Source organism: Phodopus roborovskii, unplaced genomic scaffold (genome assembly GCF_943737965.1).
Source record: "Phodopus roborovskii unplaced genomic scaffold, PHOROB, whole genome shotgun sequence".
NCBI lineage: Eukaryota > Metazoa > Chordata > Mammalia > Rodentia > Cricetidae > Phodopus > Phodopus roborovskii.
In genome coordinates this window covers 34,942,156-35,086,334 of record NW_026126447.1, presented here as the reverse complement: position 1 = coordinate 35,086,334, position 144,179 = coordinate 34,942,156, and the positions used below count along the sequence as shown (strand labels likewise).

At 42.8% G+C, this 144,179-nt stretch overlaps 1 protein-coding gene across 1 annotated transcript; it reads right to left on the bottom strand.

The window, feature by feature from the left end:
* Nucleotides 1–87,117: 87,117 nt before the first annotated feature.
* Oma1 (OMA1 zinc metallopeptidase) lies at nucleotides 87,118–138,681 on the bottom strand. Its single transcript, XM_051188283.1, has 8 exons — nucleotides 138,203–138,681; nucleotides 135,653–135,881; nucleotides 132,387–132,560; nucleotides 132,179–132,286; nucleotides 128,296–128,424; nucleotides 125,868–125,942; nucleotides 97,504–97,653; nucleotides 87,118–87,579 (listed from the first exon to the last, which is right to left on the bottom strand). Exons 1-8 carry the CDS (start codon nucleotides 138,667–138,669, stop codon nucleotides 87,367–87,369), a joined length of 1,545 nt encoding a protein of 514 aa, XP_051044240.1. The 5' UTR covers nucleotides 138,670–138,681; the 3' UTR covers nucleotides 87,118–87,366.
* Between the last annotated feature and the right edge of the window lie 5,498 nt (nucleotides 138,682–144,179).

The window sequence follows — 144,179 nt, the reverse complement described above, 5'->3', positions numbered from 1 at the left end:
CAAAATTTTGGAAGCTACTTTTCAGTTTCTTTGAAGCTAAGCATGTATGGTGGGATCTAGCAATTCTAGTCATATGTGTTTAGTCATGAGAAATGAACTCATATGAAGATAAGACTGGCACACCAAGGTGAAGAGGGAACTCACCAATTAAGAGTAGGAATACTTGCTGGTCTTGCTAAGGATAAACAATTCAATTCCCAGAGCCCATGTCAAATGGCTCACAGCTGCCTCTCACTACAGCTCCCAGAGATCTGACACCATATTTTGGCCTCTGTAGACAAGTGTGCATGCACACGTGCACACACACACACACACACACACACACAGAGAGAGAGAGAGAGAGAGAGAGAGAGAGAGAGAGAGAGAGAGAGATCATATAGACTGGCATATGAGTGCTACTTACAGCTTTTATGCATAGTAGGCAAAAGTGAAGGAAGATCTACACATCAATTTCAGATGAATACTTGAATCTCAGCATATCCACATAATGGGAAAGAAGTGCTCTCTTAGTAAAGGGTACTAGAACAATCATGCAGCCATTTTAATGTAACAAAAAAGGAAGGAACAGCAACTCATGTAAACAAACTGACTGGACTAGTTCTTATCTAGGTGACTGAACCCCTGACAAGGAGCGACTTCAGGCTATGAGGGGGATTTTAGTTTGTAGTTTCAGGGGATATAGTTCATTGTGGCAGAGAAGGCATTGTGGAAAGAGAATGAGACAGTAGGAGCATGAGATAGGTCTGGTCACATTATGTCCTTAGTCTACAAGCAGACAGAAAGTGGGTCCAGGCTACAAAGCAAGACAAACTCCTGGTGGCCTACTTCCTGGTTTCCACCACCTTCCCAAACAGCACCTCCCATTGGGGACCAAGTGTAAGGCACCTGAGCCTATGGAGTACACTTCACCTTCAAGTTGCCACATGATGAATCACAAGAATATGCTAAGTGAAAGCAAGTAGATGCAAAATGAATCTGATTCTGTCGACATCTAGAAAAGGCCAATGTATAGCAGCTGAATATGGATCAATGGTTGCCTGAGGCTAGCTATGGAGAATTGCTTGCAAAGGAGTATGAGGTTACTTTGGGAAAAAATGAATGTGCTCTGTATCTTGACTGGCATGGTCTATATGTATTTGTCAAAGTTCATTGAGTTGAATGCAGAAAATTGACGAATTTCATTGCATATAAATTATATATCACAAAGATAATTTAAAAACAAAAGGAAAAGATAATGTACAGGACACAGAGGAATCAACAAAAGGTACATATTAATCATAATTGGAGTATTCTAACAGTCTACATGACTCCTAGGCACAAGCCAGTGAAAAGGCCATTCCCTGCCATTGGTTCTGTTTGCCTCTATTGACTGGGAATAGTTCGGATCCTTCCATTGTAACTGGGAGAATGGGGAAAGTTTAGTGAACAGCATCCCTAGGGCTAACATAGAGACAGGCATTCAGTGAGGCTTACAATTGTTAGTTCCTAAGGATGTATAAAAATAAAGATCAAGACAACAGTAGAGAATTTTGAGAGGTTAAAGAATTCTTTCCCCACTGCTCAGTTCTCTGCCAGAGAATGTCACTATTCTCTGAGCACAGTTTTACCCCCTGAGAAATTGGGGAAGAAAGAGTTGACTTGATGATCTGTCTCCAAGGACTTCTGCTTTCTTAGCTTTTAACATGATATGCATGCCTTTGTGCTATGACCATCTATGACAAAATGTCTGAGAACACAGGACTAACAAGACAGCTCAGTCAGCAAAGTACTTGCTGTGCAAGCATTAGGACCTAAGTTTAGATCCCAAGACTAAATAGCCAGGTACAGTATGTGTAACTATAACTCAGCACCAGGCGGCACAGACAGTTAGATCCCAGAGACCACTGGCTAGCCAGACTAGCCAACCGGTGAGCTCCAGGTTTACCAAGAGAAGGACACAAAGACTAAGGCAAACAGTGAGCCAAGAAGACACCAGATGTTGGCCTCTGTCTAGCCTTGATTATTCACATGTGTACATCCATGCAAACCCACACCCAAATAGATATATGCTCACATCTATACATCATACACTATACACATACATAAATAACACACATGTACACACACACACACACAAAAAAAAAAAAAAAAAAAAACAAGCCTGGAAAAACTACATAAGGGAAGAAGATCTCGACTCATTTGCCAGGTTTTAGCTCAGTCCCTTGGCGCCATTGCTGCTGGACTCTGATGACATAGAGTTGTGGCAGGAGCATGTGGTAGAGAAAAATGGTTTACCTTGTTGCACACAGGAAGCAGAAAGAAACAGGAAAAGGCATGGGGCAAGACACATGATTCCAGAGCACACTCCCCACACGGACCTCCCACCAAGAGTCATCTCCTAGCTTCCTCATGCTAATGAGGCCATCAAAGGGTTAATACAGGGATGAATTTAGTATACACCTTATAGGTAGGGTGTCACTTCATGAAGCACCTCATCTTACAATACCCCGGCGCAGTGTTTAAGCACCTCCTGTGAGCCTGCTGCTGCAATTTGACAGTGAAAACAGACAAGTGGGACCCTGTCTATAAGGATCTGAAGTGGAGGCGCCTTGACCAGATTTGCTATTCGAAAAGAAAACAGGCTGCCTTGTGACAGGTGTGACACTCCCAGGTTTACAAGGAGGATATCAGGGCTCAAAATGATTAAGAGCATCCGGCCAGCCGGAGACTTTTTTCTTTTTCTCAGTAACCTAGGTTGGCTGCAGTCTATGCCCAGCCCATGGCAGTGTTGTAGCTCCCCGTTCATATTTGTAAAGCAGTACCAAGAGAGAGGAGGGAGGGGGAGTGATGGAAATGAGGTGGCCCCGGGTCATGTGTGCTGGGCTCACACTTCAAGTTCTCCATGCTGTGATGCATGCTGTCTACGCCTGGGTGAGAGACCAGCTGTTCCCAGGGGCTGCTCCGGTTAGAGGGAGCTGCCTTCGGTGGTGACCCAACAAAGATGTCCCCCTGCATCTTGTTCCTATCGATTACCCACCAAAGTGTCTCTCATCGTTAGGCATTCCCTAGGGCTAAGCAGGAGAGAAGTCCTTTCTCCTTTTGTGCCTTTAATGACATCCAATCCTCCCCGTGATCTCTGCCCTCTTCCTAGAGGCAGGATGTGGGGGAGGGGGAGGCACACAGATGCCAGAGGAAAGAGAGAGACAAAGGGAGAGAGAGTGAGGTCTAGAGGGACCGACCAGAGAGAAAGCCCAGCAAGCAGAGAGGATGAGCGGCAGAAACATTCAGAGATGGAGAAGAGATGGAGACTGAGGGAGGGAGAGAACGGGGGACAGTAGGACAGAGAGACAGGCAGAAACCAGAAGGAAACAAAGTAGAAAGGAGAACCAGAAAGAAGTATAGTGGGATATTTATTTTGTCTCCTTCTGTGGCACTGACCACACCCCTTGGGGTGTGGAGCCAGGGGCGGAAGTGACCTGGGGAACTAGGTCGGTGGAGGCTCGGGAGAGCACTCTCTTGCCTGCCGGGGACAGGAGGACATCCAGAGGAATTCTTGGAAGCAGGAACCTGTTGGTGTTCACCTGTCTATGTTGTGAGTTATTTCTCCCTAAATAAACATCTGTTCGGCCTAATTGTTTATCCTGATCCTTATTAAACCGCGATATCAAGCAATGGAGTAAGGAACGCAAGGAAGTAGACAAGCGCGTAGTTATCCTTATAGTCCAGATGTGGGGTGGCTATGGGTTAGATGTGCAGTTTCTTCAGGCTCTTGTGATTAAACACTTGGTTCCCAGCTGGTGGCACTGTTTGGGAAGTTGTAGAACCTCTGAGGCTACGGCCCACCTAGCAAAAGTGCCTCCCTGGGTATAGCCTTGAAGCTGGTACTGGAGCCTGGTTCTGGTTTTGTCTCTGCTCCATGATCCACCAAGACCTAAGGCTACACATCCTGACGGCAAGAGTGCCATGCCTTTCCCACCAAGACGCCTCCCTGAAAGCGTACGGAAAAGCCAACCCTTCCTCCCTCAGGTTGTTTCTGCCAGGTCTTCTGTCACAGAGTAAGTAGGTAGAGTCCTTTGCTCTGGAACACACAGCCCAAGTGCAGCATTCCTATCTGCCAGGGTATGGATAGGCTGTGCTGACTCCAGTGTCCTGCAAGAGATAGCTTGCCAGAGAGGTGTGTCCCCTGCTGGTAGCCGAGTGCCTCCTGCCTTCAGTGAAGACATTGGAATGAAGAAGAGTCCTCAGAGGAGAGGAATGGGTCAGAGCCTGGCCCACACCTCTTGCCATTCCTCAGGTTTCCCTGGGAAGCTCTGCCTCTCCATGGCTTCCTGGATCCAGAGAGAACACTGAAGCATGAACCTCTGAGCCCCACATACCATACTGCTGCTCTTCATCCACAGCTGCCCAGTGACCTCCAGACTCTTACAGTTCCTGGTGTCTTAAACACACACGCCTACACTCAGCATCTCCCACTCAGTCCTCCTCCAGGGTACCTATCATTACAGCCAGGAGCCTGGACTCCTTTCTCTCTCGCCACCGCCCCTTTAAATCATTCATGGTGTCCTGTGGTTTTAATGTCTTTCATATTTCTTAGCTTCTCTGAGCCAAGCCTGTTTTCTACAGGCTTGTTTAACACGGAGTTAGCCCCACTATCCACTGCACTGCAGAGAAAAGCCATGAGTTAATACCACACAGCGGCTGGGGCAGTGAACTCCAGGGGTGTAGACAGAGTGAGCCAGAGCCCTCAGTGAGTGCCAGCCAGTGGTGAGCAGTCATAGAAGCCACTCCCTTCTCCCAATTCCAGTTTTGGCCCTCTTTCAACCACTGTTGTGTCTTACACAGACTGCCCCTTAGCTGAGCCCCTGTGCTGAGCATGGATACCAATATAGCATATTTTGTGACCCCCCCCCCTCGATATAAAAGTGCAGCCAGCCCTTTGGCTGACCCAGGAGATGGAGACTCTCTAGACCTAGTCTCTACCCTCCTCTGCATCTCACTACTCTGCCAATCTGCTCTTCCGTGTCCAGTGCACACAGCGAGGAGGTGGCCCCACCGATGCTCCCATCCAGACTCCACCAGTTACAGAAGATGACTCAGGTTGGATGAGGTACCCAAGAGGGACTGATGGAACGGAGACACACCCTACACCAATAGTAGGAAGGGAGAGCAGTCATCAGAATAAGGGGGAAAGCTCAGGCTTTTAGACAGCAGACACTCCTGGATACTGATTCCTGACCCCTACAGAAGCTGGGAGTAAGACAGAGATACAGAGTCACGACTGAGACTAGACAGGTCCCAGGAAACGTCAGCACAGGGATGAGGCTGCTCTGAGGTAAAAAAAAAAAAAACTACCAACTTTTCCAGGACAGCCAAGAGAATCCTAACCACTGCACAAAGCTTGATTGGAATCTCAGAGACAGTGGAGTTTTAAGTGTGTGTGTATACTAAAAAACTATAAAGGAAACATCAGAGTCATAATTGTAGGTTATGAAATATATGTGAAAACTATTGAAATTCACAATGAGGGTCCTTATTTAGATGTTTTGGGGATAATTATATGAATAATTCATCATACAATTTGATACATATAATTTAAAATGAGGACATCTGGGACATGGTCTTTTACTATTTAACCATAGCAAAATCAGATGCAAGGACTGGGGGAGACAGTGTTGTCTAATGGGCTGAATCCCTAGTCATCAACATTCTCTGAATCCCTAGTCTAACAGTGACTACTACTGTGATGCACAAGTTATATGTCCTGCTGCTCCTAATTTCTCATCAAAAGCCAAGGTCAGAAACAGACTTTAGGGCTCTGAGAATCCTGAGTAACACAATGTATGTGGGTCAAATCATGACATTTCTCTGCTCAAAGCCCCAAACAAAGCCCAAGGTGACCACCCATAATGCCTGCCCCATAACAAGATGTGTCTGAGATCTTCTGCTCCCCCATTTCCACACCCTAGTCCCTTCCAGGTATACGGGCTTACTTGCTGAGTCCCAGAAGAGTCCCACCCTGTGCCTGATGCTCACTGTTCCCTTGGTCTGGAAGCTCACTGTATGAGTTGGGATTGTCTAGAGTAACAGAACCAAAGGACTAAATATATAATTACATATATAGACACAAAGTAAGGGATGACTATATAGACATATGCATATATAGACAAAGACATAAAATAGTAATGATGACACAACCATACCTGAGAGCTGAGACTCCATCTAACATTTACTGATCCTTGGTTGATGCCTCAGCAGAGTAGTTCCATAATTCCATCTCTCAATACATACTTGCTCTGTCCACAAGGCTGGAAGCCTCGGCTTTCTCAATCTGACTCCAGAGCTGATGGTTCCTAGTCCATGATGAGAGTTTGAAAACACTGGTTCTAAGAGTGATAAATCAGCAGCATCCACAACAAATTAACTTGGTGGCAAGAGGAGAGGCCAAGCAAGCAAAAGACGAGAAGGTCTTCCCTCCGCCATGTCCTTCTTATCTGGGATGCTACCAGAAGATGCTGTCCTCACTCTTGTAAGTCTTCTACATGAATCAAGGCAATCAGGATCCTTCTTCAGGTGAGACTCTCTGCTCAGGTTCTCTAATTGTGGCAGTTGGCATCAAAGCCAATCACAATATTCATTCTCTGTTGAGTTTAGGGCTCATCTCTCCTTACCCAAGTCTTGGCTCAAATGCCTTCATTGGCCATCTTATCTAAAACAACCTCTCTTCCCAATACATTCCTCTCCTACTTGTTGTTATCCATGTCATAAGAATAAACAAATGCAGAAAAACGCATAGGAGAAAAATCAGAACACAGTAGTTTCTCAGTGCCCCTTCCTTCCACAGCTGAAACAGTTGCTTTTCCTCCAGTCTGACTTGGACATGAGTTGCATCCAATGTCTAAACAGCACAGCCTAGCCCATATTTAGCCTGTCCATATGCTGGGGGTTCCTCTCCTCCTCATTTTCACTTTTGCTTTTATACATGTTATATAGACATAGAAGGTGTTCCATGGGTATTGGCTGAGGTGATGTAAGTATCCAAGTCACAGGAAAACAAACAAAACGAATGTTCTGGCAATAGGTACCAACGCTTAAAATGATCAATTCTTGATAGACCTTGATTTTACAGAGAAACTATGCACTGAGAAATGGGGGCATGATCCTAACTGAGAAAGCAGGCATAGGCAAAGGGCCCTGTATTTGGGGTTCCTAGAATGACCACCTGCTGTTCTGTCTATTTCTGTCCTTTACTAGAACTCTCCACTCCTGCCTCATTGTTCTAGAAGAGCAGAGAGAGGTTCTTCCGTCACATCTGCTGTGGATACCAGGCCAATATCTCTTTCCTACAGCCCAGTGATTAGTCCTTCCATGCCATACCTCCACACCACACAAAATGGTCAACCGACAGGACAAAGTTCTTGCTGCTTTGTATAGTGAAGATGGATAGATTTGTATCATTGACCACAGAGTGATGTCATTATTGCTACATGGTCTGCCTGCAGGGGAACGAAAACAAACATAAGGAAAGAAAACAGACGAGGTGGAGAACTGGAAGGACAACCTGATATGCTCTCCTGATCCTTGCAACAGGAGCTGACATATAGTAGATGCTCAATAAATGCCTGTGGGGTGGAATTTTGAAGGGGAGATTCAAGGAGAGAGCTGGAGATTTCATGTGTGTCCTGATACCAACACAGTTTCCATATTTTTTTAAGGAGTTGGTATCACATACCAGGCACTATGCTAGGAGCTGATTTCATGAACTCTATTCTGCAAGAATAGCCATTCTAGTGAAGGAGATGAACCTCAAAGTAACCATGGCTGGACACAATCCAAACACTCAAAGTATGGCTTCTGAAGGCCAGAGATCTTTTTCGGACTTCCTGACCATTTGTAGGAATGCCTCAGCCCTGGACATGCATCAATTCTCAGGGAAGTGTATCCAGTAGTGATGCACATGTGGCTGTGAGCTGTCTTGAATCTAGGAAATTTGACCTTAGGGACAGAGGTCAGGGTCCATCACTGTTAAATGGTACTAACATCAGCCTTTGGAACAAACCTTTAGAATTCCCACTACTGAGGCCCACCAACTGCCTCTGGTCCTTACTCATCCTGGGGCTTAGACAATAGTTTTTGGACTCCCCAAACTTCCCCAAAACTCAAAATTTTTATTTTTGATTAAAACAGCTTAAGAAGTTCTTGGGGGGGGGGGTATGTCCAAACCAATAAACCAAACCTCTGGAGAATAGAGATAAAGGGAAAGAAGTATAATTTGTAGAATTCTCGAGGGTTTCCCTCAAACTTCCTTCCCAAGCACCAAGTCCTTCCTGTATTCAGCATGTTTAAGCTCGCAGCCCAGGAGGTTCTCATCCAAAAAAGGGCCCACAGCCCCATTGCTCCAGTCTCATTAAGAATCATTTAAAAAATGGCATCCTTGTTCATTCCTATCTGCAGACATCCAAGCTAACCCTCAGCAATGTGTAAATGGAGTTCTTAATTGGTCTAAATAATGAAAACCTTGAGTCAGAAATGTTGAGAGATCAGAGAGAAGCGGGAGCACACCTTTACTTCATTAGCTTCCCAGTGGAAAAGAGAGCCAGTTCCTGTTTCTTCCCACTTATATACTCTCTCTGCCCAGCCGTCTCACTTCCTGTCTCTGCCCAGCCATCTCACTTCCTGTCTGTACAGACCTCCAGACCACTATGGTTAGCTAGTGGCAAGCCCCATTCTCTGCTCTTTAGACAAGCTTTATTTATACAAGCAAGATATCACCACAGCAATGTTAGCAGTTATTGTTTTAGAATATTAACATCAGAGAGATCATTTGAAATTCAGTTACTGAGACAATTAGCTGTGTGACTTAGGTGGGTTGGTTAATTTCTCTGAGCTTTGATTTCTTTAGATTTAATGAGATCAGGGCATTATCTTATGTTTGTAAGATTGAGGAAACCAGATGTTGGACATAAAGGCCTGAGAATCTTCAGTCTTACTTTTCCCCAAACTGCTAATAGCTTGTCAGGGAAAGCCAAGTCTTAGTGGTAGAAAAGCTTGCACATGCTTAGCCTGGAATAGAGCCTTTTGATAATTATCTCAGGGAATAGAGACCAGGGGTTTGCTATTGCTAAAGGAGTAACCCCCAAAGTTTATTGATTGAAGGCTTGATGCTCAGAGTAGCGCCACTGACGGATGCTGGGACCTCTAAGATGGGGAGTCTGCCAAGAGGTACTCAGATCACTCTTAATTGTGAGTGTGAGAGTTTACTTTTACAGTTCATTGTAAACTGCCCTTTCAGAAAGACTGTGCTGGTGGCATTTGTAAGTTTGACACAAACTACAGCAATCTGCAAAGAGGGTACCCCAGTTGAGGGATTGCCTCCACAGATTGACCTCTGGGTATTTCTATGTGGCACTTTCATAATCACTAATTGATATGGGAGGGTCCAGCCCACCATGGGTGGTGCAATCCCTAGGCAGGTGAGCCTGGGTTGTGTAAGAAAAGTAGTTGAGCATGACAGAAAGAGCAAGCCAGTGAGCAGTATTCCTGTGTGCTTTCTGTTTCAAGCTTCCATCCCTGATGAAGGACTAGAGCTTATACTCCAAGCAAACCCTCTGGTCCCTAAGCTGCTTTCACTCTGTTTTATCACAGCTACAGAGAAGCAAGCTACAACAATCTTCATCTCTCTTCTTTATTGCTTCATCTGAGTGGCAGATGAGAGCACTCAAGCTTAATTAATGAAGGGACCTGGAAAGGATCAGCAAACTCCACCATTCTGTTTTGTGAATAAAGAAGCCAGGGCTCAGAGATTCCTTCCATCTCTCACAGTAACAGTGTGGCTCTGTTCTCACATTGGCCATGTGGCTGTCACTTCCATCCTAGATGCTGGGGACTGGCCATGTACCAGGGAAAGAAGAGGCCTGGTCCCAGGGGAGCATCTCTGGCAGCAACATGGCATCCACAGTAACTGTAAACACTACCAAATAGCAGGCCCTGTGCTGGCTGCTTCACCCTCAATACAAACCTGTATTTTACAGAGCAGGAAACTGAGGCACAGAGAATTGAAACTCCCCACTAAGAGAGGCCATCCTCCCAACCATGCTGCCACTCTCCGGCAAAGCGGCTACTTTCTCCCTCCTCAGCTCCTTTGGCCTTGTGGGGGGAGGGGGGCACCACTCAGCTAAGAGAACAGGACAGCTTGTGGATCTAACACAGCTGGAAATCTCAACATCTCTGAGACAAAAGAGAACAGTTTCTTTTAGAGTCACCCACCTGTAATTGGCATAGCCAGGTCTCATCGTCCTTACTTTCTGATAAAGCACAGAGGCCACTGAAGTCCCTGGAATGCAGTCCTCTTAACAAGGACATCAGGCAGCCCTGGGCGGTTCCAGCTGCTTTCAAAGCCACCGCCCAGAGCCAGTTTTAATGATCACGGAGGGACTTCTGAGAAAATCACAAAATAAGGACAGAATAATTGCACTAGAAATACATGCCACCATGACACTGGCCATGGGCCCAGGCACTTTTGGAGGAGCACCTTCAAGGTCAACTTCTCTGGCACCCTGATTCCTCCAACTCTGCTCCAGGATAATTATAAAAGAAGACAGCACTACAGCTGCCCCCACCACCATTGTTCCCAACTCTGCCCCCACCCAGATGAAGCTAACAGCAAAGAATGATTCCTGGCAGCCAGGCATAGTGACATGGCAGCTTTCCCAGTAGGAAGCTGAACCACACTCTCACTGGCTGTGTGACCTTAAGGAAGTTACTTATCCTCTCTGGACTCGCTGTTCTTCAGGATAAAAAAGTATCAAAGTATCTGAGGGGAATCTAGAATATCCATTGGTAGTGCCTGACACAGTGTGGATATGCTCATGTCACTGTTAGTAATAGAGAAATAGAGATGTGACATTTTGCCTTGCTGTGATTGTGTGTATTTCTAGTCTCTGAATGTCCTTCTCTGCTTGAAAGGCAAATGATGGATGTGCAAGAGCTCGTTCTAACTTCCTCTCTCCCCTCTTTCCCTCTTCTTGATGCATAGACTGTCACTGTACATTCACCTTCTACTGGCCGCGGTCTCCGTGTGAATCAGACTTTGAAAGTCAGTCATCTGACAAGAGACTCACTGCTACCCCAGGGCCTTTGCACATGTTCTTGCTATCATTCTTCACCCAGGTCTTCATGGGACCCAAGTCCCACCTCAATCCAGTCGATAGTTCCTCACAAGGAATGTCCCTGAACACTCAGTCTAGTTGTCCCTTAACCCAAGCCAACGCCACACTGCTCCCTTGAAGGTGTGATTATATGTAACGTGGATGTCATACTGTTATAGTCACTTAATATTTTACCCATCACAGGTAAGTGTATTGCACCCTTACATGTTCTGACACCCCAACTGTGACAGTGTCACTCTTTTCTTCCCCTAGAGCCCAAACACCCCAGTATCCTAGTTTGAGTATTTTGCATTCTTTTCCCTTGCTCCTACCCCTGCCTTTTTCCACAATGTCAACTGTTGCCTCGCTTTTCTGGCTAAGCCAATTTCCTACTTTCTTACCCACTCACTTGGTAAATATTCTGTAAGACTCAGTGGTAAGGAACATAGGCTAGCTTATCCCTGCACTCCAGTAACATCTACATTACAATAGAGAAAAGATCAACAGATCACGGGAAGCCTGGTCTCTATAGACACATTTATAGCACAGCGCCTGCATCTACGGCTCAGGGAAGATTGTGCAAGAAGAGAAAGGAAGACTGTAAGAGCCAGAGGACCAGGAAATCTGCTGTGAAACAGTCTCTCCTTGAAATGGCTGCATAAACATGACTGAAACCTTGGCAATTTCAAAAAAACATGTTAACATGCCAGGGGATATTTTTGAAGGGTCCCACCCCAGACAAAGCACTACAAGCAACTAATGACAGTTGGGAGGAGGAGAATTTGCCTCTTCCAGGGATGAGTCCCCTTATTGGTTCTTCCACCCCAAGTGGTCAGCCTTCAAACCATATGTACACAACCCCAACAAAAATGTCTCAGCAGGTTGTATGTGTGTGTGTGGGCATGCACACACGTGCACGTGCTCACACATACACGTGCATATATCTATGCATGAAACAATAATAAAGAGAATGAGGCTATCAATTTGAGAGTGGGCACACGGGAAGGTGTCTTGGGGTTTTTATTGAAGAGACTCTATGACCACAGCAACTCCTATAGAGAAAATATTTAATAAAGGAAATATTTAATTGGAGTGGCTCGCTTGCCATTTCAGAGGTCCCAGTCTATTATCATCATGGAGGTGAGCACGGCAGCATGTGGGGCAGACATGGTGCTGTAGAGGTAGCCTAGTGTGCTACATCTTGCAGGCAACAGAAAGGCTAGGGCACTGAGTGAAGCTTAAGCAAAAGACCTCAAAGCCCGCCCCCCACAGTGACACACTTCCTCCAACAAGGCCACACCCGCTCCAATAAAGCCACACCTCCCATTCATGCCATTTCCTTGAGGTCTAAGGGGGAACCTGTAAAGAGAAACAAAGCACTAAAAAGGAAAACACAGTTTCCAACCATGGGCCACCTCTACAGACAGGAACCATCTCTGTGATGCTTTGCGGGCAAGATCTATGACACACAGAGAACTTGAAGGATCTTAATCTACTGTGCTGCTATAACAAAACATCTAAGGCTGTGGACTTTCTAAAGAAGAGAGGTTTTATAGACTGGTGAGTCTGGAAGCTGGCAAGTCTAAACAGCTTGGCATCTGGTAAGAGCCTCCCGGGTGTGCTTACACTTGAAAGGGGCATTGAAAGAAGCAGTAGTATGTAGAAAGGGACTGAGTCCATGGAGTTCCTTGCTCCAACATGATGTATCCTTGCAACAGCCAATCCAGTCTCTGAGAACTGGTCCTTCAGAGGGTGGCATGCCACCACCTACTCAGCCAATGCTAGGCCACCCCTCTTAAAACTCGGCCACCTCTCAGCTCCATTACAAAGGGCTACACTTCCAAAACATGAACCTTTGGATACTCACCCCAAGTCATAACCAGGGCAGCAAGCATCTGCACTCTACAGCTCAAAGTGGGAATAATAGCATCTTTGAGATTTGGTCCGTTTAAAATTGAATACTTTCTAAGAATTCGTGTTGCATCCTTACATTCCTGGGTTGCATCGTATCAGAATTCCCTCCCCTCCATGCTGCTGAGAAAGCAAATGAGCTTCAAAGGGATAAAGGCAATCACACAAGGTGACAGAGCACTTGTAACAAAAAAAAAAAAAAAAAGGTAAGATTAATTAGAAAAAAGGTGTGTTACCCTAGTCATTCCACTCTATCATCGCCCTCCACACATTATACAGAGACCAGTTTCCCCTAATGCAGGAAAAGCTTTGCAACCATTTGAAGCAAAGGACTTTCTAAAGAGTTCACTGATACTCTGTTGAGATGTGTGCACACAGGGGCCTGATAGTTGTGGGAAAATGTCATGTCATCTGTGGAGAGAGAGAGATTAAGCTGATGGCTGCAGAGTTTCCAGGCATGAGATCCTGGCATTCTCTTCCTGGTTAGCCATAGGGTCTTCCTCATTTCCAGACTTCATTTCACTTCCCAGAGGTTGTATGGCCAGCAAGGTTCCTTCCACCCCTCCCTCCCAAGTGTTCCCAGCTTTAAAGGGTAGACTGGAGACAGTGAGGAACACTAGGCCAGAGTGTGGCAACCCTCAGAGAGGGGCCTCCCAGCCAAGGGACCTGGGAGATGGAGGACCTCTTCCTTGCAGTGGCATCTCCAGCTGGCAAACAAACCTGCTGCAAAAGACCTGGCTGGGTCTTCAGGGGCTGTTCCTGTAACCACGTGGGCACCTTCCCCAGGCACAGCCTGTATTCACTCCCCAACAAACACACACGCACGCGCGCACACACACACGTAGTACAAAACTTCATTTTATTAGAATTCCAGTCATGCTCCAGTGACTTTGAAATCCCAGAATTCCTTTATCCCAGGGCAAGAGGGATTTTTCTCCTTCTCAGCCTGCCCTGCCCCCCTCTTCAGCATCCTTCACAGCCTCCCCTGGGATCATCCTCATCAGCATCCTTCTCAGTTCCCCCCCTCACACACACACATACCCCTCATCAACATCCTTTTCAGCCCCCCTCCCACCACCCCTCATCAGCATGCTGGGTGGTGGGCACTCCTGGCTTGGCAAAAAAGCTACACAGCTTTATGAAATCATATATAAACTATTTAAGGGGACTTTCCATGGTGAGGGAAGCTTTTATGTTTTTGATAAATCACTTCCCATCTTTTTCTAGTCTGTTAAGCTCTGGGGTTAGACTCTGGGGCACTGGGGGTTGTTCCTTTTCCTAATAGTTCTTTCCTGTGCCTCCCTCTTCATGCAGCCCTTCTCACAGAGGATTCAGAAAAGGGGATAGGGGAGGGAGCTGAACCAGAGTCCACTGTCTAATCCAACAGTACACACACACACACACACACACACACACACACATAAACACACAGTGCTTGATATCTTCAAAACCCACTAACACCTATCATGCCATCTTATGCTCATAGAGAGGCTGGGTGCACTCTAGAAAGGTATTAGAAGTCCCCTTTGAGAAAATTGAGACTCCTAAGAGTTAGAGGCAGGTGTACTCTCCTGACTCTGAGTTCAAGGTCCCTTCCCACACATTTCAGTGCTTGTCTGATTGCTGTGGCCCCTTTGGTATTCCAAAGGTCATAAGTAACCCCAGGTTGGGTGAGACATTGATGCCCAGTGATTAAATGTAATTATGACGTTAAGGTGGGGGGCAAAAACTGTCTTCTTCCTGTTCCCAAGGCCACCTGTAGGCTAAGGTGGCAAATCACCTTTTGTGATGTGACACACCCAAAGCCACTTCCCCTAAGTATAACCATGACTAGACCTAAAGTGGGAAACATCAGTCTTGGTAAAAAAAACTTAGACCAAGACAATCAAATTCAATACTCCAAGCTCTGTCCAGCGTTGATAGCCATTGGGACTCTACTTGAATAACTCCAGTGATGTGTGTCTCACCACCTTCCTTATTCATCTTCCTTTCACTTCCCTAATCCGACAACAGATGTTTGTGAAATAGACATGTTACCTGAGGGAATACAATCCTGAACACCACAAAGTCACACAGTCGTCGTCTCCAAGTTCTGAAATCACACTGCCTGAGTCTGAATTCCAGTGTCATCATTTTGGCAAAGACTCACCCCTTCTTTGTCTCAATGTCCTGAAAAAAAAAATGGGATAAAATGCTGCAAGCTGTCCCTAATATCTGGGAGCTAGTGACAGAGCTAAGTAAACAGGCACCTGCAGCAGAGAATGCTTCCAGGAACATCTGTCTGTCTGAGGAGGTAGCTGGAGGGCTGTCCAGGAGTAATGACCTCCATGAGGTGTTAAATGCACGTGGTTTAATTCCAGTAGGGGGAGGGGGCGATAAAGCTGCAGACACTGTGCCAGGGCCAAAAGAAATCATGGGACCTTAAGAGTTTAGTGCACCTGGGTGAGAGAGGGTGAGGGAACCACCTGGGCTTGCCAGACAGGGTAGGGGAGTCCCTGAGCTACCCACTTCCTTGGCAGAAAGCCAGGTTGTGGGAAAGCCTTTCAGTTTGGAGCTTGTGTTGGACAATTTGGCCCTAACTTTCTACAAATGTACTCCTTGATTCTGTGCCAGTCATCTATCAATGGGGACCACAGCTGTTGGTAACCAGGCTACCTCTCCAAGGCTGATTCTCACAGCAGGTACCAGAGATGCATCATCCCTAAGACCCATTTGTACCATCCTTTCACAACAGACCCTACGTTCTTATGAGGCACGCATTTAATATGACCAGGTTAGTTCATGCCAATCCTGGCCATTGCCCCACACTCCCTCCTTGACTTCAGAGATGCACACATAACCTAGGGAGTCCTGCAGAGTCCTTTCAGTTCCCAAAGAGCATCGCTGGCTGCTTGCTGCTGCTCAGCTAGGAAGACTGAGTTTGAATTGGAGGCCATTTTCCTGCCCCCACAAAGGACCCTTCTGAAATCAAATCCAAGAAGAGAAAACGCAGAGACTCGGGATGCCCAAGACAAAAGCAAGTCCATGCTGTTGGACCCTTGGACAGACACTACATGGAGTGGCCGCCTCCATGAACGCCTCAGTCTGGACACCAATCTGTCCCCTTGCTCTTCCTCAGACTGCTTTGAATTAGATTTTTGTCACTTTAGTTGAAAAAAGGTTTGTGACAAATTTCCACTCTGGCCGGCCCTTGGTCCCTGTCAACAGCTACAAACTGTTTCCTGACCATCTTGTACGGCCAGACAGATGAATTTCTTTTCTCACTACTACAACCAAACACCTAACTAACTCAACTTAAGGAAGCATTTCTTTGGGCTTTCAGCTTAAGAAAGGCTATAGTCCATCAAGGCAATGGCGACTTCCGTCACAGGAGAAAGAGGCAGCCAGTCACATTGCACCTATCACCAGAAAACAGAGAGGACAGGAAGTGGGACCCTGTTATAAAACCTCAAGGCCTGTCCCCCCAGAGACCCATGTTTTCCAGTGAGGTTCCAACGCTTAGAGATTCCACAAACTGTGAAAACGGCACCACCAACTGGCAAGCAAGTGTCAGGTAGGTGAATCTGGGGTGGGGGGCTTTCCCTGTCACTCCACACACCTACTTCCTCCAGAAACAGTGTTGCTACACACACAGAGGCCCACGCCACACTCAGGTTTGCAGTAGCCAGGTGGTGGTGATCTGCCTTCCTTGTTGCAGTTTGATGTGTGATTCTACTTGTTACCTGAGAGGAAACCCCTCACGGGCAGGCAGCCCGGAATCTGTCCCCCATGGTGTGCATGGAAGTATCCACGACAGGGAGGTCACTTAATAAATGTCTGTGGAATAAAAACAAAACAGCATGAAAAGAGAGCCAGAGAGCAGTGGACAGCAGTCAGACACCACCTGTCACATTTCTCTGATTGGTGTCCGTGCAAAAGCCACAGTCTCCCCTAATCACAGCTCGGTCCTTCTTACTCTGACTGGGCAATGGCAACAATATTTCCTAAAGTCATTCCTGGATGGAATAAAAATATAATGCTAAATTGTCTGTAAAATGGAAACAGATCTCTTTACACAGGGGACCAGTCCTAGATTTGGGAGGCCAGGACAACTGAGAGTAAATCTCCATAGCAGCCTGGTGCTCCTCAGGGAGCCTCAGTTACTCATGGATGAGGATGAGAGCAAGAGCGGGGGAGGCAGACAGCTGAGTTTGAGAGCATCTCCGCGTCTACTCTGCAGCCTAGCACTCGGTGTGTTCCACTTCCCATATCAGTGGAAACAAGACGTCAAACCAGGACTCTGAAAGGGGTAAACTCCCTTCTTGTCATCTTTCCCTGCCTTTTACTGGTGGCTTAAACTTTGCCTGCTAGGTGAATTGATCACCTTTTGTCCCTGTGACAAACTGCCTGCCATAAACATGGAGTAACCACGTATCGCATCTCACGGTTCTAGTGGGTCCTGGGCTCTGTGGGTTCCGGCGAGGCAGAACCCACTGCTAGGAAGCATGTGGCAGAGACTGCTCACCCTGTCGTGAGCAGGAGGGAGAGAGCAGATCGGAAGGGGCTGTGTCACGCCAATATACCCGGTATAACCAGGTACACATCCTCTTTAAAACACACCCCTGTGGCTAAGCTCCTCCGATTAGACCCCACCCACCTACCACCTCCCAGTAGTCTGCCCACATCTTTAACCCACCAACATATTAGGTCTTTGGTAAGGTTAGGGTCACCGTGATCAGTCTTTGAGATGTGCTTCACTTACCTCCTAGTTAATCAAGCTGACAAGATCAACTATCACAGGTCATCAAGATGGCTGGGGGAGGGGGAGTAAAGGCACATTACCCCACACCTGACAATCTGAGTTTGACCCTTGGGTCCCACAAGTTGTAGAGAACTGACTCCTGCTAGTTGTCCTCTGACCTTGTACCTGCTCATGAGAGCACACCACACCACACCACACCACACACACACACACACACACACACACACACACACACACACACACACTTAAGAGAGTATAAATAAATGTAAGAATAACCATTATACTAGCTAATTAGCATATACTGACCTGTTCTTTAAAATGGCTCTCTAAAGTAAACTCCATAGGCCTTGTCCTAAAACCATAGAATCAGATAAAGAGAGACTTTAGGTAACATGCCAGAGCTTCCCAGCTACTTAGTGGTGAGGTCTATAATTCAAACCTGATGGGGACCTTCTTAGCTATCTTACCCACTGTGCTACACTGCTCTGGGTCCCACTATGTCACTTGACAAGGGGGCAAAGAGAGGCTGTATCTGCTCCTGACCACAATAATAGTCTTGGGTGCTGGGAGCCTGAGCTGAGCAGGAATGCCACACTGCTAATGGAAGAAAATGCAATTATGGGGCATAATTACAGTGTGTCGCATTCTGCAATTACACTGATGGTATTTAATATAGAGCATATTCGGAAGCTAAATGGAATGGGAACACCCCCAAACAGAACCACCAGGCTGCTGAGAACCTGTTTCCTCCACCCTGCAGAGGCACAGGCCCTCTGCTTAATGGGAAATACCTTGTCCCCTCTGAGCTGATGCCTCGATGCTCGGAGACATGGTCCTGCCCTCAGCTACACTTCCATGGCTCCCCTCACCCCAGCAGCTCCTCTGCCTCCTTCCTACCCACCTTCTCCCCTGCACATCACAGCACTTACACGATCCCCGCTGGTCTTACCACTTCTGGAGATCACAGTGTGCACTGCAGATCAGAACACTATTGCAAAGTCAATTGCCACTCGCTTGATGAGTCCCAACACTGCCACTCAGCCCAAGACCCTGGGCTCACCAGCCCTAGGTGGCCTCACACCGCCCCTGTGTCGTTCCAGCCATTCAGAATCTCTCACTCCTGCCAGGCTTGTGTGAATTCCTATATGGCAATGCCTTCCTCACCGTCTTTGCCTGACTCAAAGTCACTGTGACTCCTCTCACCCCCAGACCATGAAAGACATTGCTGCAACACATCCTTTACATCCTTTCTCTATACCATCGCACAGTCCTTTGAGATGATAGTCCTGTTTCTACTCACCTTCTGCGGTGTTAGTTTGTATTGGCTGGGGGTTTTGTTTGACTCTTGTTTGTTTGCTTAGGGTATGTGTGGGGGTGTTTGTATAGACATCATCTCGCTGTATAGTCCAGGCTGTCTTGGAACTCACTAAGTAACACACACTGGTCCCAAACTCATGGTTATGCTCCTGACTCAGTCTCCCTACTACAGGCATCACAGGAGCAGGCCACCACACCCAGCTCCTTTGTTTTCAGTTCTGTTTCAGATGCCTATAGTGATGCCTGGCATGGAATGAGGGAATGAAGGAAATATATTCAAATCATATGCAAGCAGTAATATTTTATTTCTGTGACTTCACATAAGAGAAAACAGAAAATGGCAGGCAGTCCAGGCAGAGTCCTTTTCGGCTCTTTTTTTATTTTTATTTTTTTAAAAAAAAAAAAAATGATTTTCGAAAAGAAGATTAGAGACACAAAGAATCTCACCCAAAATCACAAAAGGACAAAGAAAAGGGGGAAATGGCCTTTGCGTTTGAGGGTTACTGTTGTCTCCCAAATGATAAACTGCTTGGCTGTTCACACCCAAACAGCCAAGCTAAGAGAAAGAGGCGCTTAAAACACTGCAAACTCCGAAGGGGCTGGAGGGATGGCCCAGTGCTTAAGAGCTCATGTTGCTCTGTTTTGCAGAGGACCTGAGTTTACTCTCACCTCCAAGTCATCGGGTTCACAACTACCTGTAATTTCAGCTGCAGGGGACCCTGACACCCTCTTCTGGCCTGTGTGGGCATCTGAACTCATAAGTGCACATACCTGCACATAGGTACACACACATGCATAGAATTAAAATCACTCTTTAGATTTTTATTTTATGTATATGGGTGTTGTGTATGCATATGTGCCTGGTACCAGAGGAGGTTAGAAAAAATAGTAGATTTCCTGGGACTGGAGTTACAGATGGTTGTGAGCTGCCATGTGGGTACTTGGAATTGAATGCAGGCCCTCTACAAGAGGAACCAGTGCTCTTAATCACTGATCAATCTCTCCACTCCCTCCATCTTTTATATAAAATGTTATATAATATAAAATGTTCCAATAACGAGCCTGTCTATCCTATGGTAGCTCAGATCTTAGAGCTTGGTGCTAAGGTCAGAGGGTTTGTGCTCTCCCCAAATTAACAGCTCAGAGTTCCAATTTCCATGTAACAATGTTACAGCATCAGCAGGTAATCAGGGTCAGATGAGGTCATGACTGTTGAGTCTACATCTGTTACATTTGTTTATGTCTTGAAATATCACTTCAACTGTGTAAAGGTGTGCTGCTTTTGTTTATGGTGAATTTGTTTAAACTATGTGAAGATGTGTTGCTTTTGTTTTACCTTGCCTGGCTAAGGCACCTGGTTGATCTAATAAAAAGCTAAATGGCCAATACCTAGGCAGTAGAGGGATGGCCAGGGCTGGTGGGCAGAGAGAATAAGTAGGAGAAAGAATCAAGTCTTGAGAGAGAATGAGGGAGAAAGAGAGGGAGATTCCAGGGGCCAGCCAGTCAGGGAGCCACCAGCCAGACAAACACAGAAAAAGCAGGACAGTGGGACATACATAATGATAAAAAGCCCTGAGGCAAAATGTAGGTGAAGAGAAATAGGTCAAATTAAGTTGTAAGAACTAGTGGGATATGCATAAGGCCAGACCTCATAACTACCAATAAGTCTCCATGTCTTTATTTGTGAGCTGGCTGGCAGCCCAAAGAGAAAACCAGCTACAGTCTTCATGGCAGGATCTGATTCATCCCTTAAAAGAAGAACTTTCCCTCCTTCCCTCCCTCCCTCCCTCCCTCCCTCCCTCACCCTCTCCCTTCCTTTTTTCCTCTCTCCCTCCCTCCTTTCCTTCCTTCCCTCTCTAAACTCATACGAAGGAAAGACCATATAGGAACAGGACAGAAGACTGCCCTCTACACACCAGAAACACAGCCCTTCCCACAACCCAGAGCCCACCATGCCTCCCTCTGTGCTTCAGACTCAACACTGTGGTGTATAAATCACAGTTTTGAAGCTGCCTTCTGTGTCATTCTGTCAGGCAGCTGAAGCTGGCTGAGACAGCTGGCATCACAGCTCATGACTTCCTCCAGCTAGGGTTGAATAAAAGGAAAACCCATTTTCACTTAGGTGCAAGCTCTACTGGGCTTTTGTAGTCCCAGACTGCCCTTGGGGACACATGAGTATGCTAGAGAGGGACAAGACAAACACAGCATGCAGAAGTCATATCTTCACTCCACAAATTTGTTTATTTAGAATACAAAATACATCCTTGCACCGTGAAACACCCCAGAGGCTAAAAGCTTTGAGAGGTAAACTTACAAAGCACCGGAGTGTCTCTTCCCCATGCCTGATCATTCACTTATTCACTTATTCAGCCAACAGTTTCTGAATACCAACTGCTGGCAGGGTTAGAACCACAGAGCAGTGAACCAGGAGATCCCTGCCCTCATGCAGCCTCAACTTCAGGGACCTGGGCTAGAAGAGCTGCCTTGTTGAGCAGCTCTCTACTCTGTCGTTTTAGAATGAGAAGAGCATTAGAGCAGGCAGATGCAACCCACCATCTTGTTTCACAGATGACCTCAGTGAGAGAACAGTGTTGTGTCCCAGGTCAGACTGCGTTTACCTCACAGTTTCACTTGTGCTGTGACCCAAGGCTCTTTCTGCCTGAGTGCCTCAACAGACCCTGACCTGGCATTGCTGGTTGCATACCTGGGTCAGGCTCTGAACCCACCCCTTTCCTGGTTGTCTCCCCATGAAGAAGTTTGCTTAAGCCCATCATCCCTATTTCCCCATCTACAGAATGGGCACTGTCTCAGTCCCTTTTCTTGTTGCTGCAAGTTGTTGGAAGAACAACTTGAAGACAGAAAGGTTTATTTTGAGCTTACGATTAGAAAGTGCATCCCATCCTGGCAGGGAGCAAGATGGCAGGAGTTTGAAGCAGCTGCTCACAGTGGCATCTGCAGTCATGAAGGAGGAAGCAAAGACTTCATGCTCAACTAGCTTTCTCCTTTCTAATAGTCCAGGGTCTGACCCCAGGAATGGTACCATCTTCCCTTAGAGTGAGGCTCTCCACTCCAATTAACCTAATCAAAATAATATTTCCAAGATATGCTAGGAGCCAGATTAATCCAAGTAATCCCTTGCATGTGCCTGGTCCCATGGGTGAGTCCACATCCCATCAACTTGCCAGTTGACACTAACCATCACACGCATCATAATGGTACTGAAGAAAGTGATTGCAGCATCACAACTCTTCCCTCCTGGGCTCACAGGAGATGTGGAATTTTGGAAATGGGGATGACTGTAAAAGGATAACTGTGGGTGGTAATGAACACTTGATTAGTGCAAATGGGGAAAGAATTCAGCTGTAGGCAATTTTAGCTAAGTGATATTTATGTTTAAAAATGAACCCTAAGTTGGAAAACTCCCAAATGTTTACAATTTGGGTTTGTGAGTCTACTTTTTCTGCAGCCTGTGTTATAAAACGTCAGTGCAGACAGAGTTTTCCTGATGAGACTATAGTTTCCCATTTGGAATGTAGTGGTAAGAAATATGTACAAGGTCTTGAGATGGAATAAAAGAGAATGGCAGGAATGTCTTCTGCCATTTTCGTATTGGGTCACATGTTGACATTATCTCTTGGAAATGGCCACTTACAAAGAAATGGTAAAGTACCTGTCACTTCTACTCATACATTTAACTATCTGATAATCTGCCAGACAACCCCTTCCTGGCTTGCAGGAAGTCCCACCTTCCTCTTCCTGCCCTCTTGCCATTATTAAGGGAGACATACCCATCTGCTCTAGTTGGGTTCTCTCTAGTTCTTTAGTTACAAACAGAAAAGCTCTTGCCATTATTAAGGGAGACACACCCATCTGCTCTAGTTGGGTTCTCTCTAGTTCTTTAGTAACAAACAGAAAAGCAAAAGGCCCTTACCTCATGACAGTCCGGGAAAGCTGTGTGTAAAGCTTGGGAAAAGATCTGGTCAGAGTGTGTGGAGCTGGTTTCCAAGTCTGATCTTCCCCTGGATTCACAGTTTCCAAGGAGTTGCAATCTGGTTGCCTAGCTTGACTCATTAGCTGGCATATGCCTGGAAAGGACTGTAGGGGAGCAAAATATGGTTCCCATATCCATAAAGGAGGTTGATCTCCAGTGTACAGATGCCAACTCTTAGGGAAGGACCAACCAAGATGCTGGCAGTAGGGGGGAAAACGTGTATCTTGGGCAAGCCAGCCAATCAGAACAATGGCCTTGGTGCTATCAGTTCATGGGAAGGTAAGGAAGAACACAGCAGAGGATAGGACTGACCCTTGGGTCAAATTCTTCTGCCTTGGCAAGCTCCAGTTTCTTTAACTAGAAAATGGTAAGGACAAGTCATTATCAGTCTCCTACTGCTAGAAAGTGACCATGACCTTTATCCACTCCCGTGCTTGTCGTCCTCAGGGCTGACTCACCTAGTAATGCAAAGTTCTGGCTGGGCTCAACTGCAGCTGCCCTCATACCTGTCCTCTGCTGCCTGCCTAAGTACCTCACACTTTCCTAACCCTCCTCCTTGCTCTCTACACTTTAGTAGCTTTACTGTAAAAATAAAAAATCGGATGCTGGTGTATGCAGAAAGCTCCAGTGTCTAATTGATCAGAAATTGCTAACTCAGCAAATCTTATGTGTCAGGAAGGGGACTTAACTTCCTACATGATAGCTCCTGTTAAAAGACAAAGAGAAGATAGCTTTACACATACCTTTCACATCAGCCCAATTGCACTCAATGGTCAACAACATCTTCCTGTGCTTGTAAAAAGTATCCTCAATACAGATGTTAGTGGTATGAAGGACCCAGGGGAATTGGCAATGAGTCCAGGTTATATACACCCACAAGGGCACCCAGTCTACTTGAGGATGCTGATGAGTGAGGATACTGATGAGTGAGCGATAACCCCTAACAACACATCAGAGACCAAAGCAAACTATAGAGGGACTGGGGAATGGAACCATCCACTGCAACTAAGGAAACTTGTTGAAATGTGAGTCTAGGTAGAGGAAACAGAAGCCACAGTCACATGGGAGGTCACTTGCTTACAAAGAAGAATTGAGTTCAGCTGACACAGAAGTTGCAATGACCAACACCAACATAAGTCATTTCATCTTTCTTGAGCTTGCATCAACATCTGTCAAAGGGACATGTCTGTCCCCTGCCTCTGCTACTGGAGAGGAATCAGAAACACAGTCTTCAATGATGATTCTTGGAGACTTGTGGGGTCTTGCAGAGACAGGCCTTGAGGTGAGTTCTTGAGAACTGCATGGTCTCATGGCCCCTAGCACCTGTGGCTCAGGTAAATGAGAGAAGCAAGTCAAGCCAGCCTTATGGGGACTCCCAAAGGGAGAGTGGAACATGTCTTTGTTTTCAACTGCTGACCTGCAGCTCCATGTTTCTGAAGCCTTTGGCCCCTGAATCTTAGATTTCTTCTACCTTCCCATAAGTCACTTCTATTTGGAGAAGGATTCAGATAGCTACTGGTCTTGGCTCTGCTACTTAATAAGTGCAAAGCCCTAAGATTCACTAAACCACTCTTAGTATCCATTTCCTCCTCTACCCTATAAGTTCATATTGCTATTTCACTTTTTTTAAAATAAAAACACATCACTGTAAAGACACACAAAGAGAGAGAGAGAGGAGAGAGAGAGACAGAGAGAGAGAGGGAGGTGGGGGAGGTAGCTAAGACCATCTTCCCCACCCTCTACAATCTATTTTTTTTCTGTAATGAAAATCACTCATAAGGAATTAAAGCCCTCATATAGAGTGAGGGGACTGCATTTGAGGTCATGAACCTCTACTCTATTTCCAGCTCTGCCCTTCTGTTAATTTCCTCTTGTTTGCCCTCTGCTGCTGTCGAGTCAGGAGCCATTCCTGAAGCTCCATGCCCATTGGTTTCACAGTGGCTGCAGCCATGTAGGTATCATAGGAAATAGCTAGGTATGGCATTTCCTCCTATCTTGATCTACCTCAGACTCCCTACCTAGCAACGGCCCTGTGTCCACCTCACTGCTACCTCTGGTAACCTCCTCTTCTCTCCTTAGCCTTCTCATCTTAAGGAAGCAGCAACTCCAGGATGTAACAGCCCCTAGTTGCTCCTTCCCCATTTGGCTTCTTGGTCCTTCAATGTCCCATTGTCTTCCTTCTATTAAAAGATATTCCTAATGTGGTTTTAGTTCCTGCACCCTGACCAACACCATGGGTGTTTCTTTCGATACCAAGGGAGGACAGAGGTTGGTAAAACCTATTTAAATTCAGGGACTTGTTAATGTTTCCCAGTGGCCCCACCCACCTTCCCTTCTAGACTCCTTCCCTCAGTCATATCCATCTCTCTAGGTCCATTCATTGGCTCAAAACCAAAATCAAGAACCAACCCCACCACCAATATTCAAAACTAAACTCTCTAATGCCAAGTTGCTCCTAACCCAGCTCCATTCATTCTCTGTTCCCTGTTGGCCCATCTGATCTTGCTCTTATCCTTCTAGAAACAGATGGCTTGAACATCTTGGAGAAGTGTACTTATGCTGTCTTCAGATTGCCTGACCCAAAGCAATCACAGAAAATTCTCACTGTAGGTTTTACATTTCACTTTGAGGGTCTGCTTGCCCTCAATTTGTAGAGTGTTGTGCTTTGCACCTCTTTATAATGTATTGTCAGATAACGATACAGGTTTACCATGAGGTGCACCAAGATCCAGTGGCCTGTATTTTCACAAATGTGGAGCTGGAAGCCTAGACAAAGATGCCCTCCCAAAGGAAGCCATCCTTGGTACCAACCACTGTTCTCCCCTGACAGTGAAATGAATCACCCTCCACTGGCCCCTACCCCATGCCCCATTCCAATTACATTTACCTTAACTCAAAAAAGAAAACAAGAAAGCACTTTCTTTCAAGGGCTACAAAATGGGACCCCCACCGAGGTCCTAATTCTTATGTTCAGATAACCCAACCCTTGCACCATATCTAACATGTCCACAGACAGGCCAGTCATACAGATTCCAAAAACACTGACATATTTCTGCACAATTTGCAAGCAAAGCAATAATGCTTTAATTATGTGTCTATTATTGCCATCATCATAATGTACCCACGTAGATGGTGGCAGCTAGGCTGGGTTAATATATTCATTAGGAACAGGCATGAGCAACATGACATTAATACTGCTAATAATACCTAATTGAGCTTAATTACAATGTGATGCCTAATATATTGTGATGAATTTATTCTCAAAGTATTTACATATTTGTAGTTGAGTAATTAGCATTCCTCCCATAAATAACTCCTTAAAAGTCCACTCCAGCTTGGAAGCAGGGGAAGGGTTGTTCACACCCTCCTGCTTAGAAAGCCCTGGCCAAGAAAGGGCTCTTAATTATTGCAAAGATACATATATCACGTCTTCCTTGAAGGCAAAGTGACAGGTCCCACAGGGGAAGGCATTTCTGGGTAAGGTGGCAGAATGAGAGGTGAGACAAAAAGATTCCATCCTGCCATTCTGCTGTGCTTGGCAGACACACACAGTTCCAAGGTCTGCCCGTGTGATGGACTGGAAGAGGAACACATATGCACTGCAGGAAGGTGACCTGGCTAGAGATGCTCACAGAGGTGCCCTGATAGTGCTTGGTCAGCATGCCGAACTGGTAGGGGAGAAAATGCCTGGGATGGGACTTGTGTCCTCTCTGACTTGATGAACTGTCACAGGACAGTAGGAGCCGACTTCAAAGAAGACAACAACAAAGATTAGAATCTGGAGTCAAGTCCTGGCTCTGCCATTTGCTACCCTCATGCCCTTAGGCCAAAAGCACAGTACATGTGGGCCTCTGTTTTCCCTCTACACTATATTTACTGGTTTCCTAATAATAACTACAATAAATAGATATCTGGAATTCGGGATTTCAGCCCAGTAGAATTAGACTGCATTCCAGAGCTCTTCTTGTCCCAGTGACATCAGGCAAATTAGTGAACCTCAGGTTCCTCACAGAAAATGGGGATTAGTATATCTAACATAGCGTTGTCATAAGAATTAAGCAAAAGAATAATTCATGCAAATTTCTTGGGGCACCTGGCATATAATAGATGTCTAATGTCAGCCAGCATTAGTACTTCTATGACCATCCCTTTTGCATAAGGTACAGCTGCAGCAGAAAATCCACTCTAGATAGTTGGAGCAGCAACAAAACTCAGCACACTGCTCAAATGGGCAAGAGGGTTATCAATTGCTAGTGACAAGGTCAAGGTTGGAAATTCAAGAATTCAAGCATGCCACTCCTATCCCCCACCCCAGCTTCCTGTTTGTGTTTGAAAATGTGATATGTCTCCTTCTTGCTCCAGCAGCCTGCTTGATGTCTCTCCCATCATTATAGACTTTCCCTCTGAAGCCTCCACTCAAAATAAACCCTTTCTTCCATGAGTTGCTTTTGGTCTTGGTGTATTATCACAGCAACCAAAAAAAGTAACTGATGCTCCTCACAGCCAGAGCTGGGGAGCTGCTGTGATTCAGCAACTGCCTCTCTCAGAAGGCTGTTTGTGTTACAGCCTACTGCCCACTGCCCAGCTGTGTGTGGCCTGGTGTGTTCTGCACCAGCCCATTGCATCTCCACACCCATCAAGCTGGTTCTTGAACAGTCTACTGCAGGAAAAGAAGAGAACTGAAAGTCTGCAGGCACACTTTCCACCTGATGTAGGAGAAGCAGACTTCCCTCACAGCCACCTATCACAGGAGCAAATTTGATTGGTCAGCTTTCTGGGAAAGGTGGTTCTACCTCCCAAGAGATGCTGCAGGTAGGAGACTACCTAAGAAGGAGCATAGGACAGATGCTGAGTTCCAGTTCCCTTCTTCCTTTTATGATGTAACATGCCAGCTGAACCTTCAGGTCTCTCTCTCTCTCTCTCTCTCTCTCTCTCTCTCTCTCTCTCTCTCTCTCTCCTTCTCTCTCTCTCTCTCTCTCTCCCCTCTCTCTCTACCTGTCCTCTGTGTGTGTTGTGGGTTCCTCTCTCTTCCTGTCCTCCATCTCTGTTTCTCTCTCCTTCTCTCTGTCCCTCTCTCTATCTCTCTGTTTCTCCTCTCTGTCCGTCTGTGTGTGTGTCCTCTTTATCTCTCCCTCTCTCCCTCTCCATCTTTCCCTCCTTCTCCCCCTCTCTCCCTCTCTTCCTACCCCTTCTCTCTGTATTCATCCGTTCAAAGACTGGAAAACTCTTGCTCCTTCAGCTTAAGCAATAGACTGTTGCCCGGGCATTCATTTGACTATACTCAAATCTTGGAGCTCTAAATCTCACGCCCACCATTGTAAAATTCAATCCCAGGAGAGACTGTGCTTTTCCATGATCATGGTTGCTTCTCATTTCCACGGCCCTGATCCTGCTCTATACAGTGAAGAGAGACAAGGGATCTGCAGCTGGATGCTAACTCCAGCTGGCTCACAGCCTCACCTCTGTAATGGAGTAGTCTGATTTGCCAGCTGGACACCTGTACCCACTCTCTACCATTTTCCACTTGGGTTGACCCCTAAGTAGAACAGCACCAGGCTTCCTAGTCTTTAGTTTCCCACTGGGTTCAGTTGATGTCACCAGTAGAAGACTCAAAGGCAAGAAGAGGCGGGAGGAGAGCATATTCCTTCTTGCTTTCTTCAGATCTCACCACTGAAATTCTGGTGTATTTGCATCTCTATGCCATAGCTCCTGCTATGTGGGTGTGGTTTTCCCTGCACTTATAGAAACACTGGTCTTCTTGTTACCCTTAAGGACTAAGGAAGCAATGACTTTCCTCTGTGGCTAACCCTGATGGCCTCGCCACCACTTTCTGGCTCCTTAACTTTGCCCACAGCTCTATTCAGCTCCAATGCTAAAACATTCTCTTTAGTTAAACACTGTTTCTCAAAGAGCCCCTTCCTGATCCCAGCCTCAAGAAAAGGAGGTCTAAGACAATAGTCCCCTTTCCTGGAGATTTACTCTGGTTATCTCACTGAAGTCTCCATTGCTCTGAAAAGGAACATTGCTATGCTCCCGGGGCACATCAAAATCGCCTCATAGCAGAGCTGAGGTGCAGAGGAGGGGTACCTCAGCTTGCGCGAGAAGTCATGGTGTGTGGCAACAGGGATGAGGAGAATATTAGGAGGATACAGTGGAAGGACCAGCATCATTCTTGGAGAGTGCTTGCATACAGGAAGTGCCTGCCACACTATCCCTCCCTACCCCTTGCTCCCCTTTCACTCCAAACCTGGAAATTGAACAACGAGAAGCCGGATGACCCAGCGTTTGATCTGTATCCAAATCCAACGTCTAGTCCGAATGTTGGGCAAGTAAGTTAAGCATTCTGTATTTCAGTTTCCTCTCGGAAAACCAGATAACTGGTAATATCAACCTTAAAAGATGGTCTCTGAGGATTATGTAAATAAATATATTTCAAAGTGTTTCTAACTGTGCCTGGGACAGAGAAAGTGCTCAGGGAGTCAAGGCTGTTTTAGTGGACACCTTACACGATGAAACCAGAAAGGATGTTTCACACCCACATCCTCCCTAGCAGTTTCTAGGGGGTCCATGCTGTCCAGCACCTGGTCATGGGCATTCAATCCAGACCTTCAAAGATTAATAAAATAATAAATTGAGGGAAGAAAAGCACTCTAGAGTGAAAATCATAACCTGCATATAGAAAAAAAAAAATGTGCTGGGGTTACCAACAGGACTCTACACAGCACTCTTTATGAGAAAATGACCAAGAATGACCTGGCTCAAACCTCTGCCCGCTGGTAGCCTCTAACCTACATAACTCACTCCCTAGAACCTCAGTTTTTCATCTCTAAAAGGAGAGAAGTGAGTTCTAAACTGCCTCTACAGTGACTGATGTAGACATACCAAAAGCACCATCTAAAACACAAGAGAGCTGCCTGCCTCGCTTGCTTCCCTACCCTGCCTGTGGCCAGGACTTTGCTAATGGAGTCCTGACAAGTTAGCCCAAGCTCTTGGAGCTTTGGCTGCTGCCAACATGCTGTCCTTGGTCTCTATGAGTCCAGGTCCTGGGTCTTTGTTCCTTCATTAAACTGCATCTCCTTCCTGTCCTAGATGTTAGTTCCAATGAAACTGGCTTTCAAATGTCTCTTTCAGGAGGAAGAGACCATTCTTACTTGACACTGTGCAGAGGAAGGACCTGAAATTCAGAGCAAACTCTGTACACTGTGTTACTGAACAGGCTCCTGGAGATGAGGAGGGGCATGGCTGCTTCAGACATAGAGAGAGGCATAGCATCTGCCTATCAGTCAAACTTCAGACAAACAAAATGAGAGTGTACATGTTGATGGGAGTATAATATAGAGAATTGGCTTACAAGATTATGGAGACTGACAACTCTTATGAGCTTCAATATGACTAGGTCCTGGGGACCAGGAGAGACAATAGGATAATTACAGTCTCAAGGCAAATAGGTTTTCCATCCAGAAAGCTAATGTTTCAGATCAAGCTGTTGTTATTTTTAGTTCAATGGCAGGAAAAAGCCAATGTCACAGTTCAAGTGTAGTCACTGTCACAAATACCTGAAATACTGTTTCCTTGCTATAAAAAATACCTGAAGTAAATCAACTTCTTAAGAAGGAGGTTTCTCAACTCTGAGGTACCATCTTATACCTGCCAGAATGGCTAAGATCAAAAATACTGAGGACAGTTCAAGTTGAAGAGGATGTGGAGTCAGAGGAACACTCCTCCACTGCTGGTGGGAGTGAAAATCAGTATGATGGTTTCCAAGAAAATGGGGAATCAATCTACCTCAAGACCCAGTGATACCACTCTTGGGCACATACCCAAAGGGCACTCAATCATACCACAAAAATACCTGATCAACAATGTTCATAGCAGCATCATTTGCAATAGCCAGAACCAGGAAACAACCTAGATGCCCTTCAACCAAAGAGTAGATAAGGAAAATGTGGTACATTTACACAATGAAATACTATTCAGCTGTAAAAAAAAAAAAAAAGAAAGAAAGAAAGAAAGAAAGAAAGAAAGAAAGAAAGAAAGAAAAGAAAATGATGACCTCATGAAATTTGCAGGCAAATGGATGGAACTAGAAAATATCATCCTGAGTGAGGTAACACACACTCAGAAAGACAAACAGAGTATGTATTTACTCATAGATATTAGATGAAAAGCAAAAGATAACTAGACTACCATCCATAGCTCCAGAGAAGCTAGGTAATAGGTAACAAAGAGGACCCTAAGGGGGACACATAGATTGACCTTGAAATGGGAAATAAATTAGGTCTACTGGATAAACTGGGGGTAAGGGAGGGGAATAAAAGTGATGGGAAGAATGGGAACATGAGGGAAGGGGATGTTTGGGGGAATGCAGTGGAAGAGCAATGAGAGACATATCTTAATATAGAGAGTCATTACAGGGTTAGGGAGAAACCTGGTGCTAGGATAACTCCCAAGAATCCACAAAGATGATCCCAGATAAGACTCCTAGCACTAGTGGAGAGGATGCCTGAACTGGCCTACTCCTGTAATGAGATTGATGAATACCCCAACTATCATCATAGAGCCTTCATCCAGTAATTGATGGAACCAGACACAGAGATCCACAACCAAGAACCCTGCCCAGCTCCAGGAATCTAGTCAAAGAGAGGGAGAAGGGAATATATGAGCAAGGGAGGTCAAGATCATGAGCGAGAAATCTACAGAGACAGCTGAACCAAGCTCCTGGGAACTCATGAACACTAGACCTACAACAGTGGAGATTCCAGGGGACCAAACTAGGACCTCCAAATGTGAGAAACAGTTGTGAATCTTGGACTATCAGAGGAGGACCAGAATACAAACTTGGTATATGAGCTAGCTTGTTGGAGCCCATTCCCTATGGTGGGATATCATACTCAGCCTTTATGCATGGGAGATGGGCTTTGCCCTGTCCCAACCTATTGTGCCAGACCTTTTTGACTTCTCATAGGAGTTCTTACCTGTGAGGAGGAGTAGACTGGGGGTAGGCTGGGAGAGGGTGCCGGGGGAGAGGTAGGAGGGAGAACTGTGGTTGGAATGTAAAATAAAATTTATAAGAATAATATATACTTATACACATGCATGCACGTGCGTGTGCACACACACACACACACACACATATGAAGGAAGTTTCTTTTAGCTCATAGTTTGAGGCTCTGGTCCATGACCTTCTGGCCTTGCTGTATTAGGCTCTGTGATAAGCCTGCACAGCACAGCAAGGTGTGCATGATGAAGCAAGGCTTCTCACATCATACAAGGACTGACCACAGTGACCAGACAACCTCCAGCCAGGCTCTGTCTCTGGACATTTCTTCTACCTCCAAATAGCAACACCGTGAACACATGCATCTTTAGGGGACCAGTAAGATGCATACTGTGAAATTTAGTGCTTGTTGGGTATTTTCCACTGGGCTTTGTGGGGCCTGACTCTTAGAAGAAAAGCAATACCAAACAGTGTCTAGTTTCTTCCCTGCCACCAGCCAGTCTCCAAATAATGACATAGAGATTTCTTATTAATTATGAAAGCTTGGCCTGTAGCTTAGGCTTATTCCTGACTAGCTCTTCAACATAAATTAAGCCACTTATATTAATCTACATTCTATCATGTGGTGTTAGCTCTGTTCCATCTTGCACCTCCCGTTTCCTCTCCATGTGGCTAGTGACTCTACCCTTCATCTTCCTAGAGTCCTCTCTGTCCTTGGAAGTCCCTCTTTCTTTGGATTTTTATTATACCAATCACAGCACTACATCTTCACACAGTATACAAATATCCCACAACAGTCTGGAGTCTTTAGGACAAGGATGCTGCTGAGAACAACTGTATAGGATGAAAAAAAGAGCCACAACGTAATTTAGAGTATTTCTAAGATATCACAAAGAAGCATAAACAACTAGGCATCTCATGGTGGTGTCTGAAATCTTAGCAGTTGCATGAGGATGTGTTCACACAAGCCTGTTATACTTGGAAAGACTTTTTCTCAAAAAAAAAAAAAAAAACTTTTTCAAAAGTAGAAAAACATCTAGTAAAAAAAGTTAGGAATTAAAAAAAAAACTGTAGACTTTCAAAGGATTAGCCAACAGTCAAGCACGACAAGATGGCGATGGACAGCCTTCCTGCTTCATCAGGCTGAGTGACAGGCTTCAGCTCCATTCCTAGAGATGAATTAGAGGAAGAAGAGACAGGAGATAATATTGGAGGGCTTGTATGAGGAGTTAGGAGAGCTTGGGCCCAATGTTTGTCTACATGTGGGTAGAAAGGCCATAGGGTGAGTACATTCAAGAAGTGTTCGAGGAATGACAACAAACCAAATGTACATGGCCATGGCATGTAATGAGGCTGAGTGGACAAGGATAGAATGAGGAGAGGTGCAGTGGGTATCAAGTGGGTAATGAGGCTGAATGGAAGGGATAGAGCCCAATGTGCATGGTGTGTAATGGGGTTAAGTGAACAAAGATGGAGTGAGGAGGGGTACAATGAACTGGGGTGAGGGAGGGCGGGTAACATAGAATGGCATACGATAGAGTGAGAAAAGGATGTTGGAGAAGGGTGGAATGAAGTGGGATGTTGGCAGTGGCTGGCATAGGGTAATGAGATAGGGAAAAAGAGGGAAGTGCAATGAAATGGCTTGACGGATGTGGCATGGAGTATAGTGTAAGGAGAAGGGGTGTGCTGGGTGGAGTGGATCAGATAGAGTGAGGTGAGTATGTGAAGAGCGGAGAATACTGGTTGGGTACTATAGATGAAGGCAGCAAGGGTGGAGAGAAGAAGAACATTGAAGATCTCTAGACACCAGCACATTCCCAGTGACACTAGGATCCCATAACCATGCTTTGTTATGATCTGACTTAGGTTTTTCACAACACCATCGTGGCTGCCATGCTGAGAACCAACCACGGGGAGGAAGGGTAGCGCCAGGTAGAACAACTAAAAGATTATGGACTGGATTCATGCGAAAGATACAAGGAACTTGACCACTGTAGTAAAAAGTGATTCAGTGGTGGGTGTTTTGACCTTGGTTATGATTAGAGGAGAGTAAGGAACACCCTCAAAGTTAGGCCTGAGCAACTAAAATAAAGCAACTATTACTGAAAATGACTGTGAGGTCTGCAAGACCAGGAGTGGTGGGACCTACTCTATGACTTTGGAATGTTATTTATATTTGAGGTGTAAAATCCCGAAGTACTTAATAGGCAGTTGGTTATGTGAGCTCAGGGTTCAGGAAAGAGGCTAAAATAAAGATTAAAAATGTAAGGGTCATCAGTTCAGGCAAATGAAAAAGTCCCTGCCAGCAAATAAGGGGCAATACACCCAACAACATCAACTACAATTGAGTGGCATGCATAGACTGTTTTAAAACCCACATATTCATAATGAAATGGAAGAGAATAGCACTGGCCCCTTTGAGGACACTAAAGAACAAATTTATTATTCAAGACTAGCAATAAAAAAAAAACACCACTGGTAAATAAGAGAAAGTCATTAAGTATTTAAACGACGTTTCCCTTATGAATTACACTTCTAGGTAATCAATGGTTGGTTACAGAAAGTCTCCCTTATAGAAGCACTCTGAGAAGCTGGGAAAATATAACAGGGATATATGATCATATCTGAAGAGCATAGGAACCATTAGGTGACCATCAGCAGCATCACAAAGCCGGTGTGGACATGACGTGCCTCCTGATAGCAGCTATGGAACATCCTTATCCAAGAACAAACAAACAAAAAACAGAAAGAGACCAGCTGTGATCATGATTGAGTCTCTTTATCTACTTACTGCTTTCCAGGACACGCCAGGCACAGAGGGACCTGTTCAAAGATCAAGATGGATTTGATCAGTCCACTGGGTGAAAACTTCATGGAAAAAAAAAAAAACAAAAGAACAAAAAACAAACAAACAAAAAACACAACCAACTTCAACTTCTTCATCACTGGTGGGGATGGGGGGAGGATAGAAGATAAACCCAAGAACTGTCTGCCAACCTAGTGTTCTGTCTGAAGGTGGCTTACAGTCAGAGCCAAATGCACAACAGAGTAAGTATTTTAGAATATGGAGGAGCTATTGCCATATTTTAGGTATAATAATAGTATGGTACAATCACACTGAGGAAAAAAGATCTTAATCCTTACAAATATATGTCAAAATATTTACATTTCAAACAGCATTATCTCTGAGATTCGCTTTGCAGGTGGGCTTGAACGATGGAACATGACTACTGATTGTACTCCTCTCAATGAGTTTGCCTCCGTTGTAAATTCAAATTTCTCTAAATCTTAATAAAATGGTTATCAGCATAATAAATGATATTCTTGCAAAGTCATATGATAAACCAGACCCAAACGAGTATGTATAAGGAATTCAAAGACTGGTGAAATCGGCTGAAGGGACTCCCTGAAGAGAGCTGCTGTTGACAACTAAGAGGCACAGGGGAACGTTCTGGAGCGATCGGAGCCTTCTGAATCTCAATCTGATACTTCACGCACATTTGTAATCATATAAACAGTTAGAAAGCTACATGATTGACATTTCTACCGTATATAAAAATATGCCTCATTTTCTAAAAAAAAAAAAAAAAAAAAGTGGGGAGCAGGGGAGCTTCTGACATATAGATGACTTCCAAATGTATAAAACTCAATGAAATGGCCAAAGAGCAAGTAAGGACCAGAAAAGGACCAAGGACAGTGTTGTGGTATATCCTTTAACCTCGAGGAGCATAGAAGATGGAAAGAATCAAGCAAAGATGACAGAAGGCAGCTGGTGGGGAGAGAAGGTGAACAGAGAAGTCCACTAAAGTGATGCCGTGAGTCAGAGGCTGTGATTTTGAGCACACCCCTCATGGAGCCCCTGGTCCAGAGAAGGAGACAATCACAGAAAGCTTGATGCGGACACTATTCAAGGATGCGAAGACCACAGAGAAGAGCAGGTAGGGCCTAGCTGTGCTGCGTGCTTCAGTCTGGACCTCTCACTTGCAAACCTGTGTCCAGGAGCAAGCGACCCCACTTCTCCAGCACTGGTGGTGCACTAGTTCCTTGGTGTAAAATACATATTACAGAAACTTTTGTCTTTGTGTCTTGGTTAGTTGTTGTTTTGTCAACTTGACACAATCTAGAGTCATTTGGGAAGAAAGAATCTCAGTTAAGAAAATGCCCCCACCAGATTGGCCTATGGGGCAATCTTGTGTGTCATTTTCTTGGCTAATGATTGATTTGGGAGGACCCAGGCCACTGTGGGTGGTCCTATTCCTTGCCCAACGGAGGTGAATTATAGAACAAAGTAGGCTGAGCAAACCAAGATGAGCAAGCAAGTAAGCAGTGTCCCACCATGGTCTCTGCTTCTGCTCCTGCCTTGAGTTTCTGCCCTAACTTCCCTCAGTGAAGGAGTGTAAGCTGAAAGCTCTAAGCTGAAATAAACCCTTTCCCTCCCAAGTTGCTTTTGGTCATGATGTTTTACCACAGCGACAGAAGCCTAAGACAGTCTGTTTAGGTCACTATAATTGTATAGGCTGGAGAATTTGTAATCCATGGAAATTCATTCTATACAGTACAGAAGCTTAGAAGTCTGAGATGAAGGTTCCAGCAGGAAAACTGAGGACCAGTTTTCCATTAGATAGCATAAAAGACACCTAGGTCTTTTCAGTATTTCTTCATAGGGGCTGCGGAGTGCATGTCCTTCTGTGACCTCATATGAGGGCACTAACCCCATTCCTAGGGACTCTGTCCTCATGCTTTACTCAACCCCAAAGGTCCCACTCCCTAGGATGGCCTTCCTCAAGGTTAGAATTCAACATGGGACTGTGGGGGGACACAAAGCTGGTGTGAACTCAGGCCACCTTGTGGTGATTATGAGAAAAAAAACTTAGGTGACACATGAAAAGTCTAATGAAGTATGTGACACCTAATAGTAGCTCCATCATAACCTTGCCTGGAATTTAGGGTGGGCATTGAACCATGCATTTAAAAGGCAAGAAGGAAGGAGCAGATGCTATCAAGAGAAGAAGGATGTGTGGTGGGCTTCAAATGTGTTGCATTTGGAATTGGGAAGCCTAAAAGGAGGATTGGAAAGTCAGGAGAACATCTCGGGGTAAGAACAGTAATGAAGAGCGAAAATGCTGGTTTGCAGGAACTCTGGCCCCAGAAGAGCCTGGAGGCAGTCTGGAGTCCAGCGTGACCCAAGAGTCAGTCTTATGTGCTTTCCACGAAGTCTCTTCTGCAGGGCAGGAGCTTGGAGCAGGCTGCCTTATGACACTGGGGCTGCAACTGTGACCTTGCTGGGCCCTGAGAATGACAATAATGAAGCCCATAATTATTAACCTTGCCACTTGTTTCTGTAGTTTATTGTGACAAGACAATGCAATAAGGCGGGAGGTGATCAAAAAGCAATTTTGTAGCAGAAAGCTTAAAGTGACAAACCTTGCATTTCCTAAATAAATCACCATTATTCCCATATGGCTCAGGACTGACAACTTGGGTTTCCTTAGAAACAGAGTACTTAGCCAAACTTGTGACCCAGTGTGAATGAGAGTGAGTGGCATCTGAAATGAGGACTAGAATCTCATTGCCAAATCCTTCCCAGAGGTCCATGCACCTTACAGGTGAGGGTAGGAGCCATTAGTATTCACAGGAATCCCCAGGGACTCCTGAGGTCTGTGACATGTAGTAATTTGTCATTTTGCAGCATCATTAATTTGGTTTTGAAGAGCCATTTGCTTTGCTGGTGAGCATATTTGAGAACTCCGGCATTCATTTCGAAGCATGGCCTTCGAAGTGTACAAGGTAACTCTCTCAAAAGCTGGTGAGGAAAAACCAAACCTGAGCTCCCTGTGAACATAGGAAGACAAGAACAAGGTAGACAAAGGTGGGTACAGAGATTAGAAGGCAGTGATTTGAGAAGTTGCCAAGATGACTCAGCAAGTGAGCGTGCTTGCTACCAAGCCTGGTGAATCGACTTAAATCCCCAGAACCAATATGGTAAGAGAGAAATGACCCCCCCCCCACGTTTGTACATGGTTCTCTGACCTCCATGTTTGTACAAGCCTGACACAGAAGGAAAGAAGGGAGAGAGGGAGGGAGAGAGGGAGGGAGAGAGGGAGGGAGGGAGGGAAGGAGGGAGGGAGGGAGGGAGGAAAGAAGGAAGGAAAGAGAGAAAATTTCTATGACAAAAATAACAGATTCTTCAGACATAGTTACAAGAACCTGGGTCTTCAAGGGTTCCGAATACATACTTTACTAGTGGTAGCTACATCTAGTGTTAAATGCTATTTTTAAAAAAAAATCATTTCTCCCCTCCTCATTCCCCTCCGTCTTTCTCCCTCCCTACTTTGGAAACATTTATGGTGTACCTGCCCTGTTGAAGGCACAGCTCTATTAACAGACATAAAGGCTCATGGCCTGGCCAAGTGACAATCCCAGCAGGGAATTCAGAGGACAGTGTAGCTGTCAGTTGTGCAGCTTTAGGGAAGGGTCATGAAGGGAAAGATGTTTGAGGAAGGTTCACTGAGGGAAGGGTGCATGCCTACTTCATTGCCTCCCATCTTCCTTCCTGCTGCTCCCTCCCTCGGGAACTAAAGTAAGCCTCCCACAAACATCCAACTAAAGACCCTACTGTTTTTCTTCATAGCTACGAACAATAACAAAAATTAATTATTTTTCATTTGCTTGTTTTTTCTTGATTCCTTGTTAGAACCCTCTTGGCTTCTAGATTGTAAGTTCTTTCAAATCAAAGAAAACATGTTTTTCGCCCCTAGAACCTTCCTGCGCATGCCTGGTCTTCCACAAATATCCACTGACCAAATGAAAGTCTGGATACAAGAAGGAAGAGCAGGTGTGAGCCAGGGGTTCTTTCCACTTGGTCTTCCCTCCAAGCCAAGCTGGAGGCTGCCTTGCTCACAGCTCTTGATAGAACAATATGGAAGCCCTTCATTTACCTGCCCTTATTCATCTGCCTCCCCTGTTGCGGATGTTTGATCACACTGTAAAGATATGTCTTTCCTTCCTCACCTGCCTAAGGTACCTTCTGATTGGTTTAATAAAGAGCTGAGTGGACAATAGCTAAGCAGGAAAGGATGGGTGGGACTTCCTGGAAGAGAGAGGAAATGGGGAAAGAATCTGAGAGGGAGTGGGATTCACCTTCCAGAGTTGGAGGAAATCTGTACTGTACTACTGTACTGAGATAATGAGCCCCATGGCAGACATAGATTAATATAAACAGGCTCATTTAAGTTTTTAAGAACTAGTTGGGAACAAGCCTAAGCTAAGGCCAAGCTTTCATAATACAAAGTCTCCATCTAATTACTTGGGATTTGGCAGTCCAAAGAAAGACCCATTGTACTCCCCAACTGAGCACTTTGGGGAGATTGTGATGACCTCAGTCCATCACAACACCCAGGGGTTATTTGTTGAACTGACACTTGACTCCAAGAGGAGTGCTCTGTTAGGGGAGTAACACAGTGGCATGCCTGTCCTTCCCAACAGGAGGAAAGCCTGGGTGAACGGGATTTCCCTGGGGGGGGGGGTGTCCTTTCCCCCACTTGGTCCTATTGGTGGCATCGGGAGACAAGGGATCTTCCTGTCTGCATTTCAGAGATCTTCTCCACAAGCTGACTAGCCCAGGGTGAAGGCCTGTGCTTCTGTGTGGTGAGTGGAGTAGCAGGCTGTGCAAGCAGCAGAGCGTGAACATGCCTCTCTCATGGGCCCCTCATGATCCATGCACCAGGCAGAGCTGGCCTGTTCTCTGGAAGGTAGCAGGATTGTAATGAGTCTTTCTCTGCCCTGCCAGCCACCTCCCAAATAATGACATGAAGACATATTAATTATGAAAGCTCAGCCTATCGCTTAGGCTTTTTCCTAACTAGCTCATGCAACTTAAATTATTTGTATTAATCTACGTTCTATCACATGGTATTAACTCTTCCATCTTGCACCTCCTGTTTCCTCTCCGTGTCTCCTGGCATCTGCTGTGCATCTAGATTCCTCCTCTTCCTTTCGCTCCCCAGAAATCCCACCTATACTTCCTGCATAGCTATTGGCACTTCAGCCTCTTTATTACACCAATCACAAAAAATTCCTCAAAGTGTACAAATATCCCACAGCACAGGATTGTGAATTTGATAGGCACTTCACATACAGGTGGTCTCATGTCCTGGGGACAAAGAACAGGATTTGGGTGAGTCAAATGTGTGCAGACTAGAAAAGGTAGATATAATTCTAATGAGGGTGGTCAGGGCAAGTTTGACTAAGAAGTGACAACAGAAAGATCCCAAGGGTTTCAGTACCTGCTGGCCTGCTGGGAGAACATCCCAGGCAGAAGGGGGGGCAGATGTAGGAGTGCCCGATGGAGATGTCAGGACTTCTTCAGGACCTAAATGTGGTATTAACAGAGAGGAAAACTGGAGGAAACGCCCTCCTACCTAGTCCCCTCCTAGTCTACTTTCCTCCTAGCCTATAAGAAGAAAGTGAGCCCTTTCTTCCTGTTTGTTCTGCCTCCAGCCTTGTGTCCTGTCACTCAAAGAGAATGATGCTGCAGATCCAACTCAGTTCATCTGTGGCATGATTTATAAGATAGCTATCCTCAGTCTGCCTGAGATGTTGAATAAGTGAGAGAGAGAGAGAGAAAGAGAGCTTGGATTTAGTCACTGATGAGTCTGTGGCGTGGGACCTGAGTACCAGGACAGGTTAGGATTAGACTCTTTGTTCCACACTAGCCGTGGGCCTCCTCCTCAGGAAAGAAGATATTCCTAACTTGCACTTGAAGTCCTGGCAACCTTAAAGACCTTATCTGCCAACGGTAAAACTTATAAAACTGCAGAACCCAATTGGTCACAAGTTGATTGACACCAGATCTTTATCTCTGCTGTGTGATCTCAGATGAGTTGCATCACTTCTCTGGGCACATAAGATCTAAACACATAATACAAGCCCAGTGGTCTTTTGGTGAAAATTCGTGGATTTGATGATGGGTTCCAGGAATTTTATAAATATATATAGCAAATTTATACAAATATATATAGCAAAATTATATAGCATATAATTCTTGTATTCATCTATTGGGTGGTTGTATTTAAGATACAAACAGGGCACTGGTATTTGGGGATAGAGTGAAAGGGTATAAGGACATATTACCCCACATTGATAGAATTATACACATGTGTAAGGGGAACCACCCAAAAAATCAGGCAGCTTCATTCAAGAGCCACAGTCAGAAGGCCTGCACCATATTCTTTTTTTTTTTTCTTTCTTTCTTTTGACAATATTTCTTTAACTTAAATTTGAAACAAATTTGTTTTACATGTCAATCCCAGTTCCCGTACCCTCCCGTCCTCCCCTGTTCCCCCCACCAACCGCCATCCCATCCCCTTTCTGGTCCCCAGGGAGGGTGAGGCCTTCCATGGGGAGTCTTCAAAATCTGTCATATCATTTGTAGCAGGGCCTAGTCCCTCCCACATGTATCTAGGATGAGAGAGTATCCTCTATGTGGAATGGGCTCCCAAAGTCCATTCATATACTAGGGATAATGATCCACTACTAGAGGCCCCATAGACAGCCTAGTTCTTCTAACTAACATCCATGTTCAGGGAGACTGGGTCAGTCCTATGCTGGTTTCCCAGCTATCAGACTGTGGTCCATGAACTCCCCCTTGTTCAGGTCATCAGTTTCTGTGGGTTTCTCCAGCCTGATCTTGACCCATTTGCTAATCACTCCCCACTCTCTGCATCTGGAATCCAGGAGTTCAGTTCAGTGTTTAGCTCTGGGTGCTTCCATCAGTTACTGGATGAAGGCTCTAGGATGGCATATAAAGTAGTCATCAATCTCATTATAGCGGAAGGGCATTTAAGGTAACCTCGCCATTATTGCTTAGATTGTTAGTTGGGGTCACCCTTGAAGATCTCTGGACATTTCCCTGGTGCGAGATTTCTCTTAAAACCTATAATGGCTCCCTCTATTATGGTATCTCTTTTCTTGCTCTCCTTTATTCTTTCCCTGGCTCAATCTTCCTTCATGCCCATCTCTCTCTTTCTCTCCCTCCTAACTCCCTCTCTCCTCCCTCCATTTGCTTGGGAGAACTTGTCCCTTTCCCCTTCTCCAGGGGACCATATCTGTCTCTTGTAGGGTCCTCCTTATTTCCTAGCTTTTCTGGCACTGCACCATATTTCTAATCCTTGGACTACCTTGAACACACTATATTTTTCTGTTGCTGTGATAAAACAACATGACCAAACTACTCATAGAAGAGTTTATTTGGTCTTATGGATCCATAGAGATAAGAACCCATAATGACAGGGAAACATAGCAATAAGAAGTAGGCATAGTAGTTGGAGCAGGCAACTGAGAGCTCACATCCTCAGCAGCAAGCAGGAAGCAGAGAGAACAAACTGGAAGTGGCAGAACTTTAGCTCTGGGAGCCTACCTCTAGTGATGTGCTTCCTCCAGCAAGACCACATCTCCTACACCTCCCCAGAAAGCACCACCATACAAGGACCACATGTCCAAATGTAGGAGCCCCTCCACTATTAGTCCCCATCTCTAACTCTATGCCACACAGCAGACATTAGCTCCTTCTTTGTACCTCGCCCTGGAAAGCGAACCACACAGAAACAGAAGTTGGGAAACAAGTGTCTGATACTAGCCCCTTCCAGGTGAAGATCCAGAAGAAGAAACCCTAGGAAGAGGAGATATGAAAGAAAACAAGGAAGGATAGTTGTGGTCACCCACTGCATGTAATTTAACGGCAGCGGTGTAACATGTGACTCTAAAATCATAGCTCGGTGTGGAGTATATCAGGCAGTGATGCCTCCCTCCCACCTCATGAGAGTGAATGGAGTCGCTGCAGACACCAAAGGCAGAGAGAGCGTGGGGAGCTCTTGTATGGTCCCTGCCTTCACTTCCTGCCGGCTGCTCACCATTTTCTTCTGACACATCCTGGCCACTGCCTCCAACTCCACCACCTAAGGCTACAGCCTCGCTTGCTTTCTGGACTCCAGTTGTCTTCAGCATGGCTTTCAGGGCCATCCACCTGCCTGAAGCATAACTGATTGCCTTCTTCAGGTAGGGCCACTGTCTCTGCAGCTGCACACCTGACTGTGCAAGAGTCCACAGACAGCTTGGGATGCTACAGATTCTCCAATCTTGCTCTAGAGTAATGGTTCTCAATCTTCCTAATGCTGGGACCCTTTAACACAGTCCCTCATGTTGTGACCCCAGCCATAAAATTATTCCATTTCTACTTCCTAACTGTAATTTTGCTACCATCATGAATCATATATCTGCTATGTGATGCTTCTGAATCTGTGAGGCTTGGGAGATGCATGGACACCTGCATTTTTAAGAGACACCTGTAGGCTCACACTCATTCTCATACAACCTGAAGCTCATACTCAACCATGAAGTAAGCAGGGAAGGAAGGAGGAGTGGTCAGAACAGGTCTAAGGACTCAGTTACGTTCCTTCAGAGTGGTGTGAGATACCTTACCCCTTGACACCTGTCTAACTACCCCACAAAATGCTGACTCTGACTCCCTAACAATAGTAATTACACACACACACACACACACACACACACACACACACACACACATTTTTATGCACTGTGTCCTGCTTGGGTTTATTATTTCTATAGCACACATCATTCCCAACACAATCTGACTCTCTTCATCTTCCCATGTTACAGCAGAGCTCCCAAATAAGCAAAGACCAAATTATGTTCACATGGTATTCGTTGTTATCTAGACCAATGGGACATTATTTACAAGTATTAGTGCCATGAAGGGGCATAGCTAAGGATGCACTGAGGATCCAGTAGGCAAGCCTAGGCCAGGCTTGAGGACCAGGATGCTTCTCTGAGGAAGTGGTATGGGGTGGTGATATATGTGATGAGAGTCTGTCATGAAGAAAGGAGTGAATCAGTGGGCATGGAAGGTCTGATGTAGAGATGGAGTGACCTAATGTAAGCAAGCTACTATAGGACATTACCCGCCCCTCTTTCTCTCATACACACACACACACACACACACACACACACACACACACACACACTGGGGGTTCTGGCGCAAGTCACTGCTTGTCTTACGCTTGTGGCTCCAGTGTCTTGCCCTGAGACTAGGAAATCCATCACCTGCAGGGACAGCTACAGCACCTGGGGAATATTACATCCTCTTCAGGTGTCCAGGACCTGTAACTGACTAGTGTGGAATAATAAAGGACAAACATCAAGCCTCACTTACTTAACACCTGCACCCCCACCCATCCCCTCTCCCTCAGTTGGCCTTTTCCAAGGGCCAGCTGGGAAGAAGCCAGCTCCACCTGGTGCCTACCTGGACTGTAGTCAGAGCAGAGTGGGCTGGCAAGGGTTGCAGCAGGAGAAACAAGAGGGTAGGGGCTGGGGCATGTGTTACGGCAATTTCCTGCATCAGCCCCAAATAACATGCAGAGACACTATATTAATGATGAAATGCTGGCTGGTTACTAGCGTTTCTTATTGGCTAGCTCTGTCTTAAATATTAACTTGTTTCTAACAATTTAAGTGTTTCCACGTGGTCTTTTCTTGCTAGCGAGAGGGTCCGGACCTCTTCTCTCTCATCCTCCATCTTGACTCCTCTCTACTACATCTCCCAGAATCCTCCTTGTCTCATAGTCCTGCCTGTCTTGCCTTTCTATTTGCCAACAGCGCTTTATTCATTAACCAATAAGAGAAACATATTTACAGAATGACATCTCCCATCAGGCATGGGATACAATGGACTATGTGTATGGAATTCCAGCCTCTGGCTTGCAAGCAATGGGGCAACTTCTGTGGGACTTTAAGCATCAGAGCCCACGTTACCCACTCACAGCTCAATTTCATAACCCACTGCACTTTTCCGATCTCCTTGAAGTCCCCCGGGTATCTCTGGGCCAGGAACACCCTCTCCTACATTCTCTACTCAGTTACCTTGGAGGCCTCCCATGAGATTCTCATCAGCCCTGCCTCCTGTGGGACACTTCTCCAGGTCATCACTTGCCCCCAACCTGCCATGCTGGGTAAACACAGCTGCTTAGGTCCTCCATCTCCCTTCAGAAAAACCACCACCTCCTGAGAGAATGTGCCCAAACTTCTTATGATAGATGAAGTAAGCAACCAAAAGAGTTTAGTGACTCCACAGATTCTGGATACCTTAAGAGCAAAATCTCTCCCTACTCACTGTTTATCCCTTTTAGTAGTACTCGGCACTTAGCAAAACCTAGCAACTGCCTACTTGCTTTCTACGTGGTAGACCACTGGACCAAGTACTAAAACTCATACTTTTTATAATCTTGGGAAGAGGTAAGTACTGCAAATCGTAAATTTAAAGTGTAGGAGAAGAAGAAAGCTGGTGAGGCTAGAAACAGAGAGCATGTGAGGCGTGAGGATGATAACCCATTGTCTCAGCTAGCCTCAGAACTTTGTCCTAGATTCCAGGCTCTAGGAAAAGGAAGGAGAAACAAGGGGAAGGACAGAATGAAGAGGAAGAAAAGGAGGGGAAAGAGAAAGAGGAGGTGGGAATAGGAGAGAAGAGAACTAGGGGAGGGGAGGAGGTTAAGGAGAGAAGGGGAGCACTAGGAGAGGAAGAGGAAGGGAAGAAGGTGATGAGGCAGAGCAGATGGAAGGGGGAGGGAGGAAAAAGGAAAGGGAAGGAGAGAGGCCAAGGCGGGAGAAGAGGAAAGAACAAAAACAACTACCACCCAGGCAACACCAATTCAGAATCTAATATTTTTATTTTATTACAATGCCTTTTATTTATTCATTGCAGAACCTATAATCTCAAAAAGCGTTCTGTGCCCAGCCTGTGGTGTAGGCATTACATCAGTGTGGGTACATTACAGTCATAGTCAGTATTACTATTGCTATGATAAAAAGCCATGATCAAAAGCAAGTTGGGGAAGAAAGGATTTCCTTAACTTATGCTTCCACATCCTAGCCCATCACTGAAAAAACTCAGGGTAGTAACTCAAACAGGGCAGGAACCTGGAGGCAGGAGCTGATACAGAGGCCATGGAGGAATGTTGCTTACTGGCTTGCTCATCATAGCTCATTCATGCTTTTTTACAAAACCCAGAACCACCTACCCAGAAGCGGTCCTACCCACAATGAGCTGGACCCTCTCCCATCAGTCACTAATTAATAAAAGCCTTACAGGCTTGCCTTCAGCCCAGTCATATGGAGGCATTTTATCAACTGAGATTCCCATCTCTCAATGACTCTAGCTTGTGTAAAAATGACATAAAACTAGTTATCACAATTGCAATGGCCACTCTCTTGAGATCTGCATCTCTAGTCTTGCAGCCTTCTTTCTGCCTTTGACCATCTTTTCCATCCTCTGTCAGGCTGGGAAAGCTCCCTCTGTCAACACAACATGCATGACCTCACAATGGAGCAACAGCTGCAACTCCTTTACCTGTGTGGTAACCTAGGAGATCTTTGTCTTTCTCTTTTCAAGATTTGTTTTTATTTATGTCTCTACATGCATGTCTATGTGAATATATATTACATGCACACAAACCCATGGAGGTCAGAAGAAGCTATCAGATCTCCTGGAGCTGGAGTTATGGGCAGTTGTGAGCTGTCCAACATGGGTGCTTAGAAGTAAACTCTGTCCTCTGGAGGAACAGCAAGTGCTTTTTCCATGAGCCATCCATTTGGCTCCCCAGATCTCGTCCCTCTGATATGACTTGAGAAGCAGATTAGCTACATTTATGAATCATCTTTGCAGCAGGATGCAAAGAGAGAATTATATCCCAGGGAGGTTTCCAAGGTGCTCCCTGCTGCCTGAGTTTGTTCTCATTTATCTATGGGCTATGTTCCCAGATCCACAGTGGATGCCTGGAAATGTAAGGTAGTAGGGAAGCCTATATACCATGCATGCACTAAGACTTTTCCTATGTGCCCTGCAATGTCCATGGTGGCAGAGTTAACTTGTCCTATAGTTTATGCTCTTTTTCACCCTTAGTATCACTATCCTTGCACTGGGGAGCTGGCTTCTTGAATGCAGAAATCTAAGATATAGTCTTGAATGCAGAAATATAAAATGTGGTTTACTTCATAAGCAAGATAGTTACTAAGATAACAATATGGACACACTGGGTAAAGGGGCAAGTCACATTCCAAGTGGGAAGGAGGAGAATGGGAAGAGACTATTTTACAACTAGGATTAATGGGCATTTTAAACCTATAATCTGTTCATTTCTAGAATTTCAATTGAATCTTTTAAGATATCTGTTGACCTTTGATAATTGAAAATGAAGAAAGTAGTGTTGGAATAAAGGAAGGCTACATCATTCACTACTCCCCAGAAGCCTGGACATCAAGCTATGAGCTGGTCTTAAAGATGCTCAAGGCAAAATCAAAGGTTTCAGAGTGTATGGCCTCAGGGGAAAGGACAAGAAGTTAAGACAATTTCAAAACTGCACTGGATCTATAATGACAGTTGTGGCAGGACAGGGAAAACCTTGATCCACATTGGGAGTGTGGAGAAAACCTTCTGGCAGGAGCAAAAATAGAAAGGAAAGAAAAAAAAACTTCAAAGATGGATTTGCATTTTCATTCTTATTAAGCTGCATGACTTTGAGGAAATTAACTTCTCAGAGCTTGTATTATGATATTTATACAATGAGCGTAATAGTGCATACACAATGAGCTTAATGAGATAAGGACTTATCAGAAACATGGTGAACATTTGCTGAATTCTGGAGAAGTTGAGGTGGTAATATGTGTGCGCATGTTTGTAAAAATACACATACATGCATTTGCATGTGCGCATGTGAAGGCAAGAGGTCAACATGGATCGCTATGGTCTGAATGTGGACTGTCCCCCATAGGTACATGTGTTTGTATACCTGGCTCCCAGCTGATGAAACTCTTTGGGAGGTTATGGAACTTTTAGGATGGAGCTTGCTGGAAGAAATATGTCACTCACATGGTCTCTGAGGTTTCATAGCCTGGCCCCACCACCAGTTTCTGTCTGTTTCTGAAGTTCACTGTGACAAGGTAGCCTCATGTGCTTGTCAGGATGCTCACCACACCAGGAGGGACCATATCCTCTCAGGAATAATAAGTTACACAAATCCTTTCTCCCTTAAGTTGCTTTTTTTCTTGGGGTACTTTATCAAAGAAGTAGAAAAGAAACCAGCGCATCAGGCAACTCCTTCACTTATTCTCTGTGGTGTTTACTCTGTCAATTTGTCACAACTTAGAATCACCTGAGAGTCTCAATGAGGGGTTGTCTACATTGAGTTGCCCTGAGAGTATATCTGCAGGGAGCTGTCTTAATCAAGTTAATTGATGTATGAAAAGCCAGCCCACTGTGGATGGCACCTTTCTCTAGGCAGGAACTCTTAACTACATGAGAGTGGATAAATCTTGCTGAATACCAGCAAGCAAGCAAGCACACCCAAATTCATTTCTCTCTGCCCTTGACTGTGGATGTTCTGTGACTACAATCTTATTTATTTGGAGTTCCTGCCCTCACTTGCCCATAATGACAGTGTATAGCCTGGATTTGTAGCTAAAATAAACACCTTTCTCCCTTAACTTGTCTTTTGTTGTGTATTCTATCACACAGATATAAATGAAAGTAGGACTCTCTTGTCTTCTTTTTTGAGACACTATCTCCCACTGAACCTGGATCTTGCCAATTCTGCTAGGCTAGCTGACCAGAAAACTTTATGGACCCACCTATCACTGCTTCCCCCATGCTGAAATCGTGAGCATGCGCCACTATGTCCAGTTCTATGGGAGCACTGAGGACAGGACTCAGGTCTTCATGCTTGTATGCTAGGTAATTCACCAAGCCAGTATCATTCCAGCCCTTGATCAGCCATTCTTTGCATCGGTATCCTAATAATCATCACCATTCAATAGAACAAATGAGACACTGCCTTAGGTGGGAAGAACTGAGTACAGGAAGATCTCAAAGCAGGGACTCAAGTGCAAACAGTGTCTGGAGACCACTGGGGGAAGGAAGGCAGTCAAGGAACGCATTGTGAAACCAGCTACTATGGGTGACTGTGCATGAGCTTGTAGAAGACACCATACACAAGACTTGGAACTATCTCAGTCTACGGTTATTAGGGGAGCTAGGGCACTGATAGCCCTTTGTGACAGTCTTTAGCTGACAACTGCCCCCCAGGAAACTCTGGGCCTACAGTGAACACTGATAAAGGAGGTTCTGGAGTCCCAAGGGCAGGACCCCTAAAGCTAAAGCTGGCCATAGAAAGGTGGTCAGGACTAGATGCAAACCATAAGAACCTACAAAGTTAGGTTTCAAAACCTCTATGTCTCCTATAGACGCCAAAGGTCGGAAAACTTACCCAAGACCACACAACCATGAAGTGGAGAAACCAGGATTTGAAGAGGCAGCATGACTCAGAGCTTTCTCTACACTCTGTCACAGGGCTGGTCCTATCAAGCACAGCTCCTGCTGTGGTTGCCACTGTCAGGGTGGCTACTGTCCTGTGATCCCCCTCTAAAGACTGGACCCCAAGTGGTCAAGCGGTTATTATACACATGCTATGTTGGAAGGAGGCAGTCTAGGAATCGGGGCTCCTTTGTTCAGTCCTGCTGCCCTGGGTCACCATGCAGATCATGCCCCCCTTCCCCCCCACCCAGCATTAAGATCCTTGTTTTGAAATGGATAATGTCATCAGGTGGTTGCTCAGGAAGCTCCTTAGTGATCTTTGTTTCTCTCACCATATTGTGGTGCCCTCTTGGTGGCCCAGCCAATGGGCATCTCTCCTGTCAGGGTCTCCAACCCTTGGAGAATAGGCTCCTGATTAACCAGGACTGACTGGAATTTATGTTCTCACAAAAATCCTCCTCTTTGGGAACAAGAGGAGATTAAATTGCTCACAGGAGCCGGTAACAGATGGTTGGCTCTGTATTCTTTCAGACTGGGGACCCCCCCAGAGAGAGTAATTGAGGGCATCCTGTCACATGAAGGGGACTCAGGGGCCAGGGAGGCTGAAGGATTGCCTAGAGTCCTCTCTTTGGCATGTAAGTCACTCTGATGTCTCCCCATTTCTCAGTGAAGTAGAAAATCAAATAACACCCAGAAGGAACTGCTGCAGTTTGTAAATAGGGCACGCCAGGGTGCCTCCTGTCTTTGTATCTCACTTCGGAGTACTTCGTTTTGGTGTGTATGAGTACTCTCCAACACCAGCTTGGAGATTTCCCAAGCATCTGGCCTAGGAAACTAAACTTGGCCAATTTCTAGGGACCCGTGGACAGGTCTGGAGGCTGATGGAACCAGCTCATCCATGTGAATGTGCCCCCACCCCCAAGGCCCACTCAGGTCCTATTGATGCTCTGTAGAGGAGAGAGCAAGGAGGCTGGAGCCTCTGCTTCAGACTCAACCATGTACTCCAAACAATCATGTTACCAGTACACACACAACATCCCACTGTGCCTCCCAAACCCTCCTGTCCCTTTCCAAGGGGTCCCTTTGAAGCCAAATTCCAAAGAGGTTTTGATGTTGTTATTGGATATAAAAACAAACAAACAAACAAAAACAAGTCAAGAAAACTTGGATTTTAATCCCTGTTCTATACTGAAAAGCAGTGTGTTCGTGAGCAAATCACTTAACTTCACTGATCTCTCTTTTGAGCATTAAAAGTGAATAGACACTCTTATTTTATGGAATACAAGCTCTAACATTTCCTCACATTTGTCGCAGAGGCTCACACTTGGACAAACTGATTTAAATACCCTTTAGGATAGAAAACGCACTGGAAATGGACTCACAAGGTGCGATTTAAAAGCATCCAGCCGCTATCTGTCCCCAGTCCCCTCCACTGAGACGGCTGTGACTCTGCTTCCCCTTGGCTTCCCCTCACACTGGGTGCTTGTAGAAACTGACAGAGCCTAGTTTGGTCCCCATGATGTCAGCCTCCCACATCACAGGGGCCTTCCTCCTGTGACATTTCCGTCAGCGTAGCAAGAAGGCTAGAATTCTGAACGTGCAAACATGTCACCCATATTTAAGCCCTCTTCAGTCCTCCGGTTGGCATGCATGCTTCCTCAGCAACTCCAGCTCTACATTTCACTTCAAATTTGGCCATACCCAGGTGGATCCTAAGCAAGGACAGGGACACTAGGAGGCAGCTGGTGACAAGAGAAAGTAGCAAAGAGTACAATCTTTGTCTCTTGGTTTTGACAGACAGACACATCAAGGTAAAGAACAGCAGGACTTCAGGAACTCCCTACAACATCTCTGCAATTAGTCATTCTAAAACAAGAGTTCATTTCGTTAAAATAAAACAAAGTGTAAAATGGCATGCATTGTATATAACACTTCAGTGAATAAATAATCGTGTTTATGCTTATAAGGAGAAATAACCAGACTTTTGTTGCTTACATGTAGTAACCACGGTTACCATTCTGCTAAATAATTGTTTATCTTAGATATCTCATTTATTTATTTATTTATTTATTTATTTATTTATTTATTTATTTTGGCCGAGGGCCTCAGCATACAAGTCACATGCAGTACGACGTAGGAATTGTCCCTTTTAGAGCTAAGGAAACTAAGACCCAGAGAAGTTAATCCCCCCCCTCCATCCAAGAGCACAGAGGGCTTGATATGAGAGCCGGACATAAACCAGATGCTCCAGGCCCTGAACTTTGTACTGTTAGACCTCCTGAGCAGAGGTAGCTAGAAACCTGTCTCTCTCCTAATCACACTTCATTGCTCAAAACAAGTCACCTGCATCCATAAAGGAAAAGAACGTGACATCAAAGGTTCTGCATTTAGGATGAAGAAAACCACAAACACCTGTGAGCAGCAAGAATAGCAGGTGGTGAGCATTGTAAGCGAGAAGAGGCTTTCTTAGATGGTCAGAAGTGCTTTGTTTTCATTAAAATGGAGGCCGATGTGAACATTGTTGTGTTAGATGCAAAACATGATGTATCATATATATATATGGACATGGTATGCAACTGCTCTAGTTTGCTTTCTTTTTCTGTGATAAAACACTGAACAAAACCAACTAAGGAAGGGGAAAGGGTCTATTTGGCTCACAGTTTACAGTCCTTCATCAAGGAAAGCCAAGGCAGGAAACTGGAGGAATGAATTGAAGCAGAAGCCATAGAAGCATGAAGGATATTGGCTTGCCATCCATGGCTTGCTCAGTGACCTTTCTCTTACAACCCAGGAACACCTGCCCAGGGTGGCCCCGCCCATAGTGGGCTGTTTCCTCATCAATTAACAATTGCGAAAGTGTTCCACCAGCCAGTCTGATGAAGGCAATTCCTCAATTTAAGTTCCCCCTTCCCAGGTATGTCAATTTAACTGAATCTGTCACAATCACAATAATACACATATGGCAATATTCATTGTTGTTGGTTGTGTTTTTATTAACACATAATCTACTTTAATATATCCTAGCTCTACCACTTAATTGTGTGACATTTTAGCTTAACCAAGCATCCCAGGGAATACCCAGGCTGTGGGGCGTTCAGTCCTGACAGACCAGAAGAGTGCTTTACCCTGGCAAGCCTCTTGGCCCTGTTTCTTTGTAACATGGAAGACAAATAAGGGGGCCTATTGTGAGGCTTAAATACACATTATTATAAGTGCACAGTGGATCCATTAAAATCTAGACCTATCAATAATATCGGAGCCCAGGAATTGGATAGAACAAATATCAATATTCCTCTATTCCAGAATAAGCCCCTGAAGTTCCCCCATTCACCTAGCAGAGCCAGCTATTTAGAGCTACAAAGGGCCAGTTAGAGCCTGTTCACTATATTGTAAGCTTCAGGCAGGCATTAATCAAATCTATATCCAAGGCTGCCAGCCCACACAAAGTAGCCTTTGAACAGAACTTTCATGAAGGAACAAATTGTTCAGTAAATGTGGTATGCTGAAGAATACACCATAATCACCTTTGTTTGATCAGCAGTTCCCAGAGATACACAGTAGTCACAAAATAAACAAGGGTTTCCTCTGAAAACTGAGCAAGCACCAGAACACTAGGTTAAGCAGTGGCAATCAGTGTCTGTTTTGTTGTTGTTGTTGTTGTTTTGTTTTGTTTTGGGGGGGTTATTGTTGTTTGTTTTGTTTTGTTTTTGTTTGTTTGTTTGTCTTATCTTGTGAGGGAGACTGGACTAGATCCTGGGCATGGGTCCTTGCTGCCTAGTTCATTGCCCCTCTCCTCCAAGCCCACAGCATTTTCTGTGGTTGTGGATGCTGCCCTTGTTCACTGTCCACTCATAAGATTGCTGAGGAGAAGATCAGCTTCTCACTGCAGCTTGACTCTCTGAGCTCCCAGGCTTTAACACTCCATGCTAACAGACACGTCATAAAAATGAATCGCCACTGTACTCTGGCTTGCTTCCAAAATGCTTGAGGCATCACAAGCAGTTTGAACTTCTTCCCGAGTCCGAGTACCACCCTCTGCTCATGAACACCATGATTCCTACTGAAGAGTGGAAGACAAATATGGACATCCCAAGTGGATGTTGATGAAGGCAACTCTGCTCTCGGTTCACTGGCCAAAAGCAAACACTCAATGGTGAGGGGCTCAGACTCCTACCAGCTTCGGCAGCCTCCTTGGTCATTTATCACAAGTAATGACTGATCAGTCACCTGGCATCTACAGAGGAAGAAAAATCAAAGAAGGGGCTTGCTTAGCTGTCACAAATGCTAAAGAATAGCAGCAAGGGGTAGGGTGTTGGAATAGCAGCTGCTCCACTGGGGAAGACATAATGGCACCTTCCAAAGGAAGTTTGAAATTGTTTTGAAATACATCAGCCAGTGATTGGGTACACAGTCATTTATCAAAATGAGAAACAGAAGAGTTTACTGACTCTTCAATCTTAGAAAGGACAGAAAGGTAAACTTTCCTGCAATGTGCCATTTTCCTCCTTACCCAGTCATGTGATGCCCAATGACTTTCTGTGCATGACAGGCCACATGTCCCCTGATGGAGCCCATAATTCACACAGCCTAGGTATGCAGTTGGCTGTATGTGTTATACGGTTTGTGTGACAACTGTGAGTGATGTTCGGATCCCTGACTCAAAAACTATCCCCATGATTAAATGACCCATCACTCTATAGGCACATATTAGTCCATTTACTCTGTCAATAGATCTTTACTGGGGGCTGATTACATGCTAGATATCCTGCTAGCCCCAAGAGACCCAAGGGTCAGCAACGAAACATGGTGTGCCTTCAAAGGGCTTGTAGGACACTTGAGAATGTGAATAATTAAGTAAACTGGCAAGTCCCAAGAGAAATGAGGGGAGGGCATATGTGCTAGTGGCAACTGTATCACAGGACAATAGGAACAAAGGCAGTCAGGCCGCACTTCTGTTTGAATTGAGAACAGCAGATGAACAGAAAGCCTGCCATTTGAACACTGCGAGACCCATTTGAACACACTACATATGTCTTGCCTTTCTATGGCAGCAAGCTTAACCAAAGCAAATCATGCAAAAGAAGGCAATCTTGTGAAATGAGAAGGCTGAGGAGGCAGTTTTAAGGTGAGTGAAGTAGCTTAGCAAGTCATCCAGAACCAGGTTTCCCAGCTCGCTGCCTCACATCACTCAGGCTGAGCTTTTCCTTTTGGTGCAGTAGATGGCCACTTCAGCTCCAGGCTCCAAGAAGACTCAATATTTGGAGGAAAAAAAAAATAGTTCTCCCCCCACCCCTTTACCATTGATGAAATCCTCCCCTAACGCCCCTCTCATCTTATTGGCTGCAATCATATCACATGACTACTCCTAACCAATCACAACAAGATTAAAGGAACTACCACAATCATCTTGACTATGATTAACCCACTGGTGGTTTCACCCCACCTCCCCAGAAGTTTGTGATTGCTAATATCTGAACTAAGATGGGATTGGTGGCAAGGTGAAAGACAGGAATTTTACAATTAAAAAAAAAAAAAAAAAAAACTGAAGTCAAGGAGGCATGTAACTTGCTTGTCTCATGAAGTTTCAGTCTGGATCACAGGTGATCTGACCCCAAATTCATACTCTTTCTCTGCCTGGAGTATGGAGTGAGAACTGTACCAAACCAGTGCAGGGTTGGTGTTCCTCTGCCCCCAAGATGTCAGGCTGGCCCTTGGGCTGAGCTTGCTTACAATTATGGGAGGAGAAAAGAAGCTGGGGACAGGAAGGGCCACATGCATTTTCAAGGGGAAATCTTTGGCCAGGAAACATGAAATGACTGTGACTCTCGGGAGCCTATTGGGGTCTCAGAAAGGAGGCAAAACAGTCAGCCACTATAATTGATCCACCAGCACCCAGCAAAGGAACTGAGTGAAATCATCTGCATTCCTCAGATAGCCAGTAGACTGCAGGCAAGAAGAGGTGGGAACAGGGTGGACCAACAGGTGAACCGTTTATATTTACAGAACAGAGAAGAAAGAGAAGACCAAAAGAAACAGGAAGGAGCAGTCAGGGGTAGACAAAGGATTTCCAATGAATAGTGACCCCCGAGTCTGGCAGAGAATCATGCGGGATGCACCCGTGTGTCAATCTAAAAGGAAACTGTCAGAGAGTGTGTCTCTAAAGAATTAAGGTAATTCTTTGGGAGAACCAGCACAATGCAAAAGGAAGAGGCAAACTCTGCAGTGGGAGCTGTGTGCTGTAATAAACTATGGGTGGATCAAAGAGCCTGAGGCAAGAGAAGATTTAAAGGTGAAACCTAGGAGGGCTGCATCCGGTATTCTGAAACAACCGTCCTGAGTCACAGTGATTAACTAGTGTGTCATTAGTGCACGGTTGTCAGTTGCTGGGCAGATGTCTTTGAAGAAATATTTTTATATGAGGTTACAGTGGCCTCTGTGTATGTGTGTGCAGAGTTCTGACTCTTGCAGTCTTTCGTGGAGCTTGCCACCAGGCGGTCGTGCAGAAAAACCCTACCTTTATAATTTCCTGAGTATTGTCACTTTCATTGGCAGTACTGGGATTGACACTGAGACTACATTGTGTGTGTGTGTGTGAGAGAGAGAGAGAGAGAGAGAGAGAGAAAGTCCACATGTCTTTCACATGAACAAATGAATAGGGAATGAATGAATAGGGAATGAAGGGAAAGTCCAGATAAAATGACTAACAGTTGGGATCCAGGGGAAATGAGGCAGATTAAAAGTTCTTATGGGTAAACTGTAGAACTCATGCCCCAATTCCTCATGACTCTGAGCTCCACCATTTCCAGATGTGTCTACAAAGGCACGCCCTGACACCTTTCTGCCCTCTGTAAATGAGGTGGGAGACCTTTGACCTTTGACCTTGGAGCAATGCTTTTATTTATTTATTGTGTGTATTTATGTTTAAATTTATGTATCAAGGTCAGAGGACAATTTGTGGGAGTGGTTTTCTCCTTCTACCACGTGGATCCCAGGGACCAAGCTGTTGTGTGACAGTATTCCTGGAGAGACAGGAGCAAATGCCTTCTCACCTCAGATAGAGAACTGATGACAGAACAAAGTATGGGTATCACCAAGGTCCAACCTGGTGAACTGGTGGGTTCTATTCGTGTTACTTACAGGTATACAGGTGAGGAGTTACTTAGAGCAGATAATAAGGTAAACAGCCACATCACCCAAAGCCCACCACCGTGTGTGGAAGCAAAAAAAAAAAAAAAAAAGAGCTGGAGCACGAGCTATAGGCAGCGCTACAGGTTGGAGGATCTCCTTTTCAGGTGACTCAGTTGGTCTGAGCCACTTCTAGGCAAACAGGCTGGTTTCTGCTTCCTGTCATCTCTGTCTCCTCTAGGCTGTTCAGTCTCAGCCTCCTTCAAGATTCTCAGCTGGTGTGAGCATCTTCATAGCTTGACTTGTGCGGCAGGAACTCCTAGTAGTCCTCATTGCTCATATACTCCTGGGGGAAGAAGGGCCTAATGACTCTGATCAGTTTCAGGGACTTTCTGAGGCTTATTGTGTTGTTTACTTCTGGTCTTAAGGAGCATCCCTGCAGAATGAAATGTTTCATCATCCCTAAAATATCCTGTTTTTTCACCTCCCTTTTTACATACTACCTCCTAATGATAGTGTCTATCAAAAGAGGAGAGAATGGGTAAGAAATATGTGGCATATATATTCATGGAAACTTTTAGTCATAGAGAAGAATGAAGTTATGCTGTTTATAAGAAAATGGAAGCAACTAGTAGCTCTCATATTGTGTTGAGCAAATCTCAGGAAGATATTATGTTTTCTTTTATTCATGGATATTAGACTTTATAGATACATAATATACTTACATACTTACATGTAAGCATGACATGAAAGTAGAAGCAAAAGTACCTAGAGGGACAAAGGGAACTAACAGTAGGAAGGGGGACAAGAAAGAGAATAGCAGGTAGGAGATAATATGTTCAACATACAATATTTACTTGAACAAAAGCTTTAAAAAATAAAAATTTTAGGTGTCATATTTTCTCTCATATGCAGTAGGAATGAAAAAAAATCTAAAAATCCCATAAAGAAAGCCATTTTGGATGATGATGATGATGATGATGATGATGATGATGATGAAAGGCATATTCCAAATATCACCAACAGATGCCTAGAGGAGGGGCTGACCCAGACTCAAAGATCACCTTGAATAAGAGGTGGGACAACTGCACAGAACAGCTTTGGGAACAGATGAAGGGGCTGGCTGAAGATGATGAAGTGGATCTGGGAAAGGCACTCAAGGGCAGCAGAGAGGAGGTTGACCTCTAGGCCACAGCTTCACAGTTTGAAGGTGCCTCATCTTTATCAGCTCCTGGCGGTAAGCCCTGTCTCAGGCTGCTCCTGGATCCTTCCATTCTGAATCCTCAGGATAAACAATTCCTTTTATCTAGTTGGTGTAGTCAAGGGCTTTCCTCCCTTCTGAGAACCAGATGTATGTTGTCACACAAGCGAAGCGTGTGAGATGCTTCTGTCAGGGGCTGTGGCAAAAGCAAGCTCTTCCTTCCAACCATAAAACTCAAGGTTTTGTCCTTCCACTCCCACACTGAAAACAGAGCCTGCAGCCTCCCCTATGCTCTGCCCAGCCACACTTTAGCAATGACCTGACCCACAGTCCTGAACCACACTTGGAGACACCCCTTTGTCACCCCTTCACTAAGTCAGTTTCCTTGGAGGCATAGTGTTCTTCCCTCCCATTTTCTCACTTCCTAGTGCCATTCCAAGAAGTATGTGCTTCTGGATTCCTCCAGAGCTGCTCTTAAAAATCAAGCATTTCAAAGAGAAAAGAAACTAAGAATGCCTATGAGGATAACTTTGAGGGTGGAGAGTTGCATCCAAGAAAGCATGCAGAAAAGCAAGAGTGGTTTTGGGCAATGGAATGTCATACTACCATGGATTCCAGAAATAAGAAATACTTGCTACTATCCCCACCAGAGGTTAGTGAGCTGCTAGTTGAAATAAATTTGGGTATAGGGCTTAGTTCCCTAGGTCTACTAGTCCCCTAGGAGAACAGATCTACCCCAGACAGGCAAAGGGGGTTATCACAGTAAGAGAAATTCATTAGAAATGGCACACAGCATTATCTGATAGACTTGGCACACATCAGGTTGAGGAGGGGAATGGTGTGAGGAATCATAGCTGAGCAAACTTCTATGAATCCTGCTCAGTTCACTCAGAGATTTTCAGTAATTGCCTGCTCATATCTGTAAGTGATGTATAAGGAGTGAATGAATGATACGTACTGAATTCTTTCTAATTTTTTCTAGGTTTCTCAGGCTGGTTGCTTAAATGCCTCTTCCTAAATAACAAAAATCCAAAAATATATCTCTTAATTTGATATCTGCCACCCACTGAGAAACTGGTTCTAAAGCTGTGGTTGAATAATTAGGATATCTCTTTCTCCTTTGTTTTTGTTTTTGTTTTTGTTTTTTTAATCCTTCAAGCTAACCAACACTCTTCACACAGCTGTGAGGTCAGAGCAGAAGAGTATCACTGTTATAGCTAATAGTGTTAACTTGACAGGCTCTAGGATCACCTGCATACAAACCTCTGGGGATGACTTTAAGGGTGTTTCTAGATGGGGTTTATTGAGGTGGGAAGGCATCAGTCCATGGACTTGAGTCATAAACTAAATACAAAGAAGAGAGTACACTAAGTGCCAAAATTCATTGCCCTCTCTTCTTGAACACAATGTGATCACTGTCTCATGTTTCTACCACCATGTTTTTCTTACCACAATGAACAGTACCTTCAAACTGGGAGTTAAAATAAACCTGTATTTCAGTCATATTTGTGAAGTATTTCTGTCACAGCAATGAGAAAAGCAATTAAGGCGGAAATTTGGGACCAAGAAGTAGGATTGTTGTGTTATGACCACGTGGTGCATAAGATGTGGAAGAGTTTGGAACTTTGAGCTAGAAGCAGCCCTGGATACTGTAAATAGAGCTTAATGGACCGTTCCGGCAGAAGTCTGGAAGGTCAGAATGCTTAGAGAAACAGAGACACCGAGGACCCATTTGGTGAGGTTTCAGAGGGGAAGAAGGACTCTGTTGGGAAGTGGGCCATCGGTGTTATACACCAGTGCAGAACCTGCCTGTATTCTGCCAATATCCAAAGAACTGGGATGAGGCTGGGTTTTAAAGTAAGGGACTGACTTTATTGGCAGAGGAAATCTTGATAGGCTAAGCCTTAGACTGCCTTGGTATCATTGAGAGAACAGCAAACAGCAAGAGAATACTTAAAATGTATAATTTCCCTGAATCAGAGGGCATTATGAACTAGCAAAGTGAGTGCTAAAGCGGGTATAATTATTAAAGAGATCAACACTGTTAAAGACAAAACTGCACTCCATGTTATAACATGTTCTGAAGGCAGGACCCCACCCTCAGGAGCCCTAGAGAACTAAGAGACGGCCATGAACCTATAGGGTGGAATGTTATGACTTAAAAGTGGTATATTTGTGTGTATAGTTGACAAGATGTGGGTTTGTGATAGTTAATACTGACCAACAACTTGATAGCCTCTAGGATCGCTTAGGAGATAATAATCCCCTGGCATGTCTATGAGAAAGTTTCTAGATAGTGTTAATGAAGGTGGGAAAATCTACCCTAAATATGGGTGGTGCCATGCCAGGAGCTTGTGAACTGATCAAAAAAGGAGAAAATAATCTGAGCATCAGCATTCATCTTTCTGCTTTCTCATTGTATGAGCAATATGACCAGCTGCCTCATGCTCCGGGCCATAGGTACCAAAGAGTAGAAAGTAGAGCCCAGGGAGAGAAGCAGAGAATGAAAACGGTTAATGATCCCAAGATGCAGTTAGATAGGAAACTAACTTTTCTGTTTGGTTGCACTGTAGGAAAACTGTGGTTACAGCAACCATGATGTAATATAACTTCCAACTGTGAGTCAAAATAAACCCTTCCTGAACTAGGGAGATGGCTTGGTGAGCAAAGTGCTAGCCATGGGTTTTAGTTAAGATTTCTATTGATATTAAGAGAGACCATGGCCACTGCAATGCATATAAAGGAAAGACATTTCAATGCAGTGTCTCACTTTACAATTCAGTGGCTCGGTCCATTATCATCATAGTGGAACACGGTGGTATGCAGACAGACATGGTGCTGGAGTGCCAGCTGAGAGTTTTACATCTTGCAGGCAACAGGAAATTAACTGTCTCACTGGGAGTGGCTTGAGCTTATATGAGACTTCAAAGGCTGCCTGCACAATGACACATTTCCTCCAACAAGACCACACCTACTCCAACAAGGCCACACCTCCCTTTAGTGTCACTCCCTCTAGGGGCCATTTCCTTTCAAACCATCACACCATGCAAACATGAAGACCTTTAATCACCAGAGCCCACATAAAGCTAGGTGCAGCATTCCTACTGCAAGATAAGAGGTAAAAAGAGAAGAATCTCAAAAGTTCCCTCCCTGGTCAGACAGGCTAGAGTAGACAGTGGTAAACAAAGAAAAGACCCTGTGACCAACAAGGAGGAAGGTAAGGATCAACACCTGAGGTCCTCTGGCCTCCACATGTCCACTGTCTCACACACACACACACACACACACACAAGGCTTTAACACGATGCAGAAGCCAATGAGAAGCTCAGATCTCAGATGCCACTGCAAACAAAAGTCAGTGCTTCTAGGGGTTGCATGTGGGAGCTGGGATTTTTTTTTTTTTTTTTTTTTTTTTTTTTTAAGAAACTGAAATTCATTATCTCCTGTCTTCTCAGCACCCATTGGGAATATATTACTGTTGTCTCAGAGAGGCTAAATGACAGCTCAGAGGTAGCAGAGCCATAGGCCAGGGAGAGGGCTCAGGAGACTTGCCACCAAACCTGACACCAGAGTTCAGCCCCAGAATCCACACGGTGAAAGGAGATAACCAACTCCTGCAAGTTGTTCTGTGAATTCTGTCTCCATACTTGTGCATACGTGAGCACGTACACACACACACACACACACACACACACACACACACACACGTGCTAAATAAATAAATGTGTTTTTAAAGGAAGGAGTAGAACCATGGCTACAACTTAAGCGACTGAAATCCATGGCTACAACTTAAGCGACTGAAATCCACTCTCAGGTACTAGGCAAGTGTAGAGCTTAAAGTAGGTCTGGGCGGGGAAGAGAGGGAAGATCTCAAAGATTATTGTCCAGTCCTTTCCCCTTTCACAGAAAGGAAGATGGAAGTCCTGTCGCTGGAAAGGAATTGGAAGGACAAACGCTGGCAGTGTTAGAGTGCAGACTTAGTCAGAATTCACTGCTCACAGCCAGGTTGCATTTTGTTGCAGACTAGAATATTGATCCAGAGACGTACAGAAGCCACGGAGAAGCAATCCATGCTCCCTCTCCCGCCCAGACAAGAAAGACAGATGCCATGTTAGGAGAAGCAGTGCAGAGAGGAGCTCTAGCAGGCCACCTCCACCCACCACTTTGTCATGCCTGCACAATCACTGGGGCTCAGTGACAGCCAAACCCCTTATTAAGCCTCCTGTGCTATCACTCCTCCTGCCCTCGCTGAACTTACACAGCTCATGTTGTAGGGATTAGGGGGAAAAGTCCCTCCACCCTGAGGCATAACAATAACAACATGGAAGCCAGGGGGAAGGCAGTCATCCTGCTGGCCTGAAAAATAATGAAGGTGACATTTAAGAAGCTTCTCTGGCCTCCCTGTCACTGAGCCTCATCATTAATTTAACCGTCTCTGTTACTAACTTTCTAGTTAGTCTTGGAGGGTGGAGGGTGCATCTTGTCTTCCGTGGCCCATTAAAGATTAGGGAGATTCTTTGTGTCCATCCCTCAGTCCCCTGAAATCTAGTCTCTGTCCAATTCCTGGGGCTTGGATGACATTTCAACAGAAGAGTATAATTGGCTGCTATTGGAGGGAGTTGGAGGGGAAGGAGGGAGGCAGGAAGGGTCCACTCCATTCAACACACTTTCTAGTGGACAGAAGCTATGTACTTGGTGCCCAAAATGGATCATTTTGGTTTTTTGTATGCTCCTCACTCAACAGTTCATTGCAGGTGCCTCTCTGTGCCAGGCACTGTGCTAAGTGCTGTTTATGCTCTGCTACAACAAGCAGATAAGGTCCCTGCCTCCCTAGAAGTTACAGTCTGTAGCTGACCTCTCTCCAATATGACAGCACTAACTTCTTGTGGCTTCTTAAATTTAAACTTAAGTTGAATATAATAAAAACTAAAGGTGTTCATTTGTCCTGGACACACTTCAAACACTCGAATCATACACACACATGAGTAGCAGCTTCCATACTGGGTAGACAGGACTGGTCTAATCAGACAGGCATACTTTCTATATGTGATTGTCTCTGTTCCTCATAGAGACTTTGGGGTGCATTTCCCCCATTTAGAGAAAACACTGGTCAACCGGTCAGTGTGGAGACAGGATTTGAAGGTGTGTTTGTCCCATTCCCAGACCTGTCAATGAAAGACCCCCAAATCAAAAGCACGGGTAGCAGTGTGGTTATAACCAGTGTGACACATCCAAGTTGACACACAAATGCAGAGCCAGTTGTCAACCTCTCCAAGACTCTTTTCCTCATTCTATGAGAAAACAGTTATTTCATGTTCTTCTGGGTAAGTGATAAGATAACACCTGAACATATCCTGGAACGGAACAGAAATCCAGTGCCAGGTGGTAGTTTTCAATAAGAAAGCTGAGCTCAAAATAAAAAATGAACAGTAGCACACTGGGACCAGACACAGAAGGTGAATCTGGGAGTCATTTGCTTGGAAAACCCAGCCAGGTGGCAGTGTCAAACACCTTTAATCCCAGTACTCTGGAGGCAGAGGCAGGCAGATTCCTGAGTTTGACACCAGCTTTGTTGGTCTACAGAGCAAGTTCCCGGACAGCCAGGGCTATGCAGAAAAACCCTGTCTCAATAAATAAATAAATAAAATAAAGGAAAACTGAAGAAAACAAAAATGTAAACTCAGTGGTACAGATGAAGAGTGGGTTTGGGATTTTGAACACTATTGTTGCTTAATGAAATTACTAAAAGAAAAGTATTATTCCAGTTTCCAAGGGTGAGACATTGAGGAACCGTTTATCTGTGTGGCTCTGGTCAGGGTCTTTTACCTGGTCAGGTCCAAGCCCTTCTCTACAGCTGCATTATCTGCAGGCACGACCCCATCAAGTCAGGGGTTGGTGACAAGAAAATAGTGATGAGACTCCTGGCAGGAGGTTGAGTTTCTCTCTCACAAGGCTCCTTGAGACTTCCTAAGACATGGTATCAGTTTTCTCCAGGAAGAAAAAGGGGGCTAGGGGTGGGAGGAGAGAATTACATCATCTTTTTATATTCTAACCACACAAAAAATATTCTGTCACTTCTGTTATTCACTAGAATAGCGTTCATTCACTCATTCAATTCACTGCCATTCATTCTACTCACTAATGGAAATTCAATAACCTTTGTGCCCTGCCTCATACAGGATTAAAAATACAAGGGATTCTAGAGAGATAGCTCAGTGGTGAAGAGCACTTCTTGGTTTTGCAGAGGACCACAGCTCAGCTCCCAGCACTCATAATGGGCAACTAGCTCTCACAAGTGCCTGTAATTCTAGCCCCAAGGGAACTGATGCGAGCCTCATACCTGAATATACACAGCACATGCACACACACACGCGCACACACGCATGAACACACACACACACACACTAAAAATAAAACAAAGCATAATCACTACAAAAATGGCAACAGATCTATGTGAGGTTAAAAACATATATATTTAGCTTCATCTAGCCATTCCTCATATGCATGTGATTCACAACAACATGCGTTGCTTGTGAGACATTGTTTAGCAATAAAAAATAAGACATAAAATCTAAAAGAGAAGAAACTAGCTTACACTTAATGGAGAGAAGAGCTAAGCCCTGCACCTTGAGAAAGGAAAACCATTGCAGAATTTGTGAACATGTGTTAAAACTACAATATGAATGGGCAGAGTGCCCAGAGCTCCCCTGAACTTTGATCTGTCTATCTATGGATAACTTGGAGGTGAAGGCACAAAGTCCAAACATATAAATGACAATTCACCACCCAGGAGCTTGGGATCATACGAGGATGTTATGAGCAGGTTTTTCACCAGTCTGGCCCCACCGCCACGACAGCCCCAAATAACACACAGAGACGCTGTATTATATATAATTCTGTTGGCCTGTTACTAGCATTTCTTATTGGATAGCAGTGTCTTAAATATTAACCCATCTCTATTAATCCAAGTATTTCCACATGGTCTCATCTTACCAGAGAGAGAGGCTGGTGCTCTGCTCTCTCCGTCCTCCATCTTGAATCTTCTCCCTACTACTTCCTCTCCTTCTCTCCTTGTCCCACCTATCTTGCTTTCCTATTGGCCAACAGTGCTTTATTCATTAACCAATAAGAGTAACATATTTACAGAATGACATCTCCTATCACAAGGAGGACAGCAAGCAGTCTGTTCCTGTATGGAAATGTGGCACCATTACAGTATATCAGCAGTGTTGTGGGCAACAGGAGAGAAGGTACAATATAATCAGATATGGGTCTGTGTACACACATCCTATCTCCAAAATAGGATGTTACCTTTGGAGAGAGAGGAACCAGAAACATTTCTATTTAGCAACATTTCCAAGTTTATAATGTTGCATTTCTATTCAGAACATCTGCTGTAAATTCCTGTCTCCTTCACCTGACACCAGGTTGAAGAATAGAGAAGGAAACAGGGTGGAGGGAGATGGGAAAAAGGAGAAGAAAGGGAAGGAGGGCAGAGAGAAAGGGGGAGAGAACAGGAGGGAGAAAAGGAGGAAGGAAGGGAGGAAGAGAGGGAGGGAGGGAGGCACAGAGGGAGGGAGGGATCCTTACTGAGCATTTTCCAGGCCATTTAAATCACTCCCAGTAACTCTCTTACCAGAGATCAAATCACATTATTGGAAATAGGGAAATCTCCACATATCGATGGAGCTGTCTGTGGTCCTGAAGAATCCAGTTGATCTCCAGGATCCAAAATGAGGTTGACTTACTCAAACAATATGTGTAATGATTCGTATGAGTTCCAGTGGTGGAGAGGCATGTTGGCCTTCCTATGTACATATTAAAATTAAAAGAATATTTAAAATCTTAATATGGAGATACAGGCCTGTAATCCCTTTCTGTAGTGATGAAGCATCCATGAACCTTTAGAGATGAGAAAATACTTAAATTCAAATTTTACTGTAAGCTGAATTTTGGATTAGATCTTTGAATAACTATGTCAGAAAGAAAAATTGGGATTTTCAATGGTATTTTCATGTGAACAAGCATTTGTCTCATTAATAAATTAATTTAAAATTTTATTTCTATCTCTGAACATTATTACGCTCTCCATTTGTGTGTGTTTTTATACATGAAATGTTAATGTAAAAAATAATGGTGCAATTTGTTTTCATAGAAACATGTATACACTGGCACTAGATTCTGAAACTGTCCATCCGTTGTAGAGGCATACAAACGAAGACCAGTGCTGGGAGCCGCATTGCTGCCATCAGGCTTCAGTCGTGTGCTCATTCTCCTAGAGCAATTAAACATAAAGGAAAGGCAGAGATGAAGGAAGGGCAAGAGTGACGATGGAGGTGCTCTACAGATGGGAGCTCTTGAGAATCAGAGCTATGTCTACTCAGAGAATGTCCCCAGGAGAGAGCTGGAGAGCCAGCTCTGACGGCACCTTCCTGTAATCACAGTGTCCGAGGAAAAACCAAAGCCATCCCCAGTCAAACTACAAACAGCTGAAAACCAGAAAACTGTGTATCCAACATGCAGAGCACGCATCCACGTGAGCAGTGGTAAACGGGCGTTCTAGAGAAAACCAACAAAAGCATTGGCCTCTCCGTGCTTGAGTTATTCCAAACGGCTCCTGGTTTTCCCTGTTTTTATTTTCTGTCTTGATGAGAAATGTGCTGATGTTCACCCTGTCTCAAGGCAAATAGAACACTGACATATAGTTCACAGTTCATGTAACTGGTTTCGTATTCTTCCGCCGGCTCTGTCGCGCTCTGATCTATCGCTCCTCATTGAGAGGAGCCGTGGAGCATCTCTGGTTTTGCTGCTATGCACTCAGTCAGACTCTTTTCATCTTTCACTGCAAGACAGCAAATTAAGGGGGAGAGGGCTGTGACTTAGCCCAGGGATTAATGACAGAGCCAGGATTTGGACGCAGATCTGTCTGGAAGATCATTTCTATATTCCAAGAATCTCCAGCCTGGATCCCCACCAGTTCCTCAGCGTCTAAGTCCCTGGAGGGTTTTGGAGACTGCCACAAGCATTCTCGAAATTGTAAACAGTCTCATTCAAATGGCACCATACGTGCTATTTCTTAACAAATCCAGGTTTTGCACTGGATAAAATTCTTTGAGAGTCAATCGTAGATGAAAATCTCATATATATATGGAGAGAGAGAGAGAGAGAGAGAGAGAGAGAGAGAGAGAGAGCTCACTGATGTGATGTTTGGAATATAGAGAGCCAAAAAGAAAGCTTGGGAGCCCTTCAGACCTGAGCTATTAGAGCTAGAGCTTCTACCCTCAACTCCTGGCTTGCAGTTAGATGTGTCCATGTGCCTACTAAGTTGTAAGAGACGGAGCATGGGCCGAAATGATACTCTTCTATGGCAGTTCTGGTTCATGACACACACACACACACACACACCTGAAACCCCCAGGCTCTCTTTCCCTCCGTGACTAGATATGACGGGGCACAACAGCCTTGGCATTTGTGTGTGATGAGAGGAATCTCAAAGACAGTTGCCAGTCTCTGAGGAATGTTTATTTAAGACATTACATAGAAAGCTGGTGAGATGGCTCAGTGTCTAAAGCACCTGCTGAGCAAGCATGAGGACCAGAGTTTGGATCTCAGCCCCTACAAAAACAGCTGCACATGGCAACAAGTCCTGTTACTCCCTCATTGACAGGCAGGGACTGGAGGCTTTGGGGCCCTTGAATGGCCAGCCAATCTGGCCAAATTGAAGAGCTCTGCTTTAGTGACAGATCATATTTCAAAAGAGAGAAGCATGATGTCTGCACATGTACATCCAGAGTCATACATGCACACACACGCACATGCTACATACCAAAAAAAAAAAAAAATCAGGAAAATGGAGTTTGCACCTCAAGGGAAACATCTATTGTTTGAAAAATAACATGGAAGATCTTGTTTTAGATTTTTACTCAGAGGATAAATATCTTCTTCTATGGCCCTTAGTTTCATAGAACATAAAACACCCACAGAGCTTACTAAGTATGAAGTCGCAACCTGTTAACGTGGCCTGGTGTTCTACAGACCCCTCTTCTGTGAAACAGAGTAAAACACAGCTACCTCTTTGTGTCATTGTAGGAATGAAAGTACTGAAGCTCAAAAAGCATTGTGGGCAGAGCCTATAGGAAACTGACAGCTCCTGTGAGCTCAGCTCCTTCTGTCTAAGGGGGCCAGTCCACATATTGCCCATCCCATGGGCTGTTTGTGAGATGCCAATGAAATGGTGTGAAAGGTTTCGTAAGTTATGCCATGCTCTGAGGATGGGAACACACACTGTTAATTTTCAGTCTCCCCGACTCACATATGAAACATGTCTAAGAACAGTGTATTCCAGCTGAGAAATTAAAAGCTTTGTTCCTTCAGAGTCAGACCATGTCCCTGCACAGATCAATGCTGCTGAAGTGGGGGAGAGAGAGATTTAATTACCTTGAGCCTTAGTGCCTTCCCTGCTGAGAGCAGAGAGCTCCTGAGGAGAGGAGGGGCTGATGTGGAGGTGACAGCATGAGCCCCCCAACACACACACACACACACACACACACACACACACACACACACACACACACTGTCCATAGGTGGGCACCTAGGGAAGCCTAAACCACAGGATCTGGCACCTTTGGAAGGCCAGGCAACTTGACAAAGAAAGAGCTGGCCCCAAGGAGAAAGTGTGATCTTGCGTCTCTAAAAGGGCAAAATTCTAACTGTGTGTGACACCCTGTTAGAAAAAGAGTAACATCATCCTGGCTTGAATGACCGTGAGTCTCACACGACACACACTGCTATATTTGCATACATGTATCCGTAAGCTTAGTATCACACACATAGGTCAACACTTGACAGTTGTGTGTGCATGTCTCTACGGGTGTGAACACATGCTGCATGCAAAATGCAAATGGGTTGTATATAAATGCTGTGTCTGTTTAAATAGACCAAATTGCATGTTTAGATGTGGTCCCTTGCACATGGATCTGTGAACGGCTATGTGGTCCCAATGGGGAAAATCCATGGCTTTACAGAACCATGAGGTCTGTACACATAATTGTTGTATGTGTCAATATTGATCAGAAACCGAGACTGGAAAAGCAGGGGGACTGCCAGCTAGAACTATCTGTGGACAGAGTCTCAGAGATCAAAGGTGAATAGACAAGAGCTAGGAAAACATGAAAAAGCAAATGGTTCCTGCACTCAGAGAGAGAAGGAAGGGTTTATCTGGATTACATATCCCGAGTCACAGTCCACTGAGGAGAGCCAAGGCAAGAAATCAAACTGGCCGGGTATGTTTCTCTAGTCAGGAGGCAGGAATAGGAGCCAGAGCGGGAGCCTGAACTTTAGGGATGAACAGCTGACTGTGGTAAACATGCCTCTGAGATATCTAATTTCAGGGAACAAAATTGACCATCTTAAAACTGCTCTGCCAAGACCAGAACCAGCACTGTGCTGTCAGCCAGTGGGGGAGAAAGAGGGATCCTCTCAGGGGCACTATTGGCTAAAGGATGTCTAGACAGTCTTGCCTGAGTTTCCTTACAATCAGTAAACCCTTTTTCTCTCTTCCCTAGTTCCTTCAGGGGTGGGTCGGGGTGGACTCTCTGGACTTCCTTTCAACTTTCTCATAGGCTGGTCTCAGGTTCTACGTCCTCGGAGCACATGGACGAGTACAGGTGGGGCACACTGGTCCATGTGCAAGCACACTCAGAGTGTGTATCAGAAGCCCATGATTCTGATTCTGGAAAGGAAAAAGTGACATCTGTAGGGGCTGTCACCTGAAGCCCTCTCTTTGCTCTCATCTTTAGGCCATAGAGAGACTGTCCTGCCTTGATGGGACAATCACACACACACACACACACACACACACACACATACCTGTAGCCCCTTCCTTCCCATTGCTCCTTCCTCTCTGTGTCTCAAGAAGACATAATTTTCATCCAGGAGATCCAGGCACCACACATGGGGAGATGCTCTACTTGTTTGTGCCCCTAACCTTCACCTACTTTTCTTGTTACTATGACAACACCTGGTTTAAAAAAAAAACAACAATTTATAGGAATGATTTAGCTCATAGTAAGACGGGATATAGTTCACTATAGCAAGAGTGGTATAACTATCAGGATGTACTGGCTAACACTGAGTGTCATTTGATAGGATGTAGACTAACCCAGAGGCAGGCTCTAGGTGTGCCTGTAAGGGATTATCTAGATTAGAAAAGCCTCCAGGCATATCTGTAAGGATTATCTAAATTGCATTAATGGCCAAAGACCATTCACCCTAAATGTGAATACTATAATTTTATGGGTCAGGGTCCAGAACTGAAGGGAGGTTGCTGGACAGCTCTGTTCATCTCTTTACTTCCCATGGATACACTGTCACCAGCTGCCTCACGCTCCACCCTGTGCCTTCCCTGCCATGATGGACAGTAACTTCGTTCCCTAAATTGCTCGTATCTACTATTTTTATTACAACAATGAGATGAGTAACTAGTTCATAAGAGTGGTACTAAGAAGTGGGGCTCCTACCTCGATAAACCTAACCATGCAGTTCTTAGGCCTTAGGAACTGGCTGTAGGAGGAGTGTGTGCCTATATAAGCAGAGCTTAGTGGGCCATCCTATGGTGAGTCTGGAAGAATAGTAGGCCAGAAGAGTGTGGAAGCAGAGGCTCACATCATGGGGTTTCAGAAGGAAAAAGGACTCTATTGGGAACTGGGCTAGAGGTCACACTCAGGTTATATTGAGGCAAATAATCTGACTGTATTCTGCTCCTGTCCTGAGAACTGAGTACAGATTATTTTTTAACTTTCTTTTTCTTTTTGTTTCTTTGTGTCTTTCACATTATGCATCTTGACGTCATTCCTTTAAAATCACTTTACATTCATCCTTTGCCCCTTGCAACCTCCCTGTGGGTGAAATATGATTCAGAAAGCAAAGACAGCCTCAAGCTATGGAGATTAGCAGTGTGTTGGTGGTACACACCTTTAATCGCAGGACTCAGGAAAAAGGCAGATGGATCTCTGAGTCCAAGACCATCCTGGGCTTTCAGAGTGTGAAGCAGAGCTCAAGCCTTTAATCCCAGGATGTGAGAGGTATATAAGGCATTCAGTCTGAGTGGTAGTCTCCAGCCACATGGAAGACAGCATAGCTGTCTGAGTGAATCTGAGGAGCAGTTTGAAGATTGCCCTATGGTCTGAGCTGAGGTGGAGGTAAGAGTTAGTGGTTGGCTGTTTTGCTTCTCTGATCCTCAGCTTGAAGCTGGAACCCCAATATCAGTCTCTGGGTCTTTTATTTATTTTCTATACAACCCCCAAAATAACATTAAATGAAAGAAGGAATAAAGGAAGAAAGGAAGAAAAGTTCTTGTCATGGAAGCTTCCTCCTCAAAGCCATCTATTAAGGCAGGAAAGGCATGGTGGTAGGAGCCAGAGGCAGCTGATCACATTGAATCCACAGAAACAGAGACAAATGTGGCTACTTAGCTCCTTTTCTCTTTTTTTATTCAGTCCAAGACCCTAGTTAATGAAATGGTGCTGTCCACATGTAGAGTGGGTCTTCACACATCAGTTAATGTGATGTAGAAAAGTTACAGATGTACCCTGAGGCTTGTCTCCTAGATTATTCTAGATCCTGTCATTATGACAGTCATTAGTCATCATGGGTCTACTTGTCAACTTAATACCCAAATACCTTTTAAAGCCACAACTCTGCAGTGGTAAAGTTGTTCATTTTGTTTTCCTCACCAAACTGTACTTAAAAATATCATTCTGTCCCATTTGCTTCTGTCTCTCACTTTACCTTGATAAGAGCAATGAGCAATAGCCATGACCCGGCCTGAATGCTATATTGTCTTGAAATTTCCTCTGAAAAATATATTTGTCCATTCATTTCTTTAAAACTCGTGTGCACTCAGGCCCAGGGCACAGTCTCATTAACTAGTAGGTTGGTCGGGAAAGGAGGATGACTATGAATAGTTGAGTAGCCTTGTGCATCAAGAAAGAATTTCCTGTGAACCTGGTTCTGTCCTCAGTGGCTCAGTGGCTCTGGGGGCTCACAGATTTACTTAGGATCAATTTAAATAAATGTAAAACAGAGGGACCATCCCAAGTCTTAAGTTACTCAGCAGATTTTTTTAAAAGAAAAAAAAAACATGTAACATTTTTAAAAGTAACCAACACAGAAACCTGAACTCAAAGAAGTCAGTCATTCTAGCCTGGCCTCAGCCACACATGGTGGACCAATCACTCAAACATGTAGCACTTCCTTTCTGGCTCTTCTGAGATAGCTCTTCTGAGATGCCCTGCCTTCCATCTTCCTTCCCAGTCCATTTTCTCATCCATCAATAATTGAAGCCACAATAGGCACACATTGCTCTATTGTTCTGTTGCCACCATAGCCACCAAGGATCCAGAAACAAAGATAGCCTTCTTCTTCTTCTTCTTCTTCTTCTTCTTCTTCTTCTTCTTCTTCTTCTTCTTCTTCTTCTTCTTCTTCTTCTCCTCCTTCTTCTTCTTCTTCTTCTTCTTCTTCTTCTTCTTCCTTCTCCTCCTTCTCCTCCTCCTCCTTCCTCTTCCTCTTCCTCCTCCTCCTTTTTTATTTTTTTTTAACATGGAAGATGTTTTTTAACCTAGAGAAATGAAAAAACAAAGCTCCTGCCATATTTCACAGTTAGGAAGAAAATAATACACAAAGAGACATAGCCATGAGAATATTTATTTAATTGGCAAACATCAATCGTTAATGAGCTCCTATGATTCCCCAGGTAAAAGGTTAGTTTTTAACCCATAACTTCAAGTCTGTAGCCCAGATTTCTTTTCTAACTGTAACCACAGTGGGCTGGAAGCACAGCTCAAAGGGAAAGGTCTAGTTGGCATGAGCTAGGTCCTGAGTTCAGCTCGAAACACCAGCTTCAGGAATGGGCCTGACTCTTGCAGAGTTCACAACCAGCTGCCATATCCTGAAGGCCATGCCAAGATACAGAGTGTAGTCCCTGTGCAACAGCCCAAAGCAGGCCCATGTTTGTCACTCTTTAGGCGAGCAAATGGATGATTTGAGGTTTAAATACTCTGAACCTCTAGGGGTTGAAGGTACATTTACAAGGCTGCAAAACCATTATCAAAGGAATTCAGACTCCCTAAAATATTTAATGATCAATTGAGGAAGCCCACCAGACTATAGTTTTTTTTTAGTTTTTATTTTATTTGATGTTTTGTCTTATTTTACATATTGAGCCCAATTCCCTCTCCCTCCCTCCCAACCACCTCCCCATCCCATCCCTCCTCCCCCCCCACTCCACAGGGGGGGTGATGCCTTCCATGATGGAGCAACAAAATCTGTCAAGTCATTTGGAGTAGGGACTAGGCCCTCCCTCCTGCCTTTAGGTTAAGGGAATAACCCTCCATGGGGAATATGCTCCCAAAGCCCTTTCATGCACCAGGGATACATCCTAGTTCCACTGTCAGAGGTCCCTTAGACTGCCCAGGCCTTCTAACTGAGGCCCATGTTCAGGGGGTCTGAGTCATTGCAATGCTGGTTTCCCAGCTATCAGTCTGAGGCTCCATGAGCTCCCCCTTGTTCAGGTCAGCTGTCTCTGTGGGTTTCTGTAGCCTGGTCTGGTCCACATTTTCTTATCGCTCCTCCCTCTCTGCATCTGGATTTCAGTTCAGCTCAGTGTTTAGCTGTGGGTGTCTACTTCTGTTTCCATCATCGAATAGATGAGGGCTCTATGATGGTGATAAGTTAGTCATCAATCTCATTATCAGGGAAGGGCATTTAAAGTAGCCTTTCCACTGTTGCTCAGATTGTTAGTTGGGGTCATCCTTGTAGGTCTCTGGACATTTCTGTAGAGTCAGTTTTCTCTTCAAACCTATAGTAGCTCCCTCTTTTATGCTCTCTCTCTCTCTCTCTCTCTCTCTCTCTCTCTCTCTCTCTCTCTCTCTCTCTCGTTTATTCCTCCCCTGACTCAATCTTCCTAGTCCCACATACTTGCCTCTCCTTCCCTTCTCTTTCTCCTAGCTCCCTCTCCACTCACTGCCCCCAACTCCCAATATGCTCAGGAGATCTTGTTCCTTTCCCCTTCTGTGAGAAACCTTGTATGAATCTCTTAGAATCATCTTTGTATCCTAGTTTCTCTGGCAGTGTGAATTATAGGCTGGTGATCCTTTGTTTTATGTCTAAAATCCATATATTAGTGAGCACATACCATATTCCTCTTTTTGTGATTGGGTTACCTCATTCAGGATGATTTCTTCAAGTTCCATCCATTTGCCTGTGAATTTCAAGATTCCATTTTTTTTTTTTTTTTTTTGGTTGTTGTTGTTTTTTTGTCTCCCCCCCCCCAGAGTAGTATTCTGTTGTGTACATGTGCCACATCTTCTTTATCCATTCTTCAGTTAAGGGCCATCTAGCTTGCTTCCAGGTTCTTGCTATTACAAAGAATGCTATGAACATAATTGCATGGATGTGGACATTTGGGTATATGCCTAAGAGGGGGATTGCCAGGTCCTGTGGTAGACTGATTCCCATTGTCCTGAGGAATCGCCATGCTGATCTCCAAAATGGTTGTACAAGTTTGCACTCCCACCAGCAGTGGAGGAGTGTTCCCCTTTCTCCACATCCTCTCCAGCATAAGTTGTCACTGGTGTTTCTAATTTTAGCCATTCTGGCAGAAGTAAGATGGTATCTCAGAGTTGTTTTGATTTGCATATCCCTGATAGCTAAAGATGTTGAGTACTTTATTAAGTGTCTTTCAGGCTTTTTGATTTCCTCTATTGAGAATTCTCTCTTCAGTTCTGTACCACACTTTTTAAATAGGGTTATTTGGTGTTTTGGTGACTAGTTTCTTGAGTTCTTTGTATATTTTGGAGATCAGCCCTCTGTCAGATATAGGGTTGGTGAAGATCTTTTCCCAGTCTGTGGGCTGCTGTTTGGTCTTGTCAACTGTGTCCTTTGCCTTACAGAAGCTTCTCAGTTTGAGGAGGTCCCATTTATTAATTGTCGATCTCAGTGTCTGTGTTATTGGATTATGTTCAGGAAGTGGTCTCCTGTACCAATTTGTTCAAGTGTGGCTGGATTTATGTTAAGGTCTTTGATCCATTTGGACTTGAGTTTTGTGCATGGTGATAGACATGGGTCTATCTGCAGTCTTCTACACACCATCATCCAGTTGTGCCAGCACCATTTGTTGAAGATGCTTGCCTCATTCCAATGTATACTTTTAGCTGTTTTGTCAAAAATCAGTGTTGGTAGGTGTGTGGATTAATATCAGGATTTTCTACTCGATTCCATTGGTCTACCTGTCTATTTTTGTGCCAATACCAAACTGTTTTCAGGACTATAGCTCTATAGTAGAGCTTGAAGTCGGGTATGGTAATGCCTCCTGAAGATCCTTTATTGTACAGGGTGGTTTTGGCTATCCTGGGACTTTTGCTTCTTTTGTAGAGCTCATGCTCCAGTTGAGGGTCAGAGAGTGGGAACAGAAAACAAAAACAAATATAAAAACAAGTGGTTGCTACTCAGTGCAATAAAGCCCACAGTAGACAAAGATTCAAGGACTGGCATGTGACAACATAGATTCAAAATGTTCTAAAACATATCCAACTTCAAATCATTTCATCTTTCTCATAAGAAGTAGTTCATTGTATATGACTTATTTTTTTTTAATTCTGAAAAAGTTTAGGCACATTGAAAAGTAGAGGTACAATGAGCAATTATGCAGCAATCATATAACTTTAAGGACCAAACTTTTTACCTTTTTTTTTTTCTACTCATTGGGAACCTCTCTACTGAATGTGGTGTTTATCTTCCCTAGTGTGTTTCCGTACTTTTATTATGCATGTATGTGTTTACAGCTGATACATTGCATTTACTTGGTTATTGCTTAACATTTTTTCCTTGACATATATTTACATTAACCTCTAGTTTATTCATTTTCTCAGGTATATATTTACTTAGTAGCATCACAGCATAATGAAGAGGATGAGTGAGTTCCAGATCAAGTTGTGGGATTGACATGTATGGTAGGAGAGTTGGAAGGAAGGAGAACAGACTAGAATGAGGTTTTGCTGCTATAGTTCTATGAGTGTCTCAGCCAAGGTGACAGGTAATGTACAAATAAACAACTTTTCATTACAGTAAATGGTTCAAAATCCCGGCCCTACCTCTGGCTGAAAGCCACCCAGGTAAAGTACCATAGACTATCAAAAGTGTGGCTGATGGGGCATTCACCAATCATAGGCCCACAGGGGACCTCCTGAAGAGTGACCTTATCATGTTTCTTCATGGCTGCCATACTGTATGTGAGCAGAGAAGATACAGAAACTTACTCTCCCTGGAGAACTTTTCTTCAGTCATCCATTCATTCATTCTTAAGATGATTTATGTATTTTCTAAGATGACAAGTTGGAGGAACTTTGAGTCATAATAAAATATGTGAATTTCAGTCTAGGACTAACACCATGACAAGCCACTTCCACACATTTCTTGATATCTGTGTTGAGCTCTGCTGCAAGGACATAGATCAATTCTAGAGACTCCACGGTAAAGCATAGTCAATAGATCTCCATGTCATTGTATTGGCAACTACACAGCCCCGTGCAAAGTCATTTCACTGTTGTACCCTCACTTTTCTCATATGCAAAGCAAATATAATAAAATGTACCTCATAGCAATATTCTGGGAATTACAAGAGCACATAGTAGGTGCTCTCAAAAAACATCAGCTGTTTCCCATGGCATTAAGCCATTGTTAAGGATAAAGGAGTCTATTCTTGGAAGCAATATTTTTTCTCAATCTGAGAAGTTTAGTTTTCTGAAGCTAAAAAGTTAAAGCTTTGGTTCTGTAAACTCTGGCTATCGCAACGGGTGAATCACCAAACCTTCTCATTCACACCCATCACTCTTGCTAAAGTAGCATTTGTGATTAATCTCACTCCAGGGCTATATCGGTCCCAAGTGCTTCCAAAGCACTTGATAAAGAAGCTCTCTGATTTATAGCAAACACCATTATTGAGCAGTGGCAGAGAGAGGCCATTGGGGGATTTGTCTTGCTGGAAAGTCTGTCCATTGGAGCCATTTCTTCTACTTTCCTAGATAAGAGTTCAATTTATTTCAAAATAGATAAATGGAGTTCTATGTTTGTTTGTTTGGTTTTTTTCCGTTTTCCTTGTTCCCTTACTGGGGTAAAAGGAGAGAAGACTTGAAAATCTTTTAAACAAAGACTACATAGTATTTTTAACTTGAGGAGTATTCTCCAACTCACACAATGTGAGCACAAAGCTAAGGTATATAGTAGGTCATTGACACATACCTTTGGAAGTATGCCACCATCCCATTTACTCATCACAGCAGACCTGGGAAGTAAATGAAGGCCATCTTCCCATTTGATGAAGCGATAAGCCAAGGTTTATAGCAAAGAAGTAGCTATCTGACACTTTAATATCGACCAAGTTCTAAGGATTACATTCCTGATGCCAATGTCCTCTTTGGTGCAGGGGCAGAGACATCAGACCCATCTCCTCGAACAAATTACTGATACACTGTCATCACACTGAAATCCTGGTTTGCCAAGGTGGTGTTTTTGATAGAAAGCTCATATAGTTATACGCTTGGTTCCTAGTTAGATGATTTAAAAAGGATCAGAAGATATAGCCTTACTGGAGGAGGTGTGTCACTGGGGGGTGGACTTTAGAAGTTCAAAATCCCATGCCAGGCACAGGGTGCTCTCTCTTTCTCTCTCTCCATCTCTCTCTCTCTCTCTCTCTCTCTCTCTCTCTCTCTCTCTCTCTCTTTTATCTGCTGCCTGTGGCTAAGATTTATGCTCTCATCTACTGCTGCCATGCTGTCTGTTATGATGGTCATAGACTCACCCCAATTGAATGCTTTCTTTTTATAAGTTTCCATGGTCATGGTATCTCTTCAGAGCAACTGAATAGTAACTAAGACAGACAGCATCTTCCTTTTCTTCTCTTCTTTGAGCTCATTTGGCTCCATTCCAGCACACATTTATGGAGTGTTTGTCTCTCAGTCATGGGCTATCTTTATTTCCATGCCTTTACAGCCTGTGTCTCTTCTCTAGCAACCCCGACAGATGGTCGTCTTGTCTTTACTCAGACAAATCCAATAACTGAGAACTCCCCCACTCAATCAATCTGCCTGGTGTTGAGATTTTTTTTTTTTATTTGCTTGGCCAGCACACTGTTTCCCATATATAGTTCCTGGACCTTGAACTGCCTCTAGCAGAACCGTGGCAGGAAAACCAGAGCTCAAACAGACCTGCTTTGAAGCCTTCCCATCTAACAGTGTATGATGAATGTCAACTGATTAACTTTTCTTAAGCCCTGGCTTTCTCATTTGTGTAATGAAACTGTGTGACCATTAGCTCATCTATACAAATACTCCTTGGTGCAAGGGAGAGAATAATCAAATAACAGCAGCATAAATAATGGAAATATTAAACATCTCATTCCATGAGATATTTACAAGGGAACAAATACCAGTGCCAGCTCAGCCACTCAGTGATGTCAGGACAGCATCTCATAGAAGACATAGATAAAAATGAGATCTTCAGGCATAGACTCCTAGTGAAGATACCCTTGTCCATAGCTTCTCTTAAGAGGGGAGAAGAAAACACTTACCGGCCCTGCAAAATATTTGCTTTGCTCTACTTCTGATTGGCAGATCTGGCCATTCATTGCTTCTACATCAGTTACTGGCTGGTAAAGAGCACTAAGCTCATGATTCATTCTTTTGGGCAATCCACACTGCCATTAAACAAGCAGTTTGCTGGAAAAGAGGAAGAATGGCTGCTGACTGGTATATAAAACTGAATAATAGGTACAGGTTGAGGAAGGTCCCAGACATTTCATCTCATGTTAATCTTGCCTGCTATTATAAATGTCAACAGAAAGTAACCAGGGTAAATTTCTGTTCACCCTTAATGATGGTCTTAGTTAGGGTTTCTATTGCTGTGAAGAGATACCATAACCATGGCAACTCCTATAAAGGAAACATTTCAATTATTCTGGCTTACAGGTTCAGAGGTTTAGCCCATTATCATCATGGTGGGAAGCAAGGCAACATATAGGCAGACATGGTGCTGGAGAGGTAGCTAAGATCTCTACATCTTGATCTGCAGGCAACAGGAAGTGAATTATCTCCTACACTGGGTATAGCTTGAGCATATAAGACCTCTAAGCTTGTTCCCAAAGTGACACACTTCCTCCAATAAGGCCACACCTACTCTAACAAGACCATATTTCTTAATAGTGTCATTCCCTATGGGTCAGTCATTCAAACATGAATCTGTGTGAGGCATACCTATTCCTACCACCACAGCGATGAGGTTGTCTTGATCGATAACTCCATAGGGCATTATTCATATCACAGCCTGGATGAATGATACCCTAAGGAGGTTCACAGTGCAGAATTTGTGGCACTAGCCTTGGTTCTGGAGAGGAGAGAAGCAGTTCTTTAACGTCATCTGTATTCACATCATCTTCTCTAAATAATCAGTGACGTAAACATAATGTTAGTCTTAATTTTTTTTTGTCACCAACATGTTTCAAACATTACACATGGTCAATCCTGATTGTCGCCCTAATGGGACATGAAAACACTATTGGAACACACAAATAGATGTAACTGAGGGAGTTTACCTAGAAATGGATGGAAGACTCACCTCTGTTGTGGAGCAGAACTCTATGGTTTTGGGGTCCCAGACTGAATACAAAGGAGGAAAATGAGTTGTACTCCAGCCTTCATCTCTCTCTGCTTCCTGGCTATAGATGCAATGTGTCCAGCTGCCTCACACTCCTGCCTCCATGACTTCCCCACTATGACAGATTACAGCCTCAAATCATGTTAGTGAGTCAAACTAAATCTGTCTTTCCTTAAATTCCTTAGCAACGAGAAAAGCAAATAATATGCATAAAGTCAGTAACTCTTGGGTTAACAAGAGACTTGAACTTGGTCATGAGAACTCTACTTGTCCTTCTGATATCACTGAGGTTGGGCTCAGGATGTATCGCCAACTCTGCTGGGTTACTGGAAACAGTTCAGAGACTCCACTACTGACTAGGCTACATCATGTCTTTCTCTTGAAGCAAGCTTCTCTCTTAAATGCGTGTCTGGCAAGCAGCTATCTCTTAGGCTTCAACCCAGACTTTCTTTTGTAAATCACCTTTGAATATGGGTAGAGCATAAGCCATAGGTGAAAAAGAAAGGGGACAATGAAGAATGGTTGTGAGCTCTGTGCCAGGACTTGTCTGCATAAAGGCCTGAATCCCCGCATGCTCCAGGAGACTGGTGTCATGGAATGCTTTGTAGGACAGAGTAATCCCAGGCCAAAAAAAAAAAAAGTCAGTTCCTGCATGCCAAGTGCTCTCCAAACTTGCTCAGAAAGGAATCACAGTGATGGCTGGTGGCCATTATTCCCTTTTCATGGTTCTCATACTGTTAGTAACTTTATCTTTCTGTGCCCAAATGACCCAATTTCCAAGACAATCTAACCCCACGGCCCTCAGCAGAGTGTTTGATGGCTACTGAGAAGGCTTCCTGGAGCCAGGTGTCCCCTATCCTATATTCCTTCACATTTCAACTCCCAACAGACTCCTGTTGGGATAAGGCCAGACCATGGAGTGTTATCTGCAACCTGTTCTTGCTTTTGGGTTAACTGCTCTCAGACAAACTGTTCTGTGCATATGAACTTCACCTGATGGATGCATGAACTGCTATTTCTAAATCAAAATTCATACTTATAGCCTTTATAGTGGATGCCAGGGTCACACTGGATAACAGATGCAAATATGCTGTAGAGTAACTAGTATCCTTGATCATACTGGTGGCCACCCTGGACATTATAGAGGACTGTCCTGTGTCTTATTAGAAGTGGCACCTGCTGCAAATACATCAGTGTGGAGAGCCCTATCCCTGCACACTATGAAGAGGCAAAACAATGTGTGTACAATGCAATAAATAAATAAATAAGTCACATTTATGTTGAGGAACTGACTTGTTACTTTCTCAAAACAACCCCAAGAGTTGAAGATGCTTGGAATCCTTGCTGTGCAACCAGGAGCCACTTACTCACTCCTGAATTTTAACTTCTTCCATAGAAGTGTGTTTGTTGCAAGCATTTAATAACATTTGGTAGTTAACTTCATAATTTGGGTTCCTCGAAGCTTGCCCTTAAGACAAACATGAGCATAAAAGTGAGACAGATGGACTCTAGATAATTCAGTTGAACCCAGGAGGCACTTAGGAGGGGAGGGCAGTGTGAGACAGGGAAAAGAGAACAATCCATAATGGATATATGGAGCTCAGCCCTGTGGGGTAATCTGGTGATCACAGGAATGTACCTAAGAATCATTCCAAAGAGATGGGCATAGGGCACTGAGGTCCTGTTCACTGATTCCAACCCTGCTAGCTTGGGATGGATTTACAGAGTGAGATTCTGTGTCAAATAGTAAAACAAAGCAAAAGAAAAACAAAAGAATCACCACATACCAGTACAGACTTCTGCATGCTGTATAAAGCAAAGGGCTGTTGTTTCATTTAAAAGTCACAAGAGCCCTGGGAACTGGGCAGGGCAAATGTTAATGGCCCCTCTCTCCAAAAGGAAAATGAAACCAGTGACTTTGTACTTGATTCTCTACAGTAACATCAAAAGGAACTCATTGTAGAAAAAAAAATAATAAGCTCAATTTGTTTCTGTGCAAAAGCAAATTACTTTAGAAAATGTATCTTTTAAAAAAATGAAACAACAGTATCATTGAATAGATAGCCCATCATTTGTACCCTACAAAAACAGTTATACTTTTGATCTACTAGTTAAAATGAGTCCATGCTAATTGTGTTATGTTTTATATGGGTTCTGGAGGTGGGGGAAGCAGACTGAGTTTGAAACCAATGCAGCCTGAATGAAGATGACCGCAGAACTATGCCAGCAAGTCTCAACATTTCAAGTCTACCTAAAAGGTTTACATTTTCTCTCACATGAGTAGGCCACCCACGTAAATGAAAATCACAAATATCTGTTCTTCTGGCTGGAATTTTGGTGACAAGGTTGGTCTTGTGGAAGATGAATATGCCTGTGGTGTATCCGTGTATGTATATAATGATGTACATGCATGTCTATGAATATGCCGGTGGTATATCCATGTGTGTATGTATGTATGTAATACACATGCATTAGCCATGCATGTGCACATGGAGGCCAGAGGTCACTATGTTGTAGCATCCTCTCCACCCCAATTCTTCTCAGACAGTATCTTTCTCTTTCTGGCAATACTGGCTACCCACTGAACAACAAAGACCCATGCATCTCTGCACCCAGAGCTGGGGTTACAGACACAGGTCACTGTGTCCACCATTTTATGTGGGTGTAGAAACCTGAACTCAGGTTCCCATGCCTGTTCAGCAGCACTTTGTCCACTATCTTTCCAGCACCCCAACTGGTAGCTGATGACATCATGCAGTTACACAAGCTAGAAACTGGACCACACTGGATGCCCCTCACTGGTCCCCACTCCTAAACAGCCAGGCTGCTGAGAGACCCTGGCTATGCATCAAAATGCCCCAGAAACTGTGGCATGTGGAACAAGGTGTCAACAGATAGAACACTAGGGATTTCTGCCCAGAAATGACAGATGTTTCTCACCACTGCTAAAGAACTCTCTAGGCTCCAATAAACACACGTTAGAAGATGAGTAACAAGGATTTCACTCTTCACAAGTACGAACAAGCATAGGAGAGCCTTTTCTCTCCCACCCTTCACGGACTAGTAAAATAAATGCTTCTAAATAAGGGAGAAGTGTTGGCCCTGCCATCCAAAAGTGAGGGTGAATGGAAACACACCTCCCAGGTTCTCTGGCTTTATGAGACTCACCAAGAGAAGTGTCAGTACATAGATGAGAAGCTTATGCTGGAGTCAGAAAATGAGGGTTGCACTCACAGCTATGCCATCAACAAACGAGCAGTGCTGAACACACACTGCCTAATGTCTCCCAGTCTGGGCTTCTACATAAAAAATGGCGGCAACGCCTGATCCTCACAAAATGCAGGTTTGCAGAAAGAAGGCTGGCTTACAAATCAGCAGCCCTTTAGCTCCAGCCCCACCCAGCTCAGCTATCTACTAGAAGACCACACGGAGACAACTTACCCAGTTCCTCCAAGCATTTTTTTTCTTCCCTGGGAGTGAGCATCATTTATCCTTCAATCTCAGGCTGGTTTTGAAGGCACAGTTCAGATTAAAACAAACCTAGTGCAGTTAAGCAAGCATACAAATGCAAACTTACTATCACAGCAATGTGAAACTTTGTCTACACTTGCTCAGATTAAAAAAATTCCAGGCCAACTGTTTAAAGAATTAAGCCTGTTTCTTTGCCTGCTGAAGGAGACCAAATATAGCAGAGTTCAATTCTAGGCTTGCTACTCACTGACCAATCTAGATGCTTGCATCGCTCCAGCCCTCTGATGTGATTCTGTTTGGGTGCTGGAAACTGCACCCATTCTCAGTCACAATGATGGATGCTATGTATGAGGTCCAAGGCAATCTGGATAATCCCAGCTGCTACCATGGTAACTGCTTCAGGAAGCAGTTAGTGTTGAAAGTGTGTTTCAATGGCTGTATGGACAGTCACTCTTCACACTTGGATCAATGAGGCATGTAGCCCTGGGAGTTACTGGCAGACATTTATATATCAAAGCAGAGTGGAGCCAGAGGCAGGAAAATGGAAGAAAATGAGCCACTTCTTTGATGACATCATGATGCTCTGTATTCAACTGTATCCCAAACTAGTATCTCCTGTTTAGTTTTATTAGGTGAGGCAATACAATTTCTTGATAGAGTGAGCCTCTCTGTTCTTACTAGACAAATTTGTTCCTTATCTTGTACGAGAGTACTCCAAACAAGTTTTCATTACCCCTCTGAACTTCGGTTTCTTGATCTACAATGGAAATGGGGTGGGGGTGTGATATTCATCTATCCTATATGAGATTGCTGTGAAGTCCAATAGTGCTTTTAGTGAGCATCATAAAAGTGGTGTGAATTTTCTCATGCTCAGTGCTTGGGACTATGCTGAATGCGTTATGTGCACCTCTTACTGAGTAACTGAATCAGAGTGTGAGGGTTTGTTGTGCTCATTTTAAAATTAAGATATGAGGGCACAAAAATTTCTTGGGGCCCACAGGTACTTAATGGGTATCAGATGAATTTTTCATAAAGTACAGTTCCTTTTCCTTTAAAAATAATCTTTGAACAAATGATTTGTATTGATCATATAATAGAAATAAAATGTTAACCGAATGTCTATAATGTGCCAAGCACCCCTAGGTTTAAGCATATAGTGACAAATACATACATTTGGATTATAGAAGAACTTAGATTAAGTTTGTACCTTGGATCTATTGTTGTCATTAGCTTAACAACTGAGCTAACTGCCCACCATCTGCATGCTATAGTCACAGGAAGAGCATAGACAGTAACAGGAAAAGTCATACAATGGGAAACACATAACATTAAAGAACATTAATGTATCTTACCATCAACCCCAAAGAGAATCCAGAACATCCTGAGGTGAAATCAAATGTTTCTAAATTGGATTCCTGTGGTGATATATTATTTATGATTTATTAAAGTGTGCCTGAAGATTCAGAAAAGCAAAGGCAGCCTCAAGCTATAGAGATCAGACAGTGGGGACACACACCTTTAATCCCAGCAGCTGGAAGCTAGGAGGTGGTGGGACACACCTTTAGTCCTAGGACTCCGGTTTAAGAGTCCAAGGCCACCCAGATCTACACAAGAATGAATCGGTCTATAAGAGAATTATAGCTCACACCTTTAATCCCAACATTATGGAAGTATATAAGACAAAAGCAAGGTCTCAGAGAGGCATTTCTGTTCTCCAGCCACACTGAGAGACAGCAGTTTGACACTCGTGCATGGATGACTCCTTTCAGCCTGAGCTAGAGGTGAGAACTGGTGGCCAGGTTCTTTGCTTTCCTATATTCAGCTTGAAGATTGAACCCCAGTATCAGCCTCTGGGTTATTTATGCATGTTAGAGATTCCACAGTTAAAAACTTTCATATCAACTAAGAGATGTCTTTAATGTATCCATGCTCTTTCTGACAGTGTCAACTTGTATACAGTTTCTAAGAAGGCTGAACAGTATAATTAGCTTGGCCAGAGGGACAGAAGAAAAAAGAAGACCAGACACTGCAGTACACTATTTTCTTAGGAACTATCTAGGGAAGTCAAATGGTGTGTTTCACTGTTTACCTGTGGGTGACATTCTCCAAATGTCTTTACATGTGGAGTGTCTCTTACAAAACTGCAGTCACCAGTAGCATAAAGGATGGCAACATGGGTAATAGCCACTGAGAAATTCTCCTTACAACTGCTGTTTTGTGTGCAGATCAAGAAATACTATATAAACAAGACATAACAAGACCAGAAAAACATAAATAGGTTGAAACTTGTCTTCATGACAACTAGACATTTTGTCTAAGTATCAGGATACAACCCAAGTGAGATTTCACAAGCTTTGGGGATGGGGGAACCTGTCTCCCGCTCTCCCTAACCCCAAGTTTATATCGTGAAGATTGACAAAAGGACCTAAGAAGATGTAGAAAACCATCCTGTAGATGATACAGTGGTTTTATGCTTGTATACTTCTCCGATGTTATACTTGTATGATGTTCGCCTACATTGAAGCAAATAGATGATAGAGAATGCAATTTGTTCGTTGTCTTTTTATAGCTTTGTCTTTGGTGTGTGAGAGTTGCGCAAATGAAAAACTGGTTACCAGAGATATAATTTTGTTCTTTCTAGGTAGGAGATATTGGGCACATAATTAAGCCTATCCAAGGCCATTTATAAACATAAAATGAAAATAAAACTTACCCCATATGATTGTGTAATAACTGAAATAAAAAGGGCTCTTCTCTGGAGCTAGAGAGATGTCTCCATAGTTACGATCACTTCGTGCTCCTTCAGAGGACCCAGGTTCAGTTCTTGGAACCTGCCAGGTGCAGTGCTAGGGTCTGACACCCTGTCTGCCTCCTTGGCATCATAGGCATCTACATATACTCACAATTCATATGCTTAAGTAAAAATAAAACAAATCTTTTGGTTTTTGTTTGTTTTGGTTTGGTTTCGTTTTATGGGTTTTTTTTGAGACAGAGTTTCCCTGTATTGCTTTGGAACTTGTCCTGGAACTAGCTCTGTAGACCAGGCTGACCTCAAACTCACAGAGAAATAGTCTGAGTGTCACACTGAGCGAAGCTTGAGCAAAAGAGACCTCAAAGCCTGCCCCCACGGTGACACACTTCCTCCAACAAGGCCACACCCCCTATAGTGCCACTCCCTTTGGAAGCCATTTTCTCTTAAACCACCACATAAAATAGATAGTCTGCTGGAGAATTAAAAGTGAAAAAAAAATTATTTTTATGAGTAACTGATATATAGGAGCTGAGCCCTTAAAAAGGTTTGTTTTATTTCTGAGGCAGTGATGGTACACACCTTTAATTCCAGCATTCAGAAAGCAAAGGCAGGAGGATCTCTGCCTTTGAGGCTAGCCTGGTCTACAGAGAGAGCTCCAGGAGAGCCAGGACTATTTCACAGAAAAACCTGTCTCAAAGAAAACAAAAAGAAAAAGAAAAAAAAAAAAAAAAAAAGAGTTTGCCATGGTCATGGTTTCTCTTCACAGCAGTAGAAACCTTGAGGCAAAGTGTTTCCAAGAAAAACATCCCTCCAAAAGATAAAACCTAAGGCTTGACCAATTTGAGAGCATAAATAAAACTGCCTAATGAGCTCATGTTTTAAAATTTACTCTCATTCCTTCACAGTATGGTCATCGACTTCTGACATCACTGGGGATGTTCCTGGAGCACCTTCCCCCATGTCCTTCCACAGCACCTGGCCATCAGCCAGCAAAAAGAATGAGGGCCCCATTCTCCCCCAGGTACTTCCCTCAGTGAGAACACACACGGGCATCCTCTGGGATCCTTCAAATCCCCATAACGTCACTGCATGAAGACCAGCCTCCCCTGTACTGTACTGCTCACTCTGTTACCTGAACCTCAAGCAGTACCTTCTGTGTCTCTGAATAGGAATGGCTTCTAACATCTACTTGGGGACAGTTTCCTTGAGAGTTCTTCTTTTTCCACTCACCCCCATACTCCATTGCAGACCATCACCTCCAGAGCGTCAGTTACCCATTTTATAACCACCCAGACTCCTAACCCACTTTAGGCTGAGCAGGAAGTTCTTTGTAAAAATCACCACACTCAGGGTATGCATCCACGAGAGGCCTGACTTCTAAATTTATAGCAAGTAATGATGACAGTGAGATGTACAATATAAATTTATTCTAAGACATTTTCTTCATTGTCTTTTAAAATAGATTAAAATGTATCAATATTTCATGAAAGATACGAATCTAGAAAAATTCAGACATCCGTAATACACATGACTTGACCTTGAGTATCCCTTTTTGTTCATTTAAAACACTATGTTTACGAGTCGCATAATAAGGATGAAGATGACTGTATTCTTCATAGCCCATCTTCATAGCCCAAGTCTCACACATTTCGGTTCAACTTGTAGTTCCCTTCTCAACTATGTACGTCAGTGGTATCTGTTCCTGCTTCTGAATGGGGAGAGCTTCTGTCTTCTGTTTCCTAACGGTGATGTTTGGGTCCTCTTTCTCTGAGACCTCAAGAAAACGCTTCACGGTAAGCTTGAACAGCAGCCGAGGGTCTGGTCCTGAGAGCGGTGGACAATTACAGACCTCCCGAAGTTTGAGAGCCTACAAAGAAGAATACAATGCAGTTCCTCACACCATCTGCACAGGACAGCCAATAGTAAGAGAAAGTGTCTGCGTGCTTACATAGACGTTAACTCAAGTACAACACATGAAGAAGAAGCACAGGTAAGCTCGGGTAAGCTTGTCATCACATCCCATGACCTGATCCAGCAACCCTCATTTTTTAAGTATGTATGACAATAGTCACATGGTGAAGTAACAAGTATCCGAGAGGGGGAAAAAAACAACATAAGAGTTGCTTGCAGCTGTGACCTTCCAGGGTGGAATGGATACTAATGACAGAGAAGGAGCAGAAAATCAAAATCATGACAATTTTTAACTCTAGAGAGAATAAAATGTTGTGGGGAAAGGAAGAGTAATTATAACGCACTGTGTAACTCAGTTGTAACTGATGTTTATGGTTTAAAATACCAAATCTTGAATCAACCCAAATCGCAATTTAATCATTTGGGGAAGAAGAGAACAGCATGCGTATGCTTGTGCTGTGTGACAGTGGAAAAAAGAAAGCTTGATCCGGTTCTCTGCAGTGGAAAATAAATAGAAGGCTTAAAACTGAAACACTGGGAAATGGCAACATAAGCATGCAATTTACATATGCTGGGAAAGCCCAAAACAGCGTGTGACAGTATAGTGAGACTCACTGCCCACACAGAGGGCAGCCTCAGAGGCACATAACCAGCCCCAAGCCACCTAATCCTATAGAGCTCAGAGAGAGAGAGAGAGAAATGAACAGCATGGAATGTTTAAGGGCAGAGGAAAAAACAAACAAACAAACAAAACCTTCTCTGTATACTATAGGCTGGATACACACCACACCACACCACGTGTCCAAACCTACAGACCATATAAAACCATGAATAAACCAGGTGCGGAAGCAAATGCCTATATATGCATTTGTACCACAGGCCCCTTTGAATGGTCTTTCCACTGAGAACATATACCTTGGAAATGTTTGATCTGCTTCCTAAATTGCCAGGAAAACTATATGTCATGAAGATTTCCTATTACTGTTTTCTTGGGTGTGGACTATTGCATTCCACTTGCTCTCAAAAAAATTATATCACATATCATACATATATATGTAAACTCTTTTGAATAGTAACATTTATTTAATATCTTAATAAAATATTTTCAAGATTTTTTGGCTTTCTATGTTTTATTACATTCCTGTGTGCTAACATATTTTCCCTTTTATAAATGCAAATCTATCATATTAAATCAATCTTAAAAATTTCTTCAAAAGTGAGAATTATCCCCACGAGTACCTAGAATATGCCTCACATTGCCCTTATGATCTGTCTGACTCTATGCATTGCATATAAGAGACACTTCATAAATGCAGGCTGGATTTTTAACTATGAATAATCATTTTAATAAATGTAAAAATATCATGGAGAGTCTACAGTATATGAGAAAATACAAAGATAATCCAATAACAAGAATATATAGTTCCAAGAATCCTGAGGAAGACTGAAGGGAAGCATGAAATCGATCTGCCTTAAAGTTTCCAAACTGTCTTGAGATCAACCGGCATCCACTATTCACTTTGTGCCTTGCTCTGCATCTGTAATTTACAAACATTATCTAAGCTCCTGTTATAACACAAACAACTTTTTATTAGCAAAGTGCCAAGAGGTGAGGAGAGGAAAGGATGGCAAGGCCTTACCCACACAGACACATAGGTTCATAAAGCAGAACTCTGAAGAGTCTAATAACCTAACAATGTATGGAGAAAAGCAAAGTTAGACTTTTCCAAAGTAAGGGCAGAATTACATCAAAGACTCCAAAGGGCACTGCTATTTCTACATTGCCAGTTCTTGTGGGCCTCTTTTTTCTCATTACTGAGCATAATTTCCTACAGCTAATATCATCTAAGCACTTCAAGCACTATTTATTTCTAGTGCAGAATATCCTATTTTTAGCTATTTTACACACACACACACACACACACACACACACACACACACACACACACATCCATATCCTAGGGTCACTTAAATACTCACTAGGTATTTCAGAAGCTGTGGGAGCCACCAGGGAGACCACAGATAACCAGGACCACATATTTCACAATAGAAGACAACCAATCAACAGTAAACAAGGTCATTGTAGTTCAAAGAGGGGGTGTGGCTGCATGGGAGACAGGCTATTAGTCACGAGGAACCAGAAAAAAACCTCTTTGGAGGTGACGTCTGCAACAGACAAATCCACCACTAGGGGTCTATAAGGAGGAAATAGGCCTGGCATGAAATGAGTAGAACCAAGGAAAAGCTTGGAGCAAGACAGACAGTGGCCAACTCACAGTGGACTGTGACTAGTAACCTAAATAAAACCATTCCACCCCCAAACTGGTTTTACTCAATGTTTCATCATAGCGACAGAAAGTAACTAGAACAGGGTAGATTCTTATTCTAAGTCACATGAGAAAACACTGAAGGCTTGAGGCTAACATAAATAAATAAATAACATTTAAAAGGTCATTCTCGTTATATGTTGCAAATCGGCCATTAATGGAAATAATGGAGCAGGGAGCCTGAAATTGAGAGCCGTGCAGGAGCCAGGAGAGGTAGTGGTGACTTGTTCTAGGTAGTGGCAGTGGTGGGGGTTCATAGATTCCTAACGCAAACTGGAGGAAGCCCAGAGGCTGTCGTGGACAGGATGCAGAAGAGTAGGAAAGACAGGAATCAAAGATCAGAACTGCATTTCCGCTTTTCTGTGCCTTCAAGTTGCCACCCATGAATGTGAGAGCAATTTAGTTGCTTGTAGTAAATAGTAATTGTGATATAGCACTGACTTGCTTGCTAATTAATGATCCCAGTTCATAAATTTTAAGAGACATTTTAATCAAATTGCTTAAACAAAATCATTTGTGCTCATAAAATGAATCAGATAGCTGATGTCCCTTTTTATATTTTGATGCTAGAATTAATTAGTCACTGAGCAATTGTTCTTTGCACTTGTGGACAAAGTCTCCAAAGTAAAGCCCCATTATGGCTCAGAGCCCTTTTCTTAGTTAATTTGCTGCGCCTCTACAGGGTCCTGAAATAAATTTTTATTTGACTTGCTGACACTTTCCATCTTTCCAATGTTAGCCTAAGGAGGTTCATTCTAGCTTACTGTCATTCTTATACTTAGCTGCACCTAGTGTGATAGTCCATACATAAACATGTACATATACACAACATCACACATTTTTTGAAACCAGGCTTCATGTCTATATATATGTTTTAATTACTTCTGATTTTAACCTGAGCTACGAATAGCATTTGAAATTAAAATATTTGCCCTATTTCTGTTATTTCAAAAATTAACAAGAATGAAAATTATATTTGTCTATGGAAATGGATGCTAACTATATGCCTGGTGAGAAGCAACTGTGCATTGCCCTATGAGTGGCTCTGTTTTATAGCTAGTTATGCTTCTTATTGAGTATGTACTTCTTTATAAGCATTAAAATGGCTGCAGAATGGCTAAAGAGCATTAGGGAGAGAAGGGGAGATAGAAGGGAATGGAAAGACAAAGGATGATGGATCCTTTCCTGGAGCTTAGAGGTCTACTGAGAGAAGGAAGATCACCACAGGCATCATGTCGAAAACTGAGCCTGCCAGAATAATGATATTCTGAAACCTCACCACACCTTGCAAGGTTTGAAAAATGCTGGGATAAGCAGCCTTTTCTTTCAACCTCCACAGTCCAATGGTCTCCCAGAATTTATGACCACCCTATTTGGAGTTCGTTCCCAATTCCTGGATTTGATCAAACTCAGGCTCAGTTTACTTCAGTAGAACACTCCAGTTGGGTTAGCAGAGCCTGTGTTCCTCATCTGCAAGACTACACAACTGTCTTTGGATTTATCATACTTGTATTTCATATAGGATTTCTTATATTACGGTTGTCAAATTCTCCTTTACACTAGTTGCAACGTCTTACCATTTTCCTCATTAATTAAAGAGTTAAATAAGATCTAAGGTATGTTCATTAAGTATTTCTACAATCTGGATTACATTTCTCAAAATATTTATGTTTGAATTCATTTTATTTCTTTTCACAAACTACAAGGGAAATTTAAGTCTGACTTGTTTTTGAAAAGGTCAAAAGTTAGGAAGTATAAGTAACTGAGGATTTTCAGTAAATCAACATAAACTTTAAAAGGCTGATTTGACAAAGGTAACTTGCTCTCAGGAATGATTGGGAAGGGCAAGGTTTCTGAACAAAATTTTTTAGTCAACCACTCCTACCAGAATGATGAAATCCTAGCCAGGCAGTGTAGCACAGGCCTAGAACCCCAGTACTCAGACTGGAAACCTGGGAAAACTGCCTCACGGTCAAGGTCAGGCCCGTCTACAGAGCAAAGTGCCAAAGCAAACACATAAGAGAAAGCTTTGACATCTGTCTCAAGACAGGTGAATCTGAAGGGCACAGTGTGACCTCACTTGGGAACCTAAGGAGGTGGCTCATAGATGCTGAGGGCATGGTGACCTCCAGGCTAAGGAAGAGGTGGGGGACGCTGGTCAGGGACGACAGTTCAGTGAGATGAAAGGAGGAAGTTCTGAGAGCTGCTGTACAGCAGACGACACAACCAGTAACTACACACCTGAGGCTGCCCTTAGCGTGGACATAAGCTGCTCCCTCCAAAGCTATGAGGTGATGGATCTACTTGTTAGCTTGATCTGACCACTCCACAGAGTGTACAAATATCATGCATCGTGTTGCAGCCCATTTAAAAAAAAAAAAAAATCAAAAGGTTAAAAAGGAGTGAGCAATGAGCACACTTGTATTTTGCTTTTTTTTTTTTTTTTTTTAAAGGTACTGGCTACATTTATTTCCAGTTAACAACTGAAGTATGAACCAACTGCTGGCATACACTGGGATTTTTCTACATGCTACACATCAAGTAAAACAGAAATTATTTATCCGTAACATATTAATGATAGCCAAGTGAAAGGAGGGAAGGGGGGAAATGCCAGGAGGGCTTTGTGATTAGGTTAAAAGCATCCATTGAAAACAAAAAGCAAGGTATTTCGGGGGGAGGGGTCCCCTCCATTTGGAACATATACCATTGCTCTTTCTTGCCTTATCCCTCAAAGCAATTTTTCTAACAGTCCATTCACTTCAGCCATAATGTTGTTTTTTTAGGTTTTAGACGATGTTAGTGCCAGGCTTTCTGGCTTCGTAGGATTCGGAGGCCGATTCAATTATAGTAGCTGCTGTTTCCTTCCTCAACACTCTCCGTGTCAGACAAAATGAGATTCAGTAAGGTGAACGGTGTACATTTTTACACATGGCCAACAATGACATTTCATGGTAATTCCAAACACTTGCATTCTCTGCTCATGAGATGCACAATATTAATGATTTATTCATTTGTTTTATCCAATTACAAATGCATAAGAATGATTTACACATGAGTTCAAATTCCCAGCTGCCTGAAAGTTTAAAGGATTAAAAATAAAATGAGGTTAAAATGAATGAATCTACAGCCTGCCACCAAATGATTCTCATGCCTAGAGATGGAATGTTTAAAATCACAATACTTAAAAACAAATCCTATTCAAATTATGGTTATAATCATATAACCTTAAACAACAATTCTAAATGAAATGTTTTCTAGCTCTATGGTTCCCACCCTACCAGCCTCAAAGAGATGGCAGGGAGAAAGAAAGCCAGCAGGAACACTGGGGAGGGGGGGGTCAATCTGAAGGCTTCTGATTTTAAAATAAACCTTTCAACAAAAATTCTGTTATTTTCATTGATTTGTGTTTTATAAAATACTTACTTCTTTCAAGGACAAATTATGATGTACACAAACTCAAAGTCTGAACAGCATAACTGTGATTCTGAAGCTCACGCTATGGAGCATCAACAGGTTGACATAACATCTGCTCTTCAGTTTTTCACCCAAGTTGCTATGGTAACCAAAATATGTGGGATATGTTTCCTAAATCTAACTGATTATTTCAAGTAAATAAAATTATATCATATCAGCTTACTAACAACAAATAATATTATTACTACAAACCTATATTTATCATTTTTATATACTAGTGGATCACATGATTATATTTAACTAGGCATTTATACATCTTGATTTTTTTCCCCTAGAATTCACATTTAAAAAAATAGTAAGGTATTTTTTTCCCCTAATTTGATTGTGCTATCTTGATTTAAAAACAAAGTAAGAGGCCCATGTGGTGGTGCTCACCTTTAACTCCAGCACTGGGGAGTCAGAGGTAGGAAGACAGATCTCTGAGTTTGAGGCCAGCCTGATCTATATAGCAAGTTCCCAAGATAGCCAGGACTACACAAAGAGACCTTATCTCAAAAACAAAAAGCAAACAAACAAACAAAACCAAGAAAGAAAGTAGTTTGTTCTCTGAACAAAATGCTATGCCAAATTCCTCCAGAATAAAGTGAGTGGACAAGTTAGGATATCACAACTTACAATGTCTCCCCAACCCTGGCCATTCCATTTCAACTGCTGTTCCAACAACCCTCCTATCTCTGTTCACATATTAGCTGTCTACCTGAGCATGAATTGTTTTTTCCAGAGTATACTTTGAAGTCTTAGCACCCATTCTGTACATATTTGGGGACAGAGTCTACAAGAAGGTAATTAAGAATAAATGAGGTCAGAAGTATGGGATCCTTATCCAATAGGACTAGTGTCTTTACAAAGAGAGACTCCAGAGAGCTTCACCTCCTGTCCCCCTCCTTCACTGGAGAATACGTGTGAGGAGGGTGTGGGTGGAAGAGTATGTGGGAAGATGAGGGTGTGGATGTGGGTGGATGAAGATATAGGTGGATGAGTATATGGGAAGATGAGGGTGTGGGTGGATGAAGGTGTGGTTGTCTCTGCTGTTCAATCGACCTACGGCACAGTAAGCAATAGTGATTCAACATTTGTTGGACATGTAAAACATTTAAAATATCTTTAGCAAGAAATATATTTTATAATGGCATGCAAAGAATCTAATAAAACAGACTTAAAGAATCTAATAAAACAGACTTATAATCCTTAGCACATGGAAATTAAAAATCGAAGTTAACAACATTTATGTTCCTACCACAGAACAACAGCAAGGTCTTGCTTTCTTGGTTTTCCCCCAAACATCTGACCCAAGGCAGGCTCTGTCCTCCCTCTATTATGCACAGAGGACCTTTGCTGTGAATAAATCCTGCCCTTCACCTTGTTCTCTACTCAGTTCCTAGATGAACTTGTCAATGTCATCACTTCTACTGCCTCTGGAGGGCAACCCTGAGGCACTGTGCCTGCCATAAACCAGTTTGACCGCCAGTGCTCTATAACTTAGAGATGTGTCAGACTATCCAGATGTCAGGGGACAGAAGCCATTAGTAAGATTCAACCTTGTGCACATTTTAGGAAAAACAAAAACAAAAACAAAAAACATCCCAATTATGTTAACAATTATGTTAACAATGTTGTCTTGCTGGGTGGTGATGGCCCATGCCTTTAGTCTCAGCACTCAGGAGGCAGGCTGATCTCTGAGTTCAGGCCAGTCTGGTCTACACAGCAAGTTCCAGGACAGCCAAGGCTGTTACACAGTGAAACTCTGTCTCAAAAAACTAAAACAAGGAAGGGAGGGAGGGAGGGAGGGAGGGAGGGAGGGAGGGAGGAAGGAAGGAAGGAAGGAAGGAAGGAAGGAAGGAAGGAAGGAAGGAAAAGAATGCAGTCTCCAGTAGTGTGTGGGCGCACATCTTCCATACAGGGCTGCTTTCTTCCATTACAGAAGCCAGACAGGAGAGCAGCACATTCCAATCTTTATGACTGTGTGTTCTAATTAACAGCATACCCTTGTACTAACTATCATTCTCACTTCAACCACTGAATTATTCCCAATGTTGTAGTAGAGTTTTATTGCTTTCAAATTGAATTTAATCACTTGGGGGGAAAATATAAGAAATTTACCTGCAGTTTTCAAATTAAATTTCTGTACTGGGATGGTTTATTTTTAGGAAAAAAAAAAAAAAAAAAGACTTCCCCTGTTTCCCCTGTTTTCCTTCCTCGGTGACTCCCAAATAACACTTGTTTCTCCATCCATGGTCCCCTGCTCTCTCATCAACTCCTCACCGTTTCATAGATCTCCCTAAAGCATATCTTTTTTACCTGTCTAAAGATCCTCAGTGATTTTCGATGAAATGACAACTTCAGAATTTATGGGAGGCTTCAAATCGCGGCTGGTTAGCATAACTCGCTATCTAGTTTAAACAAGTCGCATAGTTTAGAACTGCACTGAGTTAAAATGGAAAGAACTTGTGTATGTCACAACTTCGGAGAGAAGCCAGGGCCTCTAAGGTCCTTGCTGGCCCTCAATATAATCAATTCTGGCAAAACACATGCACTACCCTGTTTAGGTGAGTGATATTATTGATTACATCAGGTAAACATCATTATTTTTGCTGTTTTTCCTTCATGTTAAGATCTCAGTAAGGTTTGATTCAGATAATTTAACAGGTGCTAATTAACTATCATTTGTGCCTCTCAAACTTCACATGCTAAAATCATGATACCCATGTAATAGTCTGATAAAATGAGGCCCTTTGAGGTGTGATCAGGTGGTAAAAGTCAATCCCAAAGGGATTAGTGCCTTACTAAAAGATGCTATATTCCTATCTTAGTGACACGTGCCTGTAGTCCCAACACTGACTGGGGAAAGTGAGGTAGGAGACCACCTTCAGCTCCAGCGTGAGACTCTGACAAAAAAATACAAAGATAAATAAACAATGGATGGGTGGGTGGGTGGACAGACTGACAGACGGACAGACTGCAAAGACCTCACCTCTTAGTTCATTATGTAAGGTTGTACTAGGAGGGATCCATCTATGAACTGGAAACTGGATCCTTACAAGACACCAAGTGTGTTCTAAGATTTCCCAGTTTCTGAGTTTAGAAACAAATTCCCAATGCTTCTAAGTCACTCAGAGATGGAACTATAGCTCAGGTGGTAGAGTTTCTGCCCAGCATGCAGGAAGCCTGCACTGTGTCCCAGCACTTCACAAAGCCAGGCGGAGCAGCACAGGGTCTGCACTCTCTGCACTCAGAGTTCAAGCTCAGCCTAGGTTATACGAAAGCCAGCCTAGGCTCATATAGCCTGTCTCAGACAAACAAAACAATTGACAAAGGAGCCAGACATAAGGGAGCACAGCGTTAATCCCAGCACTTGGGAGGCAAAGGCAGAAGCAAGGAGACCTCTGTGAATTCTAGGCTAGGGCTGCACAGTAAGTTCAAAGCTAGCCTGGGACCTTGGCTCAAAAACAAACAAACAAACAAAAAACTAGAGTTAATACCCACTTAACCCAAAACTTACATATAGCTCATTAACAAGACATTTTAAACCAAAAGTTAAGGAAAAACCATATTATGATATGTTGAAAAACTGTTTTCTTTTTCTTTTTTTTTTTTTTTTTTTTTTTTTTTTTTCTCTGAGACGGGGTCTCATGTAGCCCAAGTTGATCTCAAATTCACTGTGGAGCCAGAGATGACCTTGAATTCCTAATTTTCCTCTCTCTACCTCCCAAGCATTGGTGCATCATGACACTCAGTATAAGGGGTTCTAAGGATTTGATCCAGGGTTTTCTGTAAGGTATGCAAGCACTCACACACCAAACTGTATTTCCAGGTCCGCCTAAAGTTTTAAAACATTACCAAATCAGTTACAATTCAAGGACAAAGAGCTAGACCTTCAGATTGAGAAAATTCAGGTGTACATAGCAATTTACTCCCTAAGACTTGTGGGTAGTAAATAGCGCTTTTCCTTTTCAGTCCAACTCTGTGAAAGCCAATAATTATAGTAACCGAGATAACTGCATGCTAAAACTATTTTTTTTTCTATACCAAAAGTAACAGCATTAGCATGGCTAGCTCACCTGTGGTCTGGGCTAGCTCACCTGTGGTATGAGTGTGTCCAAGTGTTCGGCTCGGTTCCCATGAGAAGGGTGTGTCGACAGCCACTCTGGCAACTTCGGGTGGCCATGAAGAGTCTCGGAAAACTCCATCTGCTGCCAAAACACTGAGCTGGCCCTTACGTCCACACATGCCTAAACACGAGAGTTAATAAGACACACGATGAGTTTATTACAACTTTAAAAACTTAACCCGGTCAGGTGTTCAGAGGAGGGAGAATCAAACGAAAAAGGAGGTAGGAGAAAGACAGGAAGAAGGGAAAGAGAAAAGGAAAAATATGTTTACCTTTGTGTCACTACATGTTTTGAAAATCTACCTTTCTATCAACATCTTAATAATACATTCACTACTTAAAAGAATAAAACCTCAAGCTGGGAATTAAACTCAATAGAGTAACGTGCCTAGCACACACTTACTAGGCTCTGGGTTTTATTCCCCAGTATTGCAAAACAGAATGGAGAGAAGAGCCAAGCTCACACAATATAGCATCACAGTAACACAACCCTGACTCCTCAGGATGGTAGCCACGAAAAGCACAAATTAACTTTTCTATTAAAAATAATCTGCACTAAAGAAAACTTTATACCTGATGGTACAATTAGAAAAAATTTAATAAACACACAGAAAATAGTTAATATATATCAATATGTCCAATTTTCTCAACTACATGAATATGATACATTTAGGCTATTCAAAACACACCATATTTTAAAGGATGCACATGGATCTAGACTAGAGGGGGACACAATTCATCACAAACTCATGTCCACACCTTACCATACACTTGAAGAACACTGTGGAAAGCTACTTAAGATCTGTTAATGGCAGTTGCCCTGAGAGTTTAATTCAAGTATTTGACATGAGAAGAAAGAGTTCAATTCTGAACTACATTAAACTGTTTGTAATAAAAACTCTTTCTAAATCCTCCATACAAGGACTTAGAAGTTTTTTAGAAGTCTGTTCAATTTTCTTCACATCTTAAGAACTAGGAAACATGTGTTTGTGTTTCCTATTTTACTTTTGAATAAATTAAGGACAAAATTCTATCAGATTGGCCAAAATGTGAAAGCACAAGCCTTAAATTCTGTGACTGTGATACCTAAAATGCAAGGCAAATGCCACATGTTGTGTTGCCAGTTTTATGTCAACTTGTCGAGGCTAGAGTCATTTTGGAAAAAGGAACCTCAAGTGAGAAAATGTCCCCACCAGACTGGCCTGTAGGCAAGCCTGTGAGATGGTATCTTGGCTGAAGATTAATGTGGAACAAACAAACGCATGCTTTTATGAATTTTTTACCTTACAAAAGTTAGTCAAGGGAGAAGGAAAATATTTACCTGTTCAATCTAAGGAGCATGGTTAAAGGCAATATTTAAAACATTTGATATGCAAGAATAGAGGGGGAAAGTATCCCAGTAGATAGCAAAAAGTATTTCAAAATGAAAGCCTTGCCCCACTATGTGTGACACCAGCTAACTGACCCTCAGGGCACATCAACAGAACTGTAAAGGCCAGGAGACGGTGCTTCCCTGAGGCACAGACATCAATAGAGACGCACAAGGACAACCAGGAGAAAGAGAAACCTTGGGCCTGGATGTAACTCAGCTAGTGGAGTTACATTTGGTCCCCAGAGCCTCATAAACTCGACACAGTGGCCATACTCTTGGGAAGCTGACACACGAGTATCAGAAGCTCAAGGTCATCCTTAGTTACACACTGAATTTGAGGCTAGCCAGGGCTACATGGCACCCTATGTTTAAAAAAAAAAGAAACAAAGGCTATCCGAGCACTTTGAAAAGAAACTGACAGGTTACAATGGACACTAGCCCTACCCTGCCCTACCCTACCTTATCCTACCTTGTCCCCACAAAATGAAGATCTGCAAAATGGTTACAATTGAATTCAGAATAACACTCATAAAGAATTAAGTTAAGTGAACTATAATAAAAGTAAAAAATTCAGTTAAAATTTTAGAAAAAAAAAAACCTAGAAAATCCATTAGTGATAATCTTTAAAATAAAAAAGAAATATTGGAAACTAAAAGTACAAAAATAACAGTAATAATAATAATACCCTGTGTTAGCGTCCTGGCACACTTTGGCCCCACCCCTTTGTGAGCCTAGCAGAGTGCTTTACCCCTGTACCCATGGCAAGCAGTACCACAGCTCTGTGCACAGCCACAACAGGTCCCTCTGAGAGACAAGCTCCCATACTCCCACTCTCTTTCCCTCTGGAGAAGCAGACAGGTCTTTGTCTCTGTCTCTCTCTTCCCCTCTCATCTCTTCCTTCCCTTCTCCCATTCCCTTCCCTTCCCCCAATAAAACTTCCCAAATAACCTGTCTGCGTGGCGTGCTTGTCCCTCGCCCACCATGGAATTCACCAAGGCCCCCCCTGTGCCACATATCATAACACACCAACTCTACTGGACCAAAATAAATAAATAGAAAGAAAGAAAGAAAGAAAGAAAGAAAGAAAGAAAGAAAGAAAGAAAGAACATTTGAAATTATGCAAAGGAACAAAAAGAATGAAAAAGAAAATCTATGACATCTGTGTAAATTATGGGACATCACCAAGACAGGAAGCTCTTACACCATGGGAGCTGTAGAAAGGAGAAGAAGGACCAGAAAGAGAGTTAAGGAAATGATGCTGGGAACTTCTGGATGCCATCACTCAGGTGCAGATGTCATCAGTCAAATTCAACCAAAAGGAGAGCATACCATGACACATAATACTCAAACTCAAAGGAAGAAGTGTTCTGAGAGTAACAAGAGACACCTCTCTTTAAAACAGCTGCAAGGCTGCTTTAACACTATCAGGAGACTTCTTGCAGAAACCCTGCAGCCAGCAGAGAGGGGGGATGATGATACAGTCAAGTGATAAAGTAAAAAACTGCCAATCAAAAAGGCTTTTTCCTGCAAAGTCGTCTTTCATAAATGAGGGAGAAATGAAAACTTGAGTAGAATGGGGTATGCACCTAAAATGCCCACATATGAGGTGGAGAGGGGAAGACCCTGCCTCAAAGGCAAAAAGAGTTCACAACCACCTCGATTTACAGGAATTTCAAAGAAAACTATTTAGACCAAAATATAAATACAAATAGCTGTTGAGTAATAATACAAAACAAACAAAAATCAAAATCAGTGCTGCATATAAACCAAACCATCTTCAGGGCACTCCAGGATTATAACACTGGTGTTAGGGCAATCTCTTATCCTTAATGAGGGTTCAAAGATCTAATTAATAACAACTATAGGCAAAAATAACAACAAGGGTCTAAATCAAAAACTGATGCAAGTACTAACACAACCTGGAAAATGTAAGCAATGCAGTCAATATTAGCTGATTAACAGCTTGAAGCAAGCTGTTACATGCATATAGTGTTCTATTTAAGCCTCACAGTAAGAAAGCAAAACTGTTAGTTAATATACAGAGCAGAAATAGGAAGGATCCCAAGCGAACTGTTACATAGAACCATACAACCTCAAGAAAGACAGCAAGGCAGGAAGGAATTAAAGAGTGGCATAAGACATCCAGAAAATAACAAAACAGCCATAAAAATCGTATTTAAATTTATTTATCTTATTTGTATATGTGTTGTCTGCATGTATGTATAGGTATTGAGTGCATGGTAACAAGGAATTACACAAGAGGTTGTCAGCCACCGTTTGGATGTTAACAACTAACCAAGGTTGTATGTAAGAGCAACTAGTGTTATTATCCACTGAGCCATCTCTCCAGCCCAATAATTAGTTCCACCCTACCATTTATTACCTTAGATGTGACAGATTTCAAATCTCCAATTCATGAAATGAAGCCACTAAATGGTTATTTAGAAAAACATCCCAACTGTATGCTCCTGAACAAGAGATTTACTTCATTTTACAGACTCACAAACCAAAACAGAGCAGGGCAGCACAACTTCCAACAGACAAAATATAAAAAGAGATACAGAAGGACATTATACAGTGACAAACAGGTCAATTCATCAAGCAGAATGAAACAGTTGTAAAAATATATGAATCCCACATCAAAGCACCACTAAATATATAAAATATCAAAGGATCTAAAGACAGAAACAAACTGAAATATAATAGCAATGCCATCTCTAATACCCAGTGCTTTCGATAATAAACAGATGATTCAGATGGAAAATTAGTAAGAAAACACTGGATTTGACTATCACTCTAGTCCAAATGTACCCAACAGACACATGGAGCACAAGATCCAACAGCAACAGAATACACACCACCCCTCTCCACACACCACCCCTCCCCACACACCACCCATCCCCACACACCACTCCTCCCCACACACCACCCCTCCCCACACACCACTCCTCCCCACACACCACCCCTCCCCACACACCACTCCTCCCCACACACCACCCCTCCCCACACACCACTCCTCCCCACACACCACCCCTCCCCACACACCACTCCTCCCCACACACCACCCCTCCCCACACACCACCCCTCCCCACACACCACCCCTCCCCACACACCACCCCTCCCCACACACCACTCCTCCCCACACACCACCCCTCCCCACACACCACCCCTCCCCACTCACCACCCCTCCCCACACACCACTCCTCCCCACACATGCTCTCTCCAGTGCAGGGCACACGTTAGGGCACAAAATAAAGCTCAGCCATCTTAGATGGAGACTGCATCTGTACACAACTGAGTGCGCAGCAAATGAAACAGGAAACAATATCTGTATGCAATTATACCCAACAAGAGATCAATGTCCAAAATATACAAGGAGAACTTACAACCCAAAACAAAATACACTTAAGTAAAAATGGGCAAAAGACTCAAGAACCTCAAAAACAGCATACAATGGGTACATGAAAAAAAAAAAAGGTCAACATTACACCTCCAAGAAATGCACCTCAGAAACACATGAGATATCATCTCACACCTGTTGGGAGGCTACTACAAAAAATAACAATATGAAAAAATGCAACTCTTACACTCTGTTCGTGGGAATGGAAAATGAGGTAGCCTCTATGTAAGAGCACAGAGAGTGCTCAAAAAACATGAAGAATGGAACCCATGTGACTCAGCAATCCTATCATGCAGTGTTTACCTAAAAGTCAAATAGGATCTTGAAGATTAACTAGCATGCCCCATTCACTACTACACCGTGGAAAGTAGTGTTTTCCAGCAAGAGCAGGAACCTAGATGCTCACTCAGAGATGAGTGGGTGAAGATGTGGGGCTGCACATATACAAATCAGCCTTACCAAGAAGGCAAGCCTGCCGTGTACACAGCATGGGTGAACACTGCCTGGCTCAACTTCCATGAGGCGTCTACACTAGGTAAGGCAGACACAGGGCAGAACAGTTATGAGGGATGAAGGGAAGTGATGCGGACAGTAGGTTCTAGATCTGACTCTATGACATTGTTCCCAGAGGTCATTCTGAATTTAAGTGATGAGATTTTTTTGTTGTTGTTGTTGTTTGGTTTTGGTTTTGGTGTTTCAATTTTTCTGAGACAGGGTTTCCCCATATTGCTTTGGAGCCTGTCCTGGAACTTGCTCTGTACACCAGGCTGGCCTCGAACTCAGAGATCCACCTGCCTCTGCCTCTCCAGTGCTGGGATTAAAGGCATGCGCCACCAACACCTGAAGGAAGTAGATCTTATGTTGAAGATTTTTTCCACAGAAAGGGAGGAGAGGCAGCAAGGAGGCTCAGTGGGTGAAGGTACTTGCTGGCACCAAGCCTGATGAAACAAATTTAATGCCCAGAAATTATTTGGCCGGAGAAGAGAACCAACGCCTAGATTGTTCTCTGACCTCCACATGTACACCAGGAACATGCATGCACAAACAGTTATATACGTAAATAAAGGCAGGCACAAGCAGACACACAAACAAACAAACAAATTCATAAGACAATACTTAATGAACTAGAGATGCCTCATTGGTTAATTAAGAGCACTTGTTGCTCTTCCAGAGGATCCAGGTTAGATTCCCAGCACCTTAAAGGTGGCTCACAACTATCTGCAATTCCAGTTCCAACGCCCTCTTCTGGACTTTGTGAGCCTAGCACAAACAAGATGCATGGACAAACATGTAGGCAAAACTAAAACACATAAGATAAAAATAATAATAAAATCTCCTTAAAAAATAGACGGGATCTGAATGCATCCCCTGGCTTTCCTGGAACCTGCTCCTAAAGCAGACTGGCCTTGGGCTTACAGAGTTCTGCCTGCCTCTGCTCCAAGTGCACCATCATGTTTGGCATAATTTTTTATCATAATGTGCTTACCAAGATTGTGGGAGTACATGAAGAAAAGACAAGGCTCTTCCTAGACTTCCTTCCCTTCTTCAAACAGAGCCAGTGGGGATCACAAATCCCAGGAAACACAAGAGACAGATATCAGTGGGAAATGCATCCTAGAAGGCTGCAGAAGTGGGTAATGTTGAGATCATACGGTTTAATTAATAGTGAACTGTAGTGTAAGCACTAACTATGTCCACTCCTTTACTCTTCATAACAGCCTTACGTGGTGAGTGGTGTTATCTTACATCAGTTTACAGAGCACATGAGGAGAGCAATTTGAGCACAAGAGCCACAATTTGAACTGCAATAGTCAGGTGTCAGTCAGTACGCTGGACCAACAGTTCAGTCTCTAGGGCCACCAGACTGGCCTTTGAAACTTAACTCTGCAGATCACAGGGACAAAAAGCAGCCAGTTAGTTCAGAACCCAGAACAGAACAGAATGTCTCTGTCCTCCTTCCTCTAGGGAGGGGCCAGGAGCCTATGGTAATTACGAGACACTATGTCTGATCATAAGAGGTGGTGTCATGAATCCATAAATAAAGAAGGGTCTAGTTAAATCCAGCTTACAATAACAACATGCATGAATGTGCAGTAAGAGACACTAATTGACAATGAATTCCTTCTATTTTATCATGAACTCGGCAGGATGTGGCATCCATAAGATACACGGTACTATAAGAACCACCCATAAAACCTGAACATTTCCCAGTGCCAACATAACACCAGAGAAGGACCGAGCTCCATCCCACCCGTGACCAAAATGCTCACTGCAAGTACAAACTGAAAAGGGCTCTGGACTTTATAATTCTATGCATTCGCCTCTCCAACTCCTGTCAGCCATCAATCACCCCCTCTGAGGAGGGAGAGCCTGATGTTAGCAGTTCTGAGTCTGTTTTGAACACCAGTAGCACTACACATCTGAACCAGATGTTCTGGCATCCCCCCTGTATTACACACAGACATGTGGAAGGCATGAGGCAGTATTACAATGGACCTGCTATGGGAGGACCAAGAACTACAAATCACAATTTGAATGCTATGATATTTGAAGGGAACTATCCATATAAAATGGGCATTTTTTGAGAGGTGATACTGTGGAAGATGAAAATCACTTACAGCAGTCTAGAAGAAGAAGTTCCACAAACCACATGAATGCACCATGCCCACCAATGGGGGAAACAGCCCACCAATGAATGAGAGATGCTCCACAGTATTTAACTTCTCTGTTTTCCAGTTTCATTTGTAAAACCAGGCAAATAATAGTACCTGAACCTCAAGGGCTGAAGACTAAAAGAATAATTCACGTAACCCACTCAGGACAGGACCCATCACATAGAAAATATTACTGAGGCCAACTGTCAACAGCATCGGCAGCATCACCTGCACTGTCCTCAGCCTCTATAGGGAGCAGTTCCTTATGTCTGCATGCATGGACTCAAGTGTGTCGGCGCTGAAGGCATCGCCTGCATTGTCTCAGCATCTACAGGGACCCAGGTCCCCTCCATTGGTACACACGAGTCCGGAGTGTTCTGGTACTCAGGGCATCTCCTGTCATACCCACTCTTGTTCTTTAAATAATTCATTAAGCAAGAGTTTTTCCAATCAGTAATTTAAAACTGTTCTTTCCCAACTGAGTGTGACATAAGACACTTGTAGCTAAACCATTCACAGGATTTGGCAATAAAAATTTCATTTATCAAAAACACTTAGTGTATGCCAACACAGTGTTTTGCATTTTTTGACTAACATTGTGTTAGTTCATCAGTCAATAAAACTGGAAAAGTTTTAGATTAATTTTACAAGCATTCTTTCTTGTCCCATGTAGACTCAGTACTCAGTGCAAGTTGTAACAACCAATAATCAAACTGATACTCATTCACTGAGGAGAATGGGTTCAAAATAAGATTTGGGCATAATGTATGTGTTGTGGAAGTGAATGAAATGAGGCCTTTTCGTTTGCTGTTTACTCATTCTTAAATGACTATTACACAGTCATCCGAGTACAACGCACAGAGAGTTCTCTGTCTGGAAGACAACGGCCGGGAGGCCTGTGACTAACAAATACACTACTAGGTAAACCGCGTCAGTACTTTGACTCTAGTCTCCCTCCCTGTAAAGTGAGAAGCTGAGTTAGTTTAATTCCAGTTTTCCTCCCTGTCCAAAAGCTCATGGCTCTATAATCTATGGTTTTGCAAAAATCTTAAAGCTTGGATTCTTATTCTGTGATAAAGTGGGTCCTGCTGTTACCCACTTCTGTCACTAGATGGTGCTATGAGCACAGCTATTTCAGGTCCCTGGCAGAAAGCAGCAGCCCTTCCAGAAGGGTCCTGAGCAGCTCTGGGGCTGGACAATCCCTCCCAGTGAGAGCTCTCAAACCACTCCAGTGTATTTATCACCCTTAGTCCCCACCTACGAAATGAAATAACGCATCCACATGTCCCCTGTCTCTGTAATAATCAAAAGCAATCAAACATAATGCCCTCCAAGGAGCCTGCCCCCAGTTTAGAAGCATTAAAAGAAAATTAGCTTTCTTTTTTTAGATTTCAGAATGGATACTCAAAAATGAATACAGATGGTTTGGTTGCTTGTGAAATTAAAAAATAAGTCATTTCTACAAATGACTGCAAAGTGTCAAAATGTCCTTACAATGACAAATGACTAAAGACACAAACAAATCAAATATTATTCCATCTCAGCTCACAGTAGACCTACAAGTTAGTCACTAATTCTAGATTAATCACCCTAGTAATTTTTAATGATAGTAACTCAAAGCTCTCCAAAGTGAAAATTTAGACCATAAAAACATAAGCATGTAAAATTAACTTCTTCACAGTGGAGAGTAGAGAAGTAGGAAGAATCTTAAGGAAAGACAGACTCTTGGCTGGAAAATCCCTCAGAAGTAACTTCATTTTAGTGAATTTCCTATATTCTATTTGGTCCTTGGCCTTGAATGCTTAGGAGTCCAATAAGGTATGACCAACAAATTCACCTCAGAAACAGTTCTCCTTGACCATACTTCAAGTCCCACACAGAGCAATGGTAAAGACAACTTACAGCAGCCAGCCCAGCTACACAATGTGGCTCTGTCTGTCCCTGGGTCAGCGTGCTCTCTTTTAGGCATGTGACAATGGAGGCTGTGCTATAATCATAATTATGAGGAAATCTAATCACAATGTAATGGGAATTGCAGGGTGGGGGTGGGGAGTTTGCTTAACTGCTTCACACACACACACACACACACACACAAGTATCTAGTCAGTAAATGTCCAAACTAGGGTGCAGGGCACAAGGTACAGGACACAGGGCACAGAGCACAGCGCACAACCAAGCCCAAGACACCCAGAGTAACATTTTAAGTAGGAGCACCATTAGCCTCTTTTCAGATATAAAACAGAGAGGTTAAGTAACTCTGATACTGAAATCAGAGTTTCAATATCTCTGTGACACCCAAAGTCTCCGCCCCTGAGCTCAGGGTTTAAAGACTTTAAGACAACTAAGTCTCTGCCTAGGTTTTCCACCCCATCTTGCCTTGGATGCTCTTAAACTCCATCTGTATTTATCCATAGAGAGATTTCCATTTCCAGAACAGGCATTGCTTTCCCTACCTTTGACCATACTAATCTCCAGAGTCTTCCAGCACCACTCCAGGGTAATCACTACTTATCTAGTAGAGCTCCACTTTACACGTTTCCTTCTCAGCCCCCTACCTGGACTGTCATTTAAGCCCAGATCCAAGTTCTGACGTGCTGCTCCATGGGATGAACCTGCCTATGTCTCGCTACCATGATGCTCCACACTTTGTTAAAATTATTAACTGATCACATCTGTCTCTAACATTCTGACTTCCAATCACCTGGCAGATAGCAGGCATGCAGCAAATACATGTTCAGTTAATAAATGAAAATCATCCAATAGAAGGGAGCTACCATCTGGGTCTGTAATGTCAAGAGAAAAAGAAAAAAAAAAAAAAAAAAGATCCATCCGAATTAGAGGCCTATCAGCCCAGATACTGAGTAGAAGTCTAAAGGGCAACACTGGCTCCCCAGCCCTGCTCCAGTATGTGTAGCTGGTTGGAGAGTGGAATGGAGGAGGAGGATGCATGTAATCAATGAAAGCTATAATGAAGTCGCTGCAGAAGTTCATTCTGGTAGAAGATGTTAGCAGTGGAAACAGAAACATGCTGAGACACATTTTGTAGATGGAATTGCCAGGACATGGTGAGAGATCAGATTTAAATCGTAAATGAGGAAGAATGACGACAGGCTGCAGGCATTGAAAACAGCAACACTGAACACAAGGTAGACCAATTGTCATGGGAAGGGGTAAATTGGAAGTAAGTGGGTAAAACTCCAGGACTCAGTATTGAATATATAGGCCTGAGATCCTTGTGGACCAGAAGAAGCAGATAATAGAACGTGCACAGGCAGAAGACGGGTGCCACAAGAACCTGAATTGCACTGACTGAATGAGAAATGCCCAAGTACTATCACCCCCAAAAATAAGGCGTTCAAGATCACACAGCTAACCGGAAAGGCGGAGTCCCAAACATGGGTCGTCTAGCTCAGCAGTCATGCTAGCATTAGGGCTCGACTTAATGTCCTTGGCAGCTGATTCCTCCACATCGCCTATACCTGAAAAAGGGTTAGACTTTGAAACTAAACACAGAAGGGTGGCAGAATAAAGTCCAGACTGTGGTCCAAATGAAATCTGCAGGAAGTAGAGCCCCACTGGAGAAAGCGGGCCATTGGGTCTGGGAACTGAGGTTGTATAGCCTGGCCTCACTTCCTGTTCCCTCTCTGCTTCCTGGCTGGGGACACAGCATGCTCAACTGCCTCGCCTTCCCTACCTCCATGCTGCACTGTCTCTGTCATGATTGTATCCTTGAACCATAAGCTAAAAGCCAGCAATGACGCCTTCTCTCTTAGATGGCTTCCTGCCAAGTATCTGGTCACCACAAGTGACTATTGTAGCTCATAACAGAATAAAGTCTCCGTAATGAGCAAGAAAAACAAATAAGTAAATCTCTGTCCCATACCAGTTTGAATGGCAACTTTTACCATTGCACCTTTGAAAAGGAAGCTAGCATAGTCTGTGCGGGCTTCAACTCCTTCACCTGCAAAAAGGAGACAATGATCACAGCAGTGACCACTCCATGGAACCTCTGTGCAGTAGACAAGAGCAGGCACCACACCTCCAGCACTGATCGCTGAGTAAGCAGTGGCTGGAGCTGGAGGTGTTGTTACCCAAAAAGATGCTTTCCCAGAGTAAGGCAGCGTTAATACTATATTTGAAGCTTCACACCGCTTCTCTTTCTGAGAGGAAATAAATACTCGTACTTTAGAGACGGCGTTTTTCTTCCTGAGTGTTTCATAACAAAGACAGATTTTTCATCTACAGCAACATTTCTTTGTGCTTGACACACACAGACCATGTTGTCCCATCTGGAAGTCTCACGCTGCACAACACAACATTGTGTGTGCATTAGAAAATGCGACCGTGCTCTTACCTGTCCAGATGTACTTTTTCAAAATGGCTTGCCATGGTAGAGTCAAAGAAGCATCATTTCCTCACTAACTTGTCTACTCTCCGGGGAGAGGACTTGCCAAGTCCCCCAACCCACAGCTGGACTTTGATAACTGTTGTCTTCATCTGCCTGGACATCATAGCATTTAGCTGCTCTTAAACACCTCTTCAGAGCTTCTTCATCTACAGCTACTCAGAAACTCCATGTGTGATCATAAAACACACATGTCAAACATCTAACCAACAGGCACAGGGAAGGTGCTCTGCAGTGGGGAATGAAACTGAGACAGTATGTTCAACTTTTCTATGGCAACAGAAAATGAGATTTCAAAAACCAATGAGAGGCCATGTGTGGTGACACATGCCTTTGGTCCCAGCACTCTGGAGGCAGAGGCAAGTGAGTCTCTTGAGTTCTGGGCCACCCTGGCCTATATAGTGAGTTTGAAGACAGCAAGGGCTATATGGAGCAACCCTAGTTCAAAAATAATCAGAAGATGCGATTTTCCCCCTTCCAAATTGACAAAACCTAACATGACTGAACACAGCATTATGGATATTAAGAAAAAAAGGTATTCCCACAGGTTGGGGAAGTCTGGCGTTAACATTTTTGAATACAGAGAGTATCTCTTTAAAGTTAAAAAAATATATATCCCAGTGACCTTAGGGACACTTATCCTAAATAAATAATAAAAGCTTTATGGAACCGTGCTGGAGTCCAGCTCAGCTGTAAAACATCTTCCTGGTGGGTGAAGCTCTGAGTTTGGCCATAGTACAAGAGGGAAGGGGAGAAAGGAGAGTGATTGGGAGAGGGGAGGGGGAGGGAAAGAGGGAAGAGGGGAGGGGAGAAAAGAGAGTGAGTGAGAGAGGGAAGGGAATATGAATTCAGAGAGAAGGAAAAGAAGAAAGGGAGAAAAGGGAAAGTTAGAAAAAAATGAAGGCAATATGGAAAGAGAGAGCAAAAGAGAAAGGGAGGGGAGGAGGAAAGGATGGAAAGACTCATGGAGTTTAAGGATATATGAAATTATTTAATAGTAGCAATTCCTAGAAAGCATCCAACTGACAAATAACTCAGCCTATCGTTATGACAGAAACATCCAATAGCTACTTAAAATTCAGGAGCCTTCTTCCTCTTCTGGAAGTGTAAAGTACATCATAACAAGGCTGTGTCCCTGACAAAACAATCAGAGAATAAAAAGAGTCACCAGGCCAGCCATGACAGACACCAAGACCCTGAAAGGGGGAAACTCACAGAAGCTAGTCAGTCTATCCCAGCTCTTCCCACCAGGGGGCGATCTGAAGCAGGGAGAGCAACAGGCTAAAAACACTGCAGAATCTGGCAGGAATCCAACAGAAGAGTGTGAACCAGGCCAGGCATTCGCCTGCCTTATGAAGCTAGAAAACCAAAACTTCAGACACATCAAGACAGCCAGATCTGAAAAGTTCAGCATTGGTCAAGGACATCCCAACTCTTGCACACCAGGACAAGAGAGTCAGTAAAAACAGAGCAAAGGTATTTGTTGGGGAAGGGGAATGACGAACATTAATTATATCTAGAGACCTGGAGACTGGTTCAGTGATGGGTGGGGGGTAACTTTGTCCGTTGTTATTGCTGGTTTGAAACCTGGCAGTGATGGATATCCCTGCATCCGCCATGCATAATCTCAAACCACTTACGACAGAAGTTTATGGAGAAAGTAGTAGAGAGATACTAAGAAAAGGGGGCTACCTGGTGTCTACTCCGCGTACTGTTTGTCTACATCCATAAAGGTGAAGACTGGAATAAAAATAAAATAGACATGGGAGACACGGAGCCAAGGACAGCACTGATTCACCAAAAACCTGCAAATTCTTAAAGAAAATTTAAGAAATTAAAGAAAATATAGCTCCCAAACCAAGCAGAGAATTGGTGCTGGGAGGACAGCAGATAAAGTTTGGTCCAGTGCTCTGGGGAAAGGTCTAGAGGAGAACACATGCCATCCCTCGGGGGCCTGGCATGGACAGCAACGTGATTCTGGAAGAAGCCACACCGCGACAAAGACAGCGAGTTGAATGCAGATGGGTACAGATGAAAATAAGATTGGTGAACTACAACAGAAAGCATTCATGCTGACAAGCATGGAAACTGTAAAAACGAAAAGGAATGAAAAAGGGACATGACACTCTCAAATAAATAACCACAGATATTTCCAACCCCAGAAGAGCGGAAGAATGGAGTAAGTGCTTTGTGCTCTAATGTAATCAGTGAGAATCTATCAAACCGATGGGAAATAGCCAGAAACAGTCAACACAGTAAATACAAAGAAAACACACAGTAAGTAGATACTTCACATCAACCAATGGATAAAGAAAGTTTAAAACAACCGAAAGACAGAAGGATGGCATCTCAAAGGGGTCAGTTAAACTAGAAAGTGCTCAGAAGTCATCATCAACCTGCTGACTGAAATAATAGCAGATTTAAAAATCTGTGTCCCACAAAAATCCCCCTCAAAAGCATGTGAGCTTGCAGTAACAGAAAAGGGGCTGGTGGCCACACAACTACAGCAGAAGACGGCGACATTAAAACCTTGGTCAGAAGTAGCTACTATTTAACAATTACAGGAAACTATAAATCAAACAGAAGCCAGAAAAGAATGTAACACTGAAAATTGATAGAAGAAATAAGACTTAACCACTCCGCCCTGCTACCTGGTCGGGTCACCAGCCTCCCAGGGTTCCCAGATGGAGGCAAGAAAGCTAACAGCAGACATGCTTGCAGCCAGAGAACAGAAGAACTGACACACTCTACCTCAATCAAATTCCTCGCTGGCTTCTAGCATGAAGGGGACAAATGTAGAGAATTGGGCAAATGAGAGATCTACTTTTTAAACAGACTCTGGTATGGGAATGATTTTTCTGAGAAACCTGCTCAGAATCGACTGGTCTAAGCTTTGGATGTAAAATAAGCTGAAAGCTTGGCTTTGATTTTTCTGCATTTCCTAGTTCTCCTTTGTAACTGACTCAGAATAATATATGTGCACATAAGATGCAGTGGCTAGACCTAACTAAGGCCATTTGCTGGAAGCAGTGAGGCGTTAAAGCAATCCCCCCTCTGAAGGAAAACTGTTGAAAATGGTCATGTGCACAATAGATTGCTAGAATCTGCCTGTGGCTTGAGTCAACAGGACCAGAAAAAGCAATCTGCCACCTTGTGATACTCATTTAAAGTACTAAGACAAAAGTCCTTCGTTCCAGTTGGCCCATCTCAGTCAAGGGATCACCCCTAAGCAGGCAGCCTCACTGTGCTAAAAAGATAAGCAGAATAAATAGTTGGTCTTTTAAGGAGAAACTGAACCCTTCCTTTCCAGGATCCTCTCCCCTCATCCAGTGACTTACAGGGCCACAGCCATGAGGCTTTGCAAAGTGCCCACTTTTCCCAATCACTCAGAAAATTGTAATTTCCTGCTGGGCAGTGGTGTCGCACGCCTTTATTCCTAACATTCAAGAGGCAGAGGCAGGTGGATCTCTGTGAGTTCAAGCCCAGCCTGGTCTGCAGAGTGAGCTCCAGGACAACCAGAACTACACAAAGAAACCCTGTCTTGAAAAACCAAAAGAATGAAAAAGAAGAAAAAAAAAAAGTGATTTCTTTTCCTCTTTCTATCACTTTTCTAACTATGCTTTTCCTAATACTTTGGGTTTCCTTACTCTTTCTCTCTCCGAAGGCCCCTCCCCACCCACACGTGGCTGCCTGTGAACCCTGTGGCTGACCAATGAGACAGCATGGTTTACTTTCCTCTTCTCCACTCCCTCTTGCCCCCTTTGGATCTATAGTTGGCATGCCCTGGCTTTTATTTTTTGTTTTGCTTTGTTTTAAACTCTAACAAAACTGTCTTGAGCTTCCACTGAGCTCAGCCTTAAATTCTTGTATAAATGCAACTTTGAAAATCAAGAGGGGACCCCAATTTCCTCTTTGTCATCTGGTGACCATTAAAGGACCCCAAATTTGCAGTAACACAAACAGAAAAGTGACAAAACTAAATATAACCATGATTAATAATGTTTAAGTAAATCTAGGAGGCTTAGCTTCTTCACATCAAAGGCAAAGGGCAAGCAAATAAGATAGCTAAATGAGCAGTAATGCATTCAGAATGTTGAGGTGGCTTAATAATAAGAGACCCAAAAAATAAAATTAAAAAAAAAAAAAGGAAGGAAGGAAAAAGGAGCCAGCTGTGATGACAAATGCCTTTAATACCAGTACTTGGGATGCAGGTGCATTCTCTGTGAGTTCTAGGCCAACCAGGGCTACAGAGTGGTGCCCTGAATCAAATAAATAAGCAAATAAATACATTTACTTCAAAATGATCAAAGAATTCAAAAGGAGAAAAAAATCTCAAATATGTATGTGTCTAAAATAGACTTCAAATTACATAAAGCTTAAACTAGCAGACAAGCTGACATTTATAGTGCATAACAATGTTTCAAACTCTTCTTTCCAAAGAAGATCAGAATATTAACCTGAATGGCACAGTGAACCAACACAACACTTGTTTATAAAAAGCCACCCAGTTACTGTAGAGCATTGTCACCAAGACAGGCCAAGGGCTTCCCCAAATCAAATCCCTCTAGTTAGGTTTCTATTGTGAGAACTCCAAGACCAAAGCAACTTAGGGAGGAAGGATTTATTCCAGCTTCTATCTTCAGGACACAGCCCATTATCAAAGAAAGCTGGACAAGAACTCAATGCAGAGGCCATGGAGGGCTGCTAGCGCTGGTTTGCTTTCCATGGCTTGCTCAATCTGCTCTCTTATAGCAGCCAGGACCACCAGCCCATGGGTGGCACTCCCTGCAGTGAGCTGGGCCCTCCCACATCACTAGGGAATGAATACTCCTTAGACTTCCCTACAGGCCAATTTTCTGTGGGCATTTTCTCACTTCCCGGTAGACTCTAGCTTGTGTTGAGTTGACATAAGAGCAACCAGCACAATAACCACAGTTGTACAGAGTACGTTCTCAGAACTTGCAAGAAGGTAAATTAGAAATAGGCAAAGACATTAAATGAATTAAAACAATCTGTACATATAAAAGAAGAAAATTACAGAGAAGATTAGGAAACATTTTTACTTAATGACGATGATGAAACATCATATCAAAATCTTTCAAATTCAAATAATTATCTGAGTTCCCATCTTGGGAAACTAGAATAAAAAAGTAAAAAAGAAATTAGACTTCACAAAACATTAAACTTTGTTCTTCAAAATAAACCCATTAAAAAATTAAAAGATGCCACAAAATAATAGAAAATAAATATAGCTAGCAAGTATACTGGAAAGCATATAAATTCAAGAAGGTCAAGAACCCAATTTAAGAACAGGCAAAATATCTGTCCACACAATTCACAAAGGAATACACATGAAATGTGCTCTACATCTTGGTCAGTATGAAACACACACTTGCCCGGTGTGGTGGCTTATACCTTTAATCCCAGCACTCAGGAGGCAGAGGCAGAAGGATCCCTGAGTTCAAGGCCAGCATGGTCTACAAAGTGAGCTCCTGGACATCCAAGGCTGTTAAAAGACAGAAAAGAAAGGAAACAAAAAAAGAAGGAGGAGGAGGAGGAAGAAGAAGAAGAAAGGAAGAAAAAAAAAGAAATACAAACTAGAGTGCACACTCTCCCCCAAAAGCAAAGACTAAAGGGGGGGGGTATGTACTACTTATAAGATATACATATAAAGACACAAAGACATTCAAAACAAGAGAATGCAAAAGAAGCAACACTCTCAAACAACCCAAAAGAAGTATGGGAGGAAAAGGTAGGCGATAAAAACCAAAATAAAGAAAAAGACAGACATTAGGCAAGAAACATTACCTGAGACAAAGATATTTTTCTTTAAAAGTTTCAAACATTATTTTTAACGGTGCATGTGTGAGTAGATGGGGGGGGGGTGTGCACATAAGTACAAGGGCCCACAGATGCCAGAAAAGGGTAACTGACTTCTAAAGCTGGAGTTGCAGGAATCTATGAGCCACCTGGCGGGTGCTAAGAATGGACTGAACTCTGTTCCCCAAAAGAGCAGCAAGCCTTACTAACCACTGAGCCACCTGTCTAGCCCAAGTAACATTCTTATATTGATATATTTTAAGCATCTGGGGAGGGGGTCATAAGGGGGAAGGAATGGGGTATAAGAACAGGAAACAGAATGGTCAAGTTGGGGGAGGGAATGTAGAGGAAGAGCAATGAAAGAGAGGGGGCCATCATGAGGTTAGGGAGAAATGTGGTAATTGGGGAGATTCCCAGGAATCCACAATAGTGGAGAGGGTGCCTGAACTGGCCTTCTCCTGTAATCAGATTGGAGCCTAACCTAATTGCCATCATAGAACCTTCATCCAGTAACTGATGGAAGCAGATGCAGAGATCCACAGTCAAGCACTAAGCTGAGCTCCTGCAGTCCAGCCAAAGAGAGGGAAGAGGGATTATATGAGCAAGGAAGGTCAAGATCATGATGGAGAACTCACAGAAACAGCTGACCTGAGCTAGTGGGAGCTCATTGACTCTGGACCAACAGCTGGGGAACGTGCAGGGGTCCTAACTAGGCCCTCTGCACGTGGGTGATAGTTGTGTGGCTTGGTGTTTGTGGGGTCCCTGGCAGTGGGACAAGGATCTATTCCTGTATGAGCTGGCTTTTTGGAACCATTCCCTATGGTGGGATGCCTTGCTCAGCCTTGATGCTTGGGGTGGGGGGAGGTCTTGGTCCTACCTTAACTTGATAGTCTAGGCTTTGTTGACTCCACATGGGAGGCTTTACCCTTTCTGAGGAGTGGATTTCGAAGGTGGGGGTGAAGAAGGGAAGAGGGGGAGGAACTGTGGTTGGTATGTAAAATGAATTTTTAAAATGTAAAATAAAACATCAATCTTCTAGGAAGATAGCTAGTTATAAGCTATGCAAAGAAATAAATGACAGAATCAAAAAGAGAAAAAGAAAACTATAATCATAATGAAAGACTAGAAAGCTCTGTAATTAACTAGGAAGGGGGAAGAAAAACATGAACAATAAATAAGTAATAAAATAGCTGAAGATTAATAACCTCTTAAATAAATAAAAGGGCTGAAACAACAAACTTAACAAAATAGTCATCTACAAGAGCAGAAGCTCTGTAAGTACACCCCATCTAGCAATCTTCATCACACACTGAGACAGAAGTGTTCAGTGTTCACTCTATGTTCTCCACTCAGAATGTGAGCTATATGTGAAAAACAAATAGTAACCAAAATGACAAGAGGTCCAAAAACCAGTCAACAGCCCCCCCTAGATAATCCATGAGCAAAGAAGAAATCACAGAAAAAACAAGACTGTGTTTTAAACTAACAAATAAGCCGTCAACACCTGATGGGTAAGGATGCTCAAGGCAAACACACAGCCTTGAACACAGACAATCCCCACCTTAAAAGGATTTATATTGAAATCTGCCAACTTCTTGAGTGTGAGAATGAGAAGGCATCCAAGAGAAACCACTCCTGAAAAATCTAAATTTCAGGCCCCTGTCTCTTATGGACACAGATATAACATCTAACCAAAACAGTAGGAAACCAATTCTAGTTATTTATCAAAGGATACTAAAATCGACAAAATTAGGTCTGTTTCCAAAACAAAAGGTTAGCTTAACTTAAAAAAAAAAAAAAAAAAAAAAAAAACCAAGGTAGCCAATCCACATTAAGAGATTGAAGGGGGAAAAAAATAACCATCTCAATAAATTCAACTCATGTGACAAGCTGCAACACTCTTTCATAATTACTCTTGTACCTGATGGACAGCGCCTGTGTGATCTGAATGAGGACTGCCCCAAAGGCTCAGGCATTTGCACACAGTGTAAGGAGGTCTGGGTGGGGCAGCCTTGATGGAGAACTTGTGTCACTGAGCTTAAAGATTAAATGCTTGGAGGCACTTCCAGTTGGCAATCCCCACTTCCTGCTCTATTTGAGATCTGAGCTGTTGGCTTCCTGTTCCTGTCGCCACGCCTGCTGCTCATCGCCATCCTTCTCTGCCATGTGGGTCTTATCCCTCTGAAACTGTAAGCTCAAATAAATGCTTCCTTCTATAAACTGCCTTGGTCATGGGGTTTTATCACAGCAAAGGAAGCACAGCTAATATGGCCTCTAAGAAACCTTACAAGAACCATGAGAACTGATGTGAAAAAACAGACATTTCCTTCTTCTAAGACCAGGGAAAACAAAGTTACCCTCCATCAGCTTGTGCCGACATTTCTAGACATCACACTAATAATAAGATGTGGAAACACTGATTGGGTGGTAAGGGAGGAGGGAGGAAAGTCATTATATTTTTCACAGGCAAGAACTTTAGTTTTTCTTTTAAAAGTTTTACTTATTTTATGTACATCCATGTTTTGCCTGCATATATGTCTGTGTGAGGATGCCAGATCCGTTGGAACTGGAGTTACAGATAGCTGTGAGCTGCCATGTGGTTGCTGGGAACTGAACTTGGGTCCTCTGGAAGAGCAGCCAGTGCTCTTAACCACTGAGCCATCTCTCCAGCACCCAAGAAATTTAGTTTTTCAAAGACAATATCTTAATATCAAACACTTAATAAATCAGACAAAAATATGCGTCATCCCTATATACAAAACCAAGTTCAAAGCATTATTAAGAATAATTAAAGAACAACTAAGTAAATGACCAATACATCATTCATAGATGGGAAAATTCAGTGTGTCAGGCACTGGCCAGCTACCCCATCAAATGTCCAGGCAAGTTTTAACGGTCATATAATTTAATGAGATCATTATAAAATGTATACAAGCATGCAAAGATCTGAGAATATCAAGTCCACATTGCAGAACCACCTTAAAGGACAGGGCTATCTGTAATAGTACCAACCCTGTTACAAAGCTAGAGGGATCGTGTGCTGTGAATGGCTAGTCACAAGAGAGTAAATATCCAAAAAGGCAAGTAACTGTTATAACAAAAATAACAGTTTTTGTCTGTTCAGTCTTTCCAGGCAGAGTCTCATGGAGCACAAAACAGTTGACAGACCAGTGCTTTCAGATTTAGAAGAGCCCATACACACTGGCTCTTTGTACCTTACTCAATAACCCCTTAATGCACAGAGCCTGATAATTCATTTGATCCTTCTTAACGCGCCAAGAAACACTTTCATTTTCGCAAATATGTAATATCATTTACAGAGCCAAGTCCATTAAGAGTCACAATGAGAAGTTTAAGTAATAGTGACTTTTAATAATTAGTAACTACTTGAAACTCAACAAAGGGCCAAATAACATTGTAGTAACTGTGTAGCTTTCACTCATTTAAAAATGTTCTGTTAACAGTGATAACTCAGCTATCACAGGTGATTAAAACAGTAATTAGGGATGACGGCTCCTGCCCAACAGAGAAATAGCACAAAATCTGTGAGGCTCTGAAGGCGAGGATATAATTATATCACTAGACCCAAGATAAATGATAAATGGGTGTTTATTGGGGAGCAATTACACAGAAAAATACAAAGAATCGCTGGAGCGTTTCCCAGCTCTTCCTCCCGCTGACCCACCAGAAAGAGCGCAAAGGAAAGCCAAGCCTCAAGCTCTTCTCCCCTTCCATCCGCCTGAAACCACACCCAAAATGGGTGTGGCCACCTTTACAAGCCCACAGACCAGACCCTACAAGGCTCAAGAGCGCCCCCTGGACCTCTCAGACAGCTATGGGCTACAATGACTTGCTTGTTCTCACAACACATCTCAGTAGTAAAAGATCAGAGCCTGGGGTCCTGATGGCAGTAGGAGTAACCTTCTCCAGGTGAGAGAAAACAGCTACACATGGTCTTATTTTCTCAAAACCCACTTGGATCAGAGAAACAAGGCGTATAGAGCAGAAGCAGCACTGGCCTTCCAGAAAGCACACACAGTAGTAAGGGCCTAAGGCATTATACAGCCTTATGTTTAAAATATCTATTTCTTATTTTACATATCGACCCCAGTTCCCTCTCCCTCCCTCCCATTCCCTACCCACTCCTCATCGAGGGTGGTGCCTTCCGTGAGTGGAGAGGGAGTTAGGAGAAAGAGAAGAAGAGGAGAGAAGAACATGTGGGACCAGAAAGATTTGAGTCAGGGGGACTAATGAAAAAGAGACACCATAATGGAGGGAGCCATTGTAGGTTTGAAGAGAAAACTGACTAGAGAAATGTCCAGAGACCTCCAAGGATGACCCCCAACTAACAATCTGAGCAACAGTGGAGAGGCTATGTTAAATGCCGTTCAATGATAAATAATGAGACAGATAACTAACTTATATGCCATCATAGAGCCCTCATCTACTGGCTGATGGAAACAGAAGCAGACACCCACAACTAAACACTGAGCCCAACTCCTGGAATCCAGTTGCAGAGAGGGAGGAGTGCTAAGAAAAGTCAAGACAAGGCTACAGAAACCCACAGAGACCACTGACCTGAACAAGGGGGAGCTCATGGACCCCCAGACTGATAGCTGGGAAACCAGCATTGGACCAACTCAGACCCCCTGAACATGGGTCTCAGCTAGAAGGCCTGGGCTGTCTGACAGTGGAACCAGGATGTATCTCTGATGCACAAAAAGACTTTGGGAGCACATTCCCCATGGAGGGATACTCCCTTAGCTTACATTACAGACAGGAGGGAGGGCCTAGACCCTACTCCAAATGACTTGACAGATTTTGATGCTTTTAAAGTTTTTACTTGCATACCTCATGTCTATAAACAAAAATTTCATGCATGTAAAAATACTTTCTAATAAAGATTAAAACTTTTAATACATCCCACCAATCACAACTGCATAAGGAGAAGAGAGTTGAATATTTCAGTTACTAGTTCATTCCTTTAAGAGATACAATTGAGTATTATACATCTATAAAAAGTACTATGGCATGGGTGGGTCTATGTAACTCCCAAGGGTCCATTGTGACTAAAGGTGTAGCCCCAACATGGTGCTACTAACAGGGAGGTGACAGACACTTTGCTGAACGAACAGAGGAACCAAAAGCCCTACCTTTAAAATGGCTAACAGAGGAACCTGTCTGGGTAGGACAATGGCCTATGACCTCTGAGAAGTTAGAAGCTTTAGAAAGCCTGGTTCAGGAACAGCTAAATGCTGGACATATTGAGGAATCAACCAGCCCTTGGAATTCTCCTGTATTTGTGATCAAAAAGAAATCTGGTAAATGGAGAATGCTTACAGACCTGAGAGCCATCAATAAAGTTATCCAGCCAATGGGCTCTCTACAGCCTGGAATGCCCTTGCCTTCTTTGATACCCAAAGAATGGCCTATTATAGTTATTGATTTAAAGGATTGCTTCTTCACTATACCTTTACAAGAACAAGACAAAGAGAAATTTGCCTTCACGGTACCTAATTATAACAATTCTCAACCGGTGAAGAGATATCAATGGAAGGTTTTGCCACAGGGAATGCTAAATAGCCCCACCCTGTGCCAATATTTCGTACAAAAGCCGTTAGAAATAATTCGTAAACAGTTTCCACAATCCATAATCTATCATTACATGGATGATATATTGTTAGCTGACTCTAAAGGAGAAATATTAGAAAAAATGTTTGAGAAAGTAAAGGAAGTTTTACCTCGCTGGGGATTACAAATTGCACCTGAAAAAATACAAAAAGGAGAGTCTATCAACTACTTAGGATATAAAATAGGTCTACAGAAAATTAGACCACAAAAAGTACAGATCAGAAGAGATCGCTACCAGACTCTTAATGATCTTCAAAAATTACTAGGAGAGATTTCTCAACTGCAAACCATAATTGGAGTAGAAGGGCATGATTTGAAAAACTTGAAAATGGCCCTAAAAGGAGATAAGGACTTGAATAGTCCACGAATACTATCAGCTGAAGCTGAGAAGGAATTAGAATGGGTAGAAAAGAGGATACTAGAAGCACATGTGGACCGTGTGGATCCAAACCTAGACTGTATTCTGGTTATATTACCATCTAGAGAATATCCTTCAGGGATTTTGATGCAGAGAGAAGATATCATATTAGAATGGATATTCCTACCACATAAACAGAATAAAAAACTGAAAACATATATAGAAAATATCTCTGACTTGATTATAAAAGGTAAATTAAGACTTCGTCAGCTAATAGGAAGGGACCCAGCAGAAATTATAGTACCTTTAACTAATGAGGAAATTTCTTCCTTATGGAAAGATAACGAATATTGGCAGAGAGCTGGCAGTAACTTTTTGGGAACAATTAGCAACAACTATCCCAAAACTGAGAGAATCAAATTCATAAAGAAAACGATTTGGATTCTTCCACGCATTGTAAGAAAAACACCTATTTCTGGAGTTCATACATTCTACACTGATGCAAATAAATCAGGTAAGGCAGGATATAAATCAGGAAATATTAGTAAAGTGGTTCAAAGCCCTTACAATTCTGTACAAAAGGCAGAATTGTATGCCATTCTCATGGTACTTATGGATTTTAAAGAACCCCTCAATATAGTTACTGACTCTCAATACGCAGAGAGAGTCGTTTTACACATTGAGACTGCAGAATTTATTCCTGACAATACAGAATTAACTTCATTGTTTATACAGTTACAAGATACTATCAGAAAGAGGACTCATCCTATATATATAACACACATCAGATCCCATACGGGTCTGCCAGGTCCTCTAGCACAAGGCAATGATGAAATTGATCGTTTATTGATAGGAAGTGTGCTAGAAGCCTCAGAGTTTCATAAGAAACACCACGTGAACAGCAAAGGTTTAAAAAAGGATTTTTCTATCACTTGGGAACAAGCCAAGGAAATAGTAAGGAAATGTCCTACTTGCTCATTCTATAACCAAACTCCTTTACCACCAGGCAGTAACCCTAAAGGTATAAATAGGAATGAAATATGGCAAATGGATGTGTTTCATTTTGCAGAATTTGGAAAATTAAAATATGTACATCACACTATAGATACATTTTCAGGGTTTCAGTGGGCTACTGCTCTGAGCTCTGAAAAGGCTGATTCTGTTATAACGCACCTTTTAGAGGTAATGGCCATTATGGGCATACCTGCACAAATAAAAACTGACAATGCTCCAGCATATGTCTCCAGCAAATTGAAACAGTTTTTTGAGTATTACAAGATAAAGCACATAACTGGTATACCACACAATCCTACAGGACAAGCAGTGGTTGAGAGATCCAATCGTACTTTAAAAGAAATGCTCCATAAACAGGCAGGAGGAACCAAAACACCCAAACACAGATTACATAATGCTTTATTAACATTAAACTTTCTTAATGCTGATGAAAAAGGAAAAACAGCTGCAGAAAGACACTGGACAATAGAAAAAACTTCTGAACTAAATCAGCCAGTGTATTTCAAGGATGTACTGACCTCAGAATGGAAAGCAGGATATGTGTTACGTTGGGGTAGGGGTTTTGCATTTGTATCTACAGGAGAAGAAAAACTATGGATACTATCTAAGTTAATCAAGATCCGAGTTGAACAAGAGAAGCATCTTAATGAAGAGAAATGACAAGTCATCCAACAAACTAGGTCCTATGAGGTGTGCGGAGGCCTCTCAAAGGTAGGGGAAGTGTTCTGTTCTTGTTTTTACAGGAAAACAGAGAAAACCTATCATCAAACAGCCAAAAGACACTGAACATGTAGGTGCCTACAGAAGAGAAGACAGCTCTTCAGAAACAATCACTTAAGGAAGCAGAATCTGATATATGGTAAAAAAAAAAAAAAAAAAAAAAAAAAAAAAAATATTTAATTGTAGTAAACTATTTCTATATAGAAATCTATTTCTCTCTATTATCTAGTATTCCTGAAGTCCCAAATTTTGTAAACCAATGCTGGCTTTGGAGTTGGATTTGGCTTTCCTTCTCTAAATTCAAGCATGTTGTTAAGATTAAATTCATGGTTTCTGCCTTAGATCAAGAAGCCAATTGGTGTAAGGCAGAAGAAACAAAATCTGGGGACTCATATCTTATGCAATTTTCTCTCTGAAATCCTAATTTTCTCACATACTTTTAATGCTTATTGTTGTCTTTCCCTAATGCATACCTTAAAACTTGAAAATTTTACTTTAATATTGATGTGTAACTTTTCCACAAGGAATAATAACGATTCCTAACAGCAGTCTTTGAACTTTCCGGAAAGAAGATGGGGCCCCACATCATCATTTCCACTTGACTCAACCTGATGCATCGGAACTACAAACATCACCCTAAAACCGGTTTGAGACTGTTTTGCTCGAGACAACTCATGACTAGCTAGCTGTAATGGTGCACCTTTTTATTACACCCTGGCCAGTTTCAAATAGAACTACAGTCAAGAATTTTCTGCCACACAGTGACTAACTACATATGTCACAGCCAGTTCTGTTGAGAAATTTGGTTGCTAAAAATTTTCTTCCTACAGGATCCATTGGAGCAATCATCGTCCCATTTCAGCAGGAAGTAATCTTAATATGACTACGCCCCCTTTCCCTACCCTTGGAAATTTGGGATAATAGTCATCGTCTTTGGGTTGGTTTTAGTTATTTGGGATTGGGTGATGCTTACACTCGGGTTTATCTTTTAGACAGGAATAGGGAATGGTGGGTAAAGGTATGGTTTAGATGGGATATAAGTAGATTAGCCTATTTCCTTGAGAATTTGAGTTTGAATGAGATAGTATTTTACAGCTTACATTGTTATGCATTCCTATGTGGTAAGCTATGTAAAATTAAGTTTATATTTTGTTATATTGTGTTAAATGTTTCCACTTATAATATTTATGCACATTATTTTTTACCATATTCTATGTATGTATACTTTTCTTGTGTTCAAGACATTTTGTATATTGATACAATTTGGGATATTTATCTTGCTGCCCTTTATAGTTCTACCTCTTGTCTTGACACTTATACTCTACCTCTATTTTAGGGATTTACATGTAGGTATATGTAAATAGTTATATTGTTTAAGTATTTGTTCCTGCTTTACTCAGGAAAGTTTTAATCAGTCTTTTTAGCTAAGTTCCCGAGTATTATAGATTATCTTCACTCACATTTCCTGTACCTATGAGATTAGTCAGATATAGATGCTTAATCTTCAATCCTTCATAGACATGCAGAACATGGCATTTAAATGTTTTAATATTAGTACTCCTTTGACATGAGACACTGTTGCTCCTGACAGCACCGTGCATTTTCCCGAAAATATGTTGGACACTGTTGTTGCTCCTGCTGGAGTTCAATCTCGCCTCAGCTAATGGCCTGTTGGGCATAGAATTGCCCCCACCTTGACCACTGATTTGGACATGCAGTCCTATGTGCTTGCAGGAGACAAATATAGAAGACTGCTTGACCTTGCCAAGTCAGGGTAAGACAGCCATTCTATTTCCCTGCTGTTGTTGTGGTCTGTCAAGTTCTCTTGGCCTTAGCCAAATCTGGGTGTACCAACGTCGCTGTGAGACCTAGGGTGACTGTTCAGGTGGCTTGCTGTTTCTGTCCTTGCTGCACCGTTTTGGAAGTTGTCCATCCGCATTTCCTGTCTACTCTAGTATTGTTATTTTCCTTCTCAGGTCTTGATGAGGTTGAAGATTAAACTATCACAACTATTATTCTCTCTTCCTAGTTAGATATATTAGGTACTAGACTTACGTTTTCCAGCTTAGGACAACTCTATTGTAAACTCCATTATGCCCTCACCCTAGGACTAGATATGTAGGTCATTTTGTTCTCGATTTTCCTTTTCTTAGAGCACACTTGTTATTCACTGTTTTGTATATAGTTTTGTATTAAGCCTAAATCTTTTCTTTAGACTAAAAGGGGAATTGTAGTGAGGTAGTCCTTCTGTAGCACTGACCACGCCCATTGGGGGGTGGAGCGATGGGCGGAGGTGACCTGAGGAAGGAGGTCGGAGGGGGGCCAGGAAGGCGCTCTCTTTCTGGCGTGACTCGGACAGGAGAGGATCGGGTTGAATTTCCTGGTGTTCATCTGTCTAGGTTGTAAGTTATTTCTCCCTGAATAAACATCTATTCGGCCTATTTATTTATCCTGACCCTTATTTACCGCAATAGCATGGGTGGGTCTATGTAACTCCCAAGGGTCCATTGTGACTAAAGGTGTAGCCCCAACATGGTGCTACTAACAGGGAGGTGACAGACACTTTAAAGAGGAACCAAGTAAGAGATCTCATAAGTCATTGCGCATGTGCACTTGAAAAGGGACTGTACCACCTTGACTGCCGCCTCTTTTTCTCATCTCTGGTTCTAGACATAACTGATCTGCTTCTACACATGATCATGCCATAATGTGCTGCCATCTTCTATTCTCACCAGAACTGAGCCAATGCAGGCATTTGACATGTGGGCTAAAGAAACCGTTTATTATAATTGAGCTGTCTGCAGCATTTTGTTACAGTAATATAAAGGTGAGTACTACAAAGAGTTATCAACACAGCAATGACTTACTGTTTGGCCTTTGCTTGTGCCACACATCAATATAACACACATTTACTGCCAGCTGTATGGGGGACACTGTAGTTCCAGCTGTTGATCACTTTACCTTTGCAGCAAGCTGTAGTCCAATTTTGTCTGCTTCGGCCTCCAATGTTCTACTGTATGGTCTATCAAACATATACTAAGAAGAAGCAGGACAAAAAAAAAAAAAAAAAAAAAAAACTCTATTAAGTGGATTGACTTCATGATCAAAGGAATCCAAAACTGAATGTTAAATTAATTTCACAGTATGAGATGTCTATCCTCTAAGATATGAAATGTAATGCAGCCATTGTTTCTTCCATTAGACTCTACTTTAAACATGAAAATAAGAAGAGTTAGGCAGATGCCTTCCTGGACAGCCTGTGCTGCCATTAGCTTATTTCATTTTCCACTTATAAGCTCCATTCCTGAAGAGAGAGCTGCCTAAGGAAGCATACTGGTACAGACTTAACTATGGCCAAGGAACATTAGCTAATCTCACAGTTCTAAAGGGAAAGCGAAAAAAATGAAGGTATATATGAGAGCCAATAACAGTAGCAGACAACCTTAGTGATGAAATTAACCACAGAGGAGAGCCCCTTCTGTGATTCATTATCTTCATCTCCTTTTCTAAATACTGATGAGTTAGGAAAATGTATTTTTCTTCTGACTTAATTTTAAAAAAATACAAGTAGCTATCATAACTTTAACTTTCCCAATTACTTGTATTTATGAGAATGTTTTCCAATTAAATTCTAATTTACAATAAGTAACCATTAAAACTTTGTAGGAGCTGAATCAAGAGACAGGACTTTTGATAAAGGGGCTATTAATGCAGGAAGCAGCTTTTCAAACACAGTAACACATGTGTAATGGATGCAAGCATCCTAAGCCGCCGTTCACAGTATGTGAGCATGGACCATGGTTTCCTTCTCACTAAGTTACATCTGCTCTAGGATGAAGACCCCATGGCTGAGGTCAAAACTCAGCGCACAGGCTGAGTGTGCACGAGTGTGCACCAATGAGTGTGCTAACCCAAAGAAGCTTCAGCTTCAACAGAAGAACTCATAGGGCCATATACAAAATGGAGCTAGTAACAATAACTAATTCCACTATTTGCACAGAGGATTAGATTACATGGCCCAGCAATAAAACTAGTCATCCCTATTAACAGAGTTCTTACTTTGTGCCAGGTACTATGTAAAGCACTGGTTCTCCAGCTGATGTGATTTGTTTGTTTGTTTGTTTGTTGACTCTTAGAGACACCATAAACATTTAGAGTTACAAGGTCATGGTGTTGTTACCTAAATAGTCTCAAATACATGAACTCAAGCAAACCTCCTGCCTTAGCTCCTCAAGTAGCTGAGACTATAGTTGTATGCCACCTTGCCAGCTCCCAGGGGCATTTTAAAAATTATTCTTGTATTCACTTTAATTATGTGTATAAGTGTTTTGCCTGCATGTCTGTACACCATGGATATGCCTGGTGAACATGGAGGCCAAGAAGGCATCTAATCCCCTGATTACAAATGGTTATGAGCCACCACCTGGGTTCTGGAAGCCAAACTGAATCCAGGTCCTGTACATAAGTAACAAAGTTTCTTAACCACCAAGCCATGGAGACAGTATGGAAAGCGAGAACCATGGGAATCTACTGAGTAGAGGCTGCATATGCTAGAAAGCCCACAATAGCAGGACAAGTCCCCATTAATAATAATCTAGACTAACTAAAACAGCAGTAGTTCTGCATTTCTGAGTTAATAGAGCTGTGGTGTATCATTCAGTCACCATGGTAAATAAGTGAATGGCAGGCAAGGGATGTGGGCAATTCCCTCTCTACAGTGCACCACTGCCAGCATTCCTTGATGCTCCCAAAACAGGGCAAGTGGGACATCACAAACAGAAAAACATCTCTTGACAACGGGGTCAGAAAGGGGGAAAATAATCCATACCAAAGGCATGCCTGTTCTCCAGTTTAGTTATTAAGTTGAAAGATTGCGCCTAAGAGGCGGGGATCATTCAGTTTTTCAGAAGAAAAACAGCTACATTACCTTTGTCACCATCAATTCTTCCCATTCCTTGTACACAAGGGGAAACTACATCAATTCTATTGACAGCCCAGCAGGTTAGAGCCAGAACTAAGTTCCAAATGTGACACACGACCATCTGAACCTAACTGTTCTTTTTCTTTCTCAGTTTGAGAACCATTGTTTCGATCTGGACAACATGGAGGAAGAACACCATTGTCACAGAGATAAGAGAAGGGACGGTACTAGGTTTCTCCACCCCCATCCCCACCCCCTTGTAATAATAGCTAGGGTGAAAAAAAGATCCTTATGTATCACTGGACAGATGTAGAATTCCTTAATTAAATGCTATATGGGAACAGCACCTAAAAATGAAAAACAGGCTAAAATCCCATACCTGATTCCAAGAGATGTTAACATAGTTCTGATACATGCTACTTTACATGGATACTGTTGCACGTCCACCACAGGCCATCACAGACTTACCTCCTGCAACTTTGATTGTATCCACTGGCCCAGAAGTGCCAAGCTGTCTCGTGGACAAACAGCCCAAATCATTGTGAGAAGAATCATACCAAGGAAATCCAGTAGGTGAGCCAGGCTAGCCTTTTCTGCCTGATAATGATAAAATGATGAAAACCACATTTAGTAAATGGAGAAAGTGCATGTTTATATGTTCTAGACACCATTTAATCATACTAAATAATTATGTGTGCTCAACTGGCCAACATGAACAAAGGTCCAAATGTTTTTAAATTATTTTATTATGTTTATTTCTTTTGTTGTTGTTGTTATTGTTGTTATAAAAGCTGTTGGCCAATGGCTAGAGCTTCTTATTGACTAGCTCTGTCTAAATTATTAACTCACAATTACTCATATATGTATTTCTACATGGTCTTATTTTACCGAGAACACCAGACTCGCATCCTCTACTCCTGAGATCACATTGTGAGAGTCTCCTATGTTTCCCAGAATCCTCCACCTCTCCTAATCCCACCTATCTTGCTTTCCTATTGGCCAACAGTGCTTTATTCATTAACCAATAAGAGAATATCATGTTTATTTTTTTTGTATATATATGTGTGTGTGTGTGTGTGTGTGTGTGTGTGTGTGTATGTGTGTGTATACATACATACATATATGTGAGGCATGCACATACCACACCACACCACAGTACTGGAAGGTCACAGGACAACATGTGGGAGTCAGTTCTCTCCCCCTACATGTGGGACCCAGGATCTAACTCATGCTGTCAGGCCGCACCAGCCAAAGACCCAAATTTCTTCCCTTGTGTCCATGCTGTCTCCTGGCACATCCCCTTTTCTTTGCTTACACACTTATGCCCTTTACATTTTACTACCTTTGCTGAGCTAATTATTCATTGTCAGAGACAGTGACAATTAATAAACTAGTTCTTATATTGGTCAGTGCAACGATTCCTCTGGTACAATAAGCCCCATTTTATAGATAATGAAATGGAAATAGAGATTCTATGATTGCACAATTTCACACAGCTAGCAGTAAAATGACCAAAAAATCCAAGCCGAGACGTTTTTGATTTCTAACATGGACATTATATGCTATACATCAAATAAAAGTACTTATCACACTTACATTGTTACATAAAGCCTAAGTATACATAACAGATAACGCACTTAAGACAAGAAAATTCAGAAAGAGGATACAAGTTTGATTAAAATAAAGGTATTTTGGTGTTTATGACCTAATAAATGAAAGTATAACACACGCAAGTTTTCGATTGTGAAAGTTTGGTATTCCGAATTCACTGAGGGTTGGGTTCTGTGAGTTTCATACACACTCACATCACTGACCAGAAAAGGGCTGTATAAAGAGTGCATTCTGCCCAGTAATGTGTAGTACAAGTTAAACGAACAGGCTTATTCACCATTCACTAGGACCGGAGGACTAGGGAGTGTTAGCTCAGTGCTGATACAGACTGTAGCAGTCACTACCTGAATGGACACAATATGGCTGAAAACTAAAATCAGACCATGACCTTCACAAATAATCTCTCCTCACAAAACAACAATCACATAACAGTCATTAGCTGTAAAACAGTTACTGAATTATTTTACCATGAAAGACTGAAAGTCAAAATGACAGTGTTTATGAAGACAACAAACAACCTTGTTATGGATTAATAAACAGTACAACTGTTAATTAGTCTTAATAGAAATATTTTTAAACTATGTTTATAGGATAAAAGCCAGGTTTAACCAAAACTAAGACTTCCAAAAGACAAAATACTGTATTGATAAAGACCTTTGTCAAAGGTCTTTCCATCTTGGCTGCCCCAAGCCGCTTCCATTTCATCTGAGGGCCATCCTGCCCCTGGAGGGTGGTAACCCTACACTGATAGGCACTGACTGGATGCCAGAAATCAAGCCAGCTGAATAGTACCACCTTTTAAAGAGACAGCAGCCACAGCTGATTTATTTTTGCAGATATGATAGGGAGATATTTTTCTGAAAATATCTCTTGACCACAAAGAGAATGAATTTTTTCCAGGCCTCACAGCCAATTCATAACTGCCTAAGGTCATTTAACACTATATACTTAACCTACTGTCCTACTATGTACTCTGCCTGTTTAAGTTTAGCCTGCCTTTAAGAAAACAATGTAACCAACCTTACTATGCCTTGAATTTCTAATGCAATCAGCTTTCACAACATAAGCTAGTGCATAGCTTTAGTCTTAAATCATGTTACTTTTCCATGCCCTGACACAGAAGTGTGTGTGGTGTGTGTGTTGGCAATCACTTACTGCCAGCAGCCAACAGGCTGAAAGCAATCTTAAACAACAAATCTCCCCTAACTGTTGGAAGTAACATACAAACTTTGGCAGCACCTACTTGCAATATTGGGTACTATTCTGGGTCAGATGGTGTCAGTAAACTCACCTTTTCCCTTGTAAAACCATTAAAGATTTCTGCTCAAAGATTACCATGTTTTCTGTGCTGTTCAATAAACACAGACCAAAGTCCTTTGTTAGGGACAGGCATAAAAAGAGACACAGGCACAGATTCAAGCATACAGATACGCAACAGGGACAGATAGATCACACACATAAATGTCACAGCACAGGCAGATGGAAAAGACAAGGAGAGAAGAAAATTAAATTTGGACTTAGACTTTGTCAAACTAACCCATGAGAAAGTTTCTGTCTCATTCATTAATGCATCAGTTTTCTATTGTTCAGATTTATTTGTGTATATATTTAAAGAAAATATTTTTAAATTTTTTTCATGTAGCTCTAAAGAAATAAATCAGGGATGCTTCAAAAAAGAATAACTCTGGCCTGACTCATTTATTATTCCTCTAAAGGACTAGTAGAATTTTAAATGACTTTGGCAAGGATTAAAATACCTTATAGTTTCCATTTGAAGCTAAAAACATTTGCACTTATGATTTAGCATATTGTAGCCCTTTTACAAATATTTACCTACATGTTCCGGTTAAAAAATAAAAATAGCCAGGCAGTGGTGGTGCACGCCTTTAGTCCCAGCACTCGGGAAGCAGAGGCAGGTGGATCTCTGTGAGATAAAGGCCAGCCTGGGCTTCAAAGAGAGTTATCCAAATCTACAGAGAACAGTCTCCAAATCTAGAGAAACTCTGTCTCGAAAAACCAAAAAGATAAAATAAACAAAAAATATAGTTATCTTTTCTATTTATATGCACAAAAGATCCACTCACATTGCATTTTTAATGAATAGCAAGCAAAAATTAATACAAAAATATGTTTTATTAAAGACCTATGTGGCCACTGTTAGTCTTATAAATATTAGTTTCCTAATATATAGAGCAGGGTGATAAATACACAGTCATAAGTTACTAAAGCTCTGAATGAGAAGGAACATCTTATATGAAGCTCAGGAAACTATTCTGCTCCCCATTCAGGTGATATTGCATATCATTTAAACACTTTTCAACAATATTCTGAGCCTTTCTGAAAAGGAGGAAGAATGAAACTGATTTACCCACTTAAATAGTAGTACCACTCTCCAACGATTAATTTTCTGACTAGATTACGAGCATGTTAATATTACCGAAGTATAATTTTAATGTGAAATAATCAGAGGTTGAGACTAATTACTTTTTAGCAAAAGAGACAGGTGATTAAAAAAAACAGTATTTAAGAGAAACACTAACTATTCAGTATCATATATATACTAAAGACTGCAAAAGTCTCAAAACTAGCTAATCACATTCTTTTCAGGTACAGAATAAGGCAATTACATTCCATCATTAAAAGAAGAAAAGAAAATCCTGAAAAGACTGGGTTCCTTAAAGGCTACAACTTGCTAATACCAAAGCAACAATCAACAGCTGCACGTCATGTGGGTACTCACAGCATGCCCCAGGACGGCATGTGCGATCTCATGGCCCAGAAGGAAGGAAAGCTGGTGAGTATCCGTTACACTATTCAAAAGCCCAGTGAAAACAAACACTTGTCCATTCTGCACATGAAAAGAATAAATAATATAAGCAGTTAGTCCACAGTAAAGTTTAAAGATGTTAACGCTTGCCACAAACACATATTTTGCAGTATTTACTTACTGGAAGAACAAAGGCATTTACATCTGGGGAGTCAACCACATGGATCACCCAGTTGATCTCAGAGATCCCTGGGACATCTTGATTGCATTGTGTTAGATGATACACCACTTCTTTAACAGTCAGGTACCGGGGGTCTCTCTCAGGCAGCATGTCATTTTTAAATTCTTCCATCCACTAGGAGAGTTTGTAAAAAGTGTTGTTTAGGAGTTTTTGCACTATAAATTGCTGATGCTGCTTCATGGGAAGTGTTTCATTTGACTAGTGCTCTGCATTTTAATTTCAAGTTGTGCAAAAGGCACATATATTAGAAACTCACATTTCTAAATTTAAATAATCCACATAAAAGCAGTATAGTTTCTCACAAAGGAATAAGTTATAAGCTTTCCTCATATAAACATGATTCAATCCAAACTTTATTCTTCTTTTCTATTAATCTATATGCAAGGAAAATGCTCAGATATTTCTGCCTTCCTAAGAATTTCAGAAAACAAAACTGCCTGGATAACAAAGGATTCACACTAGAAATTTCATAAAAAAAAAAAAAAAAAAGAAAGAAAGAAAGAAAGGAAGAAAAGAAAAGAAAAGAAAACTTGGGGCTGGAGAGATGGCTCAGAGGTTAAGAGCACTGGCTGCTCTTCCAGAGGTCCTGAGTTCAATTCCCAGCACCCACATGGTAGTTCACAACTGTCTGTAATGAAATCTGGTGCCCTCTCCTGGCCTGCATGCATACATGCAGGCAGAACACTGTACACATAAAAATTAAATAAATCAAGAAAAGTGCAGGGTTGGGATGTAGCTCAGTTGGCAGAGTGGTCACTCTCATACATATGCAAAGCCTGAGTTCAAGCCTCAGCACAGCATAAACCTAGTGTGGTTACACATCCTTATAATCTGAACACTGGAGAGGTGGACCTGGATGATTAAAAGGCTGTTGTCTGCTGCACAGTAAGTTCAAGGCCAGCCTTTGATACAAAAAGAACCCAGTCTCAGGGAGATAAAAAAGAAAGAGACTGTCAAAGAAAATTAATTTCATAATCTACTAAATGGAAGAACACCCTATTCATAATATAGACTTAGGCTTTTACAAAAAGAGATAATATCTCTCTAATTATAAAGTGTTTGATTCACACAGACTGAAAGAAAATCACTGAAATCTCAGAACTAATGGACAAATCATTTTCTTTATAATGATCCAAAAGCCAAGCCATCTCAAATATGAAAACATTTTTTCTGAGAGATTCTATCATATATACTAAAAATATTAAGGATACTCTACAAATATTTATTTCCATAAAAATACATAAATATATGAATGGATTTGTACATATGTATATTCTGTATATATACACATGGATCTGTATATATGTATAAGTGTGTTTGTATGATTAGACATCTTTATCACTTGATCTATTGGTCTGTGAATCCAAACATTCTTATAGAGCTGCTAAAAAGTTCTCTAATTATATAGTGTGCAAACTAGTGTTGTCAACTTGACAAAGCTAGAATCATCCGAGAAACTGAGAAAATGCCTGTATAAAAATACAAATATAAATCAAGTTGATAACCTTTTTCAAGGTGCATTTAAATATATGCCTTCATAGAATATGAACTTAAAAGACTATATCAATTACCATTTTTAAAGAATAATTCAACAATGACAAAATTTTAAAGTCCTTTACTAGTCCTTCTAAAAGAATTAAGAGTCTCTGTATCTTGGTTTGCTGCCTGTTGCTGTGATAACCACTGTGGCCAAAAGCCACTTGGGGAGGGAGGAAAGGGTTCATGTCATCTTACATTCTCAGGCCACACTCTATCATCAAAGGAGTCAAGACAGGAAGTCAAGACAAGTACAGTGGCAGGAACTGAAGCAGAATCCCTGGAAGAATGTTGTTTACTGGTGCTCTCCTCATTGTTATAGTAAAAAGTCATTGCTACCTGTGGTGTTTAAAAGAAAATGGTCCCCAAAGGGAGTGGCACTATTAGGAGGTGTGGCCTTGTTGGAGTAGGTGTGGCCTTGTTGGAGGATGTGTATCACTATGGAGGTGGGCTCTGAGGTCTCAAGCCATGCAGTGTCTCAGTTCACCTCCTGTTGCCTTTGGCTCAAGATGTTGAATTCTCCAGCGCCATGTCTGCTTGCTTGCTTCCATACTGCCAGCTGTCATGCTCCCTGCCATAAGGATAATGGACTAAACTCTGAACCTGTAAGCTGCCACCTCAATTAAATGTTTGCCTTTGTAGTAAGTGTTGCCATGGTCATGGTGTCTTTTCCCAGCAACAGAAACCCTAACTAAGACACTATCAATGGTAACTTTCCTTTGTCAAGCTCATGTGTTCATTTGCATTAAACAGATAGGAAGCGTCGAGCATTCAACCAATGGCATTCAGCACATCCCTGTCTGTGGTAAATACTGGAATGCAATGATGGTCCCCATCCTTGAGGACACATGAGGGCACAAAGTGTGTAATGTGTCATTCCCTAAGTTACTGTACTTCTTGAGGAGGTAAGATTGCTGAATCACACCTTTATTGTGCACTCAGAAAAACGTGATTATGGTGGCACACACCTGCAACCTCAGCACTTAGGAGGCCGAGACATGAGGGTCACAGGTTGAAGGCCAAAGTGAGGCCACATGACAAAACTCTGTTTTCAGAAGAAAAAGTATAAAAAAAAAAAAAAATGGCAGAAAATACAATAATAAAATTTCACAAGCTTAAATTGCTATTTGGAAAAATTACAACTATCTTATTACACTTGACTTTCAAGGTATAAAAATTCTCACAACGTATTTACTTATTTGATACATTAAAACTAAGCACTACTTCGCATGGAGTGTTAGTTGCTAGGATAAATGCACAAACCAACAAGGCTGTTCTCACAGAGCTTAGCCTGATAAGGCAGATGCACACACACCATGTTAAGTTCCCCTCGGGTAAGGAAAGCAAAAGAAAAGGGAAACCAGCATTGCCGAGCACGCAGCACAATCACAAAGAGCCCGTTCCCAGCTCAGCCTGGTCTAGTCACCCTGAGCCAGTCTGGGCATCAAGCCAGGATTTCCTGAGCTGGAAGACAGTGAAATCCTGACTTGAGCAGAGCAGGGGCTACCCGGGTGGGAGGAGGAAAGCCACAGCACATGGTGCAAAGCCTTTCCCCGGTAAGAGACCCGGGGAGAGGGGAGGGGGGATGAATATTAGTCATGTTATATCAAAACCTAAAATGAAAAGCAGTATTTAAAGAAGCCTCCTGCTTTGCAGTTCTCGCTACTTACCACTTTGTATTCCAGGTCTGACAGAAGTCTGAAATGCTCCTTCCCCAGTAACAGCAGTTTGCTCCTTCCCGTCACAGGGCTCACTTCCAGGTGAGTGAAATAAAACACTATGAACAGCAGTCCAGAGGCACTCAGACCAAGGAGAAGCTTCCATTTATTCCTCTTCACACTGTCCTTAAATAGCTCCTTCTTGTTAGGGGGAAGCGCTTGCCACCATTTCCTTATGCCCCTGTGACACAGCAAAAGCAAGAGTTGCTAAGTGCATGCTTACATCCCAACAAAATGTGTATGCATGTGCTAGCTAGGATTTCCAATCGTCATGTTCCTCTGTACACACACCTTTTTAACATTCTTAGCTAAAGGATGAAAAAGTCACCAACTCTATAAAGCCACGCTCAAAAATCCTAAGGCTCATTTGAATTTCCCTCTTCAGCTAGTGCAAAGGCAAACACTAAAGTGAGTTGTTTCATAACTACCACCTAGCCAACGCTAGGAAATGCTGTTCTAATCATCATGCACAGGTCACCTCATCTGCTCTTCCTAATAGCTTGTTACAGAGAAAACCTAGCCAAGGTCACAGGTAGCAGGAGGAAAACCCAGGAGTAAAGGGAATGCCATTCCTGAGACTGGCCACTTAACCACTTAACACAGGTCATGTCCCCAGACAATCATCTTGGGGTCATGAAGGATGAATCTGCACCTTTCAGCACTGTTCTTTCCACTGCACCTCAGACTCCAGCTCAATCTGCAATGCTCCAGCAAGGAACATGAGACACTACCTCGCTATCTCGGCACTGACTCCAGGAGTAAGCTAGCACAGCTCAGGAGCAGAAGCTCCACTACCATTGCTAGAACATGAAGAGGGAAGGGAAGATTGGAAGCACCAGAGTAAAGAAATGGACACTTTACAGATGTCACCTGGGAAGGGCCTTGCTAGCTGGCCATAGTCCTCTTAAGTGCAGGCCAGGTTCCTAAACATTTAGACAAGCAATGTTTTCAATAGTGGTTCCAAAAAAATTTCCTTGTGCATATATTTGTCAGTCTTAATAATATTTATTACATGCACACACACACACACACACACACACACACACACATATATATACACATATACATTTTTGGTAAAGTTACTGTAATTTACCAAGTTCCTGCTATCATAGTTCCACCAAAAGTTCTCTGTATTAAATATCAAAGGAGATGGCAGAACCTAGGGAGACAGAGTCTAGTGGAAGGATATGGGGTCTCTCTTTGCCTTCCTGGCCATCATGAAATGGACAAGTCTCCTCTGCCACGTATCCCTACCATGATGCTCTGAGTAGGCTCTGGGGACCTAAGCAACCGTGGACCAAAATCTCTGAAAGCATGAGCTGAAATATGTCTTTGCTCCCTTTATTATCCCCTTTATTATTTCAGCGTCAGAAAGCTGACTAACACAGAGACACATGAAATGCCTTAGAAAAGTGACAGGACCAGAGGGGCCATAAAAACACTTACTTCCTTTTTGTGTTGTTGTTTTGTTTTGTAGTTTTTTGAAGAAACAGGATTTCTCTGTTGCAACTCTGGCTGTTTGTAACTCATTTTGTAGACCAGGCTAGCCTCGAACTCACAGAGATCTGTTTGTCTCTGCCTCCCAAGTGCTGAAATTAAAGGCACTCCTCCTGGCCACTTATTTCCTATTTACAGTGTTTGTAGAATCACTACTTACTTTTTATGTGGAACATATTATAAGAGGAAATTTATAATAGTAAAATCAATACCAAATCAAACCATTTCAAAGGAAGAGAACTCACAAAGCTATCACCCTTACAAACAAGGATGAGTTGGTTACTTGGTAGCCAATGTAGATACCTGCTTTCTGACCTTCAACATCAAATATATAGAATTAAATACTTACAGAAGAATTCATGAATTTTTAATAAAAGCAAACAGGGTTGTGAGTATGAAAGGAACTAGGCAGCTAGGGAGGAACTAAGATCACTTTATGAAGAGATGATTTATTTGCCTTCTTCAACCTTCATGAAATAAGGAAAAGGGGACTGAGAAACAACCACTTAGCTATAAAATGAGTAATTATAAAGGACTACAACAAGGATACTTTGAGAACAGAATGGTAGAAATGAGCATTAATAATGAGGATAAGTTCAAATCCCTAATTACATGAGTGAAGACTTTCATTTCCTGTTTATTGCCTAAAATTCCACAAAATCAAAGGCAATGTTCCTAAGTGCTGTTGTTGTTACACACATTGTTGCCAATGCTCCCCATTCTCCCTGCCATTAGAAATGAAATCTTTTAGAACCATCTCTAGCAAGGAGACTTAAAGACCACTTTTCTGTAGAGTAAAATTACTTCAAGATTATTAAATCACACATAACAAGACTGGTAGAACTTACCTTTGGAGACTCAAATTTTGAGCTGAATATGGTATAGGGGAAGGTTTCTTTACAAGTATAGTTTTATAAAACACTAACATTTAGTTATTAAAAATTACTGTAAGTTGATACAAATGTAAACATAAAAACTTTATAATGCAAATGTCACCCTTGTTACCTGCCCACAATGATGGCAAGGAGCTTCTGTACTGGTTTCAGAATGAGCAGCAAGAAAGGGGCTGGGGCAGCCTGAACCGGTGGAGACGTGTGGAAACTCTGGGAAGCTCTTACCGCAGGGCAGCTCAGAGGACCGCCAACCACTTTCCTCGCTCCTGGTCTTGGAAAAGAATCACCCCACACAGTATGTTTGTAGGTAAGCTCCCCCACTTCCTGGCGTTGGGCATTTGAGAAGCATCTTGATTTTTCGCTACTGAGAGTCCTACAGAAATGGAAGTTTCCACGTAGTAAAGTCACCGGATGACACTGACTGACAGTGCAAAGTCCCCAACCCGCATTCCCTACTCGGGTCCTTCGAGCTTGTAGACAGCCTGCTGGTGATTTCCACTGTCTCCAGTTGGCCAGGGAATTCACTCCAGGGAAAAAATGGTTTCTTGCAGCATACCGCAGTCCATAAAGGAGGTTCATCTTGCTCTTGCTCAGTTACCTAAACACAAAATATAGAATGTAGAAAATAAGTATTTATAAACTGAGAATGCAATGCTTAAGAAATGAAATGTGTGCCAAACATCTTAAGATAAACACCAGTGTTTCTGCCCATCGCCCCCAGCAGCACCTTTCAACAGGACAGGAGGTGCAGGCATGCATGCGCACACACAGTTCACTGTACAGAGCTTATTTTCGACAAGTGAATCTTTTCACTTCATTAAAAAAAAAGGTTTCATTTTATTGCAGAGAATCTATTTGATCAGAAAATCATTTGGCAGGAATAAGAAATAGCTTTATTAAAACAACAATAAATTTGTATCATTTGACAAATAAAAATATAATGTGATAGAAGAGCCTAATTTACAAAATTCAAATGTATTCTTTCAAACAAAACCATGAGATTTATTTAGCCAGGCATGATAGTGCATGCCTCTAACCCCAACACTTGGGAGGCAGTGGCAGGAAGACCTCTGAGTTCGAGACAAGCCTGGTCTAGAAAGGTCTAGGTCAACCAGGGCTATACAGGGAAACCCTGTCTCAAAAAAGGAGAGAGAAACTTTTGGCTGGAGTCAGGATGTAGGAAGAGAGACTTCAATGTCACCTAAAAAAATAGCCTTAAAAACCAATGCCACCTTAAAAACAGAATACATAAAAGAAGGGTTTCAACACACTTGGCCATAAGCAATGAAGGACAGAAAGATGGGAAACTAGACTGCCCCAGAAAACTGCCTGATGAGTTTCTACAAGACACACAAGGCAGAAGAGACTAGCCCCTTAACTAGCCTAACCTGACGGTGTGAAGCTGAGAGCTCCTGTGGACCAGGTCTCAGGATCTTATGGGCATAGAACAACACAGAGAATGCAATGTCCCTGAGTACTAGTTGGTGACGTGAGTAAGAAATCTCCCTGAAGCTTGGAAAGAGCCATCATTACAGGGCAAGATTCACAGGTCAGATTGCACTGCCTGCTCCCATTGATCCAAGTGGGAAAACTTGGCATTTGTAATTCACCGGCATTGGATGGAAGAGTCTGGCCTAACTGCTCTGAGAGCTCCTTTGCCCAGTACTGAAGACTAAAACAAACACCAGGGGGCAGCTTCACAGCTTGCCGTTAAGATCCAGCTTGGTACAATGACACTCGGAAAGATGAAGCTGCTTTTAATAACCACATCCCAAATTTTCTTTTAAAAAAAAAAATTTCAAGAATCAAAATTACCTGACACTTAACAACACACAGTTTACAATTTAAAATTACCAAGCAAGAAATGAGATGAGCAGGGAGAAGAAATTATTAATCAAAGGAAGCTAATGCCTAAATAATATAAACTAGCAGTATTAGTAGACAAGGATATTTGAGTCATTGTTTTAACTATATCCCATGTGTTAAAAGCAACTACAGAAAAATTTGTTTTAAAAGGCTATCTCCAACTTCTAAATAAAACCAAAAAAATCAAAGATGAAAAGTACAATAGGCAACATTTACAGCAGATTGGTCATGGTGGAAATAAGACTTGTGAACTTAATGGCCAATCAAAACTAAAGCAAACTGACAGAAAATGCAGGAGACATCAATGAGACAGCTTAATCATCTCATGGCTAGAATCCTCAATGAGGCAAATGGGGATAAGGGGGTGGGGGGTCTCAAAGAGGCAGTGGCCAAAGCTTGGCCAAACTTAAGGAAAGCTGTAAACCTAAAAAGTTCAATGAACCACACAGAAAAGCACAAAGACCATAGACCTGGCACAAGGCAGCATTCCAGCTACTTCTACAGCCCTGGTCTCTATCCTGCTGAGGCGGGGCACCAACTGCTAACAGACTCCATCTTCACAGCTACAAGAAATGCAGTCAGTCCCAGGCCTTGAGTTATGGCTTTGTTTTTCATCTAAATGCCTACAAACTGTCCAGCCTCCCAGACAGGGGTTCCTTGTGTTCCTTGTAATGACAATCATATATGACGTTAGTGTACCCACCCACTCAGCAAACTTAGAAAAAGAATTCCTTTTGCTTCTGCAGTCTCCCCTTAGGTAAGAATCTGGGTTCCAGTCTCCAGCATGGTGGCCAGTGTTATTAAAAGTACCTGTTAACCTAAAGTTAAGTTTCAGTGCCTGTACTGCTGAACCAGCTCTCAAACCTCCATCGTTAACTAACTGGGAACTGTTAGAGCCTCCTCACCATGCAGACAGAGTGCTTCCTCAGACCTAGATGACATAGGTCAGTCACTCCAGGTGCTCTTGACACACTCATGAGATGCAGATAACAAATGCATGGGGCTGCTGCTGGCACAGCACAGACTCCTGTATTATAGTAGAAGCAATACCATCTATGGTAGTAATAGAAAGCACATCATTACCATTAGCAAGGACTACCTGCTATATATAGCTACAGGTCCTGTATATGAATAATCCCGTAGACTGCTTTAAGATAGATACTATGTCACTAGGCAACAGGAATGTCTGGGCTCCATAGTCACCTAATAGGATGATCCTCATGTATTTGAACAAGTCATTGGGTTCTTTGCAGGCTAAGTGGTATGGAAGTTATAGGAAGAAAATAAAATGTAGTCCTTATCTTTGTGGAGGTAACATTCTAATCAAATGGACAAAAGTGAGTTTAATGGAGAAAAATACATAAAATTTATTAATGCCATGTGCTCTGTTCTCTGAAAAATAAAAGAATAAGTCTCCCTCATGCCATTTGGGTAGAAGAAAAGAAAATTAAAAAAAAAAAAATGTTGCACATGGGAAAGCATATTTAAGCTTTTTTTTTTTAAACTAGAAATCAAATTACAAAAACATGAATACATTTTCTTCCTTTCCTTCAAATGTGATGACATTCTATCTGTTCTAAAGCTTTAACACTTGCCTGATCATAGCCTCAACTTAGGGAATAGGCCAGCAGGTCATGTTATTCCCCTGTGACTTGGGCTCAAAGCCAACAGTAGATACCTTACCACAGAGACAGCTTCACATTAAGCATATCTAGCATAGGAATACAAAGAAGGGCTGGAGAGATGGCTCAGAGGATAAGAGCACTTGCCACTCTTCCAGTGGTTCTGAGTTCAATTTCCAGCAACCATATGGTGGCTCACAACCATCTATGAGATCTGGTGCCCTCTTCTGCCATGAAGGCATACAAGCAGGCAGAATGCTATATATATAAATATGCATAATAAATAATTTTTTAAAAAGGAACATAAAAAAGTGTGTACATAAGGTTTATAGTTGGTGCTGCAGTAAACTAAGCCTATGCAAGCTGGACTATGAGGAAAAGCTCTGCAAGTGCTTGCACAGAAAGGACAACAGAATATACCCATGGAAAGTAGAAGACTATTTGGGGGGAGGAGGAAAAGGGAGAGAGAAGGGGAAGAGGGGGATGGGGAAGGGATGGGAAGGGAAAAGGAGAGGGTTGGGAGGAGCAGCGAAGACGGACACAGGCAGACTACCCACTGATGCTCGTGAACTCATGAATGCATTCCATTGTGTTCTCTGAGACTCTGCTGTGCCTTCCATATCTGACTGAGCTTCAGAAGTTCTCTAAAGTAACTCCTCTTCACCCAGTTTCTGTGTCTTACAAACAAATGATCTCAAAGACATTTTCACGGTAGGAGGCAGCTGCACAAGTTCATGTACAAGTTAATATTTCCATGTTATGTGTGTCATGATGCAATCTGACACATCTTCCTGAGACTAAGTTCCAAACTATATATGGGATCAGCCCAAGACTTTTAACATCCAAAATATCAAAGGCCACTTTAAATCACACCTGCCAATCCACCTTACTGCCTCAGCCCAGCTTACCCAGGGTTCTGTGACCTTCCTGCAAATTTTACTATAGTCTCTAACCGCTCTGCTTTAGCCCACTACCAACCCCTCCTCCAAGCAAATTAAAGCAAATCAGGTGGTGGCACACAGCTTTAACCCCAGCACTTGGGAGGCAGAGGGAGGTCAATCTCTGTGAAGCTAGCCTGGTCTTACAAAGCAAGTTCCAGAACAGTCAGAACTGTTTTACAGAAAAACCCTCCATCAGAAAGGAAAAAAAAAAAAAAAGAGCAAATCAACAGCAGAAATCATCTAACCCAAAAAGAGTCACACCACTAAAGACTATATTTTTAATTAAAATACAGAACTCTGACCCACAACAATGAGATATGCAAACCTAAAACAGCAGTAAGCGCTACCTGCAAGTGCCTTGAAGCTAGTGTGCTAGAGCAGGCCTGAACTCCAGCACTTGAGTCATGGAGCTGTTCAAGGTCACTTAAAAACAAGACTTTATGTACAACAGGTTAGCAGGAGAGGCAAAGTCGAACGCCAAAAGCAAGATTGCATAAAACCTGCTGCAGAAATGCTCTCTGTGCTGTCCAATATGGCTGCCCTGGCACGTGGCTAGGTGCATCTGAGGAACGAATTTGTGTCTGCTTTATGTTTTTAAAAGTCAGTAAGGAGTGATGAACCAGTGGCTCTCACACTGAGCAGTGCAGGTTTGTGTGGTAGATGAAGAGAAGCTTCTGCAGAGCCAGAAGGATGTGAACACAGTCACCCAAAGGGTCCCAAAACGTAACAGAATCAGGTCTTTTGTTGTTTGTTTGTTTGCTTTTTTTTTTTTTTTTTTTTTTTTTTTTTTTTTACGAGACAGGGTCTCTGGTTTTAGAGCCTGTCCTGGAACTAGCTCTCGTAGATCAGGCTGGTCTCGAACTCACAGAGATCCACCTGCCGCTGCCTCCCAAGTGCTGGGATTAAAGGCATGAACCACCACTGCCCAAATGTTTCAAATGTTTACAAAAGTCATAAATTCAGATTTACTGTGCAATTCACCTATTTGAAAATGTTGCCAGCCAAATTAATAAAACTTAATTATCTTAACCAAATATTCCCCTATGCCATTTATTTCAGGATTGTTTTATTCACTAATTCATTATAGAATGAGTGAATGCTATATGTCAGACCCTGTTCTGTTTAGTAGGTAAAAAGCAGACACAGAAAAAGACAAGAATCCCTGCCCAGCCTGTAAAACCAGTAAAGATAAGACACACTAGTGGATACAAAAATAAATCTCAGAAAAGACCTACGTGTCATTTAAGGGGCAGAATGGTGGCTATGAGGGATCCAGTATTTCTTCTTTCTGGACAGTTTAAATTTTTGCAAGGTTTGTTAACTTTGTAAACACCAAACCAGGCAAGCACTTTTGTAATTACCATTGGTTCTCTACGAGCTTCAATAAACTTCCTGATGTTGCTTCCTGTCTTCCCAGTTCCCCAAGCACCCTCTCCAAGCCTCCTTCACCCCTTGCTAAATTCTAGAATGTCTGATTTACTGGCACCCCTCAGAAGATAAGCTCTCAGTGTCCCATGCACACACTGTTCACACTGCTTGGCTCTGCTCATATGGGAAGGAAACTGCTCATTTCTGAGCAGGTGTGAACATCTTTAACATAGTCTACCAATAAACGGTACAAACAAAAGCCACAAACACTAGGTACATAATTAAAATCATT

What these genes read in the sequence shown, in the direction of transcription:
- Oma1 (XM_051188283.1), bottom strand. Translation starts at nt 138,669, where the DNA reads ATGAACCTCCTTTATGGACTGCGGTATGCTGCAAGAAACCATTTTTTC. An exon ending in CTTGCCATCATTGTGGGCAG is followed by an intron (nt 135,882 to 138,202) that starts GTAACAAGGGTG and finishes GCTGTGTCACAG; the next exon opens with GGGCATAAGGAAATGGTGGC. An exon ending in TACAATCAAAGTTGCAGGAG is followed by an intron (nt 125,943 to 128,295) that starts GTAAGTCTGTGA and finishes GCTTCTTCTTAG; the next exon opens with TATATGTTTGATAGACCATA.